The 141,619-nt window shown below is 36.7% G+C and overlaps 1 protein-coding gene and 1 long non-coding RNA gene across 13 annotated transcripts; one reads left to right on the top strand and one right to left on the bottom strand.

Moving 5' to 3' along the window:
• Positions 1-29,226: 29,226 nt before the first annotated feature.
• Positions 29,227-140,265, top strand: MON2 (MON2 homolog, regulator of endosome-to-Golgi trafficking). Of its 12 annotated transcripts, XM_069584759.1 has the most exons (35): positions 29,227-29,789; positions 45,968-46,031; positions 54,741-54,868; positions 56,035-56,166; positions 57,023-57,152; positions 58,984-59,081; positions 60,171-60,296; positions 66,743-66,937; positions 76,655-76,779; positions 77,155-77,291; positions 78,072-78,225; positions 84,454-84,689; positions 86,468-86,549; positions 87,078-87,262; positions 88,046-88,158; positions 88,378-88,482; positions 88,835-88,915; positions 88,994-89,067; positions 89,157-89,247; positions 93,382-93,483; positions 94,576-94,686; positions 96,807-96,982; positions 97,555-97,717; positions 98,263-98,556; positions 100,590-100,788; positions 105,467-106,095; positions 111,788-111,931; positions 112,547-112,564; positions 112,857-112,985; positions 117,187-117,377; positions 121,478-121,538; positions 122,571-122,694; positions 126,184-126,391; positions 128,795-128,877; positions 139,359-140,265. In XM_069584759.1, the coding sequence occupies exons 1-35, from the start codon at positions 29,679-29,681 to the stop codon at positions 139,520-139,522; spliced, it is 5,163 nt and encodes a 1,720-aa protein (XP_069440860.1). In that variant the 5' UTR covers positions 29,227-29,678; the 3' UTR covers positions 139,523-140,265. The 12 variants fall into 12 exon arrangements, 11 of the variants coding, with proteins under 11 accessions (XP_069440860.1, XP_069440864.1, XP_069440861.1 ...); XR_011255962.1 differs by lacking the exon at positions 112,547-112,564 and having other exon boundaries at positions 111,788-111,945; XM_069584763.1 differs by lacking the exon at positions 66,743-66,937.
• Positions 118,246-125,762, bottom strand: LOC138437451 (uncharacterized). Its single transcript, XR_011255963.1, has 3 exons — positions 125,665-125,762; positions 125,365-125,577; positions 118,246-119,009 (listed from the first exon to the last, which is right to left on the bottom strand). It is a non-coding gene; the product is annotated as an uncharacterized lncRNA (long non-coding RNA).
• Positions 140,266-141,619: the final 1,354 nt, after the last annotated feature.

Here is a 141,619-nt window from a genome sequence, read left to right as displayed (position 1 = left end):
CCACTGGACATTTTAAATCTCTGCTTGTCTGAGTGTTCTCATGTCTAAAATGGATATAATAGTGTTTACCATATAGGGTTATTGTACAGATGATATAAGAATACTTGTAAAAGGCTTAGGTCAATGCCTATGTGTGCCAACTGAATTGAGTTTCTATTTCCCATGTCTATGAAGCACTGTGATGTTAATATTCCTGATATAAATTTGTCTCTCAAATAGAGGTGGGGAAGAGTCCTTTAAAGAATAGGTCTTGTCTCTCTTCCTCCTCTCAATCTCTGCAACTTTTTCTCTGGCTCCTTCTCATTTTCTCAACAAATATTTACTGAGCACCTTCTATGTACCAGGCACTGTTTTAGGCTGATGATTATATTTTGAATCAAAAAAAGCATTTACCCTCTCTTTTTGCAACATTTTAAAACAAATCAGTACTTATTGCAGTGCTATAAGGTGGAAAGGGGCTTCCCTGGTGAGTCAGACGGTAAAGTGTCTGCCTGCAATGCGGGAGACCCTGGTTCAATCCCTGGGTGAGGGAGCGTGCGTGTGTGCTAAGTCATTTCTGTCGTGTACGACTCTTTGTGAGTCTATGTTAGCCCACCAGGCTCCTCTGTCCGTGGGGTTCTCCAAGCAGGAATACTGGAGTGGGTTGCCATGCCCTCCTCCAGGGGATCTTCCCGACCCAGGGATCGAACACCTACCTACCTCTTATTATATCTCCTGCATTGGCAGGTGGGTTCTTCCACCAGTAGTGGAAAGAAGGAGGGGAAGGCAGAAATGCAGGTATTTTTTGTCGATTTATTCTGTCTTTGTGTTTCTGTCTGACTCTGTCCCTCTCTTATTCTCTTTCTCTGTCTCTGTGTATGCCTCTTGAAAGAAACGAACTAAGAAATTTCCCGAAGTACAGGAAGAACTTGCTGCAACTGAACTGAACTGAACGGTTTGAGTACAGTTTAATCTGGGTTAGTCTGGCTGTAGCCAATTTTAACCAGCAGGGGGCAGGAGTGTCCAGCTGTATAAATCCTTGCAGCTAGCTCTTTCAAGACCTCCATTTAAAAACTGCTTTTAATCTGCTCTGTGGATTCCTTTCCATTATTAAGCTGTCTAATTGCAGTTGCAGTTCAGTCACTCAGTCGTGTTCAACTTTGTGACCCCGTGGACTTCAGCATGCCAGGCTTCCTTGTCCGTCACTCAAACTCTCGTCCATTGAGTCTGTGATGCCATCCAACCATCTCATCCTCTGTCATCCCCTTCTCCTGCCTTCAATCTTTCCCAGCATCAGGGTCTTTTCCAGTGAGTCAGTTCTTCCCATCAGGGGGCCAAAGTATTGGAGTTTCAGCTTCAGCACGAGTCCTTCCAGTGAATAGTCGGGACTGATTAACTTTAGGATGGACTGGTTGGATTTCCTTGCAGTCCGAGGAACTCTCAAGAGTCTTCTCCAACACCAGTTCAAAAGCATCAATTCTTCAGCGCTCAGCTTTCTTTACAGCCCAACTCTCACACCCATACTTGACTACTGGAAAAACCATAGCCTTGACTAGATGGACCTTTGTTAGCGAAGTAATGTCTCTGCTTTTTAAGATGCTGTCTGGGATGGTCATAGCTTTTCTTCCAAGGAGCAAGCATCTTTTTTATGGCTGCAGTCACCATCTGAAGTGATTTTGAAACCCAAGAAAATAAAGTCTCTCACTGTTTCCATTGTTTCCCCATCTATTTGAAGTGATGACAAGTCTAGCTGTGTAATTGGTGCATAGCAAAAATGACTACCGGTATTGTCATAATAAAACAAATCTAATTTGGCAAATTGAATAAGTTTTTACTGATCTTGACTGTTGATTTTGTTTTCCCACAAGGATTTAGCCTCTCTTTAGACCTCCAAATAACAAAATTTTCTATGTCTTTATATTCAGTAAACAATTTCAACTGAAGATAGGATGGATGGAAAAACTAACACTCTCAAGACATCAGGCCTCATCAGCAATCCTGGGCTCCTCATTTAAGTTCTTTGAGTTTTTGCTTAAGAAGTTTATAAAGACCAGGCTGAAGGCTATATTGGCCTAACCCAGGGAACCACACCCTTTAGGGTCTGTGGACATTATGAAGACATGTCCAACTGACATTGAAGGACCAAGGGCCACAGGTATGACCTCGCTTTCTAATCTCTTGGCTTTCTGCACTTAACAGCTGTCACAACCAAGGACCTTCCCAAAAGTCAGACCCACCTCAACGCTATTAAAAACTTATTTTTTAAAAAATGTTTCCAAGGAATTTATTTTTATCCCTTTGTTTGATTTTTATTTTTTTACAAAAGATACGTTTTGAATTTCTATTCAACATACAACTTATCCTATAGTGCTCATCGTGTGCTTTCTATAGCCTTTATCAATGCTTTCTAAATGTTCCTTAAAACAACAGATGGGGTACAGAATATTGCATTAAAGCAATATTGGTAAATCTGGTTGGTAAAGCAGTGGCAGGGATTGAGAGGACTGACTCCAATTTTGAAAGAATTTCTATTGTGGGCAAAATGCTATCTTACAGCATTGCATGCTATAGATAAATCATTTGTGAAAAAAGTTAATTGGTTTTGCAAACTTCATTTTTGGTTTATTTTAAGAAATTGCCTCAGAATTCCCTCATGGCCTAGTGGTTAGAATTTAGCACTATCACTGCCATGGCCTGGGTTCAATCCCTGACTAGGGGAGTGAGATCCCACAAGCTGTACTCCATGACCAAAATATTGAAAGAAAAAACAAAGAGAAAAGAAATTACCAGCCTCCCCAATCTTCAGCACCTACCCCCTGATCAGTCAGCATCCGTTAGCATTGAGGCAAGACCCTCCAACAGCAAAAAAGATTATAATTTGCTGAAGGCTCAGATGATGGTTAGCATGTTTTAGCAATAAAGCATTTTTAATTAAGGTATGTACATTGTTGTTTTAGACATGATGCTATTACATACTTGATAGTATAGTGTAAGCATTTGTTTTATACGCATTGGGAAACCAATAAAAAATTGTATGCCTGGCCTTATTTCAATATTTGCTTTACTGTGCTCCAGAACTGAAATCGCCGTATCTTCAAGTGTGACAGTACAAAGTTTAGGCAAAAGAGAGAAAGAGTGAGCACAAGAGCTGTACTCACCTGTTATTCATTTTGCGGTCCTGGAGCCATTTCATTCCATTATTTATCACCCAGAGATAGGGTGGCACCAGTGTTAATTTCCTATTACTGCTGTAACACAGTTAGTACATTTGATTGCTTAAATTTAGACAAATTTATGATCTTAAGGTTCTGTCAATATAAAGTCAGAAAAGAGTCTTACAGGCTGAAGTCAAGATTCTAGCAGAACTGTATTCCTTCTGGAGATTCTAGGTGAGAATTTGTTTCCTGGTCTTTTCAAGCTTCTGCAAGCAGTCTATATCCCTTAGCTTGTGGCCCCTTTCTCCATGTGCAAGGCCAGCAACACAGCATCTAATTTTTCTCTTTCTCCATGTTGCTCACGTACCTATGCTGCTGTTGTCTCAGCTCCTTCTGTGACTCTGACCTTCCGTCTTGTTGTTGATGTTTAGTCACTAAGTCGTGCCCGACTCTTGTGGCCCGTTGGACTATAGCCCACCAGGCTCCTCTGTCCATGGGATTTCCCAGGCAGGCATACTGGAGCGGGATGCCATTTCCTTCTCCAGGGGATCTTCCCGACCCAGGGATCAAACCTGTGTCTCTTGTTTTTCTGCATTGGCAGGGAGATTCTTTACCACTGAGCCACCAGGGAAGACCTTAACTAGAGAATAAAGAAGACTATTTATTCTCTCTCGGCTACCAGTGTCCTCTGTCATAGAGACTGAAAGGGAAAAGTACATTAGGCACTCATACACTCCATAAATGGGTGGACTGTGGTTAAAATAAGGTCTTAATCCAGGGAGACATCATGCTACCTATAGTTACTGCTGACAACAGGTGGAGACCGTAGGTTGTGGATGGAGATACTGAGTGTGCTAAAGTGCAGGAGACCCGGGTAGAGATGCTGATGGGTAGTAGGCAACCTGATGAAAATAATCAGGATCACAAACAGCTGCCTTTCCGAAATGTATCAGTTGGGGTTTGGGCAGTGGCAGGAAAGAGTTCTCTAGAAAGAAAAGTTACAGATTGTATAATAGACCAGAGTATTATTACCACTTGGGCAGAAAATTTTCCTTTTTCTCTTCTATGTCCAACTCTGCATGTTACCTCCTTTCCCAGTAATCTAGGAAATTGGATTTAACAGACTGCATCAGTGAAGTTCCATACTCTCAAGGTTCCTGTTGGGTTTGGGAGGCACTGGGAGGAGGGCAGAAGGAGGGAAGAGGGTGAGGGTCAGGCATTCCTCAGCTCCCTGACTTGGAGGCTCAGTGTGGGCTAGCCTTATCTAAACACGGACTGCAACTGCTATAGTTACAGCTACTCTAGTCAGGTTCCAGTGACTGGCCTTCTGTCTCTTCAGTGGGGAAGCAGAGGGCAGGTTTGGGAGTGGATACAGCTCTTCATGGCTTTTAGTCCAGGGTGTTTTACCTTCCCCTAGGTGGCACTGTGGTAAAGAATCTGCCTGCCAATGCAGGAGATGCAAGAGACCCAGGTTCAATCCCTGGGTTGGAAGATCCCTGGAGGAGGATATGGCAACCTACTCCAGTATCCTTGCCTAAAAAATTCCATGGACAGAGGAGTCTGGTGGGCTACAGCCAATGGGGTCACAAAGTCAGACACGACTGAGCACACACACACACACACACACACACACACACACACCCCTTTGTAAATAGCCTCTTTATTAAGCAGTCTTCAAATACCCCTTTTAAGAGCTTCATCTCTTTTGCTTGTCTCCTGACTTGATACATCTCTCAAACTAAGGAATAGATCCTTCTGTATGGGAGTTCCTCATGAGCCTGAGCAGTTCAGGGGTGGCTTACGGTACTGAGAGGTGCTTGTGAATAATACAGTTTAGTTTTTCTTTATTTAAAGGAATGCAGCAACCCCTGCCATAGGGACGTGTCTATTTAACATCTTTGAATTCATTTATTCAATAAATAATTATTGAGCATATGGCATGTGCCAGGTGCTGGTGATCGAACAGTGAAGGAAAAAAAAACACCCCTGTGCTTATGGACCTCTGTGCAGTTGAAGGAGACAGATGATGAGCAGAACACATAAATGAAATAGATACCATATGTTAGAGGCTCTGAAGGAAAAATAAAAGCAGGGGAAAGAGATGGGGGAGTTGGGAGATGTGCAGTTTTAAATTGGATGTTCAGGGAGAAAGTAATGTTTGAGTGATGACTTCAAAGAAAGTTGGCAAAATAGTTGCTGGACTGTACAAATGGGATTCAGAATATGAAGCAGGTGTCTGAAACCTTACCTATCAGATATTTACAGGCTGCAAGATTTTGCTGTTTTTGTGACATTACATGAAACGAGCTATTTTCCAAGGATACTCCAGCCAAATTTTCAATATAGCAGCTGTCAGCAGGAGCGCTGATGGTGGTGAGAATGCGCTGAAGGAATCTGGCCATGCCTGGCATCTTTTACAAAATTATGCTGCAAAATCACCCTCTCCCTTTCTAATCCTTAGAACAAGTATATTACAGTGTAAGGAAACTGTCCTCTTCTCATGCTGCTGCTTTAAAAAAAAAAAATGAAAACAGTCTTTGAAGAGTCACCGGAAGAATTGGCGAGGAAAAGGAGATGATTGACAGCCAGGCGGCTTCTGCCCGGGGACTCACCCTATTTTCTCCCTTCCCATCCCCCAGCTTAGCTTCCTAGGGAAGAATTAAGCCTAGGGCAGGGCTTTGGCCCCTCCTGCAATACAGTCAGTCCAGGTAACTGATACATCTCAGGAAATGAGCTCAAAAGGCCTAAATAATAAGATATCTGAATCAGTTAGGATGGATGTTCTGCTATTCTGACAGACAGGTCTAAAGTAATACGTAAGGATACATGTTTCCCATATTGTAGAAGCCTAGGGAACTAGGCAATCACAGGCTAAGAAGCAGCTCTATAAAGACACAAAGGATCCAGGCTTTCTTCTCTACCATTCTTGGCATGAGGTTTCCACCCTTAAATCACAAAGTGGTTGCATGAAAGTTCAGCCATAAAATTTTCCAGGTAGGGATTAGCAGGAAAAACAGGAGGGCAAAGACTACTACACCTCAGCTGATTTCCCCAAAGCCCTTCCTACCAACTTCCACTTAGTTTTAAGTTGATCAAGAAGTGGTGTTTAAGCGTTTTATAGTCTTACAGTAGTGTTTGATAACAGACTTTTTACAAGTTTTCCTACATTTTAAAAAATTTATATGAGGTTTTGAGTTGATATGAAACGTATTATAACTTCCACTGGCTACTGAGTTCCCTCAGAACATCTCATGTTCAAAAATAGATTGATGACATTAAGCAGGAAATGCCTATATTAGCAAACTAAGTCCAATAGTGTCATAAAATATTCATTACAGTCAAGTTTATCCTAAGAATGTAAGCATAATCTATATCAGAAAAGTCTGGAATATAATTCCTCTCTAATAGTCTAAACAAGAATATTATATGATAAACTCAGAAGACTTTAAGAGTGATCACCATTTATGCTAATTTAAAAAATCTTTTTAAAATGAACTAGAAGGAAAGTCCTTTATCTTGATAAAGGTTTAATATGAAAAACTTAGAGCAAACTTTTTACTTAATGGAAAAAATTTAGATGCATTTGCTTTAAGATTAGGAAACCCAAATTTGCTCACATTCATCAGTACTGTTTTACATGGTTCTGCAGTATCCAGTAATCTGTGTGAGAAAAGAAAAAAGGAATATTAGAATTGGCCCTCCATATCCACAGTTCCTCTGTACCCACAGTCCTGCATCCATGGAGTCAACCAACCTTGGATAGTGTAGCACTGTAGTATTTACTATGGAAAAAAATCTGCCTGTAAGTGGACCCACGCTCTTCAAACTCTTGTTGTTGGATGGTCAGCTGTATGGTTGTGGTATTCTGTGATACTGGGGGTTAGGACTTAAACATATGAATTTTGAAGGGACACGATTCAGCCTAATAACATACAGGGATAAGTCACAATTCCTAATCCAGTCATTTAGACGTTTGTCTGTTGCAACACAGTGAGGAGCTACTTTAGTTCTATTTAATGGGGCTCTGATTCTTTTCTGTTTGAGAAAGAATCTTCCTGGAAAAAAGTTATCTTGACTCTTCAGCAATGTTTTAAAATTTTTGATAAAATAGAGATCCCTTGGAGGAGGGTATGGCAACCCACTCCAGTATTCTTGCTTGGAGAATCCCATGGACAGAGGAGCCTGGTGGGCTATAGTCCATAGGGTCACACAGAATTGGACATGACTGAAGTGACTTAGCACAGCACAAAGTATACATAGCATAAACTTTACCATCTTTACCATTTTAAGTGAATAGTTCAGCAGTGTTAAGTGCATTTGTATTTTGTGCATGTAATCTTCAGAACTTTTTTATCTTGAAAAACTGAAATTTTAGTCCCATTGACTCCTCACTTTACCTCCCCACCATCCCCTGCCAACCACCATTATACTTTCTGTTTCTGTGAGTTTGACCATTCTGGATACCTCATATAAGTGAAACCATCTAGCATTTTTCTTTTACGATTGGCTTATTTCACTTAATATAATGTCCTCAAGATTCATCCCTGTTGTCACATGTGTCAGATACTTTTTAAGGCTAATAATACTCCATCATATGTATAAACTCCTTTTCGTTTATTCATTGACCTGTGAATCCAATCATGCATTTTTTTATTCCAAATGTCAATGGACAGTTTGGGTTTCTGATACCATTTTGTCTATTATAAATAATGCTTCTTATGAACATGATGAGTGCACAGATATCTCTGTTAGACCCTGCTTTCTATTCTTTTGGATATATTCCCAAAAGTGGTATTGCTAGGTTATATGGTAATTCTATTTTCAATTTTTGAAGAACTACTATACTATTTTTCTATAGCAGCATCTTGGCACTTTTGGAGTGGGGATTTAACCATTGAGAGGAGCTCTTTCTGGCCCTTTTCTATCTGGATGAGAATTTTTCTGGATGGAAATCTTCGTTTTTTTAATTGAGCGAGGATTCAATTCCTGACTCTGTTGGGTGGAATTCCTCCTGGCTCTTTTCTGCTGAGTGGAATACTCCTAGAGATCTTTCATGAGGTCTTGTTTTGTTTATTTGAGTACCAGCCTAATCACATGAATAGTTCTCACTCCACCAGGCTCCTTTCCTCCTGACTATATGCTCTATCACTGTGGCACTAATGCAGTCTATGATCTCCAAAAATGTGAAAATTTTTATGAAGGCTACTTTGGAGCTATCAATGTCCCCTCTCTGGGGTTCTTTGGGATCTCCCCAAGCTGGTTCATTTATGGGAGGCCCATGCATCTTAAGGGCCAAAAACTGCTTCTAGAAATGGTCTTATTTCTCTTGGTATGAAGAAACTGAAAAGTAACTTCCTCAATATCACTTTAATCAGGCCACCCAACTGCCGGGAGCCAGTGTGAGGAATCCCGCCCGTGACAAGGTCATGAGGAAGGAAGCTGACATACGCAAGGCGTGCTCAGACTTCAGGGGCCCCTCTGGAAATTCCTAAGCATGTACCCCAACAAAAATCTGCCGGCTTTTGTGCTCTGCTTTTCCACTCTTCTGATATTTTCTGGAAAAAGTCAATTCAGGGCTTTAGTCTTCTGCATTTAAAAGAGTGTTTTAATCCAAAAAACCCTCTGATGGCTTTCTAGCCTGCCTGCAGGACTCGTACAGCTGCGCGTGTGATTGTTTGAGGCCTCCTGACCGCAGGAGGCACAGGAAGCTTAAAACATCCTAGGAATGTAGGAGCTTCCGAGGAGTCAAAATCTTTTTAGGACTGATTAAAGGTTTCATTTGTTGAGTCAATATTTGCTGCCAAATTTTCACATCCTTTAGTTGTAGATATAGTTAGAAAAACAAGTAGTAGACCTTGTGTTAGCAACATTAGATCTTTGAGTTAAGTACCTTCTTTGTTATATCCCACTGCACCTTTGTTCTATAGAGATGTAACTTTAATGTTAATGCTTTAAGGAGATGTAGATTAAAGAAAAACACTTCAGGGGAAACAAGATTAACATTCATTAAGGAAGAGAGCCAAAAAGTGTTTAACAAGCCTCTTGGCCAGAAGATAATGTAAATCACCTGAGACCTTTTGTATAAGACATTCCAACATGTATACTATCATGTGAATTGAATCGCCAGTCTATGTCTGACGCAGGATGCAGCATGCTTGGGGCTGGTGCATGGGGATGACCCAGAGAGATGTTATGGGGAGGGAGGTGGGAGGGGGGTTCATGTTTGGGAATGCATGTAAGAATTAAAGATTTTAAAATTAAAAATAAATTAAAAAAAAAAAAAGAAAGAAAGAGTCTGAGCTGCGAACGCTACATAATCTTGTGTTACCCATTGATCTCTGTTTTATCAAAAGTATAAAAGGCCTTCTGAACAATAAAGGATGGGGCCAGCTTCTCGGGGCCAGCTTCTGGGGCCGGGGGCCAGCTTCTTGGACCAGCTTCTCTAACTAGTCTCCCGGCCTGGTTTCTTGGCACTCTGGCTCCCCCCGTGTCTCTCTCTCTCTCTTTCTTCTTCTCTCTCTTTCCCTCTCTCTGCTCTTTACTTTAACTTCAGGCTGAATCTCCACCTGGGGCGCGGAGGCTCGCCAGGTCTACTTACTTGCCCTGGCTGTTAAGACCCGCGAGAAAGGGAGCTTAAGGCGAGGCACCCTTAGATATTCAAGCGGGCGCCGGTGGCCCAACGTAGATGGTGCAAATTCCTTGTCTGGAATTTTATTGGCCTTCCGCGTAAACCAAGCTATTCAGCCCTCTTCCTCCACTTAATCTTCTTACTACACTATAGTTTCTTAATCTAATCTTTCATTAATAAATAAACAAGTCTTTCCACGCCGACGCCGTCCACCCTTCGAATTCCCTGGATCCACCGGGGCTGGACCCCGGCACCCAACAATCTCAATCAGCTTTATCTGAAGCCATTTAACCTCTCAAGGATCACCTGTGCTCCTCCACCATTGCTCCCTCTTCTATTCCAACCTCAAACACTCTCACACCTGCCTTTTTCTTTCCTTATCTATCTGCTCCTTCAGACTCCTTCATATCTCCTCCACCATGCTCTGACCCTCCTTGTATCTACCCACCTTCCCCAAACATTGCCCACTTTGCTGGCTCCCCAGTTCCCAGGTACATGGACTTCAGGGAAGGAAAGATGAAGGATTTCAATTGTTCCTTCTCAACAAGTCTTTTTTTTTTTTTTTTTTTTTTTTGTCACATTGCACAGCTTGCAAGATCTTAGTTCCCTGACCAGGGTTCAAACCTGGGTCCCTAGAAGTGGAAGCATGGAATCCTAACCACTGGGATGCCGGGGAATTCCCAGCAAGTCATTTTTATGCATTGGTCTCAATCTGCCTTAAATGAAATATGAAAGGACTTTCCTGAACCATGAGAAAACTGAAAATTTCTACATAATTCAAATTAGTGTTGGAAACATATTTTTCACCGCTTCTAGACCTTTATTAATTAGCTAAACTTCTTGTGGTTCCCAGAGATGCCAGGACCCACTTACAGTTTTAAAAAGCTAATGAAGACTTGTATTAAATGAAAATTCAACCTAGATCAAACATAGGGCTAAGAACAGTGGAAAATAGCCCAGATTCTATCCCTACAGAATAGACTGCTCAAAGATTCAAGGGTATAGATAATAAGCAGGCAAATCAGTCTCTAACTATAGGCTGCTGCTGCTGCTAAGTCACTTCAGTCGTGTCCGACTCTGTGCGACCCCATAGATGGCAGCCCATGAGGTTCCCCCATCCCTGGGATTCTCCAGGCAAGAACACTGGAGTGGGTTGCCATTTCCTTCTCCAATGAATGAAAGTGAAAAGTGAAAGTGAAGTCGCTCAGTCGTGTCTGACTCTTAGTGACCCCATGTACTGCGGCCCACCAGCCTCCTCTGTCCATGGGATTTTCCAGGCAAGAGTGCTGGAGTGGGGCACCATTGCAATTATATTATTACAAAACATTGGGAAGGATTATTTAGGTCTAACCCTGAAGACCTCATGGTATCAGGGTTTAGATATCAGTTTGTTAATGGGGTCTGTGCAGAACTTAGGCTGTTCAAAATCGTATTAATTGGTAGAATGTTCCTCATTCCAAAATCCATGCACAGGCTGATAAAATTAAATCCACAATATGTAAGCTCCTGGCTTAAACAGCTTGAATAAAATCAGAGGTTTGAAAGGACTACCAAAAAGCACAGTCCTGAGGATGAAGAAATGATGAGAAAAAATAATGAAATCCCCTGGACAGTATGACTTCATCAAAATTATAGATTTCTTTTCAATGAAAGACATTGTGGACAAAGTTAATAAACATCTAGCAAGTTAGGGGAAAGCATTAAATATTATCTGATACAGATGAGGTGCTGATATGTCAAATATATGAGAAACACCTCCAAGTCAATATTGACAAAGAAACCCAATGGAAACAGGGGCAAACTCTCAGAAAAGGAAACCTCATGTCTGACATGCACACGAAGAGATACATGAAGTCATTAGTAAGTAGATACATACAAAATTCAGTGAAATAAAACTTTCTATCAGATTGGTTAAAAGTAAATGTAAAATGAGTCATGTATGGATGTGAGAGTTGGACTATAAAGAAAGCTGAGCACTGAAGAATTGATGCTTTTGAACTGTGGTGTTGGAGAATACTCTTGAGAGTCCCTTGGACTGCAAGGAGATCCAACCAGTCCATCCTAAAGGAGATCAGTCCTGAATATTCATTGGAAGGACTGTGCTGAAGCTGAAACTCCATTACTTTGGCCACCTGATGCGAAGAACTGACTCATTGGAAAAGACCCTGATGCTGGGAAAGATTGAAGGCAGGAGGAGAAGGGGACGACAGAATGAGACGGTTGGATGGCATCACCTACTCGATGGACATGGGTTTGAGTAAGCTCCAAGAGTTGGTGATGGACAGGGAAGCCTGGCGTGCTACAGTCCATGAGGTCACAAAGAGTTGGATATGACTGAACAACTGTACTGACTGAAAATAGTAGTAGGAAAGTGGAGGTACAGGAACCCTCATATGCTGCTAGAGACAAATGGAGTTTGTTCACCCATTCTGTAAAGCAGTCTGGCAGTCCATGGTCTAAATATACATATTCATAAATATATGAATATACATTGCTTATATATGTAAGTTACATTTAAATAATTGTTATTATATATAGTATGTATATAATTTTTATATATTTGCATATAAAGAGATGCATAGACATTTAGACTATATTTATATATTGAGAGATATTCCTAAGTTTGTTCATTTGCCTTTCAATGTTTTCAAAGATTGCCATCCCTTAGCTGTATTTCTGCCCTGAGAAAGCTCCAGGTCAGGAGCAAAAGAGGCAATTGTATTCTGTCAGTTCAGTTCAGTTCAGTTGCTCAGTTGTGTCCGACTCTTTGAGACATGAAAGAGGCCTCCCTATCCATCACCAACTGCCGGAGTCTACGCAAACCCATGTCCATTGAGTCAGTGATGCCATCTAACCATCTCATCCTGTCATCCCCTTTTCCTCCTGCCCTCAATCTTTCCCAGCATCAGGGTCTTTTCAAATGAGTCAGCTCTTCCCATCAGGTGGCCAAAGTATTAAGAGTTTCAGCTACAAGATCAGTCCTTCCAATGAACACCTAGGACTGATCTCCTTTAGGATGAACTGGCTAGATCTCCTTGCAGTCCAAGGGCCTCTCAGGAGTCTTCTCCAACACCACAGTTCAAAAGAATCAGTTCTTCTGCACTCAGATTTTTTCACAGTCCAAATCTCACATCCATATATGACTACTGGAAAAACCATAGCCTTGACTAGAAGGACTTTTGTTGGCCAAGTAATGTCTCTGCTTTTTAATATGCTGTCTAGACGGGTTCCAAATAGGAAAAGTAGCATGTCAAGGCTGTATATTGTCACCCTGCTTATTTAACTTATATGCAGAGTACATCATGAAAAACGCTGGGCTGGAAGCACAAGCTGGAATCAAGATTGCTGGGAGAAATATCAATCACCTCAGATATGCAGATGACACCACCCTTATGGCAGAAAGTGAAGAGGAACTGAAAAGCCTCTTGATGAAAGTGAAAGAGGATGAAAGTGAAACAGGATGTTGAGGCTTAAAGCTCAACATTCAGAAAACTAAGATCATGGCATCAGGTCCCATTACTTAATGGCAAATGGGGGGGAAACAATGGAACCAGTGTCAGACTTTATTTTGGGGGCTATAAAATCACTAAAGATGGTGATTGCAGCCATGAAATTAAAAGACACTTACTCCTTGGAAGGAAAGTTATGACCAACCTAGATAGCATATTCAAAAGCAGAAATATTACTTTGCCAACAAAGATCCATCTAGTGAAAAATATGGCTCTTCCAGTGGTCATGTATGGATGTGAGAGTTGGACTGTGAAGAAAGCTGAGCACCAAAGAACTGATGCTTTTGGACTGTGGTGCTGGAGAAGACTCTTGCAAGTCCCTTGGACTGCAAGGAGATCCAACCAGTCCATCCTAAAGGAGATCCTGTGTGTTCATTGGAAGGACTGATGCTGAGGCTGAAACTCCAATACTTTGGCCACCTCGTGCAAAGAGTTGACTCATTGGAAAAGACCCTGATTCTGGGAGGGACTGGGGGCAGGAGAAGAAGGGGACGACGGAGGATGAGATGGCTGGATCGCATCACCGATGTGATGCACATGAGTCTGAGTGAACTCCGGGAGTTGGTGATGGACAGGGAGGCCTGGCGTGCTGCGATTCATGGGATCACAAAGAGTCGGACATGACTGAGCGACTGAACTGAACTGAGGTTGGTCATAACTTTCCTTCCAAAGAGTAAACGTCTTTTAATTTCATGGCTGCAATCACCATCTGCAGTGATTTTGGAACCCAAAAAAATAAAGTCAGCCACTGTTTCCACTGTGTCCCCATCTATTTGCTGTGAAGTGATGGGACCAGATGCCATAATCTTAGTTTTCTGAATGTTGAGCTTTAAGCCAACTTTTTCACTCTCCTCTTTCACTTTCATCTTTAGTTCCTCTTCACTTTCTGCCATAAGGGTGATGTCATCTGTATATCTGAGGTGATTGATATTTCTCCCAGCAGTCTTGATTCCAGCTTGTGCTTCCTCCAGCCCAGTGTTTCTCATGATGTACTCTGCATAGAAGTTAAATAAGCAGGGTGACAATATACAGCCTTGGCGTACTCCTTTTCCTATTTGAAACCAGTCTGTTGTTCAGTCCTTCAGAAAACCCCCCGACAGATCACAGACAAATACAATTCCTTGGGAAACAAGTTTCCCTAAATCACTCCAGAACAAGGAACCCACACCAAGAACACTAACTGCCATCCAGAAAGTGTTGGGGTGGAGAGGAGGCATGGGACAAATCTAAGTTAAAACACAACAGACACATTTTTCTTGACTAAGTGCTCTCTTGGTTGCAATAATCTTTGACTGCTTTCCAGAGTTCTGATAAAGTTGATTCTGACAGTTTTGGTCATTTTTTTGGTGTTTCTATGAAGGGACAATTCCTTCAAGCTACCTACTCCACCATTTTGACCACATCTGGCCTCACCAATAATTAAAAAAAGAAAAGAAACCAGCTGCCCCTGAATCTGTCATTGCTTCCCTGGTGACTCAGATCGTAAAGAATCTTCCTATAATGCAAGAGACCTGGATTTGATTCCTGGGTTGGGACGATCCCCTGGAGAAGGGAATGGTAACCCACTCTAGTATTCCTGACTGGAGAATTCCATGAACAGAGGAGCCTGGAAGGCCGACAGTCCATGGGGTCATAAAGAGTCAGACACGACTGAGCAACACACACATATGTCTCTAAATACCATATAGTGAAGATTTGCTCACTATTCTAGGCTATGTATTAAGAGGACATGGAGCACATACTTTTTGAGCACCAGTCATGTTGCAAACACTTTGCTAGAATTTTTTCATTTATTAAATCATCACTGACTAGCTTGGGTCATCTGTGGTCTTGTGCATTTCTGTAAAACAAGTGGATTAAATGATCTCCAACCTCCTTTTAGACCTTTTAGAACTAACACCCAAAAAGATGTCCTTTTCATTATAGGGGACTGGAATGAAAAAGTAGGAAGTCAAGAAACACCTGGAGTAACAGGCAAATTTGGCCTTGGAATACAGAATGAAGCAGGGCAAAGGCTAATAGAGTTTTGCAAAAGAACGCACAGGTCATAGCAAACACCCTCTTCCAACAACACAAGAGAAGACTCTATACATGGACATCACCAGATGGTCAACATCAAAATCAGATTGATTATATTCTTTGCAGCCAAAGATGGAGAAGCTTATACAGTCAGCAAAAACAAGACCAGGAGCTGACTATGGCTCAGATCATGAACTCCTTATTGCCAAATTCAGATTTAAATTGAAGAAAGTAGGGAAAACCACTAGACCATTCAGGTATGACCTAAATCAAATCCCTTATGATTATCCAGTGGAAGTGACAAATAGATTTAAGGGACTAGGTCTGATAGATAGAGTGCCTGATGAACTATAGACAGAGGTTCGTGACATTGTACAGGAGACAGGGATCAAGACCATCCCCATGGAAAAGGGGGGGATGGTGTACAAAAAATGCAAAATGGCTGTCTGGGGAGGCCTTACAAATAGCTGTGAAAAGAAGAGAAGCAAAAGGCAAAGATGAAAAGGGAAGATATAAGCATCTGAATGCAGAGTTCCAAAGAATAGCAAGAAGAGATAAGAAAGCCTTGCTCGGGGATCAATGCAAAGAAATGGAGGAAAACAACAGAATGGGAAAGACAAGAGATCTCTTCAAGAAAATTAGAGATACCAAGGGAACATTTCACACAAACATGGGCTTGATAAAGGACGGAAATTGTATGGACCTAACAGAAGCAGAAGATATTAAGAAGAGATGGCAAGAATATACAGAAGAACTGTACAAAAAAGATCTTCACGACCAAGATAACCACGATGATGTGATCACTCACCTAGAGCCAGACATCCTGGAATGCAAAGTCAAGTGGGCCTTAGAAAGCATCACTATGAACAAAGCTAGTGGAGATAATGGAATTCCAGTGGAGCTATTTCAAATCCTGAAAGATGATGCTGTGAAAGTGCTGCACTCAATATGCCAGCAAATTTGGAAAACTCAACAGTGGCCACAGGACTGGAAAAGGTCAGTTTTCATTCCAATCCCAAAGAAAGGCAATGCGAGAGAATGCTCTAACTACCACACAATTGCACTCATCTCACATGCTAGTAAAGTAATGCTCAAAATTCTCCAAGCCAGGCTTCAGCAGTACGTGAACCATGAACTTCCAGATATTCAACCTGGTTTTAGAAAAGGTAGAGGAACCAGAGATCAAATTGCCAACATCTGCTGGATCATGGAAAAAGCAAGAGAGTTCCAGAAAAACATCTATTTCTGCTTTATTGACTATGCCAAAGCCTTTGACTGTGTGGATCACAAGAAACTGTGGAAAATTCTGAAAGAGATGGGAATACCAGACCACTTGACCTGCCTCTTGAGAAACCCATATGCAGGTCAGGAAGCAACAGTTAGAACTGGACATGGAACAACAGACTGGTTCCAAATAGGAAAAGGAGTACATCAAGGGTGTATATTGTCACCCTGCTTATTTAACTTCTATGCAGAGTACATCATGAGAAAGGCTGGGCTGGAAGAAGCACAAGCTGGAATCAAGATTGCTGGGAGAAATATCAATCACCTCAGATATGCAGATGACACCACCCTTATGGCAGAAAGTGAAGAGGAGCTAAAAAGCCTCTTGATGAAAGTGAAAGAGGAGAGTGAAAAAGTTGGCTTAAAGCTCAACATTCAGAAAACGAAGATCATGGCATCTGGTCCCACCACTTCATGGGAAATAGATGGGGAAACAGTGGAAACAGTGTCAGACTTTATTTTTGGGGGCTCCCAAATCACTGCAGATGGTGACTGCAGCCATGAAATGAAAAGACACTTACTCCTTGGAAGGAAAGTTATGACCAACCTACGTAGCATATTCAAAAGCAGAGACATTACTTTGCCAGCAAAGGTCTGTTTAGTCAAGGCTGTGGTTTTTCCTGTGGTCATGTATGGATGTGAGAGTTGGACTGTGAAGAAAGCTGAGCACCAAAGAATTGATGCTTTTGAACTGTGGTGTTGGAGAAGACTCTTGAGAGTCCCTTGGACTGCAAAGAGATCCAACCAGTCCATTCTAAAGGAAATCAGTCCTGGGTGTTCTTTGGAAGGACTGATGCTAAGGCTGAAACTCCAATACTTTGGCCACCTCATGCGAAGAGTTGACTCATTGGAAAAGACTCTGATGCTGGGAGGGATTGGGGGCAGGAGGAGAAGCGGACGACAAAGGATAAGATGGCTGGATGGCACCATGGACTCGATGGACATGAGTTTGAGTGAACTCCGGGAGTTGGTGATGGACAGGGAGGCCTGGCAAAGAGTCAGACCCAATTGAGTGACTGAACTGAACCTCCTTTCTAGCTCTAAGCCCATATGATCCAAAAAGATTTTGCTTTGTCTTTCGAAAAGAAGCAGAGTATACTTACCATTGAAATGGAAACATGTTAGAAAAAAGAAAAGATCAATCGCTGAAAAATAAACTCAATGTTCTACCTGATGTAATACTGGTGATTCATGGGGCTTCTAGATGTCAGTCTGGCTAATGGTAGAGTGAGGCAAAGAGCAGGCAACTGGGAAACAGGAAGGTTCGAGGAAGGGAACCAAAAAAATTAAATTCCTGTCTTTAAAACCTTTTATTTTTCTGTTGCTCTTTTTGGCTGCGGAGAAGAAAACATGCTCTGGTGTTCCAAGGGCTGGAAATGGGAAAATTGGCAGAAGATAGAGAGAGAAGGGAGTTAGAACTGTCAGGGAAAAGTGCAGATGACAGACATAGTTTCTTAAATATACTTATGGATTCAAGAACTGTTGAATTATCCCATCTCTCTCTTTCTCTTTTTTTTTTTTTTTTTGTAGTTTTGAAATTAAATGAAAAGAGACAGGTAAGAAAAATAAATAAAAAGCTACAGAACTGAAACTGGAATGATTTAATTACTCTACCACAAAATAGCATGATCTTCAGATCCTAGTGTATGGAATACGTGACTTTCTCAGCAAACAGATACAGTTTATTATCAAAAGTACACAAAGGATTCCTCTGTTCACCTACCTGGTGCTCTGCCAGGTAAAATTAGTCCTATCATAGACAGGAACTATAAAAAATATATGAAGACCAAAAACTTAATCAGAGGGTAGGAATGTGAAATTGGTTTGTTTTCATATTCCTGCTATTGGTATGATTTTAATTCTAACACTGATTTTAAAAATGCAAAGTCATCAATCCTATAACAGTAATTTATGAGATTTACCAAGTGTCAGATATATATTACCAGAACCACAAAAGTCATCTTTGACTGTAGAGTAACTAAATCTTGATCAAGAACCTACATTGTTTTCACTGATCCTAAGAAGTCTTGGTTGTTATTCAAGTTTTATTTCAAAGAGTTGAGACATTTATGTCTGGCACATACCATATGCCATATACAGTTGTTTCTACAATGGCCAAGTATTTTTACAGGTCAGGTCTTAAAATTTGAAGAAAGAAGTCTCATCCTAGTAGCAGCATTCATTTACTCACTCACTTGCTCATTCATTCAGTAACTCAATGAATATTTCTTGAGGGGAGGAAGCAGCTGTTTGGGAGAAGATGTACAGTGGCCGGTGTAATACATGGCAGCCCTCACTTCCACAAGATTTATCCCAGTTCTCTCTGTGGGAGCTGGAGGTTGCCTACAGTGTATCCTCTAGTCACTTATTTTGTTTTCCTTTGCTTGAACTCTTATTTTGAAAAGTTTCTCAGTACTTTGTTCCTCTGTTATAGAGGACAAGAATCCCGGTAACCAGAATGAATGTTTATTGAAGATTAGTATATACATGCCAGTTTCCAGGAGCATAGCAATGACTAATACAGGGGCCTTTCCATCAGAGACCTTGTAGTATAGCAGGGAGACAGAAAAATAAGCTTATAGTTAGATGGAACTATGTTATTCTCTGGGCTTCGCTGGTGGTGCAGGGGTAAAAAATTTGCCTGCCAATGAAGGAGACGCAAGATATATGGGTTTGATCTCTGGGTTGGGAAGATCCCCTAGAGAAGGAAATAGAAACCCACTCCAGTATTTTTGCCTGGAAAATCCTATGGACAGAGGAGCCTGGCGGGCTACAGTCCAGCGGGTCCCAAAGAGTCGAACACGACTGAGCAACCGAGCACATCTACACAGTAACTGAACTGGGCTTCCTTGAGTCTGCTTTCCTCATCTGTGAAATAGAAACAGTAATTCTTAATCACAGGATTCTTCTGCAAAGTTTAAATTAAATAGATAGTAAATACATGTATTTATTTTACAAGTTAGACTTACTGTTATGGACCCAAGAGATTTAATTCTCTCATCAGTTTATATTCACATCATAAAAAATAAATTCATTTGGTTGTTTTCATTTATTTATTTCATTGTTTTGGGGGCTGAATATGCATAACATGCCATATGTTAGACCACACAGCCAATTTATTGCTGTTGAGCGCTTCAAAAACTTCAAGAGAAAGTATGTTGTTTACTTTGATATTAAAGTGAGCAAAAGAACTTAGTGGGTCTGAAAGTAAATGCATTTGTTATAGAGCTTCCCACGCATTTCCTCTAGATATGGTAACTGTTATTTCTCTTCAAACTCAGAGGAAGACTTTTAAAGACAAACAATCTGGATGCTGCTTTGCATGGATCACCTCTCTCCTGATTTCCCAATTAGAAAATATTGATCTAAACCAACACAGTCTCCTATGGGACATGTCTTCTAATGCTAAAACACATTTTCAGCTGGACACAGATGTGTTAACTGCAATGAGTTAGGGCTAATCAGGAAGGATGGGAGTGTGAAACCATATGTGCCCATTTGATGAAAAAGTAGTAGGTTGAGAAGTGGGAAGAATGGGCTAGAGAAGAGGCCATAGGAAGAAGTCTAGACAGAGAGGTGGCATTTGATATTCAAGAACAGATTAACAAACAAGAGATGACATTACTATTCAGGGGAGACAATGGACCTCAGGAAGTTCCAGTCAGTGGAACTGGTTGTTCACCCATGTGGGCAGACAAAGCTCCTACATACAGGGACTGACAATCGGGCACTATTCTAAGATGCCTATATTTTAAATTTCTGTATAATATATTCTATAATTATTAATTCTGAAAATTAAAGCTTAAAGGATTCTTTGAGAATATACGTTAAGAAATACATGGACAGTATGCACCAAGAGGCGTCAAAGACAAAGTATTTCTGGACTAAGTAAAATTCTTTAAAAAGAACTGTGAAAGTGAATTGATTTTAGGAAAAATAATTCAGAGAGAATTAATGATGACAAGGAAAAATAATAGAGGGAAGCTAAAATAAATTTAAAGTTAAAATCATAACAGCTGTTAAATGCATAAACTAAACTTATGAGTTTAACAAAGTTTAAATCTCCAAACACTTTAGATTATAAATAATAATTAATATATAATTACTGATCAAAATGAGTAAGAAAGCACTGTTTGTTGTTCAATTGCTAAGTCACGTGTGACCCTTTACAACCCCATCGACTGCAGCATGCCAGTCCTTCACTATCTCCTGAAGTTTGCTCAAAGTCATGTCTATTAAGTTGGTGATGTCATCCAACCATCTCATCCTCTGTTGCCTCCTACTCCTCCTGTGCTGAATCTCTCCCAGCATCAGGGTCTTTTCCAATGAGTTGGCTCTTTGTATCAGGTCCCAAAGTATATTAGTGTGTCGGAAAGCACTTACACATTTGCAAATAAAATTTCTTGTTAATCCATTCAACTAACAGATCTCTCATACATTTTATTCAACACAGATGTCCATGTTGTGTACCGCATGAGCCCCTTACTCTGACTGCATAAATCAATCACCCTTGACCACAGGTGCATGTGTGAACCAGGTGCATCTCCTGCTCCAAAAACAGTGACTCTGTATTCTTTTCAGTGACTTAGGAGGTGGTCCAGCAAAAAGCACAGCAGAATCAGAATATACTATGCATATATGCTTTGCAGAATGATGTAGATTCTTTCTGTAAAGAAATATGACTGTGACATACAAAGAGAAAGTATGTGTTTGATGATAGTATATAGTGAGAAAGAAGCTAAAGAGACACAGAGAATAAGAAGGGCAGCAGAAGTCATGAGACAGCAGAAGATGCAAGGAAGCAGAAGCTGTAAGAAAACAAAATCTTACTGATGTGTAGAAGTGGAGTGAGGTAATTGGGTGAAAGAGGCAGGAGAAATATTAGCAGAAACATAGAGTAGATGTGTCCGGGTAATACTTAAGCATTCTAGAAAAACGAAACAAAATACATCTGCTGCTGAGATTAATCAAGCAGTTGCAGATGCCAAAAGTGTTATGTGTTTTCAAATGACATTCTAGGCTGTGAAGCTAAGCCTTTCCTCTATTCCCATAGCCTGGCTTTGTGGTCGAAACTCCTTTCTCTCTTATTTTCTCATGCACTGTTCTTTGAACCCCCACTGCCTGAAGTATCTAAGAATAATCTAACCTAGTAAACCATGGAAAGGAGTTTGGATTTTAACCTAAAACAATAATCATAAAAGGGATTGACATTTTCATTTCAGAGAGAAGCCCCTGGGATCAATGTGGAAATATGCTGAAAATGCACAAGAGACAGGATTACATTTTGGAAACTGTTTTGAATCATTGAAAGATTATGATGGGGTGATCGATGAACTGGGAAGTTATAAAGGGGGATGAATGAACAGAATTTAACTCAGCTTAGGTGTAGTAAGTGAGGGAGCAGGATTAGGCAAGTTTGATTCTTAGTTTCCTAGTCTGGGTAACCAGATGGATGGTATTGCCTTTCATTGAGAATGGTGATGTATAAAAAGGATCAGTGCCTTTCTGGGGCAGAGTATTAGGTGCCAATGAAACTTCCAGGTAAAGATGTCAAGTAGGAGGTGGAGTGTTCATATCTAGATCTCACACAAGAGCTCTGGAGTTATAAATTTGGAAAATAAGGGCTTGATATCATGAGTTTCAGAAAGATCTAAATAACAATTTCTTGGTTTATTTCCATAGCACCAACTTTAGGAACACACTGGGACTAGACTGTGTTACCCCAGGGAAGCTGAGACTATCAGTTCAGTTCAGTCGCTCAGTTGTGTCTGACTTTGTGATCCCATGGACTGCAGCACGCCAGGCCTTCCTGTCCATCACCAACTCCCGGAGTTTACTCAAATTCATGTCCATTGAGTCGGTGATGCCATCCAACCATCGCATACTCTGTCATCCCCTTCTCTTCCCGCCTTCAATCTTTCCCAGCATCAGGATCTTTTCAAATGAGTCAGTTCTTCACATCAGGTAGCCAAAGTATTGGGAGTTTCAGCTTCAACATCAGTCCTTCCAATGAATGTTCAGGACTGATTTCCTTTAGGATGGACTGGTTTGATCTCCTTGCAATCCAAGGGACTCTCAGAGAGTTCAGAAGCATCAATTCTTTGGCGCTCAACTTTCTTTATGGCCCAACTCTCACATCCATACATGACTACTGGAAAAACCGTAGCTTTGACTAGAGAGGCCTTTGTTGGTAAAGTAATGTCTCTGCTTTTTAATCTGCTGTCTAGGTTGGTCATAACTTTTCTACCAAGGAAACACCATCTTTCAATTTCATGGCTGCAGTCAACATCTGCAGTGATTTGGGAGCTCCCAAAATAAAGTCTGCCACTGTTTCCACTGTTTCCCGATCTATTTGCCATGAGTGATGGGACCAGACACCATGATCTTAGTTTTCTGAATGTTGAGTTTTAAGCCAACTTATTCACTTTCCTCTTTCACTTTCATCAAAAGGCTCTTTAGTTCTTCGCTTTCTGCTATAAGGGTGGTGTCATCGGCCTATCTGAGGTTATTGATATTTCTCCCAGCAATCTTGATTCCAGCTTGTGCTTCATCCAGCCCAGCATTTCTCATCATGTATTCTGCATATAAGTTAAATAAGCAGGGTGACAATATACAGTCTCAACGTACTTCTTTCCTTATTTGGAACCAATCTGTTGTTCCATGTCCAGTTCTAATTGTTGCTTCTTTACCTGCATACAGATTATTCAGGAGGCAGGTTAGGTGGTCTGGCATTCCCATTTTTTAAGAATTTTCCACACTTTGTGCTGATCCACACATTCAAAGGCTTTGGCATAGTCAATAAAGCAGAAATAGATGTTTTTCTGGAACTCTCTTGCTTTTTCGATGATCCAGCAGATGTTGGCAATTTGACCTCTGGTTCCTCTGTTTTTTCTAAATCCAATTTGAACATCTGGGAGTTCACAGTTCATGTAATGTTGAAGCCTGGCTCGGAGAATTTTGAGTATTACTTTGCTAGCATGTGAGATGAGTGCAATTGTGTGGTAGTGAGAGCATTCTTTGGCATTGCCTTTCTTTGGGATTGGAATGAAAACTGACCTTTTCCAGTCTTGTGGCCACTGCTGAGTTTTCCAAATTTGCTGGCATATTGAGTGCAGCACTTTCACAGCATCATCTTTCAGGATTTGAAATAGCTCCACTGGAATTCCATCACCTCCGCTAACTTTGTTCATAGTGATGCTTTCTAAGGCCCACTTGACTTTGCATTCCAGGATGTCTGCCTCTAGGTGAATGATCACACCATCGTGGTTATCTTGTTCGTGAAGATCTTTTTTGTACAGTTCTTCTGTGTATTCTTGCCACCTCTTCTTAATATCTTCTCCTTCTGTTAGGTCCATACCATTTCTGCCCTTTGTTGAGTCCATCTTTGTATGAAATATTCCCTTGGTGTCTCTAATTTTCTTGAAGAGATCTCTAGTCGTTCACATTCTATTGTTTTCCTCTGTTTCTTTACACTGATCACTGAGGAAGGCTTTCTTATCTCTTCTTGCTATTCTTTGGAACTCTGTATACAAATAGGTATATCTTTCTTTTTCTCATTTATGTCTGAATTTCCTTTGTATTGCATCTTAGCTGTCATGTTGTACACTGTATAATTCTGAGACTAATGACTTACCTTGTCTCAATGAGGTGGTCTCCAGATAAGGCTATGTATAGGACCATCTAGTTTTATGTATATAAGGCTAGGACTAGAAGGGAAAGTAAAATTTCCAGGAGTTCTGTTGTTGTATATTCCCAAAGGTCTGAGTTGGAAAGTTTAGAAGGTTTCATGTTCATATCTTAGCTGATATTACAACTATATTCCTTTCTATATCCTGTAGATAAGTAAATTTAACTGGTGTGTCTATAATAGTATTTCTATTAATCTGAACGTTCTACTGATATTTGTCAAAATGTAGGTTATACAGGGTGATACCAATGGATTGGTAGTAACTGAAGTCACTGGTGTGCATAAGATCACTCTGAGAGAAAAAATTAAGAAAAGAGAGAAGGGAATAGAATCCTTGGAGAAATTAATATTTAAGCAGTAGGTGAAGAAAGAGAAAGCCACTCACTCATGTCTGACTCTTTGTAACCCCATGAACTATACAGTCCATAGAATTCTCTAGGCCAGAATACTGGAGTATGGAAGCCTTTCCCTTCTCCAGGGGATCTTCCCAACCCAGGGATCAAACCCAGGTTTCCCTCATTGCAGGCAGATTCTTTACCAGCTGAGCCACAAGGGAAAGAAAAGTCCAAGAGGAGGATAAATGAATGATGGCAAAATCTCAGGGATTAAACAACTAGATAACCTCAGATATGCAGATGACACCACCCTTATGGCAGAAAGTGAAGAGGAACTAAAAAGCCTCTTGATGAAAGTGAAAGAGGAGAGTGAAAAAGTTGGCTTAAAGCTCAATATTCAGAAAACGAAGATCATGGCATCTGGTCCCATCACTTCATGGGAAATAGATGGGGAAACAGTGGAAACACTGTCAGACTTTATTTTGGGGGCTCCAAAATCACTGCAGATGGTGACTGCAGCCATTACATTAAAAGATGCTTACTCCTTGGAGGGAAAGTTATGACCAACCTAGAGAGCAAATTAAAAAGCAGAGACATTACTTTGCCAACAAAGGTCCGTCTAGTCAAGGCTATGGTTTTTCCAGTGGTCATGTATAGATGAGAGTTGGACTGTGAAGAAAGCTGATCGCCAAAGAACTGATGCTTTTGAACTGTGGTGTTGGAGAAAATTCTTGAGAGTCCCTTGGACTGCAAGGAGATCCAACCAGTCAATCCTAAACGAGATCAGTCCTGGGTATTCATTGGAAGGACTAATGCTGAAGCTGAAACTCCAATACTTTGGCCACCTCATGCGAAGAGTTGACTCATTGGAAAAGACCATGATGCTAGGAGGGATTGAGGGCAGGAGGAGAAGGGGACGACAGAGGATGAGATGGCTGGACGGTCACTGACTCGATGGACATGAGTTTGAGTGAACTCCGGGAGTTGGTGATGGACAGGGAGGCCTGGCATGCTCTGATTCAAGGGGTCGCAAAGAGTTGGACATGACTGAGCGACTGAACTGAACTGAACTGAGGTTAGTTTTCTAGAAGATTCATAATAAATGTTCAAAAAAAGATGGATTTCCCAATTTTCATCTGGTAGGTTAGAACTAGCTCATATTCATTTCTATTTAGAAGTTAATAAAAGACAGCATTAATAATAATCTCAAGGTTACCTTTTTCTACTATTTAAAGCATTTAATGAGTACTGGGTATTGTACATTACCTGCAATGTCTCATTTAGATATTAGAACTACTCAATGAGGAAAGCACTTGTATTTTCTTTGTTTAAAGGAGTGGAAACTGAAAATTAGAGAGGTTAAGTAATTTGCTGAAGCTATCCAAGTAGTAAGTGACAGGGCAGAGATTCAAACAGAGGGCTTTTTGACTTGAGAGCCTGAGGCTTAACAACTAGTTGATAATGCTATGAAAGCATTATTTATGTAATAAAAGTTTAAATTTATCAAGAATTTATTAGTGTAATTTTCAATGAAGACAGATTTTGTAGGCACATTACACTCATTCCTACATTACAGGTATGCTTCAATTTTAAAAGTACTACTTGAGATGGTGATTGCAGCATGAAATTAAAAGATGCTTATTCCTTGGAAGGAAAGTTATAACCAACCTAAACAGCATATTAAAAAGCAGAGACGTTACTTTGTCAACAAAGGTCCATCTATCAAGGCTATGGTTTTTCCTGTGGTCATGTATGAATGTGAGAGCTGGACCATAAAGAAAGCTGAGCGCCGAACAATTGATGGTTTTGAACTGAGGTGTTGGAGCAGACTCTTGAGAATCCCTTGGACTGCAAGAACATCCAACCAGTCCGTCCTAAAGGAGATCAGTCCTGGCTGTTCATTGGAAGGACTGATGTTGAAGCTGAAACTCTAATACTTTGGCCACTTGATGTGAAGAGCTGACTCATTTGAAAAGACCCTGAGGCTGGGAAAGATTGAGGGCAGGAGGAGAAGGCGATGACAGAGGATGAGATGGTTGGATGGCATCACCGACTCAATGGACATGAGTTTGGGTGAACTCCAGGATTGGCGATGGACGGGTAGGCCTGGAGTGCTGCGGTTCACGGGGTCGCAAAGAGTCGGCCACGACTGAGCGACTGAACTGAACTTGAGATACTCGAAAACGATAATACATATTTGAAATGTTTTGGCACTAAAAGAGAAACGATTCTGTTTTTGCAATGCTAACTACTGAGTTTATCTGATTTCTTAACTTGTGAAATCAAAAACTATTTTTAGCTCTGCTAAATTGCCTGCTTTTGGCATAAAGCTATTCATTGTTCCCAGGGCAGCACAACTTCTCTGGGCATATGTATGTGTAAAACGTTTTTCATTTTTTTTATTATAAAAGAAATTTACAGAAGACTAGCTTACTAGCTTTACCTACTCAGCAGGTAATTGTTACACAGTAAGAAAATTTTGGCATATGAAATCATTATGGGTTGCTTTAACGAATAAATTCCAATTGCATTCCCCAACATTAATAGATATAAAAGACTCTAAGAAGATTAATTTTGAGTCAGTCATGTCAAAGTAACTAACAATGAAAAAATTAAATTTCAATAGAAAATTGACTACATAGGGAAAGGCACTGGACAGGATCTTGATTCTAGATTACTAGCCAGTTTTTAGAGGCTCATTTTTAAAACCTCCCTAGAACCTCAAAAATAATGTCTGCTACATAGTCCCATATTCTGCCAAAGTTTTTGTTTTTATTTGCTAAATTCATATCTTTCAGTACAGCTGTCAAGTTTCCCAGAAGTGATGTAATAGACACAAATGATTAAATTGCTTTTACCATATCTGCCACCTTCATCTATACTTACTTTGCTTCATCTTAGAAAGGAAAAAAAAAGAAAAAAAATATTTGGTTTATGAATTACGTGTGGTCCAAGATCATATTTTACAACCAGCATTGCCTAACCAACATTGCTACCCACTGACAATTTCATAAGTCCCTGTGTTCTGTGCTATAAAGGTGTCATCAGCTCAGTTGTCTGAAGGTGTTCATTTCTTCATCTACCTTTATCCTCTCTCAAGCTTCCCTCTAACCTTTCTTTGAGGTCTACTCAGCAGCTGTGAAATGTCTTGGGCAAAAATATACTGACCTGCAGAGTTGACTGTTCTGTTTCTACATGGCAACCCCTCCCTCTGCCTATACCCACCTAGAAATTTCCCTTTGAAAGCATTTGCCCACTGGTTGTCAGAGAAGCAAAGCAAACTTCCCTACACACATACACACACACACACACACACACACCCCTGGATCTTCAGAGAAGACCCCTCCCTCTGAGCCACCAGGGAAGCCCCCCTCTGCCTATACCAACCTAGACACTTCCCTTTAAAAGCACTTCCCGTCAGAGAAGTAAAGCAAACTTCCCTACACACACACACACACACACACACGCACACACGCACACACATGCACACACACGCACACACAGACTCTACTGGATCTTCAGAGAAGCAAAGCAAGCTTTCCTACACACACAACTGGATCTTCAGAGAAGCACAGCTTCCTTTTCTGTTTGTCTTTCCCTCACATGCACTTCAAACCTAACTGAAGGCATTTATGTGGGTTCATTATTTGAGCATCAAAACACTGTTTTTAGTAGAGTATCCGTTCATTCAATAAATATTGATCATTTAGTGTGTGCGAAGCACTGGAGATACAGCAGGGAACAAAACTGGAAAAATAAATTCAACGCTTCTGTATTTTCATTTTAACGAGGAGACAGACATGCGGTAAAGGAGGCGAGACAGATCGCAGAGCGTTAAATAGGTGAAGACCTTCCTTGGTGGCTCAGATGGTAAAGCATTTGCTCGCAGTGCGGGAAGCAGTGCGGGAGACCCGGGTTCGATCCCTGGGTTGGGAAGATCCCGTGGAGAAGGAAGTGGCAACCCACTCCAGGACTCTTGCCTGGAAAATTCCATGGACTGAGGAGCCTGGTGGGCTACAGTCCATGGGGTTGCAAAGAGTCAGACACTACTGAGCGACTTCACTCACACTAGGTAGGTGAACAGAGGAATTTGGGCTTTTACTTTGGGTAAAATGGAAAACGAGCAAAGGGTTTGGACTAGAGGGCAGTTTAATGCTCCATTTTACAGGTTAGGAAGGTAAGTGACTGGTTCGCAGTAAGTGTACTTTGTATTGTAAGGGCATGCTTTGTACAATTCTATGGATGAATTGCAATTTAGGTCGGGGGTTGGGGGGGAGGATTAACAGAAGGTAGGCGTTGATTTGGGGTCACTTTTTCCGAGATTCGAAGGGGCAGAAATGAGGGACAGGACAAATGAGGATGAATCCAAAAGGAAGCAAACTGTTTACACCGAAATACAATTTAATAGAAACATAAACACAGACGCAACAAGGAGTACCAGGGGCACTATTCAAACACCTGCCACCAAAAGCAAGCGAAGTTCGAGGCAAACTGTGCCCTAAGCAGACTCCGAGGCTGGGAATTGGGCCCATGTAAGCGCCCCAGCCCTGATCTGGGCCCGCCCCAAGCGTGACCACGCCCTTGGCCACGCCCTACCCTACGGTTCGACGCTCGGATTGGCCACGGCGGAGGCGGTGGCCGCTGTGCCCGGAAGTGTAGCTGACGTGTCCGGGCCGCGCGCGGAATTGTGGGCGAGTCGGCTAATGGCGTCGGCGAGACTGGGGGTCTTGGGCAGACGGCGCTGAAGCTTCTCTCCAGCTTGGCTGGTGACAACGGGTGTAAGCCGAGCCTGCGTCAGCGGGAGGGACCTGCTCACTTGGTGGGCTCCTCCGCCAGTCGGCGGAGCGTAGCAGGGCGGGGCGACTGCGGGGGCCCCTAGGATAAGAGCGGGGGCAGTTGCGAGGAGGCCGCGGGGGGCTCTCGGGCTCGCTGCCCAGGCCGGGCCGAGCCCCCGTGGAGCCCTAGGGGCCAACAGCGCTAGGGCCGGAGACACCCGAAGGGAGCTGTCTGTCGCCTCAAGGAACTGACAAGTGCCAGAGTTGGTTTGCGCCTCTCAGAAATTGGCACGGGGCTTGGTGGATCATGTCTGGCACCAGCAGCCCCGAGGCGGTTAAGAAGCTGCTGGAGAATATGCAGAGCGACCTGCGGGCCCTGTCCCTGGAATGCAAGAAGAAATTCCCACCGGTCAAGGAGGTAAGCTCCGGGCGACTTCGGGAGAAAGCACGGTGAGCGTAGCCGATCCTATTTAGACCCAGTCCTTCAGTCCCATCCTCCAGTCCTGTCTAATTCTCCTTTGGCCGTCACCTTTCCAGATTTGCGAACCGGTGGGTTGTTTCACGAGCGGTTTTATAGTTTTCTTTTGGCAAGTCTGAGGCGCTTTGGTTTTCGCTGCAGTGTTCTGTCCAGATTTAGCACCGAAGTTCGCCCAGTGAGCCGATTCAGCGAATTCAGCTAAGTGTATGGTACCCTTCTCTTTTCTGGCCTTTTTCAAACACGAAATTGGTTAAGCCAGATCCAGAAATTTAGGTTCGTTGCTTCTATTAGTTGTGATACAGCTTGTGCTCCTCAGCTTTCTGGTATATGTCACTCAATTGAAAGTAGCTTTTTTTCCTTCTTGGTAAGTGTCATGCAGTTTTACTCTTTATTAGTATCATGAAGTAGTAATGAATTATCCAGAAACACTTGACTTAGGACAGACAGTGAGGAGCCACAATGACCATGTTAAGCCTTGTTATGAGCAACGATGTGCTGAGAAGTTTGGGCTTAGAGTCAGATAGAATACACCTGAATTTAAGTGCTCACAAGACATCTTACTTAACGATTTTCAGCTTCAGTTTTCTTTCAGATGTAAAATAGAGTTAAAGAATGAGTTTATTAGATTATGATAAAGCTTTCGGGGGGGGAGCATATTATTAAAAAGGCTCAAGTTAATAATATATGAAATTATTAACTTTTAGTCACTATTAGCTTTTTCTCTTAAGATGCCATTTTGTCTCTTAAACTTTTTAAAGATGCTACTCAATTTCTTTTCCCATTTCTGAAATAAGATAGTTAAAGCAGTTAACTGTTAAAGCAGTTATTTTACACTTATTCCTATTTAATGTAGTTTGGTATATACCTACAATTTCATAATTAGAACTTGCCCAATAAAGTTTGAATTTTAGGCTTCTGAGGACCCTTAATTTTTCTGTACTTTGGTCTCATTATTCTCCAACAAACTCCATTTAGTAATTTTTCTAATAAAGTAAGAAAATATTACCTACCCAATGATGAAAACCAGATGTTCCACTTTTGGAAAGATGAATATTATGACAAGTTTTATTTCAGATAGTCAATAGTTTGTTTTAATATCTATTTTCATTATTTTCTCTATGTGATCTGTTGAAAGTTATAAATATGAGTTTTAAAGAATATGGCTGTTTTAAGTATTTTTAAAGAAATAGGCTATTCTGGTTACAAGGAAATGCTCTCATTTAAAAATGTCAAATCCTATTTTGTAATTTTAACAATAATTTATAGAACTGGCCATTCCCAGTTCTTATAATAACTTATAGAAGTAGTGATTCCTCTGTAATCATAAGCCTTTGTGGGCTAGCTTGGAGATTGAATTGCCATTTATTACATTATTTCTATTGGAAAATGCATTCAGAGCTCCACACGGTAATTTACAAAGTTCTGAAACTCGGTGCATTTCTAACCTAGGAACTTTCAATAAATCTCATTATTTTTTTTTACTTGAAACTTGACTAAAAAGGTATTTAGTAATTACACCTACTCAGTGAGGTTATCACAAAAATAATTTTTGATGTGATTATCTCTGCTACATAATTTTGTATATAGTACATGCTTCATGGATGCAAGAACTTTGACTCCTTAACCTGTGGCACTTCTAATGAGCTTCAGTCAATTCAGTCCAGTCTCTCAGTCGTGTCCTTAGGACAGTTCTTTAGGAATTGAAAAATAACCTTAATTGTGTCACAGGTGTGAAACAAGACTGAATGGTGATAGCCTAATGGTGATGGTTTTTTAGGAGCGAGGCTTGACTTTCCAGAAATATTTTGGTTGAATTAATTTTTCCCTGGTAATTTGATAAGGATGCATAATTTGGCTTTTGTTCTTAAAGAGAACTAGTGAGTTTTCAGTGTTATTTATTTTGGGGGGGAGCAGTAGGAGGAGGTGTGTTTGGTGGACCGTAATGCAAAGCCTTTCTAGGTATAAGAAGCTTTTCTATCTGTTACTGGTTGGCTGGTTAACATTCTCCTGGTGTCTTCAAACATTACCTGAAAAATTGTCATTTTGACCCACGTGGAAGCCTACTCAGGAACTTAATATGATACAGATATGACTGCATATGTACTTTGGAAGGGTTGTCTCCTTTCACATTACTTTTTAAACAAGGTAGAATGAAGTGAGACATTCTTTGTTTAGTCTTTAATAATTTCTAGCTTTTTAGCCATAGTGATTGGCTCTACTTTTTTAATAATGAGCTGCATTTTTTTAAGATTTCAAATCTGTTAGAAAAACAGAAGAAAAGAGTGTTGATAAAGGATAATGTCTTACTTACTGATACTTTTTTCTTTGGACTTTCTACATAGTTTTTTCCATATTAATTGGTTTCATTTATAAAACAATTTGCATATTGTTATTTTTATAAGGGCTATGATTTCATTGTCATTTTATAGTAATTAGATAATAACAGCAATAGTCCTTTTTCCCTCATTTTTCTTAAATATGAATTTTCATGTTTCAGCAGTGTAACTTTTTTTTAAACATAAGTGTACTCGCTAATTTGTTCAGGAATATTTGTATAAATTTTTCTACTTTGTCTTAAAAACTACTTTAAGGCTTTGTAAAATCACTTCTATGTAATTGATATTCAGTGGCCCTCAGAAGCTATAAACTGAGGTTTTATGTTTTTAATGAATAAAACCTTTTTGGTCATTTCTGTTTGCACTACTCTGTGGAAACAAATAAGGGGAGTCTAACTGAACCTAGAAGTGTGGTCAGAGTGAGTTTGTAATTCTTAAGCTGAGTCTTTATAGGATAAGTAGAAGGCAGTCAACAGAAGAAGGAGGTCATGCTAGGCAGAGGAAAATAGCATGTTTGTATCCCATGTAAAAGAAATTTCATACCGAAGGTGATTGGGAGCCATTAAAGCTTTTTAAGATAGTAATATGATCAAATTTATATTTACATTACTGGAGGGAAAAATTAGAGGGGATTGAGATTGAAGTAAAGAGAGCAGATATTTTAGGGATGATTGTCTGCACTGAGGTAACAGTAGGGGTTGACAAAAGTTGCTTGCATTGTGGTAGATGTAGGTGAAAGACTGGGTATGGATTAGAGAGCTTTAGCAAGTAAAATTAACAGGTCATAGTGACATTTTTTTATGAGGTAGAAAGAGAAATCTGTGATGCCTCCCAGATTTCTGGCTTAGGAAACTGTAAATCATTAAGAGGAGGAAATGTTTTTGGGAAAAAGGAGTAGTGATGAATATTATTTTAAGCTGATGTGTGACATCCAGGTGGAACTGATCAGTAGGTGTTTGAAAATGATGGTTTGGCACTTAACAAGGAGGTCTCCATTTTAGATTTAGGAGTATTGGTTATACATGTTAGTAGAAACCATAAGAACAGAAAAAATGGTACAGGAGAAGTGTACAGAAAGAGCATATCAGGGCTAAGGAAGGAACTCTGAAAGCACGAGCATTCAAAGGGAAAGAGCCAGCTGGGATGACTAAGGTTATGGGTGTGGGAGAGAAAGGAAGTACTTGGTGAGAGCAAGGTCCCCGAGAAAGCTGGAGTGTCAAGTGCTCAAGTGTATGAACTGGCTTTCAGTCTGAGAAGGGACACATTATTTTCTGATAGAGGAAGGTAAGGAGAAAAAAATGGATTTGAACGTGATAAATTTGAATGAGGGACATAGTGGAGGGATAGAAAGGTGTGGACAGTTTGGCCTGTGGCCTCTGTTTTCTTGGTAAGATAGGAAACAAGCTTGTTGCTAGGAGTAGTTAGTGGTGAAAGAAGTGGGGTAGGAAGTTTGAGGGGAGTAGTGGATCATATTGTAGAAGTGGAGGAGAAATTGACTTGGAACACTTAAGAGTCTTGGCAGGAAAAGTAGTTGAAATGATGATGGATCGTGAAATGTGGGTTGGATTCCCAAAGAAGGTAATCCAAGACAACTTGGATTGGAAGATGGAAAGGTTAAGGAACTAGCAGCTATTTAATTGAATTGGTCCAATTTAATTCAAGAGCAATGGCATTGGGGAGTGAGAGAACTAGAAAGATAAAGACAGATGGGACAAAAGGGGGCTATTGGATTTCAGATTGCTAAGTAGTGCTGCACTAAAGGGTAATGAGATCCGGGAAGTGGGTGACAGAAGAGGAAAGGGAGTGAAGGTCATTGACTTGAGATGGTCACAATTAGGATTTGGATGGATTTTTGTCTCTTTCTTTTTAAATGAAGTGGAATCAGTGAAGGTGTATATAATAATATACAAGTAGTCTTCCCAGGTTATGTACTTTGTGCTTCTTATACATTTAAGTTTTGTTTGGTAGGGGATTTTTGCCTAAAAAAGCAAAGGTTGTTGTGGCAGAGTTCCTCAGTGTCTGGTGTTTACATGCATTAATTGGCTGAGTGGGGCCCTTTGGTGAAAGAGATGCTCTCTACTTACCATGACAGGATTCTCTTTTTAACCAGCTGTTTGGGGACTGAGGCCCAAGTCAGTTGGCTCTTCTGATAAGGTGAAGATCTTATTTTCAGGACCTTATGACAGTGAATAATGAGGGCTAGATCATGCTTACATGCTTAATTGGGAACTGTTTTCCTTTAATATCTTACATCATGCTATAGTCTTTTTTTCTGTTGACAAAGTCAGAGAAATTTGTTTATGGTGCAACCAATTGTGTTCTCATTAACATGAATAAGTCCATGTTTTGTTTAGTTTTCATAATTTATTTTCAAAAGTGTCAACACTACTCAGAACAGTGTGACAAGTGTGGTAGGGAGTTATAAATTGTTTAGTCAAGACTTCCTTTATAATACAATTCTGTATAGTTGTGCAGACATGCTAGTAATCTTTGATTTTTGACTCTGCTCTTTTCTTTTTATGCTCCTATTGACTTTACTCCAGGAAAGGCACATTAAATTCCTCTGCTGCTGCTAAGTCGCTTCAGTCGAGTCCGACTCTGTGCGACCCCATAGACGGCAGCCCAACAGGCTCCCCCGGCCCTGGGATTCTCCAGGCAAGAACACTGGAGTGGGTTGCCATTTCCTTCTCCAATGCAGGAAAGTGAAAAGTGAAAGGGAAGTTGCTCAGTCATGTCCGACTCTTCGCGACCCCATGGACTGCAGCCTACCAGGCTCCTCTGTCCATAGGATTTTCCAGGCAAGAGTACTGGAGTGGGGTGCCATCGCCTTCTCCAATTAAACTCCTAGGGTCTATTAAATTATTTTTTTTCTGATAAATATTTTAGATGCTAACTTTGAGAGTAGTATAAGCAGTAACATTTTCACTAAGACATCTAGGAAAATTTTACAAGCTTATTACAATATTCTAAGAGTGTTTTATAGTGAAAGCTTTTTAAAAAACTTCTGATTAGTCCATGACGTTTTATTTATTTATGAAAGTTAGTACCATAACCAATGAAATTTATTGTTAAAGTGTAAAGTGTATAGCTTATTTTTTTTAACTTAAGATTTTGACAATTGTATTTTTGCTTTCATATTGAATAGAGTGTCAAGGTCAATGAAAACATAGTTTAGTCAAAAAACAGTGTATTGTTAGCACTAGGCTTTGGTGATGTGGAAGACACAAAAGACAGTGTTTGAGGCTAATAAACCAAAAAGGAAGACAGTCTCCAAAAATGGAATATTTTCTTTTTTTTTTTTTCTTTTATATAGTAGTAGTATTTGGCTTCCCTTGTCGCTAAGTTGGTGAAGAATACACCGGCAGTGTGGGAGACCTGGGTTCGATCCCTGGGTTGGAAAGTTCCCCTGGGGAAGGGAAAGGCTACCCAGTCCAATATTCTGGCCTAGAGAATTCCATGGTCCATGGGGTCGCAAAGAGTCGGACAGAACTGAACGACTTTCACTTACTTACTTAGTAGTAGTTAGACTACTAAGTCGGAGAAGGCAATGGCACCCCACTCCAGTAATCTTGCCTGGAAAATCCCATGGACATAGGGGGCTGGTAGGCTACAGTCCATGGGGTCGCTAAGAGTCAGACACGACTGAGCGACTTCACTTTCACTTTTCACTTTCATGCATTGGAGAAGGTAGTGGCAACCCACTCCAGTGTTCTTGCCTGGAGAATCCCAGGGACGGCAGAGCCTGTTGGGCTGCTGTCTATGGGGTCACACAGAGTCGGACACGACTGACGTGACTTAGCAACAGCAGTAGTAGTAAGACTCTTTGCGACCCCATGGACTGGAGTCTGCCAGGCTCCTCTGTTCATGGAATTCTCCAGGCAAGAATACTGGAATGGGTTGCCATGCCCTTCTCCAGGGATCTTTCCTACCCAGGGATTGAACCTGGATCTTCTGCATTGCAGGCATATTTATTACCATATGAGCCACCAGGGAAATTTATTTTCAACCATGTACAAAATAGAAGGTTTTGTTATTACTCTTAAAATTTAATAGAAGTTTGTTTCTAAAGTGTAAAGCATGGCAGGAAGTACAAAAATCAATGAGAAGCCGCCTTTATCTTCCTTAAGTTAACTCAGAGTTGAGTAAAATACTGTCTTTCTAGTAGTGTTGCATCCATGGACTGTATTGCAACATGGCATTTCAGTTTTACAGGTATAAGGAAACTATGGCTTGGAAAGGTCAGTAACTTGCAAAAGGTATGCGTGCGTATCAGTCACTCAGTCTTGTCCAACTCCTTGCGACGCTATGGACTGTAGCCCACCAGGCTCCTCTGTCCATGGAATTCTCCAGGCAAGAACATTGGAGTGGATTGCCATTACCTTTTCCAAGGGATCTTCCTGACCCAGGGATTGATCCATGGTCTCCTGCATTGCAGGCAGATTCTTAAATGTCTGAGCCACCAGAGAAGCCCTACAAAGGGTAGTGAAGCTAGAAAGTGAAAGAACTGGGACGTGAATCCACATGTGCGTCCGTTTCTTACGTGTTCATCTCGTCCTGTTGCAGTCTTTAAAGCATACTTGTTTTTATCATCTTTCCCATGTATCTGTCTTGCTTCATCGTTTGTTACTGTTTGTCATTCTTTGTTTTGACTTTTGTAACACTCTACTTTCCTATTTCTCCTTCCTCTCTCAGTATTCCTTCTCTTTTTCTTTACATGTAAGTGGATCCCAAGTTCTGTCTGGAGACCTCTTCTTTATCTGTGTTCATCTCTTTTGCACTTGGATCTACTCCCGTTGTTTCTGGCCTTACTTCAGAGCTGATGACTCCTAAATCTGCTTTGTTACCTCTGCTCTCTTTACTGAAATTAGATCGGTGCTTCCAACTGTCTGTTAACGCATTATTGATCAGGGGATTTTTGCAGAACCTAATACCTGTAACTGGCAGTTTGTTATGTAAGTGAATATTGAAACACTTGGTCAATAACATTCAGGTAGCAAAAGACTATTAATAATGTCTCTGGCCAATAAGTTGTTAAACATATCTACCAGAGTATCTTTCACATACTTCAGATAGAACTTCTGGTAAAACTTGTCCTATCCCCACATTTCACTTGTTTTGTTAGTGGAATTTATTATTCTTGCTTACTCTAGCTGTATTTGGCTGTCTTCCCTTCCTCAGCTCTCTTTATGCTGTATCCGTTGTCAGATGTTTCTTCCACTTTTGTGATTTCTAACCTATCTCTACTGTTTTCTGTTATTTTAGCTATTATTCTAGCTCCCAGGTATTCAGTCTTATGCCTGGCCTTTGGTATTCATTAATGGCACAAAAGACCATCCTGTATGTTACCACCAGATTAATGTACAACTCCGAAATTCTTAATGGCTACTTTGTACATACGCAATTCCTCAGTATAACATTTAAGACCTTCTTGATCTTCCCATCCTTCCTTCATCACCCTCAACTTTCCCTCAAATCCCTTTAATACTTAGGCCAAACTCTGTTGCTTGCTCTTCATTTTCCAAATATGCCCTACTCCTTCCCTCTTCCATGATGTGGCTTTGGTAGCTTTTTTTCCCTTTTGCTGGCCTGAAATCATCTCCTTCCATCTTTTAAAAGTTAAAATCCTGCCCTTAATTTAACCCATGTTGCTTGTTCATTTGTTACATGAGTGAACCAGCTTTAGAGATAATGTTCTCATTTCATCCCTCATTTACTCATTCCTTTATTCTTTCATTTGTTCATAAAGTAATTTTTGAAGACCTGCTGTGTGCCATGTACTAGCTAGTTGCTGGTCAGGAATAGTTGCAGCTCCTGCCCAGGCTTTTCAAGCTGGCATGTTTTCTTAACCTTCACCGAAACTTATTTTATGTCATTTCCCTATAACTCTTACGTTTTTACCTTTTGCTATGGTATTTTCTAAATAACTCCTTCAGGAGTGTCAGTTTTGCATCTTGTTTATTCTTCTGTCTGTCATGCTGCTGCTGCTGCTAAGTCACTTCAGTCTTGTCCAACTCATCGCAACTCCGTGGGCAGCAGCCTACCAGACTCCTCCATCCATGGAATTTTCCAGGCAAGAGTACTGGAATGGGATGCTGTTACCTTCTCCTCTGTCTGTCATAGTTCAAAGCATTTGTATATCTGAGAAGTACTGATTAGATACTTGTTGGAGATTAAATTTTTAAAGAAGAAAGGGATACTGTATATATAGGCATACCATATATATCAGTTCAGTTCAGTTGCTCAGTCGTGTCCGATTCTTTGCAACCCCATGGACTGCAGCATGCCAGGCCTCCCTGTCCATCACCAACTCCCGGAGCCTACTCAAACTCATGTCCATTGAGTCAGTGATGCCATCCAGCCATCTCATCCTCTGTTGTCCCCTTCTCCTCCCGCCTTCAGTTTTTCCCAGCATCAGGGTCTTTTCCAATGAGTTGATTCTTCACATCAGGTGGCCAAAGTATTGGAGTTTCAGCTTCAGCATCAGTCCTTCCAATGAATATTCAGGACTGATTTCCTTTGGGATGGACTGGTTGGATGTCCTTGCAGTCCAAGACTCTCAAGAGTCTTCTCCAACACCATAGTTCAGAAGCATCAATTCTTTGGCACTCAGCTTTCTTTATAGTCCAACTCTCACATCCACACATAACTACTGGAAAAATCATAGCTTTGACTAGACGGACCTTTGTTGGCAAAGTCATGTCTCTGCTTTTTAATATGCTGTCTAGGTTGGTCATAGCTTTTCTTCCAAGGAGCAAGCATCTTTTAATTTCATGGCTGCAGTCACCATCTGCAGTGGTTTTGGCCCCCCCAGAATAAAGTCTCTCACTGTTTCCATTGTTTCCCCATCTATTTGCCATATGATGGGACTATGATGGGACCAGATGCGATGATCTTCGTTTTCTGAATGTTGAGTTTTAAGCCAACTTTTTCACTCTCCTCTTTCACTTTCATCAAGAGGCCCTTTAGTTGTTCTTTGCTTTCTGCCATAAGGGTGGTGTCGTCTGCATATCTGAGGTGATTGATATTTCTCCCAGCAATCTTGATGTCAGCTTGTGTTTCATCCAGACCAGCATTTCTCATGATGTACTCTGCATAGAAGTTAAATAAGCAAGGTGACAATATACAGCCTTGACATACTCCTTTCCCTACTTGGAACTAGTCTGTTGTTCCGTGTCTGGTTCTAACTGTTGCTTCTTGACCTGCATACAGATGTCTCAGGAGGCAGGTCAGGTGGTCTGGTGTTCTCTTTAAGAATTTAAATTCTTAAATTCTCTTTAAGAATTTTCCACAGTTTTTTGTGATCCACACAATCAAAGGCTTTGGCACAGTCAATAAAGCAAAAGTAGATGTTTTTCTGAAACTCTTGCTTTTTCGATGATCCAGCAGATGTTGGCAATCTGATCTCTGGTTCCTCTGCCTTTTCTAAAACCAGCTTGAACATCTGGAAGTTCATGGTTCACGTACTGTTAGCTTTCCACATATAATCTGCATTTCGGTCTTTTATTTGATATGTTAAAGAAAATTTGTTTGCTAGAAGCTAGAGGGTTTTTTGTTTTGTTTTGTCTTTATTTTTTAGCCCAGAGGTTACGAATAGGATTCCATATAGGTATATATTTTTCAGAGCTTTGAGATTTTAGACTAATTACATGTTACAGAAGAAAATCTTATTGATTTCAGTGTAGTACTTGAGGGTCCCTTGGACTTCAAGGAGATCCAACCAGTCCATTCTGAAGGAGATCAGCCCTGGGATTTCTTTGGAAGGAATGATGCTAAAGCTGAAGCTCCACCACCTCATGCGAAGAGTTGACTCATTGGAAAAGACTCTGATGCTGGGAGGGATTGGGGGCAGGAGGAGAAGGGGACGACCCAGGATGAGATGGCTGGATGGCATCACTGACTCGATGGATGTGAGTCTGAGTGAACTCCAGGAGTTGGTGATGGACAGGGAGGCCTGGTGTGCTGCGATTCATGGGGTTGCAAAGAGTCGGACACAACTGAGCGACTGAACTGAACTAAATTGTTTTATAAGCATATTGTCCTTTAGGGACTGTTCTAGATCTATTAGGTATTCACAAGTGAGGACTTGACTTTAGGTCTTTTGATTTTACCTGAGTTCTGAAATCCTAAGTTTGCAAGGCAACGTCATACCTCCCTAGTCTCTTGAGTGCATTATTCTCCTTAAGTTGCGATTAACTTGAATTTCACATTTCTTCTTTAACTCTTATTTCATGCTATATCCTGTGAATAATTAATTTGGGGCTTTGTGAATTTGTTCTAATTTTGAGACTCCTCTTCCATAAATGTTTAAAAAAAATAAGTACAGTTTCTGTTTTGTTTTTTAAAATACAACATAGAGGGTTTGGTGAAGAGAAGCAGTATTATTGTTACTATTATTATTGTAAACTTGTCTGGAGTTCTAGAAGTGGACATTTGCTGATTCCCTTCTAGTGTTCATTCCCTCTTGCTTTCTTCAGTGATAGGCTGCACTTTTCCTTCATTTTCAACTCTCTGGATTTAGATGAATTAATCCCATTCCGTGCTCCAGGATACCTTGTTTAGTTTGATCTGATTTAATCTCCATATCCACACTTCTGTTTCTACCCACACACAGTGCCAGTGTGTGCTCCTGGGAAGGGAAAGCTTCCTCTCTGTTCCTCAAGTGCTGCTTGAAGAGATCTTTTCTCTCTTTCTGGATAGTGTCATATGAAGTTGTGAGGTATAGAATGGCTGGAACTAATTTTATTGCCAAGTTTTGGAGCTCCCTGAGGATGAACCTACTCATGGAACAAGACAGAACCAAGAGGATGGCAGAGAAGTGAAGCTATAGTCGTGATGGTGATGTGACTCTCTGGATCAAATTTCCTCTGCATTTTTCAATGAGAGGACAGTAAAGTCCCTCCCTCTGTTTAGAACTTTTCCTTTGCTTATTTATAAATGTTTATGTATATCCTCAGGACTTCCCTCATGGCTCAGTTGGTAAAGCATCTGCCTACAATGCGGGAGACCCGGGTTCAATCCCTGGGTCGGGAAGATCCCCTGGAGAAGGCAGTGGCACCCTACTCCAGTACTCTTGCCTGGAAAATCCCATGGATGGAGGATCCCGGTAGGCTACAGTCCATGGGGTTGCAAAGAGTCAGACACGACTGAGCAACTTCACTTAGCTTAGCTTATATATATATTCTCTGTTTGCATAATGATAGGCATTAGTCATATGGGGAGATGAATGAAACATGTTTTTTATCCTCACAGGGCTTACAGCTAGATTGGAGAAACAGACATGTCATAGGAGAAACAATAAACCATAGGTACAGACCATAGATGGCTCACAGAGATGGAAGGACTTTTTGATACTTGCCATAGAAAAACAGGTTATGGCGGAAATGATTTCTTTCACTGCTCCTGGTGCCAGAATGAGAGACACCTGCACCATCTTCATGTTGTCAGCAGTGGTTTAATTTCAGCAAAGCATTATTTGTCACATTAAGTTAGTGTTCACTTTTTTTGTGAATTTGTTGGCTTTATAATTTTAACAGTTATAAAAATAGGGAGTTTATTTATGATTTATTAATATTTATACCTACTTAAATTTGTCAGCAACTGGGTAGGTCCATGAGACTTATGTTTTTTTCCTTTTGAAAGATGTCCTTACACTACTCAGTTTTCAGAGACACCACCAGTTGTGGATTTGGCGGGCCACTGAAGAGTGAGACGATTGAGGATGGATGGAGGACAAGGGTTTAAGTGGAGAAATTTCTTACTTTAGATTGATAGCAAGAAGTTTGAACTGAGGTGTAGAAATGACGTTTGAGAAGAAAAAAAGCACAAGACGTGTTCACTGTGCAGCCTTTGTGGCTGATTATATTTGTGGAATCAGGGATAAACCTCAGATACCTGGTCAGTGACTGCATGGTGGCTGCTGCTGTTCACAAAAACAGATTATAGGGAGAAGAAACCGGCTTTTCTGAGGCTAGGGTGGAAGTTGGAGGTGTGCGTGTTCGGTGATAACATCTTTGAATATCTTGAATTTAAGGTGCCTTTTAAAAATATAGGGTAATAAATCCTATAGTTTAGGAGACAGTTAAGGAAAAGGAATATGATTTAGGATTCTTCAGTATTTAGAAAGTAACTGAAACCGTGGGATTGAGATTGCCCAGGAAGAGTTTATTGAGAAGTTAGGCCAAGGATATTCTGTGTTGTCTTGAAAGAGGAGTCAGCATTTTAGCATTCTATCTTATCTTTTCTGTAATGCTGGCTTCTATATTCAGAGTCCTTGGTGGGTGTGTCTGTTTGGGTCAGCAAAGAATTTTGTGAAAGAGAAAAAAATATTTCTTGAGAGACATTAATTTTAAGATTAACAAATATTAAATGCTGCAGTGTATTTAATACTTTTGGCTTTGTTACCCAATTCATAGATTGCCCTTGGGGAATAGAGATTTTAGACTACCCACCATAACCTGTATCATCCCTATTAAATTCTATAGAACTGGGACTTTGTATTTTTTTGTTTGTTTGTTTTAATGAGGCCCAATTCAGGAAAATAACTATATTTACAGTTGAGTAGTTTCCCTATGGATATATAAGTATCTAATCTATAAGTGTCTAATCAGAGTAGGGGTTACTTTTAAAGCAAGAAGTTAAAGATTTTTCTTCACACAGACAATCTTTGATAAATAGAAGGAAATCTGAGCCTGAATACTTCCATTTATACAGGGCACTCTTGAAGATGTCTGCTAGGCTGAGGTATGAAGTAGCAGTGCATGAAGCGAGGGGGCCGTGATGTACAAGTGTTGTCAATAAACATTGATAATGAAATTTGCAGCAACACAGGGTGCCAATGAGAAGAGGGTGGTGGTACAGTTTCAAAGTTTCACAATAGAAAGTTGGATGAAAAAAATTAGGAGCTGTAATATAGGTCCAGTTACATCTGAGTTAATAAACAGTCCTTTTGATGATTTCTTGAGTTTATATACCTTTTAAAACACTTGTTACTTTGGAAACAAAGAATTAAAATTCGTTGCTTTCCTTATTGTGTGGATGTATAAAAATATTTGTTAAACATATGTTATACTTATAATTTCATTATTTATACTTGTTTATGATTCATACATGGGTCAGTTCTTATTTTTTTGAGGAGATCAAAATAGCATCTGGCAAATCTGAAATCCGTTACTGACATGTAGCATCCAGTATGCTACAGGACTGATTTTGGAAACTGACTAGAATTCAGAAAGTTAGAACAGATTACATTGGATTTATGATGATTTATTTTGATATCTGTTGATTGAAGTAGAATGAAATATTGAATTTGAGCATAGGCACAGTACAGAGGGCCATAGTAAGGAGGGAGTTTGAACATTTGAAATGTTGGTGGAAGAAAGTTCAGTGACCATAGATTAATTTCAGTTGACTTAGTAAGAAAATTACTTAAGACATTTACAGTGGAGTGTATGAATATAACAAAGTATACGTAATAATTTCAGTGTTACTGAATTTTTATAGTAGTAGGTTTGTTTTGGCTTGTACATCTTCATATTAGATCCAGAATCTGACCACTCCTTACCATCTCAGTCATTATCACCTCAGGCCTATCCACCATCATCTTTTGCTTACATTATTACAATAGCCTCTTAAATTTTGCCCCATGTTGGAATCACCTGAAAATTTTTAAAAATGCCAATGCATGACTCCCAGTGTCAGTCATTCTGATGTAGTTTTTGGAATGGTTTGCAACCTGGAGAAGGCAGTGGCACCCCACTCCGGTACTCTTGCCTGGAGAATTCCATGGATGGAGGAGCCTGGTAGGCTGCAGTCCATGGGGTCGCCAAGAGTCAGACACGACTGAGCAACTTCACTTTCACTTTTCACTTTCATGCATTGGAGAAGGTAGTGGCAGCCCACTTCAGTGTTCTTGCCTGGAGAATCCCAGGGACAGGGGAGCCTGGTGGGCTGCCGTCTATGGACACGACTGAAGCGACTTAGCAGCAGCAGCAGCAGCAGCAGCAATCTGGGCATCATGATTTTTTTTTAAAGCATCTGGTGTTCTAATATACATTGCCCCTAGATAATCAGAAAATCAATAATCTTTCCATGAAGAAATTTATTTTGACTACATTTTTCTGCTAGTAGCCATGTGCATTTAATTCAAAACATTTCCATTTCTTAAAGTTTCTTAAAGTCCCAGATATCCATTAGGCTTCTTAGTTGTAAGCAGTGGAAACTAACTTGGGCTGATGTAAGTGGAAATGAAGTTTACTGATAGAATATTGAGGGGCTCGTAGAATTGGTAGAAGACTGGATGAAGCCAACCTTAGAAAGTACAGGAATGAGAGGAGGCTGAACAGCTAAGAACCACTGCAAAACTCATTGCCACTGAGACCATTACTACTGTCTCTGCTGAACAGTGAAGTTGGAAATTCTCTAATCACAGACAAGGGCTTCACGTGCTTGGAATTCCACAAAATGACAAAGGTATACATTGTATAGCCTACAATGGGTCATTCATTTTATGCATCAACCCACTGCTCCTCAGCCTAATAACCTATAGGATGCTGAGTTCTTCCATAATTATTTTAAAAACTTTAGTGCCTTCTACTACTTGTCCTTTAGTAAATGTTAAGAGATAACAGAATAAATGAACAAGTAGCAAGCAAGTTAATAGGAAAACTTGAATATAGTATATGAATACTTGTATATTATTTTTGGAGGTATAGTCACCAGTTTAAGTATGAAATAGGCATGTTTCTTAATAGTAAAAATGTCCTGAGTTTCTATAATGGAAGTTATATATCAATATTGTATGTTAGCAGTGTCCAGTAGAAGTATAATGTGGGCAACATATGCAGTCCATGTGTGTAATTTTAAATTGCATTTAAAAAGTAAAAAGAAACATTTAGTTTTAATGATATATAATATTTAACACAACTCAGTTTGAGTAGCCACATATAAAGTGCTTAGTAGTCATATGTGCATGTTTAATTGCTAAGTCGTGTCTGACTCTTGGAGACCCTGTGGACTGTAGCCTGCCAGGGTCCCCTGTCCCGTGAATTTTCCAGGCAAGAATACTCGACTGGGTCGCCATTTCCTTCTCCAGGGGATCCTTCCAACCCTGGGATCGAACTCTCGTCTCCTGCATTGGCAGGTGGATTCTTTACCACTGGACCACTGGGGAAGCCTAGTCCCATGTAACCAGTGGCTACCATATTGGACAGCACAGTCCTGTGGCATAGTGTAAAATGCCATATGACTGTCAAATACTGCCAGCTCAATTATGCTGAAATGATGTAGACACCTTATGAAAACTGAATGTTTTAAAAAAGCACAGTCTAAAAGTAATGACAGGGTTCTTGGTTATTCATTCTCTTCTAATTCAAAGCGATTTTACTTGAGTTTGCAGTGTTTTTCAATTTTTTTTTTGTTGTTGTTGAGAGAGAAGTGTGAAATGGGAAAGAGAAAATCTGTTTTTTTCATTAGTCTTTGATTTCATTATTTTTTATTTTCTGAAGATTTAAGTGCGAGGATTTAGGGTATTTCTGATGCAGTTGAAGGCATAGAAAGGCAATATGCTTTTGCAATGCGGAGTTTGTGTGAGAATAATCAATTTAATCATACTTCATTACATTTAGTGTATGTTTCACTACTAGACTATAGTATCTGAAGTTTGTAAAATAAAAAAGATAGTAGTGACTGACTCTGTGCTTGAGATTGTATCATACATGATTTCTTTCCCCTAGATAATTCATGTCATTAGTAAGTTTTATGTTCTAATTATTTTTATTCTTGCAGGCTGCTGAATCAGGAATAATAAAAGTTAAAACAATAGCTGCACGAAACACCGAAATTTTGGCAGGTAATTTTTTGCATTAAAAATTCAACAATTAATGAAAGTTTGACTAATGGTAAAAGTAGAATCTTAAAACCCATCAGTTTTTTTTTAATAGCATCTCTTCCTTATGCTCCTCTTCTATTATGCTATCCATAATGATAAAGAACATGCAAAAGTCCCTAATTTATGATCTAATTGGGTGTCCCAGAGATGAATGCTATACTGTTCTCTGAAATCAGAAAGCTTAAAACTACTAACTCCTTAAAGGCAAAGATTTTTCATACTCATCTTTGAATTCTCTTCCTCCTCTTGTCAATCACCTAAGATACACTTACCCATAAAAGGCATTCAATTAATATTTGTTGTATTGAAAGAAAGATTGGTTCTCAGACCACCTTCCCAGATCTCTTTTATCTTTGAAATAAGCAGGGCATTATATAGATGTAACATTTTTTTTGATTGATCCTAGTTTTGGGGGAGAAATTTTCAAAAGTTTCTCTCTGGCACCCTTTTGATACTCAGTCCGCCGCCTCTTTTTCTTCCTGCCTTTCTGTTCTTGCCTCTATCATGCAAAGGAAGGAAACTGGCATTTTTGAGAATCTGTTGCATGTGAGGCGTTTGTGCCACTTGATCTTATATAGGACAACCTTGTGAAGAAGTATTCTTTTTTTAATAGTAGAGCAAATTGAGATGCAGAGAGATTTAGTGGCCTAAGGTTGGTCACTTGGTGAGTGGTGGAATCAAATTCACCTCCCGGGCTGTTCAGAGCCCATGTTCTTCCTGCTGCAGTGTGCTGCCGTGGTACTGTGAGGTTTCCACACTGGCTGCTCTCTTCCAAGTGCTTGTGCTCAACTGCTGCTTGCTTCGCTGATCCTTCATGTGCATTTCCAATTCCAGTGGTGCTGTAGTTCTCAGCTAGTTACAGGAGAAAAGCAGTCCTATTAAACTGATTTACACCAAGTCCAAATAGTGAAGAACCAATACAACTCTTAAGTCTCTTTACACTTTTTAAAGAAGCATACCAGTAAATTCCTAAAGGGCAAAATTTTAAAGAATATTTCAAAATGAAATGAGGATGTTTGGGGCTAGTTTAAGGGTGACAGGTAAGAGTGGATTTCATTTGCCACCTTAGGGTTAGCCCTGCTAAGTTGCATCTGTTTCTCACAGCTCCTCTGATTTTGAACATTCTGATGAAACACCAAAGAGTTATATAACATTATTCACAGCGTTGAATAATGCTCTGTGTGCTTACTGAGTAAAGGGGTAGAGTGAAGTGGTGGGTAAAGGCAAAGGTATGTGTGGTTGGACTGGGAGGATGGGCAAGTGGGTCTGGGAGACGCATGTTGGGCAGATTAGCTACCATGAGGAAATTGTTTCAAGATAAATTATGGACATGGGTGTTTTTAAGTTGGAGATGTCATAGGCCAATTTATATTAGAATGTCATTGCAAATATTTACGTTTGTTTCTGTCATTGCTGATATTATGGTAAGTCCTTAATTCTTCTTCAGTAATAGAAATTTTCATTGAGTCTGTAGTTGATAAAGACTGTTTTCTTCAGAGGATCACTGTCTGTTACAGAGTTCTGTACCACGTAAAATGTCTAATTCATACTAAGGACAAATAAAAAAAATTTTTTCTCAGTTACTATGAATTTAATATTTAAGTGGACTGTTAATTTCATTTTAATTCAGTTAGCTTTATTACAATCAGGTTAGAACAAATCCTTATGCACATACAATTAATAATTCTTGTTTTAATATCCATAGTATCCAGAACCATGTACTCGAGGAGTTATATTAGCATTTAAACTTTTTCCTAGTGTTCTGGCCAAGTATTTACAGCAGTTGATTGATCAGTAAAAATTTATGATTTTAGACCACTGTCATCTTGAAAAATCATGGGCTCCAAAGAAAAAGGGAAGAGTTTAAATTAGTCAGTGTGTCATTTCTCAAGTACTTAATTCAGGGTATGGTTAATATTGAGAAAATTTTTTTGGTAACTTTTTTTAAATTTCCTGAGAAATGTTTACTTCTCTAAAGACTATAGGTTACCACTTTTATGCTGTAACGGATGTTAAAGATATCAAACAACTGAAGAGTCTCAAGTGATATGGGAAATATTCAGAAAATAAGAAAGATTGCTATAAAAATTAGAACCCTTAGTTAGGGTCGCTTGTCAGAGGAAACAGTACTTAGCATAGATTTTAACCAACTTGAGTTTTCTTAGATTTATTTTCCAAGGGAAGGTTATTTACATTGTAGAATAAATCTTTGCTTTACATCTCCACTTCTTTTAAGCATCCTCCTTTAATGTTTATTTTTCTTTGTTTTCACTGCTGTCATGAATGCTGACATAAGTGGAATGCTATGCCAGGTAATGTCAGCATCAATGCACATATACAGATCATTATCTCAACATTGCCTTTTTCTTTAAAACTGCAAGTGAGAGATAGCAACATGAAGTTTTTCATTTACAAGGCCAAATGCCTTAATCTTACATTTGACTATCATATATTATAAATTGTTTTTGTTATCCTAGCTTACAATAAATATACTTGAACTTGACTGAGAAGATGGGTGTTACACAGAAATTATATAAACAGAGAATCTGCTATTTGAATAAATATTGGAAATAAGGAAATCAATGAAGTTGTGCAATCTTTTAAAATTGTATATTTAACCCCGACTCAAAACTGTAACAATTACATCCACCTAACACCGCTTTCAACTACTGTCAGTATATAGAGAACATTTTTACACAGATAATCATTATGTATGACTTTTGTTCTACTGTCGTCACAGTTTCCCTCATTCTTTTCATATCTATACAGTCTTATTGCTAAAAATTCTCTAATTTCAGTAGCAATGAGTAAATATACTTTGGAATTTTTTCTGACATTGAAGTGTTATTTATCTGCTGATTTTATTCAATATATTCTGTTTTATCAGTCTATATATCTGTGATATTTAACAAACATCCATAGAATATCCCATATAACATATTCTTAATAAATAATTATGTAAGAATCACTGGTAGAAATACAAAGATGGGTAATATAATTCACCTACAATCTGTGTGTTAATGCAAGAACTATATTTGAAAAGTATGTTTGTACCATTTGTTCTATTTAGCTTACCTGCTCCTTCATTTACTTTTTGGAGCTCTTTGTCAGAAATTTTCCCTTCCTGAAGACATACTTCTTGAGGTCAGGATCAATATCTTATTCTTCCTTACGTTGCTGCTAGATGGCGCATTACATGGGAAATAATAGTGAAGTGAAGTCCCTCAGTTGTGTCTAACTGTTTGCGACCCCATGGACTAGCCCACCAGGCTTCTCCATCCATGGAATTTTCCAGGCATGGGTACTGGAGTGGGTTGCCAAGCCCTCCTTAAATGTAGGCTACTAAATTAGTCACTCCAAAATGCAAGTAAGACTCTTTGAGTGTTGCCACTAGTATACTTTCAACCTCTCTTTCATTTTACATGTTATGATTGAGTACATGAATTTTGTCATATTTGGATCATGTCAGCCAGTTAACAGAGTAATGAAGGAGACAGATTCTAAACAGAAAATTCTGAGGCTTATATGGTAAATGTCAGGTGGAAGTATAGATGGGCCTGTTATAAGAATATCAGGAAGACTCCTAATCCAACCTGAGACTATGAAGCTGAGTCTTGATGCTCGAAAAGGAGTTATCCAGGCAAATAAGGTGTAGGAGTAATAAGTAAGGGAAGTTACTTAAATGCATGAGGTATAAAACAGTTTGGTCTATTTGGGTACCTGTCCAACTACTGCCATTGTGTGACTTCCTGAGTAGCTTGATGGAAAGAGTTTGAATTAGGGAGGTGACACTTTCATATAAGTATTTTTATACTCTGTACATTACTCTGACAGCAGTGTGAAAGGCATATTTCAGTGCATCATCAGTACAGAAGGGATCTGTTGGTAGACTGCTACTGTAACCCAGGATAGAAGATACGGGGGGCTGTACTTTCTTGCTTGCTAACAAATTGACCTAATGAATCGGAGAGCTTTCTCTGCCACGTAATGTGTTTTTCTTTATTCTTTCCCCCCCTTTTAAAAAAAACAAATTTTAATTTTTATCCTGCCTTTATTATATAATACTTTTTTTGATACCATATTTTCTAATTTTTAAAATTGTTCCAAAATATTTCAGCAAGTGATTGTAACTTAGGTATGTTTCAGTATTTGAACTATTTCTTTAAGATACATTTCTAGGAATAAAATTATTAAAGGATATGAACCTGTTCTTGAAATTTTTCATCACTGCTTTCTAAAAAGATAAAAGTTTATGCCTTTACCAACTATATGTGAATATATTTTTATAGCATCCTTGTAAGATTACTATTTTAAAAAATCTTTTCAGTCCTTGAACAAGCAAATGACTTCTCATTTTAATTGACATTTCTTTTTAATGTTGAACATTTTTCTCTGAATATATTATTTTTTCATTTTAGGTTTTTTTTGGAGTTTTTGTGTTTTCATTATCAAATATTTGAGCTATTTATATAGCAAAATATGAATTTCTCATGTTTATATCATATTATCTGCATTATCTACTTCTTAATTTTTTATCTGCTGCTGCTAAGTTGCTTTAGTCGTGTCTGACTCTGTGTGACCCCATAGACAGCAGCCCACCAGGCTCCCCCGGCCCTGGGATTCTCCAGGCAAGAACGCTGGAGTGGGTTACCATTTCCTTTGCCAAGGCACGAAAGTGAAAAGTGAAAGTGAAGTCGCTCAGTTGTGTTCGACTCTTAGTGACCCTGTGGACTGAAGCCTGCCATGCTCCTCCGTCCATGGGATTTTCCAGGCAAAAGAGTACTGGAGTGGGGTGTCATTGCCTTCTCCATAGTTTTTTATCTAGATGCTTTTTATTTTTACATAATCTAACTTTTTTGATTTCTTGCTCTATACTGAAGTAGTCTTTCTCCTTCCATGTAGTTGATAGTCGCTTTTACTTTCTTCTTGTTTTTCTACAGTTTGATATTTTTCTTAATAATACAGAGTTACACGAGGACCTAGGTGTTTTTTCTTTTGCTGAATTACTGACTGTAGCAACATCATTTGTTGAATAATCCTTCATTTACCTGTAATGTACTTTTATGATGACACTGTTCATAATTTTAGTTGTCCTCATATTGAATCATTTAAAATATTTTCAGATATTTTGAACCATTAAACTTTTTTTAGTGTTTGAAGTATCAGTTTTTCCCATAATTAGATTTTAAAGGTTTTGAGGATAGCGGTTACGTGTCCATCACATTTTATTTCTTTCACAAGAGCTATAGTTTGTCATTTAATGACTGGTAACATTTTAAAAACCTTTTATTAACCCCTGTTAGTGTGATTCATAGTGGGGTACCCTAGTTTAATTCTTTCTTTCCAGGATAAAACCTGCAATTTTGCAGTGAAACTGCTCAGAGCAAGGAAACCCCTAGGATATGGGGACCTGCTGGATCTCTTTCAGGTGTGTGAAAGTACATCATTTGATCTCACAGTTACACAATTTGGAAATAAACACAGAGTTTCAGTCTATTAAAGGAGTTGTGCTTCTGAAGGGACTTATGTAGAAACTAAACTTTTTCTTTTTTCCCTTCTCTCCACACACTCCTCCTCACCTCAAACCCCCCCCCCCCCCACACACACACTCACACACAGGTTTTGATTAAAAACCATTGACCTTTTCCTCTTTTTTCCCCTAGATTTTTAAAAAAATGATTAAAGCAACATACATGTTGCTTTATATTTTTGCACAGCCTTTTCCTCAATGTGATCTCTAAACTCTAAACCTATAGGAAGGTTTTTATGTGAAGCCACCCTTAAGATGCATATAATTAAAATTACTGTTTATAAAGAGAAAGCAGCAATTGCCCAGTTAGAAGACTAGGATTAACTTCTGATTCTTAGGATCATTATGACATTTAGAAGAAGAGAAAAATAACTCGCAACTTTTAAAAAAGGACCTTTATCTTCATTGCGATCTAGATCTGGTAGATACGTTTCTGTTTTTCACATTATGCTTCAAAAACAGAATAGATCGATAGGTTTTCCATTTTGATTATTGTGGATCATCTATTTTGGATAATACAGAAATTTCCTTTGATCATTATATTCTCACATAAACTGGGAGAAAAAAAGTAGGAAGGATGGATACCTTTGAGTTACAGTAAAATATCGTTAAAAATTATTTTCATTACATTAATTTTAACTCAGCTTGATAGAGCTGAATAGCTGTGACTGAATGTATAGTTCACCTTATTTTATTCATTCTAAGATAAGACAGTTTTTTTCACACGTTAATATTCCCCAAATTAGCATGTATTTTACAGCTGATGGTTTCTTAGAATCACTGTGGGCCAGATACTTTTGTAGTTGTCTTTTTCAGTGAACTTGTTCATAGTTGTTGATACTATCACATCAGTTGAGTTGCATGCATTGTTGATATCATGTAAGTTTTGTTATTTGAAATGTTACCCTTGTTGTGCAGAAACTTCCTGTTAACATCTTATGGTAAGATCAGAAAACACCAGCATCAAAGCATGTGGAATGGGTGTCATTAGCTTAGAAGAATATCTCAGAGACAGTAGTGAAGTGCTCTCAAGCAATGAGGCATTGCAAACAATCCAATTAAAAAATGGATAGAAGTTCTAAATAGACATTTTTTTCAAAGAATACATACAGATGGCCAACAGGTACATGAAAAGATGCTCAACATCATTAGTCATTAGTGCTATGCAAATCAAAGGCAAATGAGGATATCTCCTTATACCTGTTAGAAGGACTGTTACCAAAAAAATAAGAAATAACAATGGCCTTCTTGACCTAAAGGATGAAATTATGAGGAAAAATTGTGATTAGAAAGTATTGTATAATTGTTTAATTAGCATAGGTAATTGGCCCTGATTTTCTTTCTGGTGATATACGTGTGTCTTAAAATAATGGTCATCAGAGATTCTGTAGAGGTACACTGTGTTTCCTTCTATGGAGACAGATTCCCTTTCCTTCATTCTTCTGATGACTTTAGGCAGACAGCTTTGAAATGTTTCATTGGTGTCTTTTGAACACTTTTAACTCTTTTAATTTCCAGTTGCATCATATGCTGTTTGCCTTAAAGAGTAGCAGCATAATGTTGTGGAAAGAGTAGTGAACCAGGGATTAGAAGACATATTTTTGGATTCTGGTTTTGCCACCTACTTATTGTGTCACTGGGTTCAGATCATGCCCTATAAACTCTGCATGAGTATTATGATACTCAAATGAGAAACACGTGTTAATGTCATAAAAGTTTTAAATGCAACTTATTAGTATTGAAAACTTATATTTGTCTGAACAAGATTTAATAATTTGGAATGTTCTGCAGAGTTGGAGTGGCATCAGACTTCAGTGATTTTGGCAGAATTGAATATAGCAGGATATTTACTTTTTCAGAATAGTATTTTTTGAGCTTTATTGTCATCTTTTAATCACTCATAAAAATGTTTTGTGGCATTGTTAGGGAAATTTTATGTCTCTGGTTTTGAAGCAGAACCTTGATGCACAAGAAAGCAAGGAAATAACGCAAGGGAGCTGTTTTTTGGAAACACTGTTCATTGCCAGTAATATTTGCTATCTCTTAGCTGTGATTTATGCTGGCATACTGAAGGATTTTACAGAGCACGCTGTAGGGAATAGTAGTCTTTATTTGCCATACCATAAAGAAGCTTTGGGAGAAGAAAGAAGAGACTTTAAGTGATAAAATTAATGTTAACACTAGCTTTACACTTTTAAAGGTGACTCTGGGTGACTTTCCCACAAATTTTTGAAAAACATGTTAAAACTCAAGTTTTGTGTGACTTTTTTACAGGTTTTAACCTATTAAAATAATTGATGTATGCAGTACATTTGAAAACAAATACCAAACATATAAGTTCAATGTTCTTGTGACTTGGAATTTTATGTTATTTATTCAAATTCCCTGAGGATGACAAATGTGAAATGTGTCTTATTCATCTTTGTGTAGCTACCCACTAAGTGTGTGTGTACTGATTTAACTTCATTTTGTAAATTTAAATTGTGTATAATTCAGTTTGTGCATTTTCTAATCTTTTACATTTTTGTTGCTATTTGAAAACTTCTAAAATAACTGGCTTGGTAGAAGGAGTTATTTAAGATTTGGAATTATAGCATGTTCATCCAATTAATTTAAAGTAATACTTAAGTAATAAGAGTAGTAATGTTATTGTTTTTAATGGGTTTACTTCTTGAAGAAGAAATTAGAGCCAGTGAATTAAAGGCATGCAATAAAATTCTAGGGAGTTCTGAATATTCATTCAGAAATGTGGTAGGGTTGATGTATTACTATTTTTAATTACGTTTCTGCTCTAGAATTTGAGTTCTTATTTCTGTTTTCCCTTCTACACTATTGAAGAAATAGTCTTACTCTGAGGCAAGATAGAACTTCTGAGAAGTTGCCCTTAAAGAGTTTATAGAAGATGGAGGAGAACCAAAGGACAGAGTGTCAGGAGAAAGGCATGGGAAGACTGTACTTAAGGAGGGTAGTTTAGGTATAGAGTCTGAAGTATTTTAACTCTTACTGCTTGATTTTTATTTTCATTTATTTTATATTAAGTGATTTTTATTAAGATTGTCATTACTGGTTGTAATTATGTGAAAATGTTCTTATTTATGAATTATGTTTAAATTTTTATTTTATATGTGTTCTAAATAAAGCATTGAAGGAGAACAGCTCAGAGGTTGTTCAGCCTTTTCTAATGGGTTGTGGAACCAAGGAACCAAAGATCACTCAACTATGTTTGGCTGCCATTCAGAGACTCATGTCCCATGAAGTGGTATCTGAGGTAATGTGAAGATTTTATCTGAACTGTGCACCTACAAATCAGATCAGGAGTTTTCTCAAGGAGAGAATAAAACATACCTGGTGTTTAATATAAATCAGTGCTTGAAGGTCATGGCTTCATTTTCAAAGGTTGTCAAATTGTCTCATTATTAAACACTCAGTATAGATGGGCTACATTTTGTCAAATCTTTTGGAATCTAAGAAGTCATGTGTGCTCAGTTGCTTAGTCGTATCTGACTCTTCATGGCCCCATGGACTGTAGCCTGCCAGGCTTCTCTGCCCATGGAATTTTCCAGGCAAGAATACTTGAGTGGGTTGCCATTTTCTACTCTAGGGGATATTCCCAAACCCTCATCTCTTGCGTCTCCTGCATTGGCAGGATGATTCTTTACCACTAGTGCCACCATAGTTGATTAATATAGATAATTTTGAGAACCAAGCAAATTTTCAATATCAGTGATGAAGGATATCATTCATGAATTACTTTTTTAAAGGTAGGAGAGAAGATAATGACTATTTCCTAGATTGTCTGAAGTGTTGCTCATTAAGGGTATTCATATCTAACCTCATGATGGTAAAACAGGAAAAACATTGTATTACTATGAATCCGCATCCTGCTTGTCTGCTTAACTTTGTACTTCGTAGGGTACTTTTTAATAGAAACTGTAAATTCTTTTGCCTTTGGTATAACATTCTAAACAGTATCAGATTTAATTGAGTTCGTAAATGTGTTGTTAATTTGAGTTGTATTTTTTCTATAACTCATTTTCCCTCTTGTCAATGAAATAATATGTAAGAAACAGTAACAGACTCATAATTTGTATATGTTTATATTCATAAGTGTCCAAATGAAATATACCCCTATTATTTTAGAAATGAGCCTTGATTATGGCAAGGTACCAGAACTGCATGTTGCTGTTTGCCTATATTCAAATGGTACCTTTTAAATCTTAAAGCATTTTTTTTTAGAATAAAATTAATTGGTTGCAGTTCTTGAATTAGTTGAGAGACATGTATTTGGATCTATAGATTTAGAAACATGGGTTTTTGTTAATATGATCAAGAAATTCTCTCCAGGTAAGATTATATTTGCATACTTTTTCTTGCTTAGGGACCCAACATATCTATATTTATTTCTTGACAATAATTAAAATACTTGTTTTACAGACTGCAGCTGGAAATATAATTAACATGCTTTGGCAGCTAATGGAAAATAGTCTTGAAGAACTTAAGCTGCTTCAAACAGTTCTTGTTCTTTTAACAACCAATACAGTAGTTCATGATGAGGCACTCTCTAAGGTAGGAACCTGTTTGTCCAAGTTCATTAAGTGCTTTGGGACAGTATTTGGATAAGCTGACCGAAAGAGGAAAGCCTAGTGCTGTTTGAACTAAAAGCAACTTTCCTGTAGCTATTGTGATAATGCGCATTGCCTGTTAAAAGCCTTCAGTGCCTTATTTTCAGACTGATTAAACAGGTGATTAAACAGACTTCCTTGGATATAGCTGACAGGCTTGGTTATGAATACAATATGGAAAAAGAAAAGTAGCAGAAGAAAAGGAATAGAGAAAGAAGAAAAGAAAATAGTATTTGTTTCCAGGTATCAGTGTTGTCCACAATTACCTTGGGTGTTCCTGACAGCTCTCTCTTTCCCCCTTTCAAAATAATTTCACGTGTAAAATGTATGTAAGCCAGATAAGTCTGCCCCTGAAGCAGCTGGAGATGTGTCATTTTGGCATTAATACTAGATATGGCTGCATGAATGAAAGCTCTTTCTCATTCCTACTCTCTTTGAAACATATAACAACTGTTATATTATTTGTTTCATCTTTAAATTTTTTTTTTAAATTGTAAAATATTTCCAAAGAACAGAAAGTACAGAGAGTAATGTAAAAATAGCCTCAATTAATAGTTTATTATTTAGGGTAAAAGGTGCATTTCACATTACCTTTGCTAATCTTATGTGTCTTTATATTTACTGAGAGTTTGAATTATTTAAAACTAATGAAGATTTTGTAGCTTTATTGTATAAAAGAGTGGGACTTTTAACGTAGGTGATTGAAACAGCAAACCATAAATTATTTGTGGTTACATCAGATAAAGATAATAACCATATTCATCAACTTATTTCGCGCTAAATGAAACTTGTTTTTTTAGGCAATTGTTCTTTGTTTTCGGCTACATTTCACAAAAGATAATATTACAAACAATACAGCTGCTGCTACAGTGCGACAAGTTGTTACTGTTGTTTTTGAGAGGATGGTTGCCGAAGATGAACGATACAGAGGTAGAGTGATGAAAGCTGTCTCTCCTTTTGCCTGTGGGAGGCTCTGATGTCCATGATTAGTCATTTAACGATTGTCCGCCATTGCCCTATAGGCTACCTAATAATGAAAATACTTTAGAAAGTGTATCAGCGTCTTTATTACTGATAATGGAACCAAAGGTAAATCTCTCAGTTTTTTCACCCTAAGAAGTGGACCCTGCTTTCTGTATTTATTTCTAATATATTCAAAATTTTATGTTGGAGATGGTAATAGCACGTTTTATACAAGGAGTTGCATTGTAAGTCTTTTTAGCCAGACATTACATATGATTATTTTGTGTTACATTTTAATTTTTGTAATTGAAATTTTTATTGGTTGCATTATATTTTGTTGCTATTCTATAATTTAATGAACTGCTTATGTTCTGTAGTTCAGTATTGTTCTGAGTGTCTTCCTACATATGTATTTCCATTTGAATTATTTCTTTAGAGTAAATTTTCAAAAGTGAACTTCCCTCATTTGAATTTTTGTCTTTGCCTATTAATATGTATTAATCAAGAATATTTATTAACGTAAAGCCTACTCTTCATATTTTCATCAAATCCTTTTATTTGTAATTTTTAACATTTTCATGATTTGAAACATTTCCTAAAAACTTAGAAACATATCCTGTCACAGAGCTTATAGATACTGTTTCTGTTATAATTTTTATAGTTTGATAAATTTTAATTTTTTAATTTGTTATCCCTATTAGATGAAAAGTAAAAATTTTCCATATGATTAGTTGAAAAAAATCATGAGGTGCTGTCATCAAGAACAGCCTGTCTATTTTATGGAGTCAAGAAACAAAAGATTAATCTTTTTTAGAAGTTTTTTTCACCCCTAAACTCTTGATATTATACAGTCTTTCATATCATTTGGTGTTATTTTGGTAATATTGGTAAAAAAAAATGGCAATACTAGTAAATAATGATAGTTCTACCTACTCTAATAATTACTTCACTTTATCTGAATTTAACCATTGGTCAAATTTTTCACATTCTGTTTCAGGCATTTTTCATCTATTTATTAAGATATTCCCACTAACTTTTATCTCACTTTTCCAAGGGGAAATGCAGGTAGAATTCTAACAGTTTGAAACATAAAGGATTTAAACATAGAGGATAAAACAGAGCAGTTCTCCAGTTTGAATGTCTTATATACCATAATCTCAATATAATTTCTGAATTGATAGTTTGGCTGTGTGTCTAATATCACACTTAATACTTTCTAAGAAGGTAGAAAATATTTAGAACGTCTTCCTTTTCAAGTAGTCATTAGTCAAGATTTAATTGAAACAGGCTGCCATGACTTACAGGAAATAGTATCTTGTTAATATTCAAAGAAATTGAGAAGCCCCATTCTAGGTGACTCTTGGCTAGTCAATACCTGTCACTGACATAGTGCTTAATGGCAGATCAAGCAGTTAATTATCTTGAAGATGGTGAGATTATAGAGGAATTAACTGTGGTAAATATTTATATGTTTGATATTTAAAGGTACATTCAAATATGACATGGGTTTCAAATCCATGAAATAAAAGGACTAGAGAAAGGGGTACTAGGAAAATCATATGTATGGACAGAGATAATAAGTTTATTTGAACATGAGATAGTGAAGAGTATTTTTTTTATGATATGATGTATAAAAATGTAATTCCCAATTTTTCTTTCCGTTTTGGAGGAGGCATGGTTGTGAACTTAGTTTATAATTCTGTAAATACATACTTATTTTCAATATACCTTTTAGACAGTATATATGATTTATTAAAAGCACCAAGAACTCCTAAAACCCTTCTTATTTTGATTGCAGATATTACAGACCAACCAGTACTAGTCCAAGGAAATAGTAACAGAAGATCTGTCAGCACCCTCAAACCTTGTGCTAAAGATGCATATATGCTTTTCCAGGTATTTCCATTGATAAGAATAATTTTTATAATATAGTTTTGTGTGAAATTTTGATTTTGGAATTTTATATCTGATTTAATTTTTAAGTGTTTTTTCTTTCATTGTCATTTTAAAGTGTCAAAAAGTAGTATAGGTTTAAAAAGAAAAAAGTAGTACAAGTTTCCTCCACTATCTGATAGTAGCATATTTCTGTGAAACTTCAAAATGCCTTAAGTGAAAAAGCAGTTACCTTGGGACACAATTACCTAATGAATGCACAAAATAAATCAAGATAAAGCACAGACACACACACAGCTCAAAGCTTTGGCAGCTTGATGCTGAGATGCTGAGTATAGTTCCTGGAGAAAGAACTTGAAGGTACCACTGTTGCTGCTGGGGGTATGTGCAGCCTGTGTTATGGCTGGCTGCAAAATAAACGCGGAACATGGTTTTCATTTTTGTCTTTTTTTTAAAGAAAATTGAAAATCTTCAGATTTTCTTCTGGTTAAAGAAAGTCTGATTTCTTCTGGTTAAAGAAAATAGGTGCTAATGTAGGTCTTTTGTAAAAACTAAGTGGTGAAGAACTTTTGAAAAGCATGTGATATCTGTCTAAAACATTAAAGAGTATCTATACCTAATTAGCATGATAAAATGTTATGTTTCACTCTAAGGAAATAAAATGAGTGAAATCCTGAACTAGCTATATTAGGAATGACTAGTCATATAAAATACTTCCTTTAATAGGAAAATTAAAGTATTTACTTAAATTCTGCTCTATCTGATATAACATGATATACAAATACCTAATTTTTACATTACTTGTCATGAATAAAACAAGATTAACCTGCACTAAAAATTTTATTAGTTTTGATTAGAGACTCTTTAAAACAATGTTAGAATAACATTTTGTCTCTACTCTGTATATTAAGTTTACTTACGTATCAACTATACAATTAATTAAAATTTTGAATTATCAATACTTAATTTCTAAGGAATGAAACCTACTGATAAGAGATACTTCAAATAATTTTTTATGAGCTATGAATTTTAAAAAGGACTTTGCATTCCAGCATGTGAAATATTTTATTTATTGTTTGATTTATTTTCCAGGACCTTTGTCAGTTGGTTAATGCCGATGCCCCTTACTGGCTAGTAGGTATGACAGAAATGACCCGAACATTTGGCCTTGAATTACTTGAATCAGTCCTGAATGATTTTCCGCAAGTCTTTTTACAGGTAAGCCATTTGTGGTAACAAAATTAATCTTTCCTTTTTTTCAGAGATAGTTTTCAAGAAAGCAAGATGTATTTTTACCCCACATTAAAAGATGCAAAAAATTATAGCTTCAGACTTTAGACATAATAATCTACTGTTATTTTAACTTTGTTGTGCACAGGCATTTTGAAATTTTAATGTTAGAAGGAAACCCTAGAGTCTTGTCTGGTCAAGCATTTCCAAATCTAAGGGTGTATGAAGGAGCTCTTTTTATAATGTTTATAAGTATATATTATATATAATTATACATATTATAATGTTTATGATGTGAGCTCTTTTTATAATATTTAAAAGCCTTAAAAATTGTTGCTAATTTTTGTATGCAGCTGTGTGCTTTTACGTAATTTAAATGGAAAAAAGTCATCAATGCTTATTTAATAAATTTAATGTGCTGTGCAGAATATCTCAAAACATTTGATAGGGGAAAAAGTGAGAAAGAATTTAAACTTTTCATTTTACTTGTAAGAAGCTAAAGTCCAAAAGTGATTCAGTAATTTACATGGGGTTCTTCAGTTATTTGCAGATCTTGAACTAAAATTTAGAACTTTTAACTGTACTCTAGCTCCTTTCCCTAATATGCTGCCCCTCCTAGGTCAGCTATTTGATCTTTGCTCTTGCCTACAACACAAGTGAACCAAGTGCCACAAAAGTAGAAGACCCTTTAGACCAGGAGTCGGTATTGAAATCTTTACTACATGGCTTATAGTTTTTGTCCATATTAGATAACTCTTCAGTGCTTTCAGTGGTATTGAACAATATTAACTGAGGATTCCCTTTCTTGTATTAGCATAGGAGAAGTTAAGGTATAACTTGATTCATAGTCTTGTATAAACTGATAGTTGTAACAGCTACGACTTTTGACTGCCTACTCTGTGCCAAACTTCGCCAAATTCCTTACATATCATACTCTCTGTAATCTTCACAAATACCTGAAGTACCAATTATTCCTATTTTACCCAGGAGGAAGCTAAGACTCTGAGGGTTAAATAATTTGTCTAAGGGTTCATAGTTTGTGAGTGTCCTCATCCTTTAGCCTCACTGTCATTTTTGTTCTTAAATGACCCAAGTGGACTCCTGCTTCAAGGCCTTTGTACTTGCTGCTGCCTGGGTCTGGAATACTCTTCTCCCGTATAGATTGTTCTCTTATACTTTTGAGGACTTTACTCAGTGGTCAACATATCAGACAAACCTTCCCCTCCACTCTGTGTGAAATGGCAGCTTCTTTTCCTGGAGGCACTCTTGTCTGACTCCTTGTCATTTTTCTTATTACTTCCTGACGTAGGTGTTTGTACATGAGTTGATCTATTTTTTCCCCTCATAAAAAAGTAAGTTCTCTGAGGCAGGGACTTAGTTCAGTGTTGTACAAGTGCCTATAATAGTGCCTGGCATATGGCAGGTATTTGATAAATATTTGAATAAATGAATGAATGAACTGGTAAATGAATTTGAATTAGAAATTTCTGTAGTTTGGATTACATTTTCTAATTTTGTAGGGAAAGTTTTGAAAAAATGGTTTCAGATTTATTGTGCCCAAAATAAATCTATTCTACTTTATTCTTCTTGCTATAATCCAGAGGAGAAAAAAGAATTACCTTGTGTAAGATCCTAAAATTTACTTCTACAGATCTCTTAAAAAACTAGGAATAAAACTACCATATGACCTAACAATCCCACTACTGAGCATATGCCCTGAGAAAACCATAATTGAAAAAAACACATGTACCCCAGTGTTCATTGCAGCACTGTTTACAGTAGCTAAGACATGAAGGAAACCTAGATGGAATCTAGAAAGATGGTACTGATGAACCTATTTGCAGGGCAGCAGTGGAAAGGCAAAGATAGAGAAAAGACTTGTGGGCAAAGTGGGGGAAAGAGAAGGTGGAATGAATTGAGAGAGTAGCATGGAAACATATACAATACCATATGTAAAACAGATAGCCAGTGGGAATTTGCTGTATGAAGCAAGAAGCTCAAATCCAGTGCTCTCTGACAACCTAGAGGAGTGGGATGAGGTGGGAAAGTTGGGAGGGAGGTTCAAGAGGGAGAGGGCGTATGTATACCTATGGCTGACTCATGTTGATATATGGCAGAAACCAACACAATATTGTAAAGCAATTATCCTCCAATTAAAAATTAAAAAATTGCTCTTACGAAGTTTTCTTCAAGAGATAAATGTTTGTTTTCATTCACTCATTATTCACTCATCCAATCAGAATTTACTAATACCTTACAATCTGTGGGTGAATGTGTTCAATGCAAAGTATTTAAATAAGATAAAATTCTTGCCTTTATCATGCTTATCAGTCTAATAATTGGAAGCAAAACATTACTGAATGATAAACTGTGATGAGTGCAATGAGGGAAAAGTATAAAAAGTACTATAAAAATGAGTAACATAGGTAGCAAACCTAGTGGAGAGTTGGTGATGAATGAAGGCTGTGAAGCTTTTACCTGAAATATGAAGAGTATTTAGTTGAGATAAATAGGTAGTATAGGAAAAGAATATTCTAAAGCAGTGACTCTAAGAAAGGATCTGCCTTCTCTTTTAGAAAATAAGCTCTGTAAGAGCAGGGACAAAATTGAGCTTAACCTTGAATTTCACAGTGACCACAGGATTGGAAAAGGTCAGTTTGCATTCCAGTACCAAAGAAGGGCAGTGCCAAAGAATGTTCAAAGTACCATACAGTTGTCCTCATTTCACATGCGAGCAAGGTCATGCTCAGAATCCTCCAGGCTAGGCTTCAACAGTACATGAACAGAGAACTTCCAGATGTACAAGCTGGATTTAGAAAAGGCAGAGGAAACAGAGATCAAATTGCCAAGATCTGTTGGATCATAGAAAAAGCAAGAGAATTCCAGAACAATATCTACTTCTGCTTCTTTGTCAATGCGGAAGCCTTTGACTATATGGATCACAGCAAACTGTGGAAAATTCCATGGTTTTTCCAGTAGTCATGTATGAATGTGAAAGCTGGACTATAAAGAAGGTTGAGCACTGAAGAATTGTTGCTTTTGAAGTGTGGTATTGGAGAAGACTCTTGAGAGTCCCTTGGACTGCAAGGAGATCCAACCAGTCAAGCCTAAAGGAAATCAACCCCGAATATTCATTGAAAGGACTGACGCTAAAGCTCCAATACTTCGGCCACCTGATGTGAAGAGCCCACTCTTTGGAAAAGACTCTGATGCTGGGAAGGAGAGAAGGCAGTAGGAGAAGGGGATGACAGAAGATGAGATGACTGTATGGCATCGACTCAATGGACTTGAGTTTGAGCAAGTCTGGGAGATGGTAACGGACAGGGGAGCCTGGTGTGTTGCAGTCCATGGGGTCACAAAAGTTGGACATGACTGAGCAACCGAACAAGAAGAACATCACAATTCCTGACACAAATTATACAGTTGGCAAGTAAATGCTGAATAGAGCACTGAAATGTGAGGAAGTAGGCAGTCTTTTACCTTCTTCAAAAAGAACTTAGTGAATTATAGAACTAATTATATTTTATTAATCAAAGGTGACTCCCAACTTTATGGCTTGAGCCATAGAGAATATTCTATGGCAGCGCATTTGCTAGAAAGGGTAGTATGTTCAGTTTTCACATTTGCTAGAAAGGGTAGTATGTTCAGTTTTGAACTTACTCCTTTGGAGATACCCAAGTGTACACAGAATAGTAGTTTGATTTATATATCTTGAGCTTGAAAGTAAGGTTTTAGGCTCAAGTTATAAATTTAAGCTTCACTGGCACATATGTGAATGAATGAGGTCACCTGCGGTGATAATATGGTAGTAAGGACCTGATATCCTGGAGCTCTGAGGACCCTCATTGTGAAACAGTTGGGCACGAGAGGATGAGCATGCAGGAGAGACTCAGAGCATGGGGGCCAGAAAGGTAGGAATGCAATTGAGCATTCCTTTTAGGAACTAGTTATGTCAGGTGCTTCAGTGAAATTTGGTAAGACTGCTAGGGCAATGTTTGCTTTGGCCACAGATAAATACATCATGATGTGTATAATGAGAATAGTTTAAATGGAGATGGAGTATAGATTGTTGGGGGTTGTTTAGGAAACAGCTGTAGTTACTTTAATAGTGAGGGGGAAAAGTTAGCATAAAACTTTTAAGAATTGTCGGAGATATTTATGAGTTAACTAGTATGTAGAACTGGACATGGAACAACAGACTGGTTCCAAATAGGAAGAGGAGTACGTCAAGGCTGTATGTTGTCACCCTGCTTATTTAACTTCTATGCAGAGTACATCATGAGAAACGCTGGACTGGAAGAAACACAAGCTGAAGTCAAGATTGCTGGGAGAAATATCAGTAACATCAGATATGCAGATGACACCACCCTTATGGCAGAAAGTGAAGAGGAGCTAAAAAGCCTCTTGATGAAAGTGAAAGTGGAGAGTGAAAAAGTTGGCCTAAAGCTCAACATTCAGAAAACGAAGATCATGGCATCTGGTCCCATCACTTCATGGCAGATAGATGGGGAAACAGTAGAAACAGTGTCAGACTTTTTTTTGGGGGGGCTCCCAAATCACTACAGATGGTGACTGCAGCCATGAAATTAAAAGACTTACTCCTTGGAAGGAAAGTTATGACCAACCTAGATGGCGTATTCAAAAGCAGACACATTACATTGCCAACAAAGGTCCATCTAGTGAAGGCTATGGTTTTTCCAGTGGTCATGTACGGATGTGAGATTTGGACTGTGAAGAAAGCTGAGCGCCAAAGAATTGATGCTTTTGGATTGTGGTGTTGGAGAAGACTCGAGAGTCCCTTGGACTGCAAGGAGATCCAACCAGTCCATTCTACAGGAGATCAGTCCTGAGATTTCTTTGGAAGGAATGATGCTAAAGCTGAAACTCCAGTACTTTGGCCACCTCATGCGAAGAATTGACTCATTGGAAAAGACTGATGCTGGGAGGGATTGAGGGCAGGAGGAGAAGGTTACGACAGAGGATGAGATGGCTGGATTGCATCACCGACTCGATGGACATGAGTTTGAGTGAACTCTGGGAGTTGGTGATGGATAGGGAGGCCTGGTGTGCTGCAATTCATGTGGTTGCAAAGAGTCGGACACAAGTGAGCAACTGAACTGAAGACTATTTAGCAAAGTATGAAAATGGACTTAACTATGCTTTTCATTTTGTCAGTCAGTGAATCTACTATAGATGTGAAAGTAGAATTTCAAATCATATCACTTAAAAAATTCATTTCTAAAATTTATTTTTCGGGGGGCTACACTGGGTCTTCGTTGCTGTGTGTGGGCCTTCTCCAGGTGCAGTGAGCATGGACTACTCTAGTGGCAGTGCACGAGCTTCTCACTGCAGTCATTTCTCTGGTGGCGCACAGGCTTTAGGGCATGCAGCGGCAGTTCATGGCATGTGGGATCTTCCTGGACCGGGGACTGAACTCGTATTTCCTGCATGGTGGGTGGATTTCTTGCCACTGAGCCACCAGGAGCACCCTCCACAAGATCCACTTTTAGGGGGGAAGAACTAAAAGTACATTAAAATGAATTTAAAATCTAAAAAGATATGTATTTGGAGTCAACAGTGACTCACTAACTTATCTCTTGGAGATACTAAGCAAAACTTTTATTTTTATCTTTTTACTTCTCTGTGTTTTCTTTCCTTTTTTCTGCTTAGTGAACCTGTATTTTTTCTTGAATTAATCTGAGTTTTTAAAAGATACATTCTACAAATTAAAAAAATCTACTCTGTGCCTTATCTTTCCTTTTCTGTAAGATTAAAGGATTGGATTGGTTGATTCTTATTTTTGTATCTTTGTTCTTGGCCTCAGTGAAACTGGGTTGCTTAAAACAACAGAATAATTTTTATATTTGAGGTTAAACATTGGCTGTAGACTGGATCTTTTTTTGTCAGTATAAGATGACTACTTTTGGCTAATATATTGAGCAAGTTAACAAGGGAGGTTTTCTGTGTAATATGCCATAATTATAAATAATATTTAAGAATTCTCTAAGATTCTCAGACTTTAATTATGCTTGTTTGTCATTGTGTTTTTTATCGACTCATTGTGTTCTGTTCAAGTGATCTAACTAGAACAAAATATTAATAAATCTGCTTGTGAATAGAATTATCTTTATAAAATAAAACATGAATTATGTAATTTATTTTCTTTATTATTCAGATTTTCTCCTCTCAGCTTCCTGTTTAAATGCTTTTTCAATTCTTTTTAAAACTTCTTGAAATATTGTCATTTGATCTTATATTCTCAAAGAGGAATACTAATTTCAGAATTGTGTATAAACTTTAAAATGAACTATATAAACTTATAATTTTATTCATACTGATTATTGAAGATTATTAACTGTGAGACTTTTATAAGCATTAAGTACAAAGTAAATCAATTCTTTTTTTCTTTCTTTTTTTTTAATCTTTGCAAATAGCATCAGGAATTTAGTTTCCTCCTCAAAGAAAGAGTATGTCCTCTTGTGATAAAGCTCTTTTCTCCAAATATAAAATTCAGACAAGGTTCCAGCACTTCATCTTCTCCAGCACCAGTTGAAAAACCGTATTTTCCTATCTGCATGCGTTTGCTGAGAGTAGTATCTGTTCTGATTAAGCAGTTTTACAGTCTTTTGGTAAGTGCTAATTTTCATATGTGTTTGTTTATATAATTGCATGAAGCCTCTTCTGAAAAGATGACCTTATTATAGTGTATTTAGCTACTTCAGTTAAGCAAACTTTTTTTTTTTTGAGTACTTATAGGTAATCTCCAAGGTATTTGAAAGTTCATTCTTTCTTTCTTGAATCTCTCTTATGTTTATGTGGTATTTTGTACTCCATAACCCCACTGCATTTTATACCTCATTATTTTCTTAGTTCTTGTTTTTTCTTCTCTCCAAGGCTGCCAAGTGCCAAATTTTTTTTAATACCACCATACATATGACCTGTTATAAAATTTGGTGAATTGTAGCATTAGAAATTAATTTTTATTTTCAGTCCAATATTATATCTATTTTGCATACATTTTTGGATGCAAGATACATTGTGATATCCTTGATCGTAATTCTATGTAATGATTGACTCTTAAATATTGAAATAATATTTTTCAGAGAAAATGGTATATTACGGTATATTTCTTTAAAGGTTTATGTTAAGTCAAATTCAGCAGTTTATAATTCCTTAAATTTATATCCTTAATTTTAATTAACAAAGTAATTGGTTATTGATCATCTACTGTGAAAAGTCAGTATGCTAAATGTTAGCGATAACCAACGTTATAAACTTTTAGATAGTATAAGTAGTTTATACTAAATTTTATGGAAACTTTAAGAAAACTTGTTTTCTATATTTATGGTACACTTATAGATTTTCTTTTGATAGTCCAAATCCATTTATGTAAAATGCATTTTGAAATAATCTTTATAAGCACTGTGGTTATAATTATTTCTGGCCACATGAGATATATCTGTAAGGTATTTAATATATTGCTTGGAAATGCTGTAGGAAATTAAGTCATTTCAGAATGTGTTGCTATTTAGGGAACTGTAAACTATCAGGGTTTGGTGCCAAGGGTTTAAGAGTCTTTTGGTGTACTCATCATTGTTGACTTGGACTATTTTGTTCTAACTTTTTAAAAATTACAATCATTGTTCCCCACAAATATAAGTATTTGATATAATTTCCAATAATTATACTTAATTGATAAACTGAGACTTTGTTGTCTAATTACATACAGTTAAAATGGAGGGAAATTCTCTGAGTCTTTATATTGTTTAGTGGTGGTGGTTTAGTCGCTAAGTTGTGTCTGACTCTTGCGACCCCACGGACTATAGCCTGACGGGCTCCTCTGTCCATGGGATTCTCCAGGCAAGAATACTGGAATGGGTTGCCATTTCCTTCTCCAGGGGATCTTCCCAACCCAGGAATCGAACCCTGGTTTCCTGCATTGCAGGCAGATTCTTTACCGACTGAGCTAGTAGGGAGCTTTACTTTTAGAAATTTGGAAAGGTCCATCAGCATTTGCTGAAAGTTAAAGAGTTTCTCTAAAGATGGAAAGCTTATATCTGTTAGTTGTTGTATTTTCTGTATTGTATTTATTTACAGTTTGTCTCAGTCCACAAATAAAATTTAAAAAAAAATGTAAACTGGAGTGACAAGTGATAGAATAGGAAGCTCTAGGCACTCTATCCCCTACAGAGACACCAACTTTAAAATATACAGAACAGATTGCCTTCATGTGAGCTTTAGAAACCAGCTTAGAAATTATAGCGTCCCAGTCAGGTTTAAGGCCAAGATAAGTTCATTAGAGTGGCTAAGAAAGCCCACTGCACTTACCTGCCATACCCTATCCCACCCCTGGCATAGCATGGTATGATCAAGAGAAAATTCCTAACTTATGGATTTTCCTTCATGTAAAAAAGGATGAAATGTGCAACTAATATCCTGACTTTTGGGGTACTGCTCAAGGAACTGATTTTTGTCTTACCTGACTCTAGACAATGACAAGAAAGGCCACAACATATTTGGCTGCCAGGGGTCTGCTGAGAACAAAGGCAAACCCTGTGGCTTGCAGTACCAGGGAGATTATAGTATAACACAAACACCAGTTCAGTTCAGTTCAGTCACTCAGTCATGTCTGACTCTTTGCAGTCCCATGGCCTGCAGCACATGAGGCTTCCCTGTCTATCACCAACTTCTGGAGCTTGCTCAAACTCATGTCCGTCGAGTTGGTATTGCCATCCAATCATCTCATCGTCTGTCGTCCCTTTCTCCTGCCTTCAGTCTTGCCTAGTATCAGGGTCTTTTTCCAGTGAATCACTTCTTCTCATCATGTGGCCAAGTATTGGAGATTACACACAAACCCAGAGAACACACTTTGACAGAAAAAGCTAGAGGGGACCCCAAAATCTCTAGCTGGGCTGATTGATAAAGATCTTTTCCTGTACAGAAATAATACATTAAAGAGTTGGCTGTTTTTTCAAATGCCCAAATTTGAACAGAAAATAAGAATATATACAAATAAATAGGAAAACTGGCCCAAAGGAGGAAGATAAATTTATAGAAATTGTCCTTAAAGAAATGGCGACTAGAACTTCCCTGGTGTCCAGTGGTTAAGAATCTGACTGCCAATGCAGGGGACCATGGTTTGATCCCTGATCTGGGAAGATTCCACATGCTGGGGTCAACTAAATCTGTGCACTGCAACTTTTAAAGCCTACATGCCTTAGAACGAATTTTCCACAACAAGAGAAACTGCCTCAATGAGAAGCCTGTGCACCACAACTAGAGAGTCGCCCCTGCTCACTGCAACTAGAGAAAGCCTGCTCACTGCAACAAAAACCCAGCACAGCTAAAATAAATAAGAAATGGAGATCAGTGAGTTGCCCAACAGAGAGTTCAAACTATCTATCATGAAGATGCTTTAATAGCTGAAAGAGAACATGGAAAACTAGTCAGAAAAATGGTATATGAACAAAATATCAGCAAAGAGAGAAACTAAAAAAGCCAAACAGATTATGAATTTGAAAAATACAGTAACTCAGTTGGAAAAAACTCAGAAGACAGCAGACTGGATCAAGTAGAGAAAGAATGAGCAAAGTTGAAGACAGGTAATTTGAAATAATCAAGTCAGAGGAGCCAAAGAAAAAGAAGCAGACCCTATGGGACACGACTGAAGCAACTTAGCATGTACCATGCATTAAGGTATCAGTCCCACGAGGCTTGTCCCCTGTATTAGATGCCATTCCCAAGTAGTGGATCTCCAGGTTACCAACTAGTTCTGTGTAATTTGGCTACAAATTGGAAGTTCCCATGACCCCCTTTTGGGGTTTGATAAGTTGATAAAGTGACTCACAGAACCCAGGGAAACATTTTACTACTGCTGATTTATTACAAAGGACATTTTAAAATGCCAGTGAACAGGCAGATGAAAACATACACAGGTTGATATCTCCATATTTGGAGGATTTTTATGGAGGTTTTATCATGTCGGCATGATTGATTATTAACTCAGTTTCCACCCATCGCTCCACTCCAGAGAATGGAGGGTGGGGATGAAAGTACCAACTTTCTAATCACAGCTTAGTCTCTCTGGTAACCAAGCTCTATCCCAGAGTTCACTGAGAGTTGCCTCATTAGAACAAAAGATAATCCTGTTACCCAGGAAATTCTGAGGGATTTAGAAGTTCTGTGTCAGGAGCTTGGGTCAGAAAAATTTATATTTTGTTATAACAAAAAATGGTCCTAGCCACCCATATTTACAAGGGTTTTAGGAGCCCTCCTAAAATCAGGGGTGGAGACCAACATATATGTTTAATGCATTATGGGAGTTTTAGATGAGAGAAAGGGGCAGAGAGCCTATTTGAACTAATGGCTGAAACTGCAAATTTGAAAAAGGAACATACAAATTCATGAAGCTCAAAAAATTCCCACTGGGAGGATTAATTCAAGAAACAAACTGAGACACATTATAATCAAGCTGTCAAAAGTCACAGACAAAGAAAACATTTAAAGCAGAAAACGAAAAGTGACTGTTCATGTGCAAAGGGAGCTTTCATAAGATTTTCGGCAGACTTTTCAGCAGAAACCTTGCCAGCCAGCAGAGGATGGGATGATATATTCACAGTACTGAAAGAAAAACTGTCAGTCAAGAATACTGTATCCAGAAAAATGTTCCTTCAAAATTGAAGGAGAAATGAAGTCTTTCCCTGATGAACAAATGCAGAGAGTTTATTATCTGTGACTATACCAAATATATGTCACTTCACTATTGATTCCCTAAATATTATCAGAGTTGTCTTAGGAGGGCTTCTCTCTCTTCCCTCTCTAAAATGCAGGTTTTAAATAAGATAAGGCTTTAGGAAGAGAAGACATTTCTCCCTTTGCTTTTCATATCCACTAGTCAGTAATGGAGAACCCAGTCTTTTTCCTTTCTCCACAATAAGGCAGCATTCTTACATCTTCACCATGACAAACATTGAATTCACATTTTATTCCCAAGTCAGGAATTACCAGCTTAATTATATTTTATTTTTATGAAACTTGATGCTAAATTTTATCCCTTCAAAATTTATATTTTGAAGCCCCATTGTGATCATATTTGGAGATGTGACCTTTGGGAGATAATTAGGTTTAGATGAGGTCGTGAAGGTAGGATTCCCATGATAGAATTAGTGAGCTTATACAAAGTGTAACTGGAGAGCATTCTCTGCTATGTGAAGACACAGTAGTAAGGCAGGAATCTGCAAGTGAGGAAGAGAGCTCTCACCCAAACTTGACCATGCTGACACCCTGATCTCAGACTTCCAGCCTCTAGAACTGTGAGAAATAAATTTCTGTTGTCTAAACCACCCAGGTATTTTGTTATGGCAGCTTGAGCAGACTAAGATACTTGGTTTCTGTCCACCAGTTCTGTTGTCTAGCAGTTCATCCAGTGACTTTTTCAGAGCTACAGAAATCTTATTTTTAGTAATTTCCATTTTGGATGAAATTTATGTTATTGAATGAATATATTCTGGATATTACAAAGTACTTCACATTTATTAATCCATTTGGAGTTTACTACAGCTCTGTAAAGCAGACATTTGTATTTCTATTTTACAGATGAAAAAATGAGGCTCAGGATATTTATGTAGTTAGCCTGAGATCATACAGTTTGTAAGCTGCAGAGCTAGGATGTTAAGTAATCCTTTTATATCCCCCAAACCCAAGCTCTTAACCTCACTTCATTTTATACTTCTCTGTTTTCTTAGTTCTCATGTCTTCCTCTTTCCAAGGCCAAGTTTCCTGTACTACTCCTCTACCATTCTCTGTATTTTGACCTTAGTCTCCTTGATTTAGGGGGCAGAATAAGGAGAGAGAACCACACAGCCAGCTACAGTAAAGATCAAATATTGCTGCTTGAATGAAGAGAAAAGCATACTTTTGTTTTTCACTCATCAATTGGGAGTGATGACCAACTGATAAAACGTCCCTTCACAACAAGGCAGCTCTTGGACTGGGTTGCAAAGATGGATTCTTCACATAGGGCCTTAATTCCTCAGTGTTAAAACTTGTTAGGTTCAGAGTTTGCTCACTGGTGTGCAGCAGTTCAGATGTTATAGTTTCTCCAAGGTCAAAAGTTAGAAGTGTGGTAGTTGTGGGGTTAGATATGTGACTTATGTGGAATTCTCTCTGATTTCTCTTCTGTTGTCCTTATTTAAACTTGGAAATGATACATCTCCTAAAAGGCCTACCCTACAGTAGTAATTTTATACTTTTCAGTTGCAGGACACTTTATATTAAAAATATTGAGGTGCTTTCATTTATGTGGATTATTTCTAACATTATTTAATGTATTAAAAATTGCCTGAGTGATACTAAAACCCATTTCATGTTAACATAAAAATTAATTTTTGCAAAAGATACCTATATTTTCCAAAGAACAAAAAGGATTGTTTTATATTCTTCTTGTAAATCTCTTTAATGTCTGTCTTAATAGAGATAGCTGGATTCTCCTACCTTCTTCTGTTTTCACTATTTTGTGCTGTGTTGTTTTTTTGGTCAAAGCATGTAAAGAAAATCTGTCCTCAGAATGGTATATAGTTGGAAAAGGCAGAATTATTTTAATGACATTTTCAGATAATCGTATACGTTGTTCTTTGATATTGTACCAAACTGAACCAGTGACACTTTCTGAAAGGTGAAAAACATGGAACTGTATTACATTTTTATATCCTGTTACTTTAAAATCCATTGATCCATCTGGTGCTTCATTCAGTTGTATCCTTCACTGATGAATCATTTATTATAATTGAGCAGATGTTCCAAATGTTAACACTCTGTTCAGTACCAAAAATCGCACATGTTAATATCAATGTTAATATCAGCAACCATTTATCAGAAAAGTCTTCCATTATTAAAAAGCTGCCCAGGTCATAGAGCAGATACAAATCTTCCAAAATTCTAATTTTTGTTTGAAAGCTTGAATCTTATCATTTACAATAAATACTGTCAGTTGTTTCCCCAAAAGTGACAAGCTTATTTTGTTAAATTTTGAGAAAGTGTCTACAGTATACATAAGTCTAAATAGTCATAATTTGCCATATACTCTTTTAGTTAAAATGGTCTCTCTAGGAGAAAAAAAGTGACTAGGTCAGTTTGCAGCTGTACTTTTCCTTCAGACAACCACTTTACTTTGATACACAGCAAAAGTACTTCACGTGCACTTGCTGTGACAGATACACAGGAAATTATCAATACATGCATGTGTGGGTCAGAGTCAATAAAATCAATAATTGATTTAATTGTTAAATTATTTAATCACTGGCTTAATAATTATCAATATCAAGTATTTTATTTGTTGTTTTATTTCTGTTCATTGTACTTGTGTTCCTTAAGTGAAATAGACCCTTTTAATTTTATTAAATGTATGTAATGGTAAAGAATACGATGACTCTAGTATAGTTTGGTGCTACTGCTTAAATCTTGCTAAAGCCCCATCATTGTTTTGAATCATCAGTACAGGTGTCTATACATTAAAAATGGCAAGTACTATATTAGTGTTATTATGAAAATAGTGTGATGTTACAGATGTCCTGAAATAGTCTGCGGGACCCCTGGTCTGAGGGGTCTGTGGACCACACTTTGGGGACCACTAACCTGAAGAATCAGTGTTCTCCCCCAGTGTTCGCTAGCTTACATCTTGCTCTGTCTAGTAGCTCAGGAGTGTGAAGACAACTCATCTTCTGTTAATATGTTGAGTGATTAGAAGAAATCAGAATGCTCCAGTCACTCAGGTACAGATATAATGTAGCCAGTACACCATGTTCTTTCCACATTCTACCATCTGAATTAGGTGCTCTTCTGCTCTGTTGATCTGCTCAGGCTCCATGCCCAGATGTCTTTTTTTAGGAAGGTATCTTTAAGGAATTTACTAAACTTAATTATTAGTGTCTAGCATATCTCTCTTTTTGCCTTTGACTTGGTGCTTTTAAAAAGGAATGTATCAGCTAAATTGACTTGGGCAAGTTCATTTTCCACCTCTGTAAATATATATATTTCTCTCAACGAAGGATCTTATCACTAACAAATCCACTAGCTATAAGGTTATTAACACTAAACAGCCCCTAGTAAATAGACTCTTGCATTTAAATATTCTCTAAGACTTCCTTCATTGTCTTCTAAGCATACAGTTATCTTATATACTTGAGTCCCTAACAGACATCTGTGTGATATTTCGGTGAGAATTTCCACCAGGATGACTTTGATTCATCTTAAAATCAGTTGTTTCTTGACTATTGTCTGGTACCAAAGGAATTCAGAAACATTCATCACCCTTCATGCTAGTACGATGGTGTTCACAAAATACCTTTGTGCCACAAGAATTGGATGTGGGCCATAGATACCTGTTTCATACAAGTGCAACCTCTTGGGGGAAAGCCTTAATTTAGATTCATAAGGCACCTTCCATTGATACCCTTGAGAACAATTCATTGTCCCCAGCCACTACCTTTCTGGTCAGAGTTTCACACTTGTCAGGGAGGGAGGAAGTGAGAACAAAGCTCCAGTCCTCAGGAGAAAGGACTTTTGCCCAAATCACAAGATTTTAGTGGCTATAGTATAAAATTGAGTGTTTGATTTATACTGTAGTTACTTTTTTCATAGGAGAGGAAGTGAAAGAAAACTCTTCAAGGCAAGTTTTGTAACATTAATAATTCCCTTGATGGGACTTCTCTTGTGATGTAGTGGCTTAAGATTCTGGGTTCCCAATGCGGGAGGCCCAGGTTTGATCCCTGGTCAGGGAACTAGATCCCATGTGCCACAACTAAAGATCCTGCATGCTGCAAGTAAACAACCCCATGCAGCCAAATATTTTTTAAAAATTCATTTTGCTTGTATATACTTGATGTTTCTGAGAGCCTTTATTTTCTGGCTGTATAACCTAAGAGCCTTCAATTCTACCACCACTTTTAAATTCCACTTTTACTCTAAAACAGATAGTATACATTTTGAAGAACCTATTCATGTTGAAATTGTTCAGTAGATACACCTGTTGCACTAGGATGATTCTTTTTTAGTTCTTTAATAAAAGGGAGTAGTTTTATTTAGAAAAAAATAATAAGCACTGTGTATATTTGCGGGTCACTTTGCCATGTTTAGGGGGGCATTTTTACTCTTTCATTTTTCTCATTTGAGTTCTCAGCAAGGTGCAGGTTCTTTTATCCTTTATTTGTAAGAAGATTACTTGGCTTGTTATCGTCAAAGTTGGTGGATAAAGAAGCTGAGCAATGTGACTTACGATCCTACTGCTTTTCAACCATATCAAGTTTAGGGCAGTCACAAACCTCTGCCTGTGACTTCCCAGGCATAGCAGTCTAAGGATTATACTGTTTTTAGTTATCCCTTTGACATTAACCTCATGATAATGTTCTATTTTTAAAGCATCTACCTAGAAATCATTAGAAAATACCAGCTGCTGAGACTTTGGGCTAAAATCCTGAGGGCTACTCTAGTCTCAAAATTCCTTGCCCCACATTATGCTCACTCATTTTGGGGCACCCCCAACTAAAACATTCAATAACCTGCTGCCCTTGGTGTAGGAGTATGATTCAGTTTGGCCTAGCAACCACAGTGTCAAGTTAATTCTTACCTCCATGAGGTCCCAGTGTGTCCTCAACAAATATATAACAGAAACAATTCATTAACCTTTGAATAAACTGGTTACTTTTTGTTTGTTCATTCAGTTATCAAACATTTAATGAATAACGTCAGAAATATGCTTTAAATGGCATTACTAATTTACAAACAGCTTGCAGAGGAGTTGGTTTAATACCAAAGGTAAAAACTGGTAGTTAATACAGCAACACCATGTACCTAACCTTGTTCTGAGTACTTTATTATATAAACTTAACACCTGTCAACTGCCACAAGTTCCTTCTTGTTTTCCTACTGGAAAATATATGCTAAACATTCTTTGGCTTATTGCCTCTTTGTTTCCTAAGCAGCGTAAGATCATATGAATAATGTTTTGGTATACTGAAGGGTGCTTGAGCATATATGATGCATGCTGTCTTCCAGGAATGAGGACAGCCTGATGGTGCACTGTGCTTTCTAAAGAATAGGGATAAAAGATTAACGAAGTTAGGAGATCAGTAGGGTGAGTTTTTGAGGATATATTTAGAGGGACATTGCTTATTTTTACTGTTATCTTTTCCATATATAACTACTTATTTTTCTCCACTGCCCATTAAGGATCTTAATTTATTTAAAATTAAAAGGTTGTATTTGGTTTGTCCATAGGACTGAGTTAAGAACAAGAATGTAACTTATTCTTAGATTTAAAGAAATATTATTAAAAATCTTATATTTTTTAGGTAACTGAATGTGAAATATTTCTGTCACTTCTGGTGAAATTTCTGGATGCAGATAAACCACAGTGGCTACGAGCTGTTGCAGTGGAATCAATACATAGACTTTGTGTGCAGCCTCAGTTGTTGAGGTAAAACCTCAGCAATATTTTGTTAAATGGATAGGTTAATATTTATGCTACTAGGGAAAATTTATTTATTTCCAAAAAATGATTTCTAAACAAAGAAAATTGTATATAGTATGTATATAGAGGGGTGTAGGTATGGACAAAAAGTGTGACTAGTGATTTCTGTCAGTTGAATTTACTGAGTTAATATGACCAAGATAATTTTTTTAGGACACTGACCTCATTCTGAACCTTTGTCCAGAGTTAGTAAAGCCACTCAAGTATAATGAAGTTTTAAGTATAGCATTGAGACTGATTGATCACCATTATTTTCTATTAAAAAATGTAAAAAATTTTAATATATATATTTTTCTAGAAACATTTAAAATTATTTTACAGGTCATTTTGTCAGTCCTATGATATGAAACAGCATTCTACCAAGGTTTTTCGTGATATTGTGAATGCACTGGGATCTTTTATCCAGTCCTTGTTTCTTGTCCCTCCTACCGGAAATCCTGCTGCAACAAATCAAGCTGGTAAAGGCTAAGTCACATTTTGGTTTTTATGTCCTGCCGTAATTTACAGTATTCACTATTCTGAGAGGATACTGATCGAAATCCTCTGACTAGAGAAATTTGGGTTACCTAAGTGTATTATATATGTTTACTTTATAATATTTTATATTTCTTTATATTTTATACATAAGTATAGAGACACTTAAAGAGTAACTTGATCACACTGAGGTAGCTGTGTTTATTTCTTTCTAGAATATATTTTCTTCTCATATACTTTCAGTTCCTCTCATCGTGTATGAACACAAGTTCATAGTACAAGTTTAGGTACTAATTTTCATTTTAGAAGAATCTTCATTTGATGCCTCTTTTAAAGTGTGGTTACTACTAAGGTAGTATCTATCAGTCTTTCTTTTAACGTAACAGGTGAACATAATTTTAAGTTTGGAAATCAGTGTATAACTTTTTGTTCCCTTTAACTTCTTTCACTTTCATTTTTTACTTTCTGATTAGTGGCCTTTTTTATTCTTTATTCCTACCTCTACTAAAAGATGATTTAACAAAAAATACAGTACAATGTATGTCAGTATTTTTACTTATTAGTACCTTTGATATAAAGAAGGAAATGGTGTTTTGGGGAGACCAGGAGATGCTCTAGTAACCAAAATAGGATTGATAAATTTCATTTATTTGTGCAGTATCCATTCTTATAGCATAATATTAAAAAACTGACCAGGTGTTTGAATATTACAGATTTGTACTTAAGTAAATTGGTATCTTTGATTGCTTTCCCTTGTCTGACAGGTAACAATAATTCAGGTGGCCCTGTCTCAGCACCAGCTAACTCAGGAATGTTGGGGATTGGTGGAGGTGTTACTTTGCTACCAGCATTTGAATATAGAGGAACTTGGATACCTATTCTGACTGTAACAGTACAAGGCAGTGCTAAAGCAACATAGTAAGTAGTAGTAGCATTATTTTATAAGGAATGGGGTTTATATTTTATACTAAAGTATTTCTCTGCATTATACTTAAAATTTTAGACATACTATTTCTAACAAATTTAAGTAATTTTCTTTGGTCCTCTTTTGAGAATTTTATCTATGACTGGATTTTGTTTGTTTTCTTTTGTTCTGCTGCTGCTAAGTCACTTCAGTCGTGTCCGACTCTGTGCGACCCCATAGACAGCAGCCCACCAGGCTCCCCTGTCCCTGGGATTCTCCAGGCAAGAACACTGGAGTGGGTTGCCATTTCCTTCTCCAGTGCATGAAGTGAAAAGTGAAAGTGAAGTCGCTCAGTCGTATCTGACTCTTAGCGACCCCATGGACTGCAGCCTACCAGGCTTCTCCATCCATGGAATTTTCCAGGCAAGAGTACTGGAGTGGGGTGCCATTGCTTTCTACTTGAGCACATTAACAGCATTATAAAACAGTGTGGTTTCTTAAGGACCTACTCACTTGTTCTGTATGACTTTTCAGATGTGGTTTGATTTCAGGCCTTGTGGACTTAGGTCTTCTGATACTGAGTAACTCTCAGCAAATCAGTTTACCTATTTAAAAATATCAGCGTTCTCAACTATAAAATGGGAATAGTGATACATCTACCTTTCAGGACTTTATATGTGAAAATAGTTAAGTGTTTAACCGACTACACTTTTTGGGTTTAACACAGAACTTCTAGTGTAATTAATTAAAGTGTTTAATGGATTCCACATGTGTTATTTAAAAATTTTTGTCATTAGCCCTTTTTAGTTTAACAGCAGTTTTTAAAATATTCAGCTGTGTATTGCTGATTTTTTTTTTAAACCTTAATGAACTGAGATAGCAAACTTAGAGCTTACATAGATAAAGCAAGCAATACTACATATGTTTAACATTGCCACAGTTAACTGTGAGGCAGTTAATTAATATATTTTGAATAACTGATACACATATGGGCTTCCCAGGTGGCTCAGGTAAAGAATCTACCTGCCAGGCAGGAGATGTGGGTTCGATCCCTGGGTTGGGAAGATTGCCTAGAGGAGGAAATGACAACCCACTCCAGTGTTCTTGCCTGGAAAATCCCATGGACAGAGGAAGTTGGTGGGCTACAGTCCATGGGGTCGAAAAGAGTAAGACACGACTTAATGACTAAACAGCAGCTGCAGTTGATATGCATAATTAAAACATTATTCCAGTGACAGTAAATCAAGACTGAAAGTATGAAGCAGAATCTCTGAATATTTTAACTCGTGAATTTATGTAGTGTGTCAGCCTGCATTGTATTATCACAATGCTGCTTTGCAGCTTTTTATTTTGCCTGAAATTTTAAAAAAAGAATCATGGAAGACTGAAATATTGTTACTCTTAGTCATGTAAAAGACACAAAAGTTACTAATGTCTCATGTACACTTTGCCTTGCTGTAAAGACTAATAATTTGAGTATACTGGAGTAAAAGTAAAAGTAAAAAAAGTAAGTCACTCAGTAGTGTCTTGACTCTTTGTGGCCCCATGGACTATACAGTCCATGGAATTCTCCAGGCCAGAATACTGGAGTGAGTAGCCGTTCCCTTCTCCAGGGAATCTTCCCAACTCAGAGATCAAACCCAGCTCTTCCGCATTGCAGGCGGATTCTTTACCAACTGAGCCACCAGGGAAGGCCCTGGTGTATACTCCAGTACACTGGACTATCAAGTTGTAAAAGAATCAGATTTCTAGCAGTGAAGGAGATATTAATAATTTACCTTACTCATTTCTCTGGGTTGTTTTTTTAAACTGAAAAAATCCCAACACAGAACAAAGCTGTTGCTCTTGTGGACCTGATATTTTGGTGAATGAGGTAGTCAATAAAGACACAAATAAACATACAGTATCACCTTGGGTAGTGATTAACTGTTTGAAAAAAAAAAGCAAGTTATAAGGGCATAGAGAGTAAACACACTGAAGGTAGGAACAGAAGGATATATCTGGGGAAATAAGATTAAGCAAAGACAGTTAGAAGGAAAGCGTGAAGATAAATGATACAGAAAGAAAAATAAAAACAAATGATAGGAGAGTAAATACTTGGCCAAATTGTAGAATTTCTTTTTTATTGATAAAATTCTAAAACAAATTGTTTATTGATCCTCATTAATTAAGAGTCTTGAATTTTAACTAGTTCTGCTACTAAATACTATGATTTTGAGTAGAGTGTTTTATTTCCCTTGATCTCTTCTTTAAGACAGGTTTGAACTGAATCTCTAAGAGAACATATAGTTTTTTCTTGTTGTTGCTCTTATTAGTTTTTTTTAGCACTATAGATACTGAGATTACTCACTTCTGAAATGATAAATAGCAAAAAATATTGGGGGTTCTTTTGTGCATGTTCACATCGGGACTTACCTGTTGAATTGGTATCTTTAATTCATTCATTGTGAGGTTTAGTATAATTTTCACTGCTTTCTTTGTTATTGTTCAGTCACTAAATTGTGTCCAACTCTTTGCGACACCATGGACTGCAGTATGCCAGCCTTCCCTGTCCTCAGCTGTCTCTCAGAATTTGCTTAGTTTCATATCCATTGAGTCAGTGATGGTAGCTAACCCTTTTATCCTCTGCCCCACCCCCTTCTCCTTTTGCCTTGTCTTTCCCAGAATCAGAATCTTTTCCAATGAATTTTCTTTGAAGCCATGCACATAAATCTTAATTGTGTATTCGGTTCTTTTATTGACTTCAGTGTATAATAATTTGAAAACTTCAGGGACGTATAGACAGAAGTTGTTTTCACATAATATTGAGGGCAGTATATTCTTTCAGATTTATTACACTTCCTTCAAAGTTGGGCTTGTGACAGTTTTTGCAACTGGAACTTAATTTTAAAATATTTAGATAAATGGGTTGCATTTTATCTAAAAGTGGAATTTGTGTAGTAGTTATAATAAAATAGCAGTGAAACAGAGAGGTAGGAAAGTATGGGCTTTGTTTAGGTTTGTACTATAAAAACAGGTATAAATTACCTTTTTTTCCTTAACTACTCAAGCACTTAAAGTCTATAGTATAGAATTTGGGAATTTGAGTTTCTGATGTTTAGAGTATTATATCTGATTTAGATGCATTTTCCCAATAGATGACGTATTCTTTGAGAATAGATATTTGTCTTAACAAGATGCTTGGGACTGATTCATGTATTATATGGTTCTTGAATGCTAACTGGCCTGGGAAAGGTTAAGCACATGAACTTTACTTCCTCATGTGAGCTTAAATATCTTGATCAATAATATGAATATGATTGTATTGATTTTACAATACATTTTAAAATACTTAAATGTTGGCACATAGGGGTTAAATTAATAGGCTTTAGAATAAGAGTTGGAGAAGGCAATGGCACCCCACTCCAGTACTCTTGCCTGGAAAATCCCATGGGTGGAGGAACCTGGTAGGCTACAAGTCCATGGGGTCGCCAAGAGTCGGACACGACTGAGTGTCTTCACTTTCACTTTTCACTCTCACACATTGGAGGACGTGGCAACCCACTCCAGTGTTCTTGCCTGGAGAATCCCTGGGATGGGGGAGCCTGGTGGGCTGCCGTCTATGGGGTCGCACAGAGTTGGACACGACTGAAGTGACTTAGCAGCAGCAGCAGCACAGTAAGAGTTGAGCTAAAAACTGCTGGTAACTGTGTCATTGTCAGCAGTTTCATTGTCTGTATCTTTCAGGGTTTTTGTGAGGAGTTAAATAAGATATATTAAAAAAACAAAACTTAGTGTCCCAGACTGAATTTCTCAGTAAATGATAGGTATATATGGTGTTTTTATTGTTTATTCTGAGTTTTACATCTTTGTAAACTTCCTGCCTTATCTAATATTGATTATGATTAGGAAAATTTTAGAACTTGAGATTGGAAATTGCTTTTCTTATAATGATTTTTAATGATTTTGGTTGTGTTTTAGATTAACAGAAGATAAAATTTGCCCTTTTGTAGTTTACAATTCATGATTTTAATATATTCAAAAGTTAGGCAACCATAAGCACCATAATTTCAGAACTTTTTCATCCCTCCTGAAGAAAAACCCATATCTGTAAGCAGTCAGTCACCAGTCTCCTTTCCCTACCCTTTAGTAACTACTAATCTACTTTCTGTCTCTATTGATTTGTTTATTCTGGATACTTCATATGGATGGAATAATATAGTACTCTTCCATGTCGGGCTTCTGTTACTCAGCATAGTGTTGAGTAAGGTCCATCCATGTTGCAGGTTGTATCAGTACTTCCTGTTTGTGGCTGAGTAATAGTCCACCATATGATTATGCCACATGTTTGTTGATTGTCAGTTGATGGGCATTTGGGTTGTTTCCATTTTTTGCCTATGGATAATGCTGCTATGAGCATTTGCCTGCAAGTTTTTGCATAGACATATGTTTTCATTTCTCTTGAATATATATATACTTGGAGTGGAATTGCTGGGTCCCATATAATGACTCTACATTTAACTTTTTGATGATCTGCCAAACTGTTTTCCCACATGACCATACCATTTTGCATTTTCACCAACAATATATGAAGGTTTAAATCTCTCCACATCCTCAGCAATACTTGTTATTGTGTTTTGATTATTGCTGTCCTAGTGGGTAAGTGTTATCTTACTGTATTTCAAATTTACGTTTTCTTTTTTTTTTTTTAATTTACATTTTCTAATGATCAATGACATTGACCATCTCTCTCATTTGCTCATTGGTCGTTTATATATCATCATGGGGAAATGTCTTATCAACTCCTTTGCTCCTTTTTAATTGAGTTGTTATTTTTTATTGAGTTGTAGAAATTCTTAACATAGTCAAGATCTAGTCCCTTATCAGGTATATGATTTGAAAAAGTTTTCTCACATGCTATAGATTGTCTTCATTTTCTTGATAGTGTCCTTTGAAACATATTAATTTTCAATTTTGATGAATTCAGTTCATCTATTTTTTCTTTTGTTGCTTATTTCAGTATCATACCTAACAAACCATTTCATAATTTGAAGTCATAAAGATTTTTGCCTGTGTTTTCTTCTAAGAGATTTTAGCTTTAGCTCTTACGTTTAGGTAATTGGTTCATTTTGAGTCAATGAGGTATGAGTGAGTGAGGTATGAGGTAGAGCTCCAACACCACTGTTTTTTAATGTGAATATCCAGTAGTTCTTTCCTCATTGAATTATTCTTTCTTCAGTTTTAAGGAATTGAAAGCAACAATTCCCTGTTGGTTATGATTTAAAACAGAAGATTTTCATCTTTCTTTCTGAAAGCTATGTCCTAATTTTGGAGTATGTGTGTTAGTCACTTAGTCGTGTCTGACTCTTTGCACCCCATGGACTGTAGCCCACCAGGCTCCTCTGTCCACGGGATTTTCCAGGCGAGAATACTGGAGTGGGTTGCCATTTCCTTCTCCAAATTACGGAGTATAACTTGGCTCTAAAATTTGAATGTGACACACTGATGCTCTAAATATTATCTTACCTTGTTGGCAGATTGTATCTAAGATGATAGGAAGAAAGATGAGCTGGCTATTTCACAGTAATGCTTTTCCCTAGTATGAAAACATCTTTTCTTCTTTATAGTATTGATTTGATTTCATAGCACCTTCTTTACTTCCTTTTAAAAATTATAGTTAAGTTACAATATTGTGTTATTTTCAGGTATACAGCAAAATGATTCAGTAATGCACATAAACATATATATGTATATATACATACACAAGGAATATATAAAAGAAATATACATATATTCCTTTTCCAATTCTTTTCCATTTTAAATTATTACAAGATACTGAGTATAGCTCCCTGTGCTATAAGACCTACAGTAGGTCCTTGTTTACCCTTTTATATAGCACCTTATTTTAAAAGCACTTAAGTCAGAATTTGAGACGGTTTGTAATCTGTTTGTCTTTTTCTGTTCTGTATATGTGTTTATTTTTCTGATGTCAACAGTTAATGAAAATCTTGGCACAACTTGGGGGAGAGGCAAAAAATAAACTATTATTATCAGTTATGGCACTGGTCAGGCCTTAACTTTTCTAATCAGTTTCTTAGAATACCATTATGGGACCATTCTCCAAAGAAAGCAGATCTAGTGGTGGCCATTTACTTTCGCTGTTAATCTTAATTTCTGTAATCTATAAATTATGGAAATAGATTGTTATATATTTTCATTGTTGTGGCTTCTCATTAAATATCTGATTTTTTTCATAATTGCAGCCTAGAGATGTTGGATAAAGTTGAGCCCCCAACTATACCAGAGGGTTATGCTATGTCCGTGGCATTCCATTGTTTGCTAGACCTTGTACGTGGAATCACTAGTATGATTGAAGGAGAGTTAGGAGAAGTTGAAACAGAATGTCAGACTATTACCACTGAAGCAGTTTCTTCGCCTACACAGTCATCAGAACAGCAAGAATTACAGTCGACATCAGACCAGATGGATAAGGAAATAGGTATATTTATTATGATTCTATATTATAAATCTTTATCTTGGAATAATTTTGAAGTTAGAGAAATTACAAAAATAATAGTTTCCATATATTCTTCACCATGCTATCCCAACTGTTAACACTACCATATTTGCATTATTTTTTATTTATATATATCAGCATATTTTTTTCTAAACTATTTGAGAAAAAGTTACAGACATAATTCCCCATTACCCCTTAATACTTTAAAGTGTATTTCTAAAAATAACAACAGTTTCCTACGTAACTACAATATAGTCACCGTCAGAAATTTAGCATCAGTTCGGTTCAGTCACTCAGTCGTGTCCAGCTCTGACACGTTCATCAGTTCAATATGTCATCAAATCCCAGATGTCCTTCAGATTTTGTCATTTGCCCCAGTAATGTCTGTTATGGTCTAGGATTACATGTTGAATTCAGTTCCATGACTCGATATCCTTCTTTAGTCTGGAACAATTCCTTAATTTTTCCATGTTTTATATGACCTTGACATTTTTGAAGAGACAGGCCAGTCAACTTGGGTTTATTTTTGTTTCCTCATAATTAGATTTAATAGATTGATTTTTGGCAGAGCTGCCACAGAAATGTTGCTATGCTGTACATCAGTGTTGTTAACTTTTATCATTTGGTTAATGTGATGTCTGCATCCTTTGTTCAGTGTAAAGTTAATTAATTTTTGTATAGAAATTCTTTGAGACATCTAGGAGAGCTTGCCCTTCCTGATTTATTTTGTTTCATGTGTTTATTTATATTAGTACAGACCCTTGTATTCCTGTTTTTTTCAAAGCATTATCAGTACAATCTGTGATTGTCATTATTTGATTTGACACTCAGTTATCTTCGACATGGCCATATGGGACCCCTTTCATGCTGGCTCCTATGTCCTTTTATCATCACTGGTTCTCTTGTTGTTTTCTGACCACTGCTTTACTGTCTGATACAGCAAAATGCTCTAAGCTCATCTTGGGTTTTTCTTGTATAATCCAGGGATAAGATATTTTTCCACAGAGCCTTAGTTCATTTTAGTGGAGAGCAGTATTTATAAACTAACACATGGACACTAGATATGCTTCCTGCTGCTTGTGTAGGAAATAAGCGCATGTATGAGCACCCATTTCTGTATACTTAAAATATATCTATTTTAAATACCATGAGGACACACCCAATTTTTCCAATTCTAGTTTAATACTACATGATGTACTTTTAACTTGCCATTTTTGGTATTTCCTTCTCCAACAGTGAGAAACTTGGTTCTATTTTACTCAATGTATTTAGTCATTTGTATGATTTCCAATGTGTATAACCAATCTCTTGGCTGAGCTTGCTTATTACAGTTTCCCACTGCCAGCTGGTTGCATAGGCTGAAAGTTTGGCCCAATGAAATGGAAGGGAATAGGAACTGATTTTATATGTATATTTTAAAGGTATCAGTCAGTATACAGAAAGATCTTATTACTGATATTTTAAGACAACTTAGTTTTAAGACTTCTTGGGAATTCGCTGGTGGCCCAGTGGTTAGGAACTAAGATCCCACAAAGCACGTGATCTGGCAGAAAAAAAAAAAAACACAACATTTCTTGAATTCTGAAACTGGTATGGTTTTAAAATTTTCATTTATTCAGATATATATTTAAGGTTATAGCTTTAGTACTTAACAACAGACTTGTTTTTTGAATATTTGCTATATATTATCAAGTGATGAGGGGGATTAAGGGCTGTGACATTTGTAATTATCATTAAGTATTGTCTGTGTTTCCTTTAAGTTAGTAGAGCTGTTTGGGAAGAAATGGTGAATGCCTGCTGGTGTGGTCTGCTCGCTGCACTGTCACTCCTTCTTGATGCCAGGTATTAAGTCTTTATAAGTTTTATTTTGCATGTGACAGGTGAAAAAAAGCAACAAACCATTTTAAAGTGTGTATTTAAATTTATCCTGAGAATTGTTTCCTAATACTAGTTTTTTATGTTTATAGAATATTGTTATTTTTCTGCCATCCCCCTCTTCCATCATGTTATAATGGAAAATACAATCCAAAAATTACAGAATGCCTTTTTCATTTTAAGCTTTACTGCTTAAAATTAAGATAATCATATTAATCAATTTCTTTGATGTTTTTCTTCAGAATCATGGAATTTGCTGATTTTAAAATGCTTGATATTTTTAAGTTATATCTTTGAGTTCTTGACTATTTTCTTTGTGTCATAAATTGCTTTTATCCAGTTCATTTTTTCAGATGTTTATTAGTTAAAATTCCTTAAAGTAGATTGATTTTGAGTTTTTAAAATAGATTTTGTTAAAACTTTCCTGGCTACCTAATTTCATTTGGCAGCATACCTAAAAATGATCATACTAAATAAAATACTTTATCTTTTCAGCACAGATGAAGCTGCTACTGAGAATATTTTGAAAGCTGAACTGACCATGGCTGCTCTTTGTGGAAGACTGGGCCTTGTAACTTCAAGAGATGCTTTTATAACTGCAATATGCAAAGGTTCCCTGCCTCCCCATTATGCTCTTACTGTATTGAATACCACCACTGCCGCCACACTTTCGAACAAATGTAAGACTTCAGCTTCTTTAGAGTTCTGTTCATCAGGTGGTGTGACATAGTGTAGAGAATAGATGATAGAAATTCTGAGTTCAAGCCTCTGTTTTTCTACTCCCTGACTCTGACTTCTACGAGAAGTTAGTGTCCCTGAGCCTCAGTTTCTTCCATCTTATTGAAACAATGGAGGTAGGAGTAGGGAGAATAATACCAATTTTAAATAATAATTGTGAGGATAAAAGAAGATAATATCTGAAAGTCCTTTGTAAACTCTAGCATACTACTGAAATGGGAATGGTTGGGTCTTTTTGTTTTGTTTTTTAAATAGAACTAGTAGAATGGTAATGTTTGTCACCACTTAGATTGACACTCAAAAAATATTTTTTTCTTGTTGAATACTTAAAAACATTCCAGTTTGTTACTTGTAATATAGGTAAATTTCAGTGGGCTGTTCAGTTTTCAAACTAAAAACGTTAGTATTGGTCTCTAAGTAGAAAAGTTTACTGGGAATGTATGTTTAAAATACTAAGTGTCCTGAATTCTGTTTTGCTTATGAGGCAATTATCAAAGTTTTATAATTTGTTAAACTTATTTAGAAAATTACTTAATATTTGCTTAACTTGTTTTTGTTTTTGCACCTGTTGAGTTTTTTAAATGTTTGCATATGGATAATAGGTAACTAAATAAATGTCATAGTTGAACTTAGTTTGATCGAATTAATGTTCTAAAATGTAACATTGCTTTGAGTACAGGATGAAAAGTATATTTTAATTATTTAGGTTTTCCTTTGTGTTCTAGCATATTCCATCCAGGGCCAGAGTGTTATGATGATCAGTCCATCAAGTGAATCACACCAGCAAGTTGTAGCAGTGGGTCAACCACTAGCAGTCCAGCCTCAAGGGACAGTAATGGTAAAGTACTTTTTCTTTGTTTGGGAGTGACATTGTTGTAACCAACTGTGACAGCACAGGTTTTAAGCAAATAAATTTGTTCTATACAAAATCATCCAAGCCTCTTTTCTGAAAATTTTTGTTTATTAGAAAATATTTGGATATGATGGTACTTTTTATAAGCTTAAAATTTTTGAGAATGCATAACAGTTCTTGCAAATATATCCTTTTTTAATACAGCTGACTTCCAAAAATATCCAGTGTATGAGGACTTTACTTAACTTGGCACATTGCCATGGGGCTGTTCTTGGGACATCATGGCAACTTGTCTTGGCAACTCTACAGGTATGTTGTAGCCTCTGGGTCAGAGGCCAGTGTTGTTTTATATCTGAGTGCTATCAGTTAAAGTCACCAATGTCTATCAGTGCTTTGGGCAGGCCCCAATAGGCAGTAAGTATGAAAAAGGGCAAGTTGGAAAAAGAACAAAGACGTGGCTCACATTACATGAAGTGATGGGATGTCTCTCATAATGGCCTGTTCCATTGCCTGTGCTTGATGTAATGAGTATTTTGCATGAATGTTAATTACTAATTTCAGTTTAGTTATTAGATACCTAGTCTGATTTTAGTTTTAGTTATTAGAATTTTTGTAAGTTTATAAATTTCTGTGTTCTGATTTTTTTTCTTTAATTTTACAGCATCTTGTATGGATTCTGGGATTAAAGCCTAGTAGTGGTGGTGCCTTGAAACCTGGGAGAGCTGTTGAAGGGCCCAGTACAGTAAGCTCTAGTCATTCTTACTCAGTTAGTATTTTGCAGAATGTTTATATGTTACATTTAATTTTCTTCTTTTCTTAGGTTCTAACAACAGCAGTGATGACAGATTTACCAGTGATTTCCAATATACTTTCAAGACTGTTTGAAAGCTCACAGTAAGAGTCAGTTTTTTAAATTGATACAAACATTATTATTAGCTGTATGTTTTAGATGAGAATATCTTATTTCTTCATTTTTATTTTAGGTATCTTGATGACGTATCATTGCACCATTTAATAAATGCACTTTGTTCCTTATCCTTAGAAGCCATGGATATGGCCTATGGAAATAATAAGGTGTGATATTCTTTCTTTTCTGTGTTAAATATGGTACATTATTTTGTTGAATAAGGTGTATATTCATTAGGATCTTAGTGTTTTACAAGTGGGAACAATACCTTGTAGGCTAGCCCTGCTCTTTTGGGTGTTTACATTTATGATGGTTTGTTGAAGGGAGAGTGAAGAGGATACTTTTTGGCTTGTGGAGTGTGCCAGTAGTTGGCTTCCCTGGTGCCAGTATGTATCATGATTTTAAATTGTGTCCGCTTGTGCACTGAATATTCTAAAAAATATTTCTATAGAGAAAAATTGAACACCACATTTATAAATGTGTTCTACATATTAGTAATCCTAATGATTATAATTTATGATTGTGGCAATACAGATTTTACATCAAGAGAAATATGTCTCAGTTTCTTTCGCCTTCATGGGGTGGAAATTAAGGAGCTAGTCATTTCTTTCTGAGGGTAATGACTCTCCCTACCTTGAAAATTAAAATTTTGCTTTGCTTATTGATTAAATGAATCAAGCTATACTTTTGAGAACGTTTCTTCCTATACTCTACCATTTTCTGTTAAACTTGGAAAACACAAGAATGTTTGGGTTTATTGATACCTTAGAAATTATTTAAAATGCTCTCTACATTTTAAGATTAATAAATATATTAGTTGGACCATTTACAAGTAAGTGAAGTTACCCAGAAAATGATTAGAAAAGCAGAGAATGCAGCTTGTGGTTTATTTAATATCCAACTGTAGGACCTAAAATTACATTATTTGCCTAATCCTTAATTATAATCCTGTGTATTGTAGCTTGTCATCTTGGTTCATGTGAGTCATTTAAAGATTAGCCAAAAAGATCTTAAAGGGCAAAGTTTTACATATTATGGTACATTCTTAGAGAATTATATAAACATGCAGGTGTTTGAAAATATCTGTTATAGTTTGCTCCAAATCACGGCAAGGATAATATACAGTGAAGTAATCAAATTCTTATTACTACTTTCAGTAATCCTACATCCTTAAGATTAATTCTTAACAATGTAATATTTTTAATAGATACCTTCACTGGATCTGAGCAAGTTTATATGGTAATGACTTGAGAATTTATGTATTCACTCAACAAAGTACAGTATGTTTAGTATGTACATGACACTCTGCTAGAAAATATAAAGGAAATTTCTATTTTCAAAGAGCATGTAAACTACTTGGCTCATGGATAATGTGGCAGATAAGGTGGTGGGAGAATCGAAATAGTTTATCAATGTCAGCTATTCTGAGTGAGTTAAATAGCTTAGGGAGTAAAATATATGTATCACTGTCCTTTAAGATGTGGTTTTAAAGTCACCAGTCATCTCATTTTTGGTGCTCATTTCAGGAATTTGTGCTAATGTGTTGAGGAGGTAGCTGATGGTAAAGCTTTCAAATTCTTCCTTAGAAGGGGACAGTGTTGATGACACTTGTGCAGGCAGACTACCAAACTGAGTATATCAACAACAGAAACAAGAATACAGCTGCTATCTTTCTTTGTTGTATGTCGGATACTAACTTATGTATTTCTGTTTAATCATTTAAAACAACTCTGTCAGGTTCAGTAGTAACTGCTTTTTAGAGATAAAAGATAAAAATAGCTTAAATACCCTGCTTGGGGTCACCTATTTAGTAATTGGTGGAGCTTGAATTTGAATCCACATATGTCTTATTCCAGAGCTCCATTCTTATAACCACTTCACTTGTGGCTTTAACTTTGTGTGCATCAAAGTCAGATATAGCACTTTTTAAAAATGCAGTAGTTAGGACCACATACCAAGCTTCATGGATACAAGAATCTTTGGATATGAGGTCTGGACATATACTTTTAAATGCTGTGTGATTCCTGTGTATCCTTATTAGAATAAAGAGGAGGGAAAGGAGGAAATAATACAGGGCAACATTTATAGAGACATATTATATGCCAGGCACTTTCTAACACGAGAGGTCATTTCGGTATATTATTATCTCCATTTTATAGATTAAAAAAGTTAGCACAAAAGAGAGTGAACTTTTGCTGTTTGCAGTACCATGGATGGACCTGGAGAATATTATGCCTAGTGACATAATTCAGAGAAAGACAAATATTATTTATTGTCACTTATATGTGGAATCTAAAATTAAAAAAAAAAAGCTAATGAATATAATGAAACAGATCCACAGAGAGAGGAAAGGTGGAAAGGACAAAATAAGATAAGGGAATTAAGAGGCACAAACTATTACATATAAAATAAATAAGCGACGAGGATATATTGTATGGCACAAGGATATATTATATGGCATAGCCAATATTTTATAATAACTATAAGATCTGTAAAAATTTTGAAACTTTATGTTGTACAACTGAAACTAATATCATAAATCAGCTATACTTCAAAAAAATAGTTACTCAGGGTTACATAGCTATTAAGTAGTGGTGTTGAGATGTTAAAAATTCATAGGCATCACTGTATCATATTGTCTCTAGAATGATGAAGTTCTTTCTACTACACTAATTTTTAGGGTACTTACAGTGTTAGCACAGGCAGGAAGAGTCAATCTGACCACACTTTTCTTAAAACCCCAGGGTACTTGTTCAACAGTTTTTACTAGAAAAGAAAGATAATTTCACACATTTCCATCTTAGATTTTTATTAGTACTATAAAAATGTTGTGTATAAAGTAGTTACAAAATCTTTTTACTTTAAAATTATGCTCAAAATTTACTTTTAAAATTTCAGTTGGCTTTTTCTTCAATTGTCTCCATTTGAAGTACTACAACTGTTTATCAAAAAATTCTCATAACTCTAGTCAGATTAGTCTACACTTAAGTATATTTTACTATCTGTATTAAAATTGGATTAGAGATAGTTGCCCTTGGAACTTTTTACTAAAACTGTTCTTCTGATACGTGGACTGAGTAATTTAGCCATTTATGAAGTACACTGATTCGCTTTCTGTTGTTGAAATGCCAGTGACTGAGGAAGTGGTTTGTCTTCTTTCTCTGCAACTTTTTTATTAGCATCTAAACTGACAACCTTTACCTCCTCCTTCTTGACATCATCATTCTTTCCCCTGTGGTGTCTGTTGTCTTCTTCTTCTTCTTTTTTTTTTTTTCATTTTTCCTGATACTCGTATATAAAACCTAAGCAATTGAAGACTTTACTAGTAAGACTGTATATTAGTTAGCTCAGCCTGCCATGACAAAATATTATAGACTGGAAAACTTAAACTATGGAAATTAATTTTCTCATAATTCTAGAAGGTAGAAGTCCAAAATCAGGATGCTAGCATGGTCAGCTCTTGTGTAGACTCTCTTCCGGATTGAAAGATGCCTGACTTCTTACTGTGTCCCTACATGGCAGGGAGAGAGGGGAAGGGAGGGAGAGGGGGGAAGAAGAGGGAAATGGAGTGCACATAAGCTTACAAGCTCTATGGTATCTCTTCTTATGAGGACGTTAAACTTATTGTATTGTGGCCCCACCCTTAGGACCTCATTTGACCTGAATTACCTTCTTATAGACCCTATCTCCAAATGTCATCACCCTCAGGGTTAGTTTCAGCATGAAGTTTGGGAGCAGTGGTGGAGTGTGGGGTGGGGCAGGTCACAATTCAGTCCATAGCAAAATTCTTTCCTTTTGGTCAGAAGACACACATTCTGTGTGTCTGGTATAGTTTTTGAATTTTCAAAGTTTCCCTACTAAAGCAGTGTCTTCCCAACCAAATTTTCAATTAGGAGTCATCCTAGATACTTGAGGGCTTCCCTGGTGGCTCAGGTGGTAAAGAATACACCTTGAATGCAGGAGACCCAGGTTCAATCCCTAGGTCAGGAAGATCCCGTGGAGATGGGAATGGGCTACTCACTCCAGTATTCTTGCCTGGAGAATTCCATGGACAAAGGAGCCTGGCAGGCTACAGTCATGAGGTTACAAAGAGTTGGAGACAGCTGAGCAACTAACACTTTTTAGATTCTTGAGGGTGGACTGAAAGGCTTGTCATATGATAACTGAAGTTATGTCATGTTTACTTCTAATTAATCAAGTATATTAATTATAGTCATGCTTTTCACAGTAGTCTCAGTTTGGTTTACAGTTGAAATACTCAAATTCTCCTTATGATATTAAAAAATATGTTTTTCTTCTAGGAACCATCTCTTTTTGCTGTTGCCAAATTGTTAGAAACTGGTCTAGTTAACATGCACCGAATAGAAATTCTATGGAGACCTCTAACTGGCCATCTACTTGAGGTAACCTCTGTTTCTTTATTATATTTACTTTTTGTTTATAATAAAAACTTACACAGTGAATTAATGATTCTGTATAACCGTAAGAAAAATCAGCATTAACATTTTTTCTTGTACTTCTCTTCTGTATATTTTATCAGGGACTAAGGTTTCATAGTAATCATTTTGGTAAAGGAATAGGTTGAAAACTTTATGACTAAAAATGAGTGATATAACAATGAAATCTCTGATATCTCCTTCACCTGTTAGTTTGGGTCCCCTTTCTTTTATTATATAATCTTTTGATCCCCTCGGCTTCAACTGGTTCTAAAACTTCAAGGCAATTAGGACTGAAATTTAGTACTAGACACTGCTCCTTTACAGACTTCCCTGTGATTATGAGGTAACATTTCTACAAAAGGGAAAAAACCTTCTCAGTATCACTAATTATAGGTAGTACCAGGGAATTTTGTCTGGATTTGTATTCAAACTTGAGTGAATCTGAATAATTAGTTGCTTCTTAATTGACAACTGCTTCTGCCAAATACATGTTTATGAGCAGTTTAGGTTTTGGTTGCCCTCATTGTTTCATATTATTTTAGTAATCTGAGAAGGGTACTGTTCTTAGTTTAAAAAAAACAGTCCTTTCTTCTTTTTCCCTCCATTTTTTGGGGATTATTTTTATGAGCTATTAAAGAATATATGCAGATTTCTTCATTATGGAATTCTCATCAAATGGCAAAAAAATGTTTTTAAAATTTCAGCTGAGTATTTGATTATGAAGATAGCCCAGATTAGGAACCTTAGTTTCTGCTTCTTCTGTTTACTCTGGTGACATCATTTACTTTTATGAAATTCTTTCTTTTCTGTGAGTTGTTTAGTTTCATCTTTTATCTTCTATCTCCTTATTGCTTCCTCTTGCCTCTTATTCAGAAGGTAAGCGTACTTAAATTTTGTATATTTTCATATTTTCTTCAACCCTTATTGACATTTTATATGATTTTTTTTTAATGTGGAAGAGTAGAAAATGCAATGTTTTAGTTTTTCTTAAGTTAATATGTGATGTATAGCTTAAGTATACAAATTAATTTTTGTTCCACATGTATATACCCTTAGGTGTGCCAGCATCCAAACTCTCGAATGAGAGAATGGGGAGCAGAAGCCTTAACTTCACTTATTAAAGCAGGATTAACATTTAACCATGATCCTCCACTTTCACAAAACCAGGTAAAAAAAGAACCTTTTTTCAAAGCACTTAAAGTCATCCTCTCCCATATGTAACTTTATTTGTAGGCCGTGGATCTCTTACAGAAGGTTGATAATCCTAGATTTTCAGGATTATCTACATTAAAAAATCTAAAAATTTTCTTATAATAGCACTAAAGTAATAAATTACTTAGAATTGGTCTCCCCATCTAGAACTTTTCTTCGGCATGCAGTGCTAAATCTTCATACTTTATTAGCCTCTTTTCCTTTGGTCCTTACCTGTCTTTTTTTTCTCTTCCCCCTATTCATTACCCTTGTGTGCTTAGTCACTCAGCCATGTCCAGCTCTCTATAGTCCCATGGACTGTAGCCCTCCAAGGTCTCTGTCCATGAAGTTTTCCAGGCCAGAATACTGGAGCGAGTTGCCATGCTCTCCTCCAGGGGATATTCCCTACCCAGAGACTGAACCTGTGTCTCCTGCATTGGCAGGTGGATTCTTTACCATTGTGCCACCCGGGAAGCCCTTACATGGGGAGAAACAAGAGGCAGAAGAGGCAAGCACAATAAAATAGACTTTTATTTTTAAATAATTTTAAAGGTTATTTTATACTTTCAGAGTTTTCTTTTGTTGCAGTTCCTTTTTCCTGACTCCACATATATCATTCACATATATCTTATAAGTTTTTAATCATTCACATATATCTTACACAGTTTTTAAAAAGCCCACCAAAGTTTTGTTTAAAGATGGAGTAGAAATGAGGCATTTAATAGCCATTCACATTGCCCTTACTATCTTACTGTATTGTATGTGGATGTCTTCTGCAAATTTCCTCAACAAATAATTATTGGGTACATACTATATGCCAGGCAGTATTTTAACTCTTGTAACAGAATGATGTACAAGACAGAAGAGTTTCTTGATTTTTATAGCTTACATTTTAGTGATTGCATATTTTTTTCCTATTGCAGTCTAATTTTTTTGTAAAGCCCTGTCCATGTATATATTCTTAGCATCCAGCTTAATACCTGGAACATGGTAAGAGCTTAATACGTTTGTTCAGTCAGTGAGCCAAATAAATGAATCCTTGGAGAGAAAACTAAAGCAGGTGCTTTCAAATGCTAAAGGAGTAGAACAAAGTGCTTTTTTCACTTTTTAACAGTAAAAAAATTTTGTGGTTTTGTGTCCTCTTTGTCTGCTAGTTCATTTTTAGGAGTATTGAGACTTAAATAAAATGTGGTACATATTAATAGAGTAAATGAAAGTTAATTTTAGAAATTGGGAATTGTTTTTTTCTCTCCAAATAGAGCTAAATATATAGAGGTATATTTTCTATAGTGAGATTCATTTGTATATGGATCTGTACATTTAATACCTTTTAACATCAGCTTACTCCCTATTTATCCTGAAATATAGTATCTTGAAGATAGATTTTTATTTTCTGTTATTAAAATATAAGACTTAGGGACTTCCCTGAAGTCCAGTGATTGGGAATCCATGCTTCTAATGCAGTAGGGTTGGGTTCCATCCTTGGCTGGGGAACTAAGCTCTCACATGTTACTTGTGTGGCCAAAACATAAAAAATTTAAAAAGACTTACAGGGCTTCCCAGTGGCTCAGTGGTAAAGAATTCGCCGGCCAGTGTAGGAGACACGGCTTCAATCCCTGATCTGGGAAGATCCCACATGCTGCAGAGAAACTAAGCTCATGAGCCACAGCTCCTGAGCCTGTGCTCTGGAGCATGGGAGCTGGAACTGTTGAGCCCACATGGGGCAACTACTGAAGCCCGTGTGTTCTAGAGCCCATGCTCTGCAACAAGAGAAGCCACCACAATGAGAAGCCCATGCACTGCAGCTAGAGAGTAGCCCCTTCACGCTGCAACTAAAGAAAAGCCCGCACGGCAACAAAGGCCCAGGACAGCCAAAAATAAATTAATTAATTAAATTATTTTTTTTAAAAAAAGACTTGGATGACAAGATAATCCTAATGATTACTGTTAGAGAAATCATTTTTTATATTTATTTTACTAAAAAATTTATTTTTACCATTGCATTCTGAGTGAAGGTGAATTTAAACTTGAAAGACAATAGCAGAACCTTTCCATGTTCTAGAACTTCTCTGATTAGCTTCTTACCTTCTTTGCAGAGGCTACAATTGCTTTTATTGAACCCATTAAAGGAGATGTCCAATATTAATCATCCAGATATACGACTCAAGCAATTAGAGTGTGTGTTGCAGATTCTTCAGAGTCAAGGAGACAGTCTTGGACCTGGATGGCCATTAGTGCTGGGAGTTATGGGAGCGATCAGAAATGATCAAGGGTAAGTGTTTAAAATTAACATCCAAAAAGTAGTAGGAAAAGGGAATTCTGCCTAAAATTGTGAAATGATCGTTAATTTTTTATGTATGCGTTTTTTGCTTAAGTTTATGATCTGAAACAGTTTTCCTTACCCTACTCCCAGGGGGCTGTAGGGAATCATTAGGGCTCACTTTTACTTTGGAAGGATGGGAAAATTGCTGTTTCTAAGGTTCTTACAATAAGAAAAATCCTTCAAACAAACTTCCCCTTTCTCATTCAGTGTCTAAATTTTGTTTGGCTAGTTGATGCAGGATAAAAATAATATAGTATTAATATATATTTTCTTTTTTTCAGTTCACTGTTTTTCATATTCCCATGAGTGTCTTTATTTTTATTTGTTCATTATTTTAAGTAAGCATATCTTTTTTTACATTTATGTAAATGTTGAAGTACTGTATGAGTACTATGTTAGAGAAGATTTTCTTGTTCCAGTTTTAAGATAAAATTTTAATTTGGTCAGATTATTATAATGTATGTATTTTTCCTTCCATTTCTCTTAAATACATGAATATAGATTTTCTTTTGTATTTTCAGAGAATCCTTGATACGAACAGCATTCCAGTGTCTTCAGTTGGTTGTGACAGATTTTCTACCAACAATGCCTTGCACTTGCCTGCAAATAGTTGTAGATGTTGCAGGTAGCTTTGGACTTCATAACCAAGAACTTAATATTAGTTTAACTTCAATAGGTTTATTGGTAAGTATGATTGCCTTTCTTATATAATCTAGAAATCACTGTTTGCAACTGAGAGTGAATGCTAAGCAAGTGTGCTTTTGACTCTGTAGGAATCATTTAAATGACTTTTAAGTACATACCAAACATCTTGTATGAAGGGTTAAGTAATATTATCTAAGAAATAATTCTTTAAGAGCAGAATATGTGGAATAATTTTGATCTGTTGAGCTGAAATATGGTTTATATAAGATTTGTTATGGAAGGATTTAGTAAACAATGTTACATACAAGAGAAATAATCAGTTGACTCTACTGATATTAACATAAAATTTAAATTTTAAATCCAGTTTTTAAAAAATACTAAAAATTAAAGGTTGTGCTCTGAAATTCTGAAATCAGAGAGCTAAACTTGACAGAGGAAGAGATATTTTCATCAAATCCATTCTACTAGGAAAAGAGTTTCTGAAGTAATTGCTTTTAAGTTTTATTCTGAAAATCTATCTGTTGCATATCTATGTGTTTAAAATAAAAATCTCTGAATAGATATTTTTCTCCTTGGCTCTTTAGTGGAATATTTCAGATTATTTTTTTCAAAGAGGAGAAACTATTGAAAAGGAATTAAATAAAGAAGAGGCAGCACAGCAAAAGCAGGCAGAAGAAAAAGGAGTGGTTTTGAATCGGCCATTCCACCCTGCACCACCGTTTGACTGCTTGTGGTTGTGTCTTTATGCAAAATTGGGTGAACTATGTGTAGACCCCCGTCCTGCTGTCCGGAAGAGTGCAGGGCAAACTCTGTTTTCAACAATTGGTGCACATGGAACTTTATTACAGCACTCAACGTGGCACACTGTTATTTGGAAGGTACCGTAAAATACCTTGCGTTATCAGTTGTTAATCGAGACATGCTTTTATACTTTTTCAACAACAACAAATTAAAATTAAAAAAATTTTTTTAGTGTGTTTATTGAAATATAGTTGGTTTAGAATCTTACGTTAGTTTCAGGTGCACAGAAAAGTGATTCAGTTTTACATATATATGTTTTTTTGTTCCTATTAATTTTTAAAGAAGAATTTCCATCCATTTGTGCATTTGGCAAACAGGAAATGTTAGCTTTGTCATATTTTTAATTGCACCTTGCACATTAACAAATTAAATAATTAAAGCCTCATATTTTTAAATTGGAGGATAATTGTTTTACAATGTGGTATTGGTTTCTGCCATACAACAAAGTGAATCAGCCATATGTAAATATGTTTCCCCTCTTCTTGAGCCTTCCTCCCATCCCACCCCATAAGCCTCATTTTTTTATCTCTTTGATTTCTACCTTTGTGCTTCTGTTTCCCCATTTTCCTGGTGGTAAAAATCAGTAGTTGTTAAACTACCACATATAATTCAAATATAATTAAATGAAAACTTTATAAACAATATCAATAATAGTGAAATTTGTTTGTAAACTCACCAAACAAAAATCACCTCCCATTTGTAAATTCTACATTTGTTCAGGTATGCATTTTAATTTTTAAATTTTTCATTTTTGTCATCTTTTTAAAACATTCTTACAAAGTCAGCAGCTTATTAGTGAGTATTCCGTCTTTGCTAAAAGGCTCTCCTTTTTTGTTGTTGCTTGATGTGTTACATTTTAATAAAACTCTTATTTATAATCCTTTCACTGCTTTTGTGAATTTTTGAAATTAGTAAGTTTGACAGTAGGCAGTATGGTAAACTTTAATTGTATTTAACAGTGTTTTGAGTTTACTAAAAAGACCTCAAAATGTCTTCTTAAAAAATTAATAATGTATGTTCCTAATAAAAATAACTGAAAGCCCTACTCCCTCCTGTGTCTTTTGTTTCAACTCCTTTCCCTGGCTTTATAAAGCTTAAGAGTCCTTTAGTATTTTAAAAAAACAAACTGATATTTTCTCTGGCTCCTGTTTCCTTTTCCTAACTTCATTATTAATCTTGCTGCCTAAATCTCAGTATTAATAATTTTTTCTTTTTTACTTCCACTGTATTCCCTTACCCCTTGTAATTTGATATCCAGATTATTCTACTTCAGAGTATCTTAAGCATTAGCATGTAACAGCATCTCCTAGAGGACTTGTTAAAGCACAAATTGCTGAGCCACTGTACCCAACCCCCTAGAGGTTCTGATTTCTTTCCTGTAGCATGGAGACTGAGAATTTGCATATCTGTGAAGCTACTGGGTGATGCTGATGGGGCTGGTTCTGAGACCGTATTTTTAGAACCACAGAAATTATTCATTGGCTCTACAGGTAGTCTTCTAATTGCCAGATCTCTTGCCCTGGGCTCAGGTTTTCGTACTGCTCGTTTTTTCATAACATTTAATACTGTTGATTATTTTCTCCTTGAAATCTCTTCTGGCTTCTGTTTCACAGTGTGCATCTGCTTCTCTATTCAATTTTGTTTTATTTTCTTGGCCCCTATTCCTTCCCCTGAATCTACATTTTAAATAAACATCCCCCAAATTCTCACTGCTTCCTACTTGATTTTTTTCAAGCATCTTTATCCAGACATGAAATTTCAGTAGTTACCTCTGTCTAGATGTTACTCATACTTAATTTTTTTATATATATATATACTTACATTTTTTGCGGGACCCCTCTCTTTAGCTTCATTCCCTTCTTGTACATTATACCTTAGGTGCTCCATTGGCACTCAGTTCAGCAAGTCTTAAGCGATTGTCTGTTAAGTTTACTTATTTTTTATATTCCATGGCCTTAAGGATAAACTTAAGAATATAAGGATACCTCTGTTGGTCAGTTTCCTCTAAAATACAGGGATTGATCAGAATGTCAGGTATAATTCTTTATAACAATGCTTAATTTCCTATGCTGTTATCAGTATTTTTATATGCATTATCACAAATATTCAGGTTCTCTTTCATCTGCTGGACCGAGTTAGAGAGTCTTCTACCACTGCAGACAAAGAAAAGATTGAATCTGGAGGTGGCAATATTCTCATTCATCATTCAAGGGACACAGCAGAGAAGCAGTGGGCTGAGACATGGGTTTTAACATTGGCCGGAGTTGCAAGAATCTTCAACACCAGAAGATATTTACTTCAACCTTTAGGTAGATGTACATTTTTTTTTCTGAGTACACAAGTAATTAATGTTAAAGGAAATTTGGAAAATACAGACTCTTCACAGATTATATACATTGTTATTTTCTAAGAATAATCCATCTTAACTGCCAGTCTTTGTTGTTATGTGTGGTATGTGCCTGAGCATAAACGTTTTCATTCATTTCCTTGAAAAATTATGTGTACCTAGTGTGGGTGAGTCTTGGGGATACAGTGATGAGCCAGATACCTACCATCCTTGATATATCCTGGGTATGAAGGAGGAACTATAATTACATAAATAAATAGAAAATTGCTGCAATGATCAATGCTACAAAGGAGCTTATAATAGATTGTGAGCTTAAAACAGTAGATACTTGACCAGGCTAGTGATGTATATATAGGCTTCCCTGAGAAAGCAATGTTTCATCTGAATAGTAGTTCATCAGGCAAGGGTAGGATGAACTGGGGAGAGCCTTACAGGCAGAGAGTACGTGTAAAAGAGATGAAAGAAGATTGAGGAGATGGAGATGGTGTGGCCCCTGGCACGTTTGAAGGTCTGAAATGAAGAGAACATGGAAAAGAGTGATTCTCGATGAGGTTGTAGAGGTAGAGGCCAGATGTTGCAGCATTTTGTAGGTTATGTTCAGAAGACTTCACTCTAAGAGCACTGAAAACCACTGAAAGATTTTAATCCATGATGTGATGTGTTCAGATACAGAGTTCACAAAGATCCCTTCAGATGGTATGTATGGAATGGAATGGTATAAAGAAGAATGGTAGGATACTATTAGATTGGTTAGGAAACTTGGTGGTATATAAATATAAATAGATCAGTGCTTCTTAACCAGGGCCAATTTTGCCCAACCTCCTCCCTCCCCCACAGGATATTTAACAATGTCTGAGACATTTTGGTTGTTGCAGCTAGGGGACATGCCCACTGGCTTCTGGGGAAGTAAAGCCAGGGATGCTGCTACATATCTTACAATGCATAGGACAGCCCCTACAACAAAGAATTATCCAACCCAAAATGTCAGTAGGATTGAGATTGAGAAACTAGTGTAGATTATGATACCTTCAGTTCTAGTGGTAGGCATGGGAGTGGTTGAGAAAGGTGAACAGATGCTTTTGTACATAACTGAGCAAGCTGTGCATATTAATTTTTCAACTTCTTGTTTTATGTTTGGCTTTTGTTCTTCTCATGTTCAATGCATAAGCATATTTATGATTTTCATAGGCATTTTAGTGTGGTGTTTATTATGTGCATTTTAAGGCTCTCATACATACCTCATACCTATATATTTGATGATCTATATATTTGATGTCTATACATACACATTTTAAATCCTAGCTTTTTGTTTTCATATGAAATTTACATACAATGAAATGTGCTAATCTTAACTGTATGTTTGCTAAGTTTTGACAAATAATCATCATTTTTAATACCTCTGTGGTACTTTATCTTAAAAGCTAAGATGTAATAGATACAGATTTAGATTTTTCAAAATGAAGACATGATGCAGTTCATGTAGCTTCAATAACTTTTTAAAATAACACTAGGAAATGGTTTTTATTATTATTTTAGAATAAGATTATGGTATCAAGATGATGCTGGCCTCATAGAATGAGTTCAGAAGTGTTCCTTCCTCTACAATTTTTTGAGTAGTTTGAGAAAGATACACATTAACTCTTCTCTGAATATTTGGTAGAATTCACTTGTCTAGCCATCTAGTCCTGGACTTTTGTTTGTTGGGAGTTTTTAAATTGCTGAATCAATTTCACTGCTGATATTGGTTCATATTGTCTGTTTCTTCATGGTTCAGATAGGAAGATTGGGAGATACTTTCTAAAATTTTCTCTGTTTCTTCTAGATTATCTATTTTATTGGGGTATAGTTGTTCATAGTAGTCTCTTATGATCCTGTGTATTTCTGTGGTATCAGTTGTAATATCTCCTTTTCGTTTCTGATTTTATTGTCTGGGTCCTCTACCTTTTTGTCTTGATGAGTCTGGCTAAACGTTATCAGTGTTTTCAGAGAACTGGCTGTTAGTTTTATTGGTCTTTTCCATTTTTTTTTTAAGTCTCTATTTCATTTATTTCTGCTATGATCTTTATATTTCTCCTCCTACTATCTTTGGATTTTCTTTTTTCTCTAGTTCCTTTAGGTATAAGATTAGGTTGTTTATTTGAGGTTTTTCTTGTTTCTTGAGGGAAGCTTGTATTGCTGTAAGCTTTACTATTAGAACTGCTTTTCCCTGGTGCCCCATAGGTTTGAGGGGCTAGCCTCAGGGGCTGGCCTGGTGGCTTAGCTGGTGAAGAATCTGCCTGCAGTGCAGGAGACCTGGGTTCAGTCCCTGGGTTAGGAAGATCCCCTGGAGAACGGAAAGGCTACACACTCCAGTATTCTGGCCTGGAGAATTCCATGGACTGTATAGTCCTTGGGGTCGCAAAGAGTCAGACATGACTGAGCGACTTTCACTTTCATAGGTTTGGGATCATTGTGTTTTCATTTTTATTTGTCTAGTCTAGGTGTTTTTTAATTTCCTCTTTGATTTCTGTTGTGACCCATTGGCTCTTTAGTAGCATATTGTTTAGCCTCCACATATTTGTGTTTTGTAGTTTTTTTTCTTGCAGTTGAAAATTTTGCCATTTGTAGCCACATGGGTGGACTTGCAGGGCATTATGCTAAGTGAAATAAGTCAAACAGAGAGAGGCAAATACTGTGTGATATCACTTCTGTGTGGAATCTAAAAAATGCAATGAACTAGTGAGTATAGCAAAAAAGAATTAGACTCCCAGATACAGAAAACAAACTGATTGTTACCAGTGGGGAGAGGGAGGAGGCAGGGCAACGTAGGGGTAAAGGGACTGGGAGGTATGAACTATTAGATGTAGGATAGGCTAGAATGATGTATTTTACAACATGGAGAATATAGGCTGTATTTTATAATAACTGTAAATAGAGTATAACCTTTAAAAATTGTATAAAAAATTAAGAATTTTTTTAAAGTAATGTTTTAACATAACAAAGTACAATATGTAATTATACTTAGTCTTTTAGAAAGAGGACTTCTTCCTAGATATAGAATATATTAATAGGAGAACTGCAGATATTTTTCCTTCTTAGAGCATGGAATATTCTAAACCTGAGACTAGGTCACCATTCTGGTAGTTGAATGTAATGTTTAATTTGATTTTTGAACTGGGATGGCAGCAAGCAGAAGTATTTTGTTTTGCTGTTTTGATAGTTTTTTAACAAAATTTGTTAAAACTGTTTGAACAGTTACTAAAAAACCTGTTTTTTTGTTGTGTGTAAATTATACTTCAATTTTGATTAAAAGAGTATGGAGAGGAAGAAACATATAACTGGACAAGTGTTAAAAGTTTATCCTGTAAAGCAGTGCGTTGCTTACTGTTTTATACCAGACTTAGTTCCAGCTTTCCAATGAATTGAATGTTTCCTCAGTCAAATGGGTTTATCCCGTCTTGAAAAAACCTAGTCTTTGATAGCTTTTGTGAAGTGAAAGTCTTTAAAACACAATTATCTCTATATTTCATAGCCTGCTTAGGTTGTCCTTTGCAAAACGTCAATTCCTCTGATTTTTACATTATTTAAATACAAAGAGGTGAGTAATAATCCATGCTGTTATCAAAGCCATTGGGCCGGATGTCTATAGGAATAAGATCATTTTTTGCTGGGCTTAAAAGGAACAAGGGCTTTCGTGGTGGCTCAGTGGTAAAGAACCTGCCTGCCAGTGCAGGAGATATTGATCCCTGAGTCAGGAAGATCTCATGGAGAAGGAAATGGCAATCTACTCCAGTATTTTTGCCTAGGAAATCCCTTGAACAGAGGAGCCTGGTGGGCTACAGTCCATGGGGTTGCACAAGAGTTGGCCATGACTTAATGAGTGAACAACAATAATAGAAACAAACCACACCGGGTTTCATTATAGAGAGTTTCATTATAAATGTGGTTAGTTGGTCACAGGAATAGAGCAAGAGATTGAAATGATTAGTGGAAACAGCAACCACCATTCAGCCCATGCTGTGTTGATGGTAGATCAGTTGAGTTGATTTTACATGAGAGAAATAAGTTTAGCCTCATGGTAAAAGGACAGTCTTATTTATGGTGCATGTTCTTGCAACTTACCGATATGGTGGGGGAAATGTTTAACAGAATTCTGCAGCTATAAGATTATTTAAATATGAAAACCCAAGTGTAAAGTTAAGATTTTTATGGAATATGACTTAGTTTATTTTAAACATTTAGGTAAAAAACGTGTATCATACTGTCATTACTTTTCCTATATGCTTAAGAATGGGACCATCTTAATAAAGGTAGATGGCTAGATTGAAGATGTTACTAAAAAGTTTTTATTCTGTTCTCCTTAGGCAGAAGTATTAGGATAGAAAGGTATACATACATTTATGGAGTTTTAAGTTCAAAACCTTGTTTGATATACTCATTATCCTTTCCTTGGTGCCATTTATTCCTGTATCTGACAAAATTTTTTTACTGGAATTTTGGGTTGTAATGGTTTTAACTCACATTGTTAGTGCATAAGCGTATCTTTTTCTGTTTCTGTAGGAATTTAAGCAGAAAAATAAAGCAGATAAACTTTCAATGTCTAATAGAGACAATTTGATCACTTTTATGGTGATAATTTTTTTTTCCTCTTCCTCATATAGGAGATTTTTCAAGAGCATGGGATATTCTTCTTGACCATATACAATCAGCAGCACTCAGCAAAAACAATGAAGTATCTCTGGCTGCACTGAAAAGCTTCCAGGAAATTTTACAGATAGTATCCCCTGCCAGAGACTCAGATAAGCCTGAGACACCACCTACAGTTAATGTCCCTGTGCCTGTCCTTTTAGGGCCTATATCGGGCCCGAGCCTGAACAGGCCATTTGTAAGAACAGATTCCATTGGAGAAAGACTTGGGAGATATAGCAGCTCTGAGCCACCCGTAGTTACTGATGAGCTTGAAGATTTGAATCTCTGGTGGGCTGCATGGAATACCTGGTACAGAATTGGATCTGAAAGCACCAAGCCTCCTACTACATTTGATAAACTAACTTTCATTCCCAGCCAGCCTTTTCTTACAGCTTTAATTCAGATATTTCCAGCTCTGTACCAACACATAAAAACTGGTTTCAACATGGATGACTTGCAGAAGTTGGGAGTCATATTGCACAGTGCTGTTTCAGTCCCAATAAGTTCAGATGCCTCCCCTTTCATTCTTCCATCTTACACTGAAGCAGTTTTGACAAGTTTACAGGAAGCTGTACTTACAGCTCTAGATGTTCTCCAAAAGGTAATCAAATTTTAGTGGCTCTCTAAGCAATAATGCATATGGTTCTCTGGAATTTTTTTACTTTGCTAAATATTTTTTGGGATAAATTCTGGATCATCAAGATTGTTATGTATGTATACTTTGGGATGCATTCAAGATTGTAAAGATCCAGTTATTTTTAACACTTGTATTTTTCTAATATATTTTAAAAGGTAATTCAGGTTTATCTTGAGAGTCTTCAAGAAACTGCCTGTACTCTCTTATTTCTGTTCACCAGCACTTTTGGTTTGTTCATTCAACTCTTCACAAGATTATATATTTTTGGAGTCATAACTTTAGTAAAGTATTTCCATAATTAGAAAATTAATTAGCAATGGGAATATATATTTTTTATCTGTATTTTTATTTTAACTCTTGAATTGTTAGAAACCCATTTAAAAAATAATAAGTTTGTAAAGTGTTTACCTCACAGAAATTTTAAAAAGATATATTTTAACCCATGTGTGTTAGGGTTAGGGTTACTCCAAAAAAAAATTAAAACAGATCTAAAAATTATTGAGCAAATTCCAGTTGGCAAGCAAGATCAGATCAAAATCAAAGAATTCTTTAAACTGTCAAGGTAATTGTTAGCACAATTAACAACCACCAAAATTTTTGAACAAAACAAGTATGAACTAAAGAGTCAGCGATCCCAGCAAAGTAGTTACGACATTCTAACAAAATTAGAGTGGAAGTGATTCTGATTACAAATGTGTTATCAGTAGCCATTTGGGTACTACAGATCATGCTTTCTAATTAAACAATTGCATTATATCCAACTGGATTGATGAAAACTTTCACAGTAATAATAGTGGTTTCTACTACAACATAGTATACCTTGATTGTCTCTGGAGGAGTTTTAGCTGAGCAGTAATTCCTTAACCATCTTAGCCCTAGTTATTCTGTGCAAAGAAATTGTATGGAAACTTAAAATGTAAGAAAATCTGGCATTTTAATAATTTTATTATAGGGAGGATCAGTTTTTCATAATTGAAATTAAAAGAGCTGCTTTTATTTTCAGTGGCAGAATAAAAGTAGCCTGTCAGTAATAATTTTTTTCTCCCTGACTGTGAGCATAGGTTGTTTATGGACTACTGTGGAGGGAATGGAAAAGTTAGAAAAGGAGAGCATAGACCTTGTGGGATGCCATAATCTAGAACTCTCACTCAGGTGTTTAATTCAGGTTTTATACATATGAAGAGGATACTAAACAAAGAAGAAACAGCAAATCCCCAAACTTTTTTTCTAGGGAAAAAAGCATATAATTTTACTTAGAGCAAAACCTCTGCTTTAGCGATAAGAGAACAAATAGAGTCATTCATCCCAAGCAGGCATTTGTTCTGAGCTTTGAGCTTTTAATGGCTTTGAAAGGGCATGAAAAGTTAGGAAGTTTTATTGTTGGAAACTTGGGAACTTTTACTTATATCAATTGATGTCATTTTGCATTACTAATTTTCACTCTAGCTTGTTTATTACTTATGGGATTATTTAAATGATATTTCATAATACTTGAATGTTATTCAAACATATGGGGTTTTTAATATTTCCTAACAGAAGACTTAACATATTTCATTATTAGTAAGAGTGTTTTTATAGTTTCCCCCACAGGTGTCAGAAAATTTTTTCACAAGCAAAATATACTGGCTTTGGAAGTTTATTCTTAAACTAATAAGCTATTCTGCAAAACACATTACTGATTAAAAGCTGTTTTCCTTCTTTAAGGAAAAATCCATTTCTGATTTCATATTTACCCTTATATTGTTTAGAGTTTCAGGGTCATATGCGTTTCCTCTTGGTTTTCATATCACTAGTTCCCAACCAAAATGATTTAGTCCTATTTAGGCTAATTTTTTCTTCCAAAATATTTTTACATACCTAGGGGACGTGAGAATTTGATTGTTTTCCTGTTTTGAGATCAGGAGACTGCATCTATCTTACTTATTGCTAACCTTCGTAAAGGCTGATAACTGGTCCCATATGTACGTCCATGCTCGAGGCTACTGGAGTGGTACTTCAGGAGACACTGTCACATTGTGTGTGAATGGTGCTTCTACTTTGGCTTCCTCATCCATAAGGGGAAATAATGACTGTAACTTTTTTTTTTAGTAAGTGGGATAGTATTCTTAAGGCATTTAGTGCCTGGCACAGTTAAATATTCAGTAAACATTAGCTGTTACTATTTTCATTACCATATTGTCTTGCAAAGGCCTTCAGTTCAGTTTAGTCGCTCAGTCGTGTCCGACTCTTTGTGACCCCATGAATCACAGCATGCCAGGCCTCCCTGTCCATCACCAACTCCCAGAGTTCACTCAGACTCATGTCCATCGAGTTGGTGATGCCATCCAGCCATCTCATCCTGTCGTCCCCTTCTCCTCCTGCCCCCAATCCCTCCCAGCATCAGAGTCTTTTCCAATGAGTCAACTCTTCACATGAGGTGTCCAGAGTACTGGACTTTCAGCTTTAGCATCATTCCTTCCAAAGAAATCCCAGGGCTGATCTCCTTCAGAATGGACTGATTGGATCTCCTTGCAGTCCAAGGGACTCTCAAGAGTCTTCTCCAACACCACACTTCAAAAGCATCAATTCTTCGGCGCTCAACTTTCTTCACAGTCCAGTTCTCACATCCATATATGACTACTGGAAAAACCATAGCCTTGACTAGACGGACCTTAATTGGTGAAGTAATATCTCTGCTTTTGAATATGCTATCTAGGTTGGTCATAACTTTTCTTCCAAGGAGTAAGCGTCTTTTAATTTCATGGCTGCAGTCACCATCTGCAGTGATTTTGGATCCCCCCCAAAATAAATCTGACACTGTTTCCCCATCTATTTCCCATGAAGTGATGGGACCAGATGCCATGACCTTTGTTATCTGAATGTTGAGCTTTAAGCCAACTTTTTCACTCTCCTCTTTCACTTTCATCAAGAGGCTTTTTAGCTTGTCTTCACTTTCTGCCATAAGGGTGGTGTCATCTGCATATCTGAGGTGATTGATATTTCTCCCGGCAGTCTTGATTCCTCCTTGTGTTTCTTCCAGTCCAGCGTTTCTCATGATGTACTCTGCATAGAAGTAAAATAAGCAGGGTGACAGTATACAGCCTTGACATACTCCTTTTCCTATTTGGAACCAGTCTGTTGTTCCATGTCCAGTTCTAACTGTTGCTTCCTGACCTGCATACAGATTTCTCAACAGGCAGGTCAGGTGGTCTGGTATTCCCATCTCTCTCAGAATTTTCCACAGTTTCTTGTGATCCACACAGTCAAAGGCTTTGGCATAGTCAATAAAGCAGAAATAGATGTTTTTCTGGAACTCTCTTGCTTTTTCGATGATCCATCAGATGTTGGCAATTTGATTTCTGGTTCCTCTGCCTTTTCTAAAACCAGCTTGAACATCAGGGAGTTCACGGTTCACATATTGCTGAAGCCTGGCTTGGAGAATTTTGAGCATGACTTTACTAGCATGTGAGATGAGTGCAATTGTGTGGTAGTTTGAGCATTCTTTGGCATTGCCTTTGGGATTGGAATGAAAACTGACCTTTTGCAGTTCTATGAGTACATGGTAAATACAGAATGAATTATTTTAAATGAGTTAATAAGAGAAACTTTGAATCATGTCAGACGTTAGATATCTAGTTTCTTTTCTTGTTTTCACATACACAGTTTTCAAGGATTAATAGGAAATATTGTCCAGATAGATTGAGGCTTCCCAGGTGGCGCTAGTGGTAAAGAACCTGTCTGCTAATGCAGGAGACTTAAGAGATGAAAGTTCAATTCCTGGGTCTGGAAGATCCCCTGGAGGAGGTCATGGCAACCAATTCCAGTATTCTTTCCTGGAGAATCCCATGGACAGAGGAGCCTGTCGGCTCCATAGAGTCCACACGGTCCATAGGGTCACGAAGAGTTGGACACAACTATAGTGACTTCACAAGCACGCTTACTGATTCTTAGGTTTTGGACTAAAATCTGCCACCAGATTTACACTATAGGCTTTTCTGATTCAGAATATTGAAGAAAAGCCAATACTAATAACTTTTTCTTAGATGAAGTTTGTTGTTAAATTGACTTCATATTAGGTATTTTAAGATCTCAGGATTCAGCTGTAACACTGTTCGTAAGTTTTGTTTTTATAAAGCACCACCAAAAATCAAAACATACAGTCCAGATCATTATTTGGTGCTATCTCCAGAAGAAATTTGGTACTTAGTTTTCTAAGGTTTCCACACAGAATGTTGCTCTCTTCCTCTCTCCTGCCCCTCCTTCTTTCCCTTCCTGCCTGCCTGCCTGCCTTTATTTGTCACTGAAAATAAAAGAATTCATTTAGGATAATTATCTCTTTTCTACAGTAATTGCTACATGTTTAATTTTAAGAGTTAAGACTCAGCAAGAAGTTAATAAAGACGACTGTGAAATTATAGAAGTACTTAGTAGAGAGAATTTTTTTAGACTGTATACTTTTTAAGTTCTCCATTCACTTTTTCTGAGAAAAGTAACCAAATAGAGGAAGATGGTATTACATATCCTCATTCTACTTTTCACATTATAATTACAGGATGATGTAATGGTATGTATGGGCAACACTTTGCTTATCTACTTTCTATCTCAAGATAACTTTGTTAAAGCGAAATGGCTACCCGTTCTCTAAGGGAGAATAAAACAGGTCTGTTATCTGACAGGTTAAAAAAGCCATGATTGTATGAAAATATACATGTTGTACACATAGTTTTAAAGAAAGTCCTTAAAATTTTGAGATGCTTTGAATTTTGATTTTGTATTTTGAAGGTGCCTCAAGTGTAGAATGGTTATGCTTTTTGTTTTGGAAAGCATAAATATATTTTAGATAATCCATAAATTATATCATTAAATATTTTTCCTACAGAGAAAAATAAACGCTAAGACAGGAAAGTATGAAAGGATGGGAGGAGAAAACACATTTGTTGCTAGAAAAAAAAACCATGAGATTTAAGTACTTTCAACATATTTGATGTAATTAAAATTTTCAGTGTCTGAATATGCGTTTTATTCTTTGTTTTATGAAGTTGTAGCATTAAGTTTAATTTTTATTAACTTAAATGTTTTTCTTGTTTTATATCAAGTCTGTGTATTGATACATTAGATGCTAAATATACCCTGCCCTGTTAAAAATTAATACATACATTTCTTTTAGAAACAGATTTTCGTTCATGACTTATTTTCCCAACTGTAATGAACATGCTTACTTGTTAAAGTCTCTGGTCCATGTATGATGCAGGCATAAGCTGTCATTGTCATGAACTAATGTCATCACTTAAGCACTTAAGTAGAAGTCAATCTCATCTTGGTCTGTGAAGCATTCTAAATTGTCTCAAGTGTGTGTGACTGAACAAATGATCAGATTGTGGAACCTCAGAATGGCCCATGACTTCTCTTTAAGTGCTTGCCCTTTGTTTAGTCTGCTAAGTAATAAGCCACACTTTTAATTTAAAAGTATTTTTTAGCTGATTAAAATATTTAGCCTATACTTTATTCAATATTAGTTTAAAATAGTTTAAATGTTCTTCAGAGCTTCAAAAAGTGTATAATGCTTAACATAAAATAAGACGGTCTTTAAGAGTCTTTGATTAAACAAAAGCATAAATGGTAAAGAACTTAATGGAGTTCAGACTATACATTCTATTGTTCATATCTTGTTCTATAGGCCATCTGTGTAGGACCAGAAAGCATGCAGATAATGTATCCCGCTATATTTGACCAGTTACTGGCATTTGTAGAATTTTCATGTAAACCTCCACAGTATGGACAGCTGGAAACAAAACACATTGCAAATGCAAAATATAATCAGGTAATTTGCTATAAGTTATATTTACTCTGTAAAATTTCATGTCTTCTGAATGTAGTCAGTTCCACTTAAGATGGACTTTATCTCCGAACTTTTTCTTTCACAAATAAACCTTCATATGTCTATTAACAGTTTAAACTGGAAAGAAACATTATTTGGAAAACCTGTGTCCCCTCTTCTTTTTTTTTAAATTGTTTATTGTTTTCTTTTCCCAAGTGGTTCTCCAGAAAGTTTGTCCTTTCCAGATACTCTGTAGTACATCTTTCTTCAGAGTTCCTTTCTTGGTGTCCTCATCACACTATAAAATGGCTTCTAAATCCCTATGCCTAGTCCTACTCTTATCTAAAATAGATACCTGCAATAGAAAATGAAGAAATGAAAAGTTGTCTACTACTGGTGTGAAATTTAGTTGGATTTTACATAAACGATTTTTTAGCCATAGTTGGCAAATTTTAACTTTGTTTTGGCTTAGGGGAAAAATAAATTTCTGAATGCATGCACATACTGATTTTGTTCACTCAACATAAAAATTATAATTTTACATGGTCCGAAAAGTAGTTTAATGTGTATTAACTTTTCTCATTCTATTTGTCTTGCAACACAATGGAATCACAATAGATCCAACTATTTGCACCGGTGAGTTAAATTTCCTAAAATTGTCCTAACCTATTGGCAACAAATAAAGTACATCTTTCCCAGTTTTTGATAGAATGCTCTATGTACTTTTTCTGATAGTTTTAATTTTTGCCTGGCTAAAAATTACTCTTTCATGAAATTATATCTCTTTGAAAACTTTGCATGTAATAAAACAATCTGACCTAAAACCAAGGCCTGAACTTTAAGACAAAGAAGCTTTCACTTTGAAAACAATATGATTTCATTTAATCTTATTTTTATTTTAACTCCATGTGAAAATATTACTTTCTAGGCGGAATGGGTTGCCTTGAATTATGTACCATTTGCTGAAAGATCGTTAGACGTAGTTGTGGATTTATATCAAAAAACAGCCTGTCACAAAGCAGTGGTGAATGAGAAAGTACTCCAGAATATTATTAAGGTATCTTTTAAAAAAATTTTTATACTTTCATTTAATTATGATAACATTATTGAAATCTATCTTTAGGTAATTGTATATTGTCATATATTAAAATAAATGGAAAAATATAATCTGTTATTATTTATAGTGATTTTGCTCCAACATTCATGGATATTTAGGAAGCTGTTTCTCTGAAATGAGAAGGTTTTTTTAATAAATATTTTAAAATATGTATTCGATTTTATGATTTTTCATCTTTGGCCCTTAAGACAATAAGCATCTTGTTTCTTAGGACAGTACTTCTCATACTTTGAGTTTGATAAGCATTCAAGGAGAAATTCACAATTCAGCCTATCGATTTAACTGATCATGCATACTTTTTTTGAAAGCCAGTTCTTCAGTGCATGGACAAACATTATTAAAATTCATCTGCTGTTGTGTGTGTCCCATTCCTCCAAAGTTTATTTCCTTTTTTCCCCCTCTGTTTTGAAGGACAAACCTAAATCTTGCTCTTACTCTATTATGAAGATGCTTTTATTTACTGGATAATTACAGTCTGATCTGAACTCTCTTCCCTCAGGGAAGAAGGCCTTTCTCTGTTCCATGGTTCATCCTTCTCTTTGTGTTCATCCGTTTCTTTTCTCACCGTTCTTCGCTGGCAGTTCTTTCAGCCTCTTATACTTTATCCTGGGAAGATGTCCCAGGTGGCACTAGCGGTTAAGAACCCATCCGCCAATGCAGGAGACATAAGAGACGTGGGTTCAGTCCCTGGGTCGGGAAGATCCCCTGGAGGAGGGCACAGCAACCCACTCCAGTATTTTTGCCTGGAGCATCCCATGAACAGAAGAGCCTGGCGGGCTATAGTCCATTGGGTCCCACAGTCAGATACGACTGAAGTGACTTAGCACGCACGCATGCTGAACACTTCCCTCAAGGAAGAAGACCTTTCTCTGTTTCAGGGCTCATCCTTCTCTTTGTGTTCATCCTTTTCTGTTCCCACCTTTCTTTGTTGTTAATTCTTTCAGCCTCTTACACTTATCCTGGGAAGAAGATTAAGCCTTTTATGTAAGATCTTTCTCTTATTTGACTTCCTACTCAAATTGTTCTCTTTCAACTTTCCTTTACTTCTAAGCTCCTTTAAACAACTTGTAGCCTTCACCTAACCACCACTCACTCTAACCTGTTGTACCCAGGCTCACTTCCATATTCTGCTAAAAAAACTACTTACTTGAAGTTATAGAAGACAAAAGTCTTTAAATTCTACGCCCTTTCTAATTCTTTATTTTCCTTGTTAATATGGTACTGCTCTGGCCTTTTTTAAAAAAATAACTTTATTTATTTTTGGCTGTGCTGGGTCTTTGTTGCTGCCTGGGCTTCTCTCTAATTCGGGTGAGCTGGGGCTACTCTTTGTTGCAGTGTGCAGGCTTCTCATTGTGGTGGCTTCTCTTGTTGTGGAGCACAGGCACAGCAGTTGTGGCACAAGAGCTTAGTTGCTCAAGTGCCTGTTGGATCTTCCCTGACCAGGGATTGAACCCATGTACCCTGCATTGGCAGGCGGATTCTTTACCACTGAGCCACCAGCAAAGCCCCTGGCCTTCTCAAAATTGTTTCTTCCCTTGATTTTCTGTCATAGTTCTTTCTACCCCTCACCACTTGTCCCCTCAAAACTGTCTTGTATCTCCTGATTTGTTGAGAATAAATTTTAAGCACTTCTGTTGTGGGTACTAAGAAATAGTAGAGATTAAAAATGAATAAGATAAAAAAAATGAATAAGATAGTTCATACATTTTAATAAAGTATCTATAAAAAGGAAAATAATAATGCAGTATATTAAGTACTAAGTGAAGACCTCCAAGTAGAGGCAGCTTTGTGTTCAGAGGAAGCTGGATTAGCATAGTGCACTGGTGTATACTTGCTGCTCTGTGATTTTGGAGCAAATGAACCTGAGAGTGTTTCTCATGTGTAAAAGAAGGATAATACGAATGCAAATTTCATGTCTTAACCATTAAGAGATTCAAGTGAGATATGGTATTTAATAATACTTGCCAAGTAGTCAGTGTTGAATAAAAGTTAAGTTCTCCCTTCCTTCTGTAGACAAGGAAATAACTAAACTGCCTATGGGATGCTGGCAAGGGTTAAATAAAGTAACATTTGAAGAAGGAATACCTAGCAACAAGGGAGAAGGAGATCTAGATCAACTAAGCAACATAAAGATCATGGTATATTTTTAAAACATTGTTGAGAAATCCCACTTAGGGAGCTAACAGGGCCTGGGATAGGTCTGAAAAAGTGGCTTTGGGTTTAACAAGCCATCATAAGGAATCAGAATTTTTTCTTTAACCACTGAAGAGCTGAACTTGGAGGAGTGACGCAAATCAGTTTGTATTTTTAATGGAATTAAATAATCTCTTTTCTGTATTTCTGAACAGTTTGTTGATGCCACTTACTACATGTATTGTGTTAATTGGACAAGGCTCTTCCTTCCTTGGAAACTGAGCTTTGTGACAGCAAGAACTGAATTTTCTAGTTCCACATACATTTATTGAGTACATAGGATATGCCAGTCTCTATATTCATTAAATATTTTTAAAAAATAAATGTATAAGTCAAATGTATCTGTTGTGCTTAACATTCCCTTGACACTGGTAAACTATTAATCTAGTAGTAAACTGTCTAATCTTAAATTATAACCTGTTAATTCAGAGTGGCCAGTGTATAATTTAGTATTCTTTTGTTGGCATATGACACACATTCAGTCTCTGACTAGCTTTAAGAATAAAAGGGCATGCTTAGTTGGAAAAGTCAGAGATAGAGGGAGGGCTTTGGGATTGGTGTATCCAGTGGTTCAGTACTATCTCCAGAAACTAAATTTTTTTCTTCCTTGTTCTGATTTCCAAGGGTTGACTGCATATCCTGTGTTTTTCCTCATAGTTGTAGGCTAATAAAGGGATTATATGTCAGTAGCAGGTGTGTGTGTGTGTCTGTGTGTGTATCAGATTATTCTTCAGTTACTATAGTTAACCTTAAATGAACCAGGTTTAGTCCCATGCCTAGTCTTGAACCAGTGATTATGGCCAGAGAAATGGAATAGATTAGTTGGCTTAATAAACTAATCATCTCCTTACCCTAATTTCCAACTGGATGTGGGGAGGAGAAAAAGATTCTAGGTAGGCTAAATTATCTTTTGTTATCATACTGTTGTGTAATGGTTCACATGTTCACTCTGTAAGGATTCAATAATAATTTGTCTAGAAGATGAAATCAGGTTTTAGGTTCACTCCATAACATTGAATTATGAAAATGTGTCTCTTTTACTTTTTATCTCTCTCAGACTAGAATTTTTATATAAAAATAGTCTGGGCACTCTTATGAACATAATCAGATGGTATATTGGAGCTGTTTATTGATGGTGCTCTGGGCTAACGCACTGTGATGGTTGGGTCAGTCTAGTCTTCTAGTTGTTGGATAGAACTATGATCAGAGAACTTCATTCTGAGCCACCAAATCATTCTTTCATGATTAACAGCAAGTTGACCAATTAGAAATTAAGTTTCAATATTTCAATCACTATACAGATGCTATGCTGTGTCCTCAAGGATTAAAGATAAAATCAACCAAATTCTTAAATTACCAGTTTTTCTCAAATATTTGCAAAAGAAAGAAAGTACATTAAAATGTTAGTGTAGAATATAAATTTCAAAAAATTTTAGAGATAACATATAAAACATAGTAATGATATTCTCTAGGCCATGTTTACCTAACCATTAGTAGAAAATTATAAGCAATATTGATCTTTCTTGGATAGAAGAAACCCCATTCGTCAAATTAGTTTTTGCCAGGAGAACTACGGCAGAATGCTCTAAGTTTATAACTGCATTAGAGAAGGTGCAAGATTGTAAGTTTTCCTACTCTTAATCTTGACTTTTCAGAAAACATCCTTGTATTTTATGATGAGAAACTAAGGTCCAAAAACGGTTATTACTTCTTCAGGGTCATTGTTTGTAAAATGGACGTAGGACTTAAAAGTATATCTTTCTAGGTAGTATGATTTGAGAACCATGTCTGAGAATTGGCCTTTCTAGAAAGTAACATCGTATTTAAAATGAAAATACTTATCTTATTTTTTATAAGAAAAAAGAGAAGCTGTAATTTTTTAAAAAAAAGTAGTTAAAGGCTGTTTGTTTTAATTAGTATTTATCTTAAACTGTCTTTATTTTCCCAGACTCTTAGGGTTCCCCTCAGCTTGAAGTATTCCTGCCCTTCTGAAAGCACTTGGAAACTAGCAGTATCTTCTCTCCTCAAAGTTCTTTCTATTGGGCTACCTGTTGCCCGGCAACATGCTTCTTCGGGAAAATTTGACAGTATGTGGCCAGAACTAGCCAACACCTTTGAAGACTTTCTCTTTACTAAAAGGTCAGCTCATTCATTTTTACAATTAGGACAGTCTTTCAAGAAGTGTACATTATACCTATAATTGCCTAAGAACAGTATTTCTCATTCATTAATTAACTGATTGACTATTAAGATTGCTAGATTGTATACAAAGAATAAGTTAGGCATTTATCCACTGGGTACATTATCTGTAAGCAGAGGATAATGTTGCTCTTTACCATGCTGTTGGTTGTAAGATAGGAGTCTTTTCTATAAAACATCATAATTAAGGAGCCATGGTTTTAACTTGATGAATCTAAGAAGATCTGTTAAAAAAAATCTAGTGTCCATTTAGCATCACAAGAGAAGAACCATATCAGAAAATCAGATTTTTTCAGAATAAATAAGATCATTGGTAATAATGAACAGCTCTTTAAGATGTTTAAGTTGTGCAAAGAAGAATGAAATTTTCATTGTGTAATCTGCAACAGAGGGTGTATCTTAAGGATGCTATTTTGGCGCCTCACTGAATGAGAATAGGATAATTGAAATGTGGGCTAAATTTTTTGAATGAGGAATCTGCTCCAGTCTGTCTAAAGCTATACTAATACAGCAGTCACTAGCTATAACTAAATTTTTAATTAAGTCATATTAAAAATTGAGTTTTCAGTCTCATTAACCAGTCTCATTAGCCATGTCTCATGTGTGGCTAGTGGTTGCTATAGAGGGCACTGCAGATGATTGAACATTTCCATCATAGGAAGTTCTGTTGGGCAGCACTGATCTAAAATGTACCATTTTACTAGAGATGGGCTTATCACTAATAGCTGTGATAGGTAGGTAGTCTTCAGTACTCCTACAATCTAATTTTCCTTTGTGCTATAGTGGTGAAATTCTATGATAACCAAAGTTTTTCTGTTTTGTTTTTTTTATCCATAAATCATTTTTTTAACTATAGAATGATGAATATGCCATGTACTGCTGTGTAACCATTTTAAATTGCTAGTTTGAAATCATTTAAATTATAAATTTCATATACGTGAAAAAAAATTTACATTGGCACGTTGATAATGATCAGATGAGTCTACAGCAGAGTGATTTAATGAAATTTTGTCTGTCTTTCTAATGTTTAGTTATTTAGTAAAGAAAAATTGTAGAGTGCAGAAGGTTAACTTAATTTTTTTCTCTATAAGAGCTTATCTGATGTTTCAGAGTTAGAAGCAATGATACGTGATCCTAATTTCTGTTTCCGTAACTAGTCAGATTTTGTTTCACTTTCTTACATATTTCTTACCTCTAGAAATCTTACTGATACCAGTGCAAGCATACTATACCTTCTCTGTGCTGTTTCCCAACTGTTTATGGTCTGCAAGCTGCTTTCACAAGGCAGTACGATAACAGAGAAAACAAAACCAAAATCAACTAGAAGAAAGGAGAGGCTCTGGACACCATTGAGGGTTATTGTAAATGAATGAATTATTTAAATGAGTGTCTGACTCTTTGCCTCCCCGTGGACTGTAGCCTTCCAGGCTCCTCCATCCATGGAATTCTCCAGGCAAGAATACTGGAGTGGGTTGACATTTCCTTCTCCAGGGGATCTTCCCGACCCAGGGATCGAACCCAGGTCTCCCGCATTGCAGGCAGACGCTTTAACCTCTGAGCCACCGGGGAGGCCTAAATGAGTGAAAGAAAAATCCAATTATAAATGAGAAACTAAAAGATTGTAGCCTGGTAGACACTTGAGGTCTATTAGGAATTCATTCAACCATGCTTTGAATACCAAAACACGGTGGTAATTCTTTAGAACAGTGGTCCTCATCCTCTTTGGTATCAGAGACCAATTTCATGGAAAACAGCTGCTTATCTTCTGCTGTGTGGCTGGGTTTCTAATGGGGTTAGGGACCCCTGCTCTGGAAGACACATGGGCTAGTGAGAATTCATGCAATTATGGTCTGTTGACCTTCAGTTAAAAACACTTAAGTACTACCCAGAAGAACTGAAACGTATTCACACAGAAACATGTACACTAATTTTTTATAGCAATATTATCATAGCCAAATAAATGAAAACAGTCCAAATGTTCTGATGAATGGATAAATTAAATGTGATTTGTACATGCATACAGCCGTGAAATACTGATGCATATTACAATATAGATGAATCTTGAAACCGTTATGCTAAGTGAAAGAATGCAAACACAAATGAGGTCACGTACAGTTTAACTTGTGTTTCAGAGTTGAGAGGAGTGTTGAGTAAGGCATGACTACTCATGGATGCAGAGTTTCTTTGGAGGTGATGAAAATATTCTAGAATTAGAAATGACCATTGTGAATATACTAAAAAGCATTATATGGTACCATTTATAAGGATATATTTTATGGTATGAATTATATTTCAAAAAATAAATTTAATGTACCATACAGACAGAACTGAAGAAAAATACAAATAATATTTTATCAATTTGAAGCCTCTTTTCTGTCAAATAAGGATTCGTGAAAAAATTTTTTTTTAAGATTTCCATTATACTTCTCAAACTTAGAGACTATAACAATCTTATATGGCTCATTTGTACCTACAATATTGACTATCTCCCTTTATAATTTATAGGTAAATTCTGTTAATCATCTGTGGTTTTAAAAGCTCAACCAGTGTTTTTTGATACACTCACAATATCTAGTAAGGATTGTTATTGTTCAGTTGCTAAGTTGTGTCTGACCCTTTGTGACCCCATGGACTGCTTAGCATGCCTGGTTTCTCTCTGTTGCCACAGTTTCCACGAATTTGCTCAAATTTACGTACATTGAGTTGGTGATGCTGTCTAACCATCTCATCCTCTGCTTCCCCCTTCTCCATTTGTCTTTCCCAGATCTAGGAAGAATACTAACTATAAATTAAAACAAATAACCACTATAGTGAATTCTGAGATCAGAATATTCAGCCTGTCCACAGTTGAATAAATTTCTGATTTTATTGATTATTAGAATTAGGAGTAAACTTTTCGGCTTTGTACACTATTTTCTTCCCTCATATATTTTTTAAAAGTTGTTTAGTGTTTCTGGTGTGTGATCCCAATAATGTTAATACTGTATGTTCTTGATAAGCTTTTTTAAATTGGTAGTTAGCCAATTGGTATTTTCTCTGTGTGTGTGTATTTTAATACATGTAATGAGATAAACCAGATAATAACAAAGAGCAGTAGCTCTAGATATAAAACTCTAAATCTAAACATGGTAATACTGTTTTTACATTTATAACTTTTGTAAAAGAGCAGAACTTAGGCTCAAATATAAGTCTAGGTTCAAATTGTGTTTGTCATTTATTTGCAATGTGTCTTGGTCATGTGACTAGCCATTCAAAGCTTCAGTTTCCTCTTCTATCAATTACATGGTAATACCTGTGGTTACTGTGAATACAGGTGATACTGTAAGTAAAGCTCTTAATATAGTGGTTGGCTTTCTAATTTTTGCTGCCATTATTATTGTAATAATCATTATCCTATTCTCAGCTGTTTTTAAAAGTGCTTAATATTTCATTGTTTCATAAGTTTAATAGAACTTTACTGCTCATTCTTATTGAGAGCCACAGGGTCTAGAATTGACTTTGGTTCTCTCAGAACTGTTGATTTATTCTGATTTTGGTGGAACGGTTTTCAGCTTTAGAAAGTCTGAATCAGTCCTCTTTTCAGATGTTTGCTGTCTTTTATTGTAAATATTTTTAGTATATCATATTTATTACAAATTAGTGATTAATGGGCTGTCACTGAGTGAATAATTAAGCATCTTGACCATGGCTGTCTTAAACCACTGGCACTATAAGTGAACTCAGTTTTTGTCACAATGGTAATTTTTGCTGTGACTCCAGATGATAGTATTTTTACTTTTCCTTGTTTTTCACTCATAGTACTGAAAGAAGTTTAGTTCTACAGACTTTATTTAGTTCAAGATTGAGCCAAGTATTTTTGTAGCTAAAATTTCATGTTTGTGATTAGAATGCTAATTACTTTAAGAAATAACAGTTCTTTTAAATAAATGATAATGTTCTAACTTGGATGAGGAAATTTTTTTGATGTTCAAATTCTGTTTGTATTTTCAGGAAGTATTTTACCTTAAAAATCAAGTCTTTTATTTGTTTATATTTTTTAGCATACCTCCAGATAACCTCTCTATTCAAGAATTTCAAAGAAATGAAAGTATTGATGTTGAGGTGAGGAATCTAAAACATTTTCTTATGAGTATACAAACCAAATAATAAAAATGTTGAAACTGTGAAATTGCTTAAAACATAAATAAAGTGATACATTGAATGTGAACCTAAAAACATTAAAACTCTCAAAAAGGTTAAAGTTTAATTTTTAAAGCACTGATATTTAAAAAACTGCTTTTTTATATTTGTTTGCTTTGTACATGTTGTCTAGATACTTAATTGTGTCTATTTAATAATTTTAAAGAACAGTTGATTTAATAAAATAAATCTTATCAGTGAGCATGTATTTGAGAGCTTTATAGTTTGACAAATCAGATGTTTGTATTTAATTGATAAGTTGCTCAGATTTTTCTATTTTTAACCAGCTGAGAAACAAATAATGAATGTTTTTTAAAGAATATATTCTACTGATTATAAATGGAATTTAAACAAGTAATTTTCAGTTATGGATTTTTTGTTGGGGGGGGTTATCTTTTGCCTATAAGTGGGATAGGGGAGCTTTTTAAATAAAACAAATCAAATAAATTACATAAAAAGCATTGGCATCATATACAGATGTAAAATATTGCCTTTTGTCCCATTGCTATACTAACTCTTATAAACTCTTCATTATATGTTAGAAATAAGCTATTTAACAAAAATGAATATAACTTCTTAATAGCTCATTTTTATGGTACTAAAAGGTGATTTAAATTTTATTCTTAGTCCCTTTTTAGATATGTATTCTAACATGAATGTATTTCATATGCTGATTTTTTTTCTCTAGAGCACACTTTGCATTTATCCTGTTGAATATCAAAATTTATTGAATTTGTATAGTAAACAGTTTGTAGTATTGACTATTTGTAATAAAGTTTATTCACTAAGACACATGAGGAAAGCAGACTAATTATCCTCTATATTAACATTAAAATGCTTTTATACATCTATTAAGAAAGATTCTGATACTCTTAAAATAAAATTTAAATTTTATTCTATAAGTTACTATCTCGTAAAACATAATGCCTTTGAATTTGCCTCTCTTTGTTTTAGGTAGTTCAGCTTATCAGCACTGAGATACTACCTTATGCCAATTTTATTCCTAAGGAATTTGTTGGTCAGATAATGACTATGCTTAATAAAGGATCAATACATTCTCAGTCCTCTTCATTTACAGGTATGTTATTTCAATGATTTTTTTTTAATGTTAATAAATATTGAAATACTTTTGAAGAAGCTGACTTGTAGAAATGTTTACTCCTACAATTGTGGTAAATGTAAATGGGTGAATGGATAAGAAAGAATTAAGCTTTATGAGGGAAAAATGTGATAAATATTCTGTGAATTATGTGTGATTAATTAAATTGCAAAGTACTTATGGAAATCACCTAAATCATTGGATAAGTTAGCCAGTTTTGTGAAGTCAGGGATTATTGTGAAGTAATGAGTGTGTATTCTTACCACTTAGTTAACTTGGTTAACTTAGTAGTTGGGTAACTAAGTGTCAGTTTTGTCATCTATAAAATAAAGATATTAATACCAACCTCTCAGGACTATAAATTGCAGTTAGTCCATTTACAAATTGGTTCTTTTTCCTAGCCCAGACAGTTTTTTTTTTTAAATAATCTGGTAAAGTGCAGGTTTAACATTCAGTTCAGTCTCTCAGTTGTTTCCGACTCTTTGCAATGCCATGGATTGAAGCACCAACTCCTGGAGCTTGCTCAAACTCACGTCCATTGAGTCGGTGGTGCCATCCAACCATCTCATCCTCTGTCGTCTGCTTCTCCTCCTGCCTTCAATCTTTCCCAGCATGAGGGTCTTTTCCAATGAGTCAGTTCTTTGCATCAGGTGGCCAAAGTATTGGAGTTTCAGCTTCAGCATCAGTCTTTCCAATGAATATTCAGGACTGATTTCCTTTAGGATGGACTGGTTGGGTCTCCTTACAGTCCAAGGGACTCTCAAGAGGCTTCTCCAACACCACAGTTCAATAGAATCAGTTCTTTGGCGCTCAGCTTTCTTTATGTCCAACTCTCACATGCATACATCACTCCTGGAAAAACCATAGCTTTGACTAGACTGACCTTTGCTGGTAAAGTGATGTCTCTGCTTTTTAATATGCTGTCTCAGTTGGCTTTTCTTCCGAAGAGCAAGCATCTTTTAATTTCATGGCTGCAGTCACCATCTGCAGTGATTTTGGAGCCCCCCAAAATAAAGTCTGTCACTGTTTACATTGTTTCCCCATCTATTTGCCATGAAGTGATGGGACCAGATGCCATGATCTTAGTTTTCTGAATGTTAAGTTTTTAACAAACATTAGAACATCAGAGAAAAATTTCTGAAGTCCACTTAATGTGGTTAACTTTTTAGGAATATTTAAAAATTATAGATCAGTTTTTATAAAACACATTTTAAGATCCATATTTATAACTACATGTAAATATTCTGTTAAATAAGGACTATTACCATTTATACTTTTTCCAGCAATTTTTTGATGGTACCTCTTGCTATTTATAATTAATTGTACCAAGATAAAGAAGGTACATGTATGTATATTCTTCCAGTGACTTTACAATCAGACACAAATTTTTCAGCTTTAACTTAGAGTTTTCTTTAAACGTATATATACAAAGCCTTTTTGTTAATAAATAAGGCCAACTTATAAACACAGAGGTTCCAGTGATTATTTTTGGTGCCCTGTTCTTAAGTATGATCTGACAGCCAGAGCTCACAGATGGTTGAGGAAATCTGCCAACATGAAAGAGAAAGACCAAAACAATTGAGAGGGTAGAAAAAATTGGGAAGAAAGAGATAAAAATGCAGAGCCATAGAAAACATTTATTTTAAAAAATTATAATTAGGATGCCCAAGGAGATAATAGATTTTACATTCATAAAACAAGAAAAATGATGTTAAAGTGGAATAGTTATAACACAAAAGAGTTCAAAAAAGCTAAAAATATGATAGCTGACATAAGTTCTATGAAAGGCTGGAAGAAAACATTAAGGAAAAACCCAGAAGTGGAGCAAAGACAAACAAGTGGACAATCTGAGAGGAAAGAAAATGGATCTCAGGGATGTTACATCTGACAGTAGGTCTTCCAAAAAGAATAGAGAAAAACTAGGAGAGGAAGTTATTAAAGAAACAAATTGACGATATAAATCTGCAGATTAAAAGTAGTCACTCACAGACTTCCCCGGTGGTTTAGTGGTAAAGAAGCTACCTGCCAGTGCAAGAGACATGGGTTCTATCCCTGGTTCAGGAAGATTCCACATGCCTCAAAGCAGCTAAGCCCACGCACCACAGCTTTTGAGCCTGTGCTCTGAAGCCTGGGAGTCACAACTCAGCAACTACTGAAGCCACATGCCTAGAGCCTGTGCTCTACAAAAAGACAAGCCACCGCAGTGAGAAGCCTGTACACAGCAACTAGAGAGTAGTCCCTGCTTGCCACAACTAGAGAAGAGCCTGCCCAGAAATGAAGACCTAGCATAGCCAAAAATAAATACATAGATTAAAAAAAAAAAAGTGGTCACTCAGTACCCAGAATAGTGAAAGAAAAAGAGACTCACAAGAAATCTTGTCATCGTGAAATACCAGAATATCAGGGATACAGAGAAGACGCTAAAAGATTTCAGAAAAGACCAAAAAAAAGTTCCAACACCGAAGAGTTGGGTCAAAAGGACATTGGACTTCTCAGTAGCAACACTGAATGCTCACATACACTGAGGCTGTGGTTTCAGAGTCAAATGGAAAAGGTTTTTGACGCAGAGCTTTATACCTAGGCCCAGCTGTTGGCCAAGTGGGGAATGTGGAATGGTAATTCTCAAATGTCAGCGTGCATTATCCTCACCTGGAGGGAAGTCACTGTTGGGCTCTAACCCCAGAGTTTCTGGTTCAGTAGGTCTGGAGTGAGGCATGAGAATATGCTAACACATTCTCTGGTGATGCTGACGGTACTGGGAACTACACTTTGAGTATGACAGTCAAATGACACTTTCAGAAATGTAGTCTCAAATTTTTCACTTCCCTCCCATTCACGTTCTCAGGAGCTGCAGAATATGCCCTGTGAAAACAAAGGAGTAAATCAAGAAAGGGGAGCACGTTAAGATCTAGAAAGTAAGATATAACACAAGAGAGAATAAAAACTCACAGGGTGAGGCCAGAGACTGGTTCCAGGAGATAACTGGACAGCATATCCACAGGGCAACTAGTCCAGACTGGAGCAGAGGTCAGGGTCTGGGGAAGATGCTGCCAAGAGAAAAAAGGAAGGAGACAATCAAATGGATTATTCCAAGTTGGACCATGTGGAAGACTATTGAGAGGTATTCTATAGTGCTGTTGAAGTGTAAACAAAGACCAGGACATGAAAACTTTAAAGTGATGTGAGTGGATAGTCATGCCTTGTTTTTGATCTTGCAAGAGGGAAAATTGTTCCCTCCCTCTCTCTCTCTCTCTCTCTCTCTCTCTCTCCCTCTCTCTCTCTCTATATATATATATATATATACACACATACATACATACATATACATATACACACACTATAAGTTTTTCATACATGCTCCTTACCACTTAAGGAATTTCCTTTTATTCCTACATTGCTAAGAACTTGTATCACTAGAGTATATTTATTTAACCTTGTATTAACCATCAAACATTGTTAATTCTACAGAAGCAGAGATTGATATTCGTTTGAGAGAAGAATTTTCTAAAATGTGTTTTGAAACCCTGCTTCAGTTTTCCTTCAGTAATAAAGTCACAACACCTCAAGAAGGCTACATCTCACGAATGGCACTCTCAGTGCTTCTTAAGAGGTCTCAGGATGTACTACATCGTTACATAGAGGATGAAAGATTAAGTGGCAAGTGCCCTCTCCCAAGGTATATGTATATATATTTTTTAAATTAAGGAAATACACTATCATAGTTGTTAATAATTTAAAAAGCTCAGAAAGTCAGGTGTTTTCATAAATATTTCTGGACTTAACCTGAGGCTGTTTTTAATTGTATTTATTCCATACAATGTAAATATTCATAAGTTTTGCTGCATATATATTAGTGTGTTTATTATAGGATGCGTTTTCTGACTCCTCATGGGGGTTAAGTAATATATGACATACACACCAAGTTACTTATATTATTTTGGAAAAAAAATGAATTCTAAAATATATCTGCCCAAGGATTTCTGCTTAAGGACCTGTGGATCTGTGTGAACACATGATTGTTAATTTCTCTAGAGAGAAAATCATAGTTAAATCATACTTTATGAACTTCCTCATTTGTTTCACAATCATTTCAAGGTTTCTCTGTAAGTCATCTAGCCATTTCTTGTATCTTCTTTTCATCTAGTTGGCTTAATTAAGTCCTTGTACCCAAACTGATTTCCTTCTCATTTGGTCAAGCTCTAGATCTTTCTGCTAAGCCAAGGCTAATCAAAGTTGGGGTACAGATCAGAATTCATAAAAAAATACAATAAAAATTGGATTATGTTGCCAACCTAGTTTTTAATGTGTAAGTTAGAATTTAAGGCAAAGCAAGTGAATCAAACGGAACATGATATTGGAAGACAAAGTAATCTAAGTCAAGAAAGAGTTAGGAAAATTGCTGTGGATCCCCTTCCATAAGGCAATATTGGAGGGGTAAATCATTAACCCTAAGTCTTTGTGTACATTCTTATTTACTTAGAATAAATCTCTAGAGTTGGAATTGACCTGTCAAAAGATACAGACCTTTTGAAAGGTTTCGATACATATTACAAGTTGCCTGTCAGAGACTTCTACCAGCTCATGTCCTCCCAGGAGTATATCATTATTCTTCTCCTCAGTTTTTAGCAGTTTAAAAGTATTTGCGACTTTATCACTTATCTTTTAAAAATCTGATGAATGAAAAATAAATCTGATTATTATTAATTAGGCAGATTTGTTATTTTAGTAATTATAATCCTGATTAATTATTAATAACTTAATTATTATTAAAGGCAAGTTGTTAATTTGCCTTAAAAATTTTTTTCGTCTTGAATTACCAGTGCTTATTTGCTGTTTGTATTTCCGCCTTTAGGACCACTATATTTTGAATTTCTAGAAATAAATTATACCTTCTAATAAATTATATACAAAAACATTCCAAAGACAGGTGTTAGTAATTCGGCTATTGTCATGATTGAAAATTAATTTATTTAAAATTGACCTCTGAAGTATACTTAGGAAAGCAATAATAGGGTTGCCTTGATTGGAATATTTTTATTAGAGCAAAAGATATTTTATTTCAGAAAGCAGTTTTCCTTCTTTCTTGTGTTTTAAATGTTTATTGCTTTAAATAGTCTTATTATAATTGTTATATTATTGTATCATCTTATGTTTAATGCAGTATTATTACATTCTTTTCTTAAAACGACAGTGCAGCACAATAAAATACCTGTATATTTAAAAAGTGGAGAAGGAAACAGCAACCCACTTCAGTATTCTTGCCTGGAGAATCCCATGGACAGAGGAGTCTGGCAGGCTATGGTCCATGGGGTTGCAAGAGTCAGCCAGGACTTAGCGACTAAACCACCAAACCACCACCATACTTAAAAAGGGAGGCTTGAAATAGTACCCTCTTATACTATTAAGAAAATCTTATCAGTTGAGTGATAACACAGATTCATACCAGGAGTGGGGCATGGGGAAGGACTGTGGAGAAGAAGAAATATATTTCTACAGAGAGAAAGAAAGGAAAATCAGACTACTCTTGTTGGTCCTTTACTCCAAGCTTTTTCTTTATCGCTGATGTCTCTAAATTGACTTTGAACATATTTCTTATATGTTGTTTTAGAAAGTTAAATAAGTTCTATTGTAATTTTAAACATACTTTTAACAGCATGATAAATTATGTGCAGGGGGTAATAATAATCTTTATTTACATTTAAGTTTTGGCAGATCTCTTTTAGTACTAATTAGTTAAAAAGAAAAAAAAACTTTTATAGAAGTTTTAACAGCATATCTTATACAGTGTTTTAATTTTAAGTAGTTTTAAGAAATATCTTACAAATAAATTTAAATTTGCATAAGTAGATTGTCTTTCCCCCCATTTTAGTGTTGATAACTTAGAATAACTATCTTAGTTGCATACCGAAATACGTGTTACTGAAATGATTTTCTTTTATAAGAATTTAAAAGTAATATTAACTTTGCATTGTTTAATGTTCAGTATTTTCCAAAGTATATCTATTTGTATAACTTAGTGAAAAAACACACATGGTATATCTTAAAATCTTTTTGGAAATAATTTCCCCCTTTTTTTTAGGCAACAAGTAACAGAAATCATATTTGTTTTAAAAGCAGTCAGTACTCTCATTGATTCACTTAAGAAGACTAAGCCTGAGAATGGTAAGTACTTAGAAACACAGTAATTCTAAGCTTATAACATTTATGTTCAATTTGTGTTGTATTTTTGTACTACTATTTAGTTAACTGAATTTTAGGAACATAATAGCTTTAAAGCATAATTGCTTTAAAAGCAATAATAAGACTTTTTTCCCTTGGGCCTTAGGACAACAAAGCAACAAGTCCATTACAGCTGACATAGGGATGCCAATTAAGTAAAATTGCTTTGTAATGTTTTCCTTATTTTAAACAAATTTTGCTAACTTTTTCCCCAACAGCTTTGAGATACAGTTGGTATATAACAGTGTATAAGTTGAAGGTATACAACTTGTTGATTTGATATATTTTCAATATGTCACATAATTACCATTTCTTTTCTTGCAGTGAGAACATTTAAAATTTACTCTCTTAGCAACTTGCAGGCATATAATATGGTATTATTAACTGAAATCACCATGCTGTATGTTAAATCTCCAGAACTTATTCATCTTGTACCTGGAAGTTTGTATCCTTTGACCAACATCTACCCATTTCCCCAACACTCTCAATTCTTAGCAACCACCGTTTTACCCTTTGTTTCTTTGAGTTCAGTTTTTCTAGATTGCACATAAAAGTAATATCATGGTAGTATTGTCTTTCTCGGTGGGACGTTTCATTTAGCATAATGCCCTCAGGTCCATTCCATTGACTCACATGGCAGGATTTTCTTCCTTCTCATGGTGGAGTAATATTTTGTTGTGTGTGCGTGTGTGTTTACAAATATATGTAGATATGCGTATGCATGCATACTGCATCATTAGTCCTTCCACTAATGGACACTTCGGTGGTTCTGTGTCTTGGCTACTGTCAGCAACGCTACAGTGAACATGGGGATACAAATATTTCCTTGAGATATGCTTCCAGTTTCTTTGGACATATGCCTAGAAGTGGAGTTGCTTGATCATAGTTCCAGTTTTATTTTTTTGAGGAAACTCTCTACAGTTTTTCATGGTAGATGTACTAAATTACATTCCCATTTACAGGGCACAAGTGTTCCCTTTCTCCATATCCTTGCTAACACTTAATATTTCTTCTTCCTGACCCAGAGATCGAACCTATGTCTCTTGGCAGCCAGGTTCTTTACCATAGCACCGCCTGGGATAGGTACATATATATTACCAACTGTTATGTCTTCTTGATGAATTTTCCCCTTTATCATTAAACAGTGTTCATCTTTGTCTCTTGTTACCTTTTTTTGGCTCAAAGTGTGTTTTGTCTGATAAGAGTACATACAGATGTTACATCTGCTTCCTTTTGGCTATCATGTGTTTGGAGTATCATCTTCCATCCCTTCACTTTGAGCCTGTGTTTGTCCTTAGAGCTGACATGAGTCTCCTGAGGCAGCATGTTCTTGGGTCTTGTTTTTTAATCCATCCAGCCACTATGTGTCTTTTGATTGGTGAATTCAATCTTATTTACATTTAGAGTGATTATTAATAGATGAGGACTGAGGACTGCCATTTTATCTTTTTTTCTGGTTTGACTATATGTACATTCTTTCTTTTTCCTTATGTCTACACCATTTTCATTTGTGGGTTTTGTGATATTTTTCTCAGTTTTCTCTTTTTTTATATTTTCTATCTCTGCTCTAGATTTATATTTTGTGTTTACCTTGATGTTTCTGTGAAGTGTCTTACAGATGAAATATTTCTTTTTCTGCTGATAGCACATTTTATTTGCTTGTACAGGTTCTGTCCTTTTTCCCTTCCCTTTTGTGTTTTTTGTTGTCTCAAATTATGCTTTTTTATGTTGTGATTTCATTACTAAATTAGTAATTTTTTATTGCATTTCCCTCTTTAACCTTTATGCTATAATTATTTAAAAGATTTTTATCTGTATTATCACTTTATTCAGTGTTTTGTGTACTTTTATCTGTTTGTTTCAAGTAGAAGAGCTCCTTTCCACATTTTTTATAAGAGAGGTCTTTTGCCTCAGTTCCTTTGTCTGGAAAAGGCTTTATTTCTCTTTCATATCTGAAGGATAACTTTTCTGGATAGCGTAGGCTTGGCTGGTAGTTTTTAATCTTTCAACATTTTGAGTATTCTCTCCTGGCCTATATAGATTTTCTGCTGAGAAATCTGATCGCCTAATGGGTTACCTAATGGTAGGTTACCATTCTTTTTCCCCTGGATGACTTTAAAATTCTTTGTCATTGATCTTTTCTCAGTTTTAATATAATTTGTCTTGGAGAAGGTCTTTTTGCACTAAAGTAAATTAGGTGTTCTCTTGGCTTAATGGACTTGTATATCCAGTTGCTTCCCCACGTTTGGGAAGGTCTCAGCTATTGTTTCTTTAAATAAACTCTCTACTCCCTTCTTCCTTTCTTCTCCTGTATGTGTGCTCAGTTGCCCAGTTGTGTCCAACTTTTTGACCCTATGGTCTGTAGCCTGCCAGTCTCTTTTGTAAACACTGAAATGGGTTGCCATTTCCTCCTCCACAGGATCTTTCCAACCCAGGGATCAAACCTGTGTCTCCTGCAGCCCCTGAACTAGCAGGCAGATTCTTTTACCACTGAACTACCAGAGAAGAGAAGCCCTCCTTCTTCTCCTGGAATGCCCATTACTCTGTTGTTGCCTTTCCTAATAGAACTGGATAATTCTTATACAATTTCTTCATTAAAAAAAAAAATCTTAGGTCTCTTTCCTCTCCTCCCTATGTCATTATAAAATTTCAATCTTTTTAAACATTTATTTATTTATTTTTGACTGCACTAGGTTTTTGTTGTGGTGTGTGGACTTCTCTCTAGTTGGGGCATGAGGGCTCCATGGCAGGTGGGATCCTAGTTCCCCAGCCAGGGATCAAACCTACATCCTCTGTATTGAAAGGTGGATTCTTAAACACTGGGCCACCAGGGAAGACCCACAGCTTCTGTCTTTGAGCTAGCTGATTCTCTCCTCCATATGGTCTGTTCTATTTCCCGTATGTTGTATACATTCTTCATCTCTTCTTATTGAGTTCTTCAGCTCCAGAGTTTGTTTGGTTGTTTTTTAGAGTTCAGTCTCTTTGGTAACATATTCCTTCTGTTCATTAATTTTATTCCTAAGCTCGTTGTACTACTTTTCTATCTGAGCTGTCTTGTAGCTTTCTAAATTTCTTTAGGTGGTGGTGGTTTAGTCGCTAAGTCATGTCTGACTCTTGTGACCCCGTGGACTGTAGCCCACTAGGCTCCTCTGTCAGCTGTTTTAATTTTATCAATTAGATTGCAGTGTTGGGTGATTTTAAGTTTGGCTTCTGGAGAATTGTTGTTTTCTTTTCTGACACCAGGTTACTTTAATTTTTCATGTTGCTTGATGAAAATTGTTCCTCTGATGTATTTGAAGGAACAAACACCTTTTTTCTTTAGTAAAGCTTCTTTTTTATTTGATTTTAATAATCTAACAGGTTAATGATGAGAGGCCTTTCTTTTGTTTTTCAGTAGGTGGCACTATAGTACAAGTTTTTGATTTCTCTTATCTGTGATGCCTGTGGTTATAGTGAGAATTGGCACTTTTCACCATCCACTGCTTCTGCCAGAGGTAGCGTCTGGTGCCCTTGTCACTACTTTGCTTTGGGGGTTGCTGGTACCTTGTTGCGGCCTAGGTCACTGGTATGGCAGGTATCTCCACCATGTCTGGGGTCTCCTGGGTCCACTGCAGCGGAGAGAGAGGGTGGGTGCAGTGAGGAGCTGGGGTCTGGAGCTGTTACCACGTTCAGGGTTATCGGTTTCATGGACACTGCTGCTGTGGGCAGAGGGGCCAGAGTCACATGGGTCTCTGATTGGAGGGGTGCTGTCGCTATTGTTGCCTGGTTCCCTGTAGCCTTAGTCACTGCTGTGGCTGAGAAGCCAGTCATTGTGTCACCTGCCCTACTGCTCAGGTTTTCTTTGGTGTTCACTGCTGTGACTGGGGATCCAGGACTGCAGGTACCACCTCCGCTATTTCCCCAGTCCTGCCGCCTCTGTGTACTTCAGTCCATCCACTCTTTTTTTTTTTTTTTTTTTCTTTTTGGCATGCTGTTTGTGGGATCTTAGTTCCCCAACAAGGATCAAAACAAACCAGGCCCTTGGCAGTGAGAGTTTGGCATCCTGATTACTGGACTGCCAGAGAATTTTCAGTCTATCCAGTCTTTTGTACAATTGTACAGACGTGTGGAATTCTCTGCAGTCCTCATGTATTGGGCAGAGACACTTTTACTGAATTAAGGATATTTTACTATTAATATTAATAGTTGTAGCTTAAAGGGAAGAGATGAAGTCCCTGGGATTCTCCAGGCGAGAATGCTGGAGTGGGTTGCCGTACCCTCCTCCAGGGGATCTTCCCAACCTAGAGCTTGAATTTGCATCTCTTACAACTCTTGCGTTGGCAGGCGGGTTCTTTACCACTAGCACCACCTGGGAGGCCCAAACTGGCCTAAATGGTGTTCAGGCGGTAAAGAATCCGCCTGCAATAACCTGAGTTCAGTCCCTGGGTTGGGAAGATCCCCAAAGGAGGGCGTGGCAACCCACTCTAGTATTCTTGCTTGGAGAATCCCCATGGACAGAGGAGCCTGGTGGGATATGGTCCATGGGGTCACAAAGAATCAGACACGACTGAGCACTTGAAGCAGCAGCTGTGTAGATAGTTTATATTTTATATATTTTTAATGTAGAACATGACTGAGTCTTTTGGGTCATAGGAGTCTTCTATTCTACATTTGTACCCATTTATCATATAAATAGCTTTGGATCATTTTTGTAGCGCTTTCTCATTTGTTTCCCCTTTTCTGTTACTCATTTCTATCCAATCTATTCTTTACATTAATGCCAAAAGTGATTTTTCTAAAAGTGCTGCATTGGTGATTCATTTTTCCATCCTTATAAAACAGAACAAAATAATCTTTTTCATTTACCTCAACCTACCAAATACAAAGCGTCCTACTGTCTTAACTCTATTCTCTTCATGCTTTTATCTCCCACTGGACTTCATATACACTATTCTCCCACCAAACTCACATTGTCAGTCTACCCAGGTACTACCAATGCTTTCCTCATTTCATTCTCCTGCCTGTGTCCACCCTGGTCAGATATCACACTACTTTGAAGCCTTGTTTCTATTCCTTGAAGGTGAGTGATTTCTCTGTTTGGTGAAGTTGTAGCTCTCTTCTGTGTGCTTTTGTCCTGAAGCTCTCTGTATTATGGTTCCATGTGTACATGACTCACTCCCCTTAAAGCGTAAAGTTCTTGACAGGCTTTTTAATCATGTTTTATTCTATTTTGAAACACAACACTACCACTGAATTTTTTTTTTTTTGGACCAGCCACTGGTTTTAAGAGCTTGTTACTGGTTCAGGACAAGATAAAGAGCTGGCATCAGAGTATAAGTCAGTTGTGTCACTAAGCACACTGGTTTAGCTTACTTTTTTATACAATAAGACTTTGTTACAGAAAAAGTCTGTTTATTTACATTCTGGTACAAGCAGATTGATGTTTTAAGCAGCATTACTTTTAAGACCCAAGAAGAACATAGGTTCCTAATAAATGAATCCCAAGATAATTTGTTCCTGTCAGTTGCTACATAATCAAATATGTATTTTGCTGCTTTCAAAATTCACTGACTGTTACTTTGGCCTAGGAAGCATATGATACTAAATTTCAAGAAGCAGTAGACTTATGTAAAAAGAAGGCGTAGAATTTCTAAGAAAAATTCTTGAACAAATGTCCTTAATTTATCCTATCAAGTTCAAATTTGAATAATCTTAATAAGATGTTCTGGTTTATTTTTCAGAAAGGGAAATCATGCGTTGACTTCCTAGAGACCAGTAAAATCTTTATTAGATCACAAGATAGAATTTGATTCTTAGAAATATATTAACAGGAAATTCTCTATTTTTCCTGTGACTGCTATAGATAGACTAGGAATGGCAAATGTATTTTTTATGATCTTTAGATAGCTGTTAAGAATGTAACCAGAATTTGTATAAAGGAAGAAAAGGGAAGGAAAACTGAATAGCCTTCTTTTGAAAAGTCAGTGGGCCATGGGTACGGCAGTGTATTAATGATAGATGATTTAACTAAATTAATGTTAAATTGTTCAAGAAAGTTTGAATTATGCCTGTGGGTATATTAAGTGAAGATTTAAATTAAATAATTGATGATATAGTAACATACTAACATGGTATGCTAAACTCCATTAAGAAATAGAAAAGAAAACAACTCGGAGAACGTTGGGCCTTCCCAGCAGAAATGTGTTGGACTGCTGGTAACCAGTAGAGCCAGTGTTCACTCAATATTTGTTTAGAACATTTGTTATTTGTTTTAGGGTTCTCAGGTGGGAGAGGTATTTTTTTGGACTTATTTATCATCTTACTCAATCTTTAATTAAAAATTTGAAAAAAATAGTAAATATACACATGGTTCAAAAATTCAAAACTGTAGAAAGATATACAGGGAACAGCAGTCTTTCCCCTGTTCTGTATCTGTATCCCTTGTTCTTTACCTGCCTAGCTCTTACCTTACTGTAGTCAACCATTTTTATTAGTTTGGGAATCTTTCCATAAGTTTATTGTGTAAAGACAAATATATGTGTAGTTGGCTCTTGAACAATGGAGAAATTAGGGGTGCTGACCTTCTAAGCAGTCAAAAATTTCTCTATGACTTAGATGGTTCTTCCGTTTTTTGGTTTCTGCATGCTTGGACTCAGCCGACCAGGGATCATGTAGCACTGAAGTATTTATCGTGCGCATGCAGATCCACACCGTGCAGACCTGTGTTGTTCAAAAGTCAACAGTGCTCCCACATGCCCCCAGTTTTTAACACAAACAAACATTCATAATAGCCCCGTATCTTACCTACTGTTCTGAACACACTTCATTTTTTCCACTTCATAAAATATAATAAAGATTCTTCTGTATCAATATGTATAGCTTTTTCATTGTTTTTGATAGTTAAGTCCAGACTGCCCATGAAGATCTATGGTTTTTAAAACAATTTTTTTTTTAATTTAAGAAATTTGAGTAGCATCCCGAGTTTTATGATGTTATCTTAAATAATGTATTTTTGTGTTTTCCTACAATAAACCAGAAATAAGTCCGGGCCAATCTAGATAGCTTTCAATCCATGCAATCTTTTTTTTCCCCAAAATTCTTTTAGCACAGTAAAATACATATTAAAAAACTCATCATCCTAACTTTTTTCAGTGGTATTAAATGCATTCACAATGTTGGTAACTATCACCTCTGTCCATGGATGTAACTCTTTCCATTTTGTAACTGAAACTCTGTACTCATTAAACAATAATTCCCCATTCCCCACTTCTCCAAGACTGTGGTAATCACCAATTCTAATTTTTATCTCCGTGATCTTAACTACTTTTAACTACCTCATGTAAGTTGACATACCATGTTTGCCTTATTATTTCACTTAGCTAATGTTTTTAAGTTTTATCCATATTTTAGTATGTTGCAGAATTTCCTTCTTTTTTTGAGGCCAGATAATATTCCATCCTGTGTGTGTATGTATTCATTTGTCTGTTGGACACTTGTGTTGCTTCCATGTATTTGCTGTTGTGAATAATGCTGCTATCAACAAGTGCATACAGATATCTCTTTGAGATCCTGTTTTCAATTCTTTTGCGTGTATAATTATATCCAGAAGTTTTCCAAAATTTCTGGATCATACTTTAAATTCTATTTTTCATTTTTTGAGAAACTACCATATTGTTCCCGCAGTGGCTGTACTATCTTACGTTACTACCAACAGTGAACCAGAGCTATGTTTTCTCCACATCCTCACCTATGCTTGTTTTCTGTTTGTTTTTTAATAATAGTCATTCTGTTAAGTTTGAGGGGGTATCTAATTGTAGTTTCCATTTGCATTTTCCTAACAATTAATGATGTTGAGCATCTTTTCATGTGCTTTATCAGCCGTTTGTATATCTTCTTTGGAGAAATGTCTTTTCAAACCCTTTCCCCATTTTTGAACTATTTGTTGTTGTTGTTTGTTCCTGAAGCCTCTGTTTGTCTGTGATCAGAAGTCACAGTTAGAGCACAAATCCCTGATATTTGAAGGATAGGGTTCTTTTTTCCTACTCTGGCCTCCCACAAGCCATCCAAGGCTGTGCTAGGAACATGAGCACAGCTGCTTACCACATGGCTAGAAGTGGGGGATAAGTAGGCTGCTACTGTGCTAAAGGCTTAGACTGACAAAAATTAACCACAATATACTGTCCAAGTCTTAGAATCTGCAAGCCTTCAGTAGGCTCCAGAGTTTCAAAACAGTTGCCTCAGATTCTGCCAGTTCAGTTGTTTTCTAAGTGGGCAGACAGACTCCTGGCCCTTACTGCTTTTCCTTTTCCCAGAATTCTTTCTGTGTAATCTTTTTGTTAAGTGATTAGTGGGAAGTTCTGTAGACAACTACTGGAGCAAACTGTTTATAACTACTTACGCCATTGGTTTTTAAAATGGCATTTTTCTTTGTTGTTGTTAAGCAGCAAAATTCTTTTTACAAATGAAATCTGATATGGATTTCCAACATAGAAAACTAATAAAAAGCAGAACAGCTCTGGCCTGACATTTGCTACCTTATCTGTATCCATCAGTCCCACTCACCTTTTCTTTTTCTTACCTCTGCTCTGAGGAAGCCTATTTGGATGGAGAAGAGATTAAAAATAGATTAGCATTTCCCAAGATATGTACTAAGGAATGAATATTAATGTTGAGGGATGTCAGTGGATACTGAATGGAAAAATTTCATAGTCAAATTAATTTTGGGAACCTTGAATTGATAAAAGTTAAACCTCGTCTTTTACTGTGAGCATTTAATAAATTCATGTGAACTGTAAATCCCCAAAAGGGAAGATAATATGTATAACGTTTGCCAGACTTACTTGACCATCATTTTTTTCTTTTGAAGAGGTAACTTGAAGAACACTAATTTGAGAACCTCATTCCTTTATTCTGTAATAAAGTTGAGACATGAGAAATTATATGACTTGTTCAGGGACACCCAACACTATGTTATTTCAGAAAGGTTTTTAGATACTTAGTAGACACTCAGTAAATTGGAGTGAAAAATGGAACCAAAGCTCCTATGCATAGTGTACTGTTCTTTTTTTAATACTACACTGCCTCCCAGATTTGGGACTTGTTCCACTAAGTGCGGTATACATATACTGTCTAAGAAAAGTCTGCCATCAGTTTTTATTGTGTATTGTGCTCTCAACAATGCACATACAGGAAAACAGAAATGTAATATATGATCTCAGTGCATAAGGAAATCAAGTAATTGTGGTGTAACACTTTTGTCCATTCACAGATAGCATTTAACTGGACTAGTTGTTCATAATAGTGATGAGGAAGGCAGAAATGTCCCTCCCCACTACAGTTTAAATCTACTCATATACATTAAAGATTCAGTTCAGTTCGGTTCAGTCGCTCAATCGTGTCCGACTCTTTGCGACCCCCTGAATCACAGCACGCCAGGCCTCCCTGTCCATCACCAACTCCCGGAGTTCACTCAGACTCATGTCCATTGAGTCCATGATGCCATCCAGCCATCTCATCCTCTGTCGTCCCCTTCTCCTCCTGCCCCCAATCCCTCCAAGCATCAAAGTCTTTTCCAATGAGTCAACTCTTTGCATGAGGTGGCCAAAGTACTGGAGTTTCAGCTTTAGCATCAGTCCTTCCAAAGAAATCCCAGGGCTGATCTCCTTCAGAATGGACTGGTTGGATCTCCTTGCAGTCCAAGGGACTCTCAAGAGTCTTCTCCAACACCACAGTTCAAAAGCATCAATTCTTGGGCACTCAGCCTTCTTCACAGTCCAACTCTCACATCCATACATGGCCACTGGAAAAACCATAGCCTTGACTAGATTAGCAAACAGTGTAAGAGAAGAATGGATGTATATGTAGTCATTTGAAGTTAACATCAATATTAAGGTCATTACTAGGAAAATAGTTTAAGATGTATATATTTTTTAGCATACAACTGCATAAAAAATTGGATATATTTTTTTGGCCATGCCACTTGGTGTGTGGGATCTTGGTTCCCCGACCAGGGATTGAACCCTGGCCTTTGGCAGTGAGAGCATAGAATCCTAACTACTGGACCGCCAGGGACTTTCCCAAAATTGAATTGTTTTTAAATTGTGCTTGAAAAGTACACTTTCTTCTCTGGCTATTATACTGAAAATGACAAAAGTTTGAATTATTCTAAGTTGTTTTGTTAGCTTCCAAGGCCTTCACAAATTGAAGTGTCATTTAAATACTTGATCATATTTGGTGGTATTGATGAGTCTACACACTGATCATATATTTTTCCCTTATTAAATATTGCAGGAAGTCTTCTAGAGTTTAAAGAAAGAAAAGGTACAAGCTTGTGGAATCTCCATATTTTAGAAAAAATTTTTTTGCATTGCATTTAAAGGATTGTGTTTGCATTAACTAGATAATCTGCTAATTCAGCCCCCTTTTTCCTTCTACTTGCATTACAGTTGATGGAAATACGTGGGCGCAAGTAATTGCCTTATACCCAACCCTAGTGGAATGCATCACCTGCTCATCTTCCGAAGTCTGTTCTGCCCTGAAAGAGGCACTAGTTCCTTTTAAGGATTTCATGCAGCCACCAACATCCAAAGTTCAAAATGGAGAATCTTGAGCAGCTACTCTAAATTTACAGAAGAATGATACATGAAAAATCTTTGCTCCTCAGTGAATCTTCTGTGAGAAGGACGTTTCTTACTACCAATAATTCTTGGCAGCTGTTGTTGGCCTCCTTTAAATTGTACTTACCTGAGTTACGTAATTCATATTACAAGCTTACACGTCAACAAAGGCTCCTGAATGAGTAGCAGAGCAAGCCTTTAATAAACTGATGGGAGGAATGGTTAATTCTACAACATACCTGCTACCGTATCTTCAACTGGTGATTTAAAAGTGAGCTTATGTACAGTTTGTGGTGTATGTGTTAATGATGTACTTTTTAAAAAGAAAGAAAAGATACTTCATTTAATCAGATTTATTAGGCTGGTGTTTTTGCGCCCTTTTTCTAGTACAAAATTGTACTAAAATTTTATGCAAGATGGTACTGTAACATTCCATTTTGTCTATAACCAGCCTTTGTAAACAAAGGGAACTGATCAACTTGTGTGTATAATAAATGGTACAGTTCTGTATAAAATTGTTGCATTTGTTATTTAAATTTTTAAAATATTGATAATGTTAAATGCTTGAGGCTGTATTTATTATTAATACAAAATTGTTTGCTTACATTTTTACTTATAATTTGCCTTCTTAAGTGGCAGATATGCTTACCATATGATTATGCAGTTAGCTTAATGCTTATTTTGAATGTATTTACTAGTGACTATTAAAAATCTGACCAGAAGGGTCACGAAAACACAGCAGCAGATAGTTTATGATTTTTGCTGATTATGCAATTTTGAAGTATAGGTTATTATTAAAACTTCATATGTTGAGATGAATTGCAGCACTATAGCTCCATCATACCTCATTTCTTTAAATATCTTTCCCAGATTTCACTTAAGTCTGTCTCTTTTTATATTTACTGTCTGGATTTTAAAGACTTTTCATATTTTATATTTCTACTGACTTTTTCCCCCCCACTGACTAACAACATTGATCATCGTCTTTGAAATATGACCCAGCCAAGACGATTTTAGATTTCCTAAAATTTTGCTGTGAGGTTTTGTTCATTTGAGTGTTTCATTTTGTAATTTCTTCTCAAGAAGAAAATAACGCTGCTAATCCACAAATACAAACTATGTGTGTACTCCAGAACAAGGAGAAGTGCATTTTTGGAGACAGAGTAGCATTTAGAAGTACAGTAAACTTTCTGTCGTGGAGTAAATGCTAATTTTGTTTCACTTTCCTATGTTAGTGAAGAAGAGAAGTGCTCTTGAATATACTAACTTAATTATTTCTTAAAAAACTGACCTAACTCACTGTATTTTTTTCCTTTAATGGATTATGGTATTATATTTTTCTTCTGAGTTACATTTTCATAGTTATTTATGTGAAAATGCAAATATGTTTTAAAAATGATTATTCATGAATTATAATGGTCTTAGTATTATTTTAGTGTTCTGAAAAACCTTTGAGTTTAATAGAAATTATAAATTTCAGCCTCTTGAATAATTATAAACCTACAATAAGGTATTAGAATTGAGTAATGAATTAGATACAGTTTTGAGGGTGTTGTAATTGTGTATTTAATTTGCACTATTATCTGTATTTATTTAATTTGCACATGTGATAAGGTCTTTTTTTCAAAGGGATGCTATTTTTATTTACACTAATTGATGAATTTCTATTTTATAATTTCACCTAAAGTTAAGATAAAATACGGCATTTCCTAGATTCTATCTTCAGCATTTCCTTAAAGTTGTTAAAAAAAAAAAGTTCAATCTGTGTATTTAGTTTATTTTCTGTATTTGGGTGTTAAACTGGGAATCAGAAAAATCTGTATATCACTGCTTAAGTGTTGAAATAGAATAAGAGGGGTAGTTTTCCAATTCAGTAACACGTTAAAAATATTGCCATGAATTTGCATGAAGTAAAAATATGTCTATTCTTGAGAAATAACAGATCAATTGCAATGAAAATAATTATTTTCTAGTGAAAGATAGATGTGAGACAAGGTTATGCAGCATATATTTATATAAACTGAGTAGTTTTAGCTAGCATTGCATTAATTTTTAATACTAGGACCATGCCCTACAGATTAAAAAATACA

This window comes from Ovis canadensis, chromosome 3, assembly GCF_042477335.2.
Source record: "Ovis canadensis isolate MfBH-ARS-UI-01 breed Bighorn chromosome 3, ARS-UI_OviCan_v2, whole genome shotgun sequence".
In the NCBI taxonomy this organism is placed as follows: domain Eukaryota; kingdom Metazoa; phylum Chordata; class Mammalia; order Artiodactyla; family Bovidae; genus Ovis; species Ovis canadensis.
The sequence above is the reverse complement of the archived record's forward strand: the minus strand, read 5'-3'. Positions and strand labels throughout refer to the sequence as shown.

Coding starts and splice junctions, on each gene's coding strand:
- MON2 (XM_069584759.1), top strand. CDS start 29,679: ATGTCTGGCACCAGCAGCCCCGAGGCGGTTAAGAAGCTGCTGGAGAAT. Junction 54,869..56,034: donor CCCATGAAGTGGTATCTGAG/GTAATGTGAAGA, acceptor CTTGTTTTACAG/ACTGCAGCTGGAAATATAAT. Junction 87,263..88,045: donor CGCCACACTTTCGAACAAAT/GTAAGACTTCAG, acceptor TTTGTGTTCTAG/CATATTCCATCCAGGGCCAG.